General features: G+C 46.3%; 2 protein-coding genes and 2 long non-coding RNA genes across 8 annotated transcripts; 3 read left to right on the top strand and 1 right to left on the bottom strand.

The window, feature by feature from the left end:
- Positions 1–15,189: 15,189 nt before the first annotated feature.
- On the top strand, positions 15,190–16,740 carry LOC148443282 (uncharacterized). The gene is made up of 3 exons (XR_015875705.1): positions 15,190–15,927; positions 16,005–16,127; positions 16,695–16,740. It is a non-coding gene; the product is annotated as an uncharacterized LOC148443282 (long non-coding RNA).
- Positions 16,741–26,016: 9,276 nt separating this feature from the next.
- On the top strand, positions 26,017–29,680 carry LOC148443281 (uncharacterized). The gene is made up of 4 exons (XR_015875706.1): positions 26,017–26,172; positions 27,753–27,881; positions 28,254–28,375; positions 29,630–29,680. It is a non-coding gene; the product is annotated as an uncharacterized LOC148443281 (long non-coding RNA).
- A 4,865-nt stretch (positions 29,681–34,545) lies between these two features.
- Positions 34,546–109,677, bottom strand: LOC148443280 (inaD-like protein). The gene is made up of 9 exons (XM_088463020.1): positions 109,668–109,677; positions 101,395–101,455; positions 58,849–58,920; positions 58,573–58,750; positions 54,788–54,898; positions 52,303–52,368; positions 42,136–42,279; positions 36,250–36,427; positions 34,546–35,022 (listed from the first exon to the last, which is right to left on the bottom strand). Exons 1-8 carry the CDS (start codon positions 109,675–109,677, stop codon positions 36,341–36,343), a joined length of 729 nt encoding a protein of 242 aa, XP_088319146.1. The 3' UTR covers positions 34,546–35,022; positions 36,250–36,340.
- Positions 109,678–117,945: 8,268 nt separating this feature from the next.
- On the top strand, positions 117,946–140,596 carry LOC148443279 (ciliary microtubule-associated protein 2-like). Of its 5 annotated transcripts, XM_088463026.1 has the most exons (11): positions 117,946–118,015; positions 118,659–118,871; positions 126,511–126,598; positions 127,094–127,252; positions 127,330–127,452; positions 128,020–128,155; positions 128,222–128,365; positions 136,797–136,964; positions 138,545–138,673; positions 139,046–139,167; positions 140,422–140,596. In XM_088463026.1, exons 6-9 carry the CDS (start codon positions 128,114–128,116, stop codon positions 138,632–138,634), a joined length of 444 nt encoding a protein of 147 aa, XP_088319152.1. In that variant the 5' UTR covers positions 117,946–118,015; positions 118,659–118,871; positions 126,511–126,598; positions 127,094–127,252; positions 127,330–127,452; positions 128,020–128,113; the 3' UTR covers positions 138,635–138,673; positions 139,046–139,167; positions 140,422–140,596. The 5 variants fall into 5 exon arrangements, with proteins under 5 accessions (XP_088319152.1, XP_088319154.1, XP_088319151.1 ...); XM_088463028.1 differs by lacking the exon at positions 117,946–118,015 and having other exon boundaries at positions 118,635–118,871; positions 127,148–127,252; XM_088463025.1 differs by lacking the exon at positions 117,946–118,015 and having other exon boundaries at positions 118,635–118,871.
- The last annotated feature ends 3,583 nt before the right edge of the window (positions 140,597–144,179 follow it).

The raw sequence follows: 144,179 nt of genomic DNA, 5'->3' as shown, positions 1-144,179 counted from the left end.
ATCCCCTTCAATATATGTACTTGGAAGTAGCGTTCCCGCTAGGCTGTTTTAGCGGGGCGCGGCGCCCTGCCCTCCTTCTGGAAGGCAAAAAGCGCCCTGCCCTCCAGAAGGAGGGCAAAAAGCGCCCTGCCCTAACAGCCTGCCGGAGCCGTCTTCACCCGCGGGTCGCAGTGTCCCGCGGGTGAAGAAATTTGCGGTGACCCGGTCACCGCCGGAGAAGAGACGCCGGGCGTATGCGCCCAGCATCTATTCTCTCTGTCTGCAGGGCTTGGGGGCTGCCCGGCGTGTCCGTAAGTGCCGGGCACGCCCCCAAGAGTGACGAAAAGGGGACGCGTCTTATAGACACGCCCCCTTTTTGATGACCACGCCCCCTTCTCGCTCCGGCCCTGCGTCACGCCGGAGCTAGAGTGAACACTATGGAAGTGACGTGGATTGAGTGCAGTAAGGAATGACATTGGACAGTAACTAATGTCAGGGTACAAATAATGAAAGGGATCTATCCACTACCCTTCCTTTATACCCCTCAGCTCCATCTGCCGCCCAGCTCATCTGTCAGCGTGGCCTCCCAGCACAACCGGCTGACTGACGTATGCTGCGTATACGCGCAGCAATTTAAATGAACGATTTGAACAATAACGATATCGTTCATATCGTTATCGATCATTTTTTGCCTACCAACGATCAGCGATGTGCGGGCACGTATGGACGATAGCGATACCGGCCATCGGCCATGCATGCTGGCCAACCTGCTCGATATCGAGCAGGTTACTATAGGGACCTCGCTATAGTCATTGGTGTGCTGGATGATCGATATCGATCATCCAGTACACCAGGACGATCAGCCAGCGATATCGTTATCGCTGGCTGATCGGTCCGTGTGTACGGAGCTTTGTAGAGCACTTTCCGGCCCACTTAGCTCCGCCCACCTCATTTGTCAGCCCGCCCCTCAGCCCCGCAGGATGACTGCAGACTGTAATATATGCCTGGCCTCACACTTTAGCCTGCCGTGTGTAATTTAATGTGGTCCGGCCCCACTGCAGGCTGCCTCGGCTCACCGGGAATCTTCCTGCTGACTCCAACAGCCAATCCACCCCTGGCAGAAGACACGCAAATGCAGAAGGTCAATGCAGCGATCTTTAGCATCTGTGAGATATGGCAGCAAAAGACCCACCAGAGTGCCCATTAACACTACGACACCAGACACAGCGCCTCACCTGGGCTCTTGACGTACAGTCAGGTGAATAAATATTGGGACATTGACAGAATTTTCATATTTTGGCCTCTATTCACCACCACAATGGCTTTGAAATGAAACAAACAAGATGTGCTTTAACTGCAGACTTTCAGATTTAATTTGAGGGTAATTACATCCAAATCAGGTGAATGGTGTAGGAATTACAACGGTTCTATATGTGCCTCCCACTTTTTAAGGGGACAAAAGTAATGGGACAAACTAAACAATCCTAAATCTAACTTTCACTTTTAATACTTTGTTGCAAATCCTTTGCAGGCAATTACTGCCTGAAGTCTGGAACGCATAGACATCACCAGACGATGGGTTTCATCCCTGGTGATGGTCTGTCAGGCCTCTACTGCAAATGTCTTCAGTTCCTGCTTGTTCTTGGGGCATTTTACCTTCAGTTTTGTCTTCATCAAGTGAAATGCATGCTCAATCGGATTCAGGTCAGGGGATTGACTTGGCCATTGCATAACATTCCACTTTTTAGCCTTAAAAAACTCTTTGGTTGCTTTTGCAGTATGCTTCGGGTCATTGTCCATCTGCACTGTGAAGAGACGTCCAATGAGTTCTGAAGCATTTGACTGAATATGAGCATATAATAATGCCCGAAACACTTCAGAATTCATTCTGCTGCTTTTGGCAGCAGTCACATCATCAATAAATACAAGGGAACCAGTTCCATTGGCAGCCATACATGCCCACGCCATGACACTACCACCACCATGCTTCACTGATGAGGTGGTATGTTTTGGATCATGAGCAGTTCCTTTCCTTCTCCATACTCTTCTCTTCCCATCACTCTGGTACAAGTTGATCTTTGTCTCATCTGTCCATAGGATGTTGTTCCAGAACTGTAATGGCTTTTTTAGATGTTGTTTGGCAAACTCTAATCTGGTCTTCCTGTTTTTGTGGCTCACCAATGGTTTACATCTTGTGGTGAACCCTCTATATTCATACTTGTGAAGTCTTTTCTTGATTGTTGACTTTGACACATATACACCTACCTCCTGGAGAGTGTTCTTGATTTGGCTAACTGTTGTGAAGGGGTTTTTCTTCACCAGGGAAATAATTATTTTGTCATCCACCACAGTTGTTTTCCGTGGTCTTCCGGGTCTTTTGGTGTTGCTGAGCTCTCCGGTGCGTTCTTTCTTTTTAAGAATGTTCTAAACAGTTGATTTGGCCACACCTAATGTTTTTGCTATCTCTCTGATGGGTTTGTTTTGATTTTTCAGCCTAATGATGGCTTGCTTCACTGATAGTGACAGCTCTTTGGATCTCATATTGAGAGTCCACAGCAACTGATTCCAAATGCAAGTGTCACATCTAGAATCAACTCCAGACCTTAATTGATAATGAAATAATGAGGGAATAGCCCACACCTGTCTATGAAATAGCTTTTGAGTTGATAGTCCCATTACTTTTGGCCCCTTAAAAAGTGGGAGGCACATATAGAAACCGTTGTAATGCCTACACCGTTCACATGATTTGGATGTAATTACCCTCAAATTAAATCTGAAAGTCTGCAGTTAAAGCACATCTTGTTTGTTTCATTTCAAAGCCATTGTGGTGGTGAATAGAGGCCAAAATATGAAAATTCTGTCAATGTCCCAATATTTATCCACCTGACTGTAGCTAATTTGACACTGGAGTACTGGCAACATGTGGCGTGGTCCGGTGAGTCACGGTTCCAGTTGTTTCGGGCTGATAGTAGGGTTCAGATATGGCGCAAACAACATGAGGCCATGGACCCCAGTTGTCAACAAGGTACCGTCTAGGTTGGTGGTGGTTTCATAATGATGTGGGGTGTGTTCATCTAGCATGGGTTGGGGCCACCTGAAAATGTCACTGACCGTTAACCTCTACGTTGCATAGCTTTATGACCATCTGCAGCCCTTCATGGATTTCATGCACCCCCACAATGATGGAATATTCCAGCAGGATAATGCACCGTGTCATCGGTCCCAAGTCGTCTAGTATTGGTTCGAGGAGCATTCTGGAGAGATTTGACAAATGGTGTGGCCACCATGTTCTCCCAACATGAAATCAAATCTAGCATTTATGGGACGTGGTGGAGAGGTTCATTCCTGCATCTACAAATATCAGGGAGTTGTGGGAAGCTATCCAGACAGCATGGGTCACATCTCTCCAGAAGTCTTCCGTCCACTTGTGAAATCGATGTCATGTCGAGTTGCTGCACTTCACCAGTCTAGAGGGCTTTCTACACGATACTAGGCATCTATCCCATGAGTTTTAGCACTTTTTGTCAGCAGGGATTTATTACAGACATTGCTGCTGCAAGGGAGATCTGTCTCAGGAGATGTCAGATGCTGTTAGCTCTGTCACATGTAATCTAGCAATTCTAACAGTAGGAAAGACCAGACAGAGGCTCCCAGACTAAGCATATGTACATAAGGTAAACTTTCTAAGGCTGCACAATAGAGCTGGCCCTAGCCAATTTGGTGCCCTAGGCAAAATTTTGACTGGTCTCCCTATCAAATAATCCCACCACCAATCTAAGGCCCCTATTTATCAATGAAGTATAACCCCTTTAGCGCTTGCTAAAGGGGTTATGCCATCTTTTCTAGAGAAAACAGTTATAATCAAAGATTACCGCTGTTTGTCATTATAGCTCTCGCTATCTTTTATATATACACACATTTACATATATACATATACAATATATATATATATATATATATATTAGTAACAAAAGTCAGGTGGCACTCAGAGTCTCAGTAAATCCATGGTTGCATGGTTGTACAGTGGGGTAAGTGCATATTGTTTTATGTGTTTATATGCCTTGTTGTATGTGTTTCACTTTGTTATGTTGTCCTGAGGAAGGGGTGGATCACCTCGAAACGTCGACCATTGACCATTAAATCCCTCTGGTGAGGGTATTGGATTTACTGAGACTCTGAGTGCCGCCTGACTTTTGTTACTATTACATTTTGGGGGTGCTGTCCTCCTTGGAGGGCACCAGAGCAAGTATTGGGCTTCTTGCCCTATGACACGGATAGTGGGAGTGCCGGTGCGCAGTATTGTATGTATGTATGTATGTATATACTATACGGACAGAGGTCGGCGCCACAAAATATAAACGGCAAGGGTGCACATCCAGAGACCAAAGCTGACCCCAAACGCAGAGAAGCGCAGCACTCCATGAACTTCAAGGAAATGACCACAGCACAATGCATAATTTTCTGAACATTAAGCGCCGTATTCAATCAGAGGCGAAATCGGCCGTTTTCGCCTTCGTTTGCGAATCGGCCGATTTGTGAAAAACTGCGAAAAACTGACATTTTTCACCTAAAAACTGGAGAAACCTTTTCTCCAGCCTAGGGCAGGCGAAAAAATTTACAAAATCCCTATTTTTGGGTAAAAATGTGGGGATTTCTTACAGAACCCTTTGGACAGCCCCCCTAATGATAATTTAGCGAAAACATATTTCGTAAATTGCGTACTTTGTCAAATTCAGGCGCTGAAATTTCAGTCTAAATTTTTTTTCCCCGTAAAAAATGTGTTTAACGTATCGGGTCTGGTATTTCGGAGGGCCATAAGGCTGCGCCAAGTGTTTTAAACATCGCACGTGGCTGGCGCAGGTGGTTCTTTAAAACCACTAAAAAACCACCTGTGCCGGCAACGTACGATGTTTAAAACACTTGGCGCATCTTTATGTCCCTTCAAAATACCAGTCCCAATACATTAAATGCATTTTTCACAAAAAATAAATAAATTTCAGCTGTCATTTTTCGCCAAAGCACGCAATTTATGTAAAAATGTTTTGCCAAAGTATCATTGGGGGGGCTGTCCAAAGGGCTCTGTAAGAAATCCCCACATTTTTACACAAAAATAGGGATTTTGCCCATTTTCCACCTTTTTAAAAATGAAGGAAAGTTTTCTCCATTTTTACATGATGGCGATAATATCGCCGAAAAATCGGGTGATTGAATACGGCCCTATGCCTTGTGCCGTGGTTATTTCCTTGAAGTCCACAGAGTGCTGCAATTACTTCATTTGAGATAGATGAGAGAGAGATCTCTATCTATATATATATATATATATATCTATTTGAGATATATCTATTTGAGATACATTATATATATATATAGATATATATATAATATGCAAATGGCCCGGCACTCTGCAAACCCTAGTCAGGGTATATACCTTGCTCCAGGTGCCCTCAGAGGGTAGAGATCACTCCCCTCAATGAAGTCGACAATGGATCAGCGGCACTCAGGAGTCTTTAAAAGTTAGTGAAGAAAAGGTGTCTTTATTTCGACGTTTCGGGGTCAAGTGACCCCGTCTTCAGGAACACACACAGGTTCCTAAAGACGGGGTCACTTAACCCCCGAAACGTCGAAATAAAGACACCTTTTCTTCACTAACTTTTAAAGACTCCTGAGTGCCGCTGATCCATTGTCAACATATATATATATATATTATAAATATCTATAGATATATATCTATATATATCCCCAAAAAAACAAAGATATCATAGATATGTTTGTGTGTGTGTATGTATATCTATCTATATATAGATAGATATAAATACACACACACATATCTATGACATTGTTGTTTTTTTGGGGGATATATATATATATATATATATATATATATATATATATATGACAGCTCAGCCCCCCTCTCTGCCAACATTGCCTGCCTACGCAGGTTACACTTACTTTTTGATGCAGGTAATGCTGCTGGGCAAGGGCTGGGCGCTGGGCAATGCGGGTGGAGCGCCGGCGGTTAGTCTGGGAGCAGAGCCGTGAGGTCACACATGGCTCTGCTCCGCAAAGGCACATGGGAAGAGTGGCCGTGACTGGGCATGCGCAGCATACCCTCCGCGGCCATCTTCTCTCCTACTGCAGCCAATAGCCAGAATGAGCTTCTATGCAGACGCTCATTCTTCTGACCTGGCTCACAGTCAGTCACCTGACTGGCTGACTACCGTACTGTAGTGCCCGATCGGAGCTGCAACGGGAGGGGAGGGGGTGAGGCAGCGTCGCGAAGGGTGTGGGGGCAGCATCAGAGCCCTGGAATGCCTCCCCGCCCCAAGGCGTTTCAGTCGCCCTAGGCATTTGCTTAGTATGCCTAGGGCCGGCTCAGTATTTGTGGGAAGGTACATAAAGCAGTTCATATTCTCTGTAGAGCAATCACAGTAAAATGCACTGACAGGTAGCCACTAGCCAGGGCAGGAGGAGACATCATCTGCAGGTTATGAGGAGACAGGCGCTAACACACACAGGACGCTGCATGGCATCTGACGTCACACCACTGTGCCAGTGCTCTGATTGGCTAGTGAGTGTCATCACGTGATGCGGTAGTAGCAGGGAAGGAGACAGGCGTCTCCGTTGTTATGGTGACCAGGCGCAGGTATGGCGGAGAAGAAGAAGTTTAGTGGAGCTCCCTTCGGCAGCCAGGAGGCCAGGTACAAATGTCCAGCCCAGGACGCACAGGCTGCGGGAATATAATGCTTTTGGGACAGTGGGAAACTAAAGCAAACAGAGACATAACAGCACACCTTGGTGTATGAGAAGGTCTATAATGTTACAGCCTAACTTTCTTTAATGTATCGTTAAGTCAGGGGCGTATCTACATCCAGCGCTATCACACACACACAGCAGCTGGCTGGTTAGTTCTTCTATCATGTATGTGAAACAATGTAGCTGCAGCATGACAGGACACGCTGTCCTGGAGCTGAGCAGCCTAAGCCCGTCCTCCCTCCTCCCTGACTGCTCTGTGTATCGTGTGTGTACTGCTGCTGCGGGGATCACTGATTTAGAGCAGACAGGCAAGAGGCAGCGTCTGCTCTTAGTCACAGGCAGCAGCTTCTATAGCACAAATCCTCCTCCCCAACGCATAAAATTGGCTGGCAGCAAAGTGTTAAACACATAAATTACATACAGTACTTGAAGTTGTCTCTGTCTCTGTCCTCTCTGTCACCCGTCCACTACACCCCACGCTGATTGGATAAGGTCCAATGGTGGGGGTGGGACAAACTTTAAATGACAGGCTACTGGACAAATGATTGCCTGTATAGTGGTGAGTGGACTTGTGCTGTGTGTACACAGGAAGGGAAGTAGAAAGGAATTATGCGTTCCACCTGCACATGGATTCTACTTCCCTATGCTGAGTCTGCATGCTGCATCTGGTTAGACAAGCAACCTGCCAGCCAGGGAGCCCAGCAGCCAGCACCAGCCAGGGAGCCCAGCAGCCCGCTTACCAGTGACAGGGCCCAGCAGTCTTCCAGCCCACCAGAGACCTGCCAGCAATCTGCAACCCAAGTAAGTGGAGTGGGTAGCCCCTGATAGCTTTGTCCTTATAGGGCGGTATTCAATTGTTACGCCCCTCGCAGCCCCAGCGGGTTGCGAGCTGAAATGTGCGAAGTGACCTGTTTGGGCACCCAAACATCACTTTTCGCGGTCGCGCCCAGCACTTTGGTCGGGGGAAGCTGCTTTACACGGCTAAACCTGAACACTTTGGGCGCGATCAGCGCGAAAAACTGCAACAATTGAAAAGCGCCCTGCGATCTCCTGTCACTTTAGACGGGAGATTGGGAGCACTATAACAATTGAATACCACCCATAGTGTAGTAAGGGGGATGAGCAGGAGGGGTAACTGGGTAAGAAGTTTGTGCAGTAGTTAATTTCCTGTGTGCCTGTTATTCATAGCAGCCCCAGATAGCTTCATAAAGAGTTTTTTAGTTCTTTTAAAACTGATTAATTTTGTTTTTATTTGCAAATATTTAAGTTATAATTAGAAAGTATAATTATTCCTATAAAAAGGAGGGGAGCGGGAGGGGGGGCGCAGGTCCTTTACTTTGCCAGGGGTGCTCGGACCCCTAGATACACCCCTGCGTTAAGTAGATGGCTGAAATGAGCCCAAGGTATTTTAAAGGGGAGATAGACAATCATTTATAAAGAATAATAATGCCTACAATAGATAATATGGACAAATAATGTTTAGTAATTGAGTCCAAAATGTGGCAAAATATATGCAATAATGAGAATGTGACAACAGTGGGAATCACATAGATTATAATTGAAATGGCACCAGAATAATAGCAGCATCAATTATAGTAATAGAAGTTGCTTTCAAGTAGAGAACTGTTCTATAATGCCCAGATGTCTCCTGATAAAAAAAAGGTTTACACGGTACAATATTGGTGTAAGTCATTCATGTATAAGCAGCGCAAGAAATAAAGGATAATACTCTGTATTAAGTAAACACACCCCTATTTGCACTTTGGGCCTGATTCGTTACTGATCGCAACTGCGATTATGCACGAAGACGGCCGATTGTTGCGTTTGCATTGCAGTGCGCAAATGTCACTGCGATCGGACTGCGATCGCAGTGACTACACAGGCCTATAACAGAGTGAGTGTTTGGGAGTGGTGATTGGGGGGGTGGTCGGCAAAACTCAGACATGCCAGTGCATTTGAACGCCATTACAGTGGCGTGCATAAATGCCACTTCGATGGCATATGCAGCTTGGGATCTCACTGCGTGCGATGAGGTTAGCAAATTCTGACCTTGTGCAAGTGTGCGTGAGGGTCTGATGGTACTCGTTGCTACCGATGATTATGCAGATTTGCAAAGTATTATGGATGTGAGTAAGGAGAAGTGGTCATCCTTATTTTAGGCTGCGATGGCACTGAGATTGCAAACATTAGCATATTTTCGCTGTGCAATCCGTAATGAATCAGGCTCTTTGACCCTCCACACTGTTCCAATAGTTTGGCATTTTGACATTACACAATGACAAAGTCCATTTATACTGAACTCTACCAATAATGATGTAAATTTGCCTTGATGACCTTGAAAAGACACTTTGAAAATTTTTAGGTGAAATGCCAGTTTCATGTTTGGTAAACAGCGAATCGAATTTTAAATGGAAATATAATTTTTTATGTTGTTGATAAATGTGCACTATTTCCCTAGAGTCTATGTTTCTAAAGCATCATATACGGTTCTTTTACCAAAATAAAATGGGCAGACTAGATGGGCCAAGTGGTTCCTATCTGCCGTCAAATCCTATAGTGTATTTTAGCTAGTGGCAGGATTAGCAGTATGAAAGCTCCCACCCATGTTAATACATTTAAACGTGCAGTTGCAGATATGTTATGCAACTTTAAATTAGAACTAAATGTTTATAGAAAAATAAAGTGAAATTAAACCAACTTAGAAAAATATTTTTTTACCATGAAATGCTCTAGTGCTGTCCTTCTGTTGAGATCTTCCTGTCAGGTGTCATACAACAGGGCACAAAAAGCATTTTAAAAAATATATTTTTTTGGAATAACCGAAAAACTGAAATATGGTCTGGTAATTGATGTATATAATACTGCACCAACACTCATGAAGGGATACACCATAGTCTCCAGCTGAACTCTAACTTCGCACTATAGGGGCTTTATTTACGTAGTGGCAGGTTTTATAAGCTGACACTTCCAGGGCCGGCGCTTCCATTAGGCAGCTTTAGGCAGCTGCCTAAGAGCGTCGGGACCTGATGGGCGGCCCGCTGAGGCTGTCTTGGAGAGAGGGCATTGCCTTCCCTCTCTTAGAAGCCACTATTGCAGGCTGAGACCCGGTGAATCCCAGTGGCGGCGCCCATTACACCCGCTCCCTCCCACCCAACCGCGGAGAAGACAAACTAAACAGACACACATAGAGGGGAATTCAATTAGAGGCGAAAAGCCATATTCACCTGTTTTTTTGTGAAAAATTTGCCTAAAAAAAAATACGCCAAATTCAATTCCAGGACAATTTCGCCTAAGTGGAAACAATTCTCCAAAAATGATTCTCCAATCAATAGCTGGTGAAAAGAAATGCAAAATCTTTATTTTGGGGTGTAAACGTGGTGAAAAAACTCTGACCCCTTGGGACAGCCCACCAAAGGACAAATCTGCAAAAAAAACAGAAACAAAAACCTAAGAACACCCCAAAAAAGACATGTCATTTTTGGGGTGAGAATTTAAAAAGTGGGGGGATAAACATTAAAAGTATCGAAATAGACTTCTTGGGGGTCCCCAAGTATGGGTCAGGGGTTTTTGGGATTGCAGGTGCATGCAGCAGGTGGATTTTTCACGTTTTTTAAAAGTTCACTTTAGAGACATAAAAACATGCTAGCACCCTTTTCAAGCACCCCAAATTTGACTGGTTTACTTAATTTCACCAAAAAATACAGCTTTATGCCATTCTTCACCACTTTTACAAAGACGCTAATAGCAAGCAATTTACACAACTTAAGTACCCAAAATAGTCTTATTAGGGCTATTAGTACACATTTATATTGATTCCCTAGGTTAATATATATTTTTCTGGGGTACAGACTCATTTCCCCAATTCTTTCAGTATTTTTCGCCTGTTCCGCAGTCGCCTATTTCCGTTTTCGCCTGTCTTGCAATTGAATTAGGCGAAAAGCGGGGACGAGCATGGAATAAATTCGCCTCTGAAACAGGCGAATGAAGCGAACAGTCGGACAGGTGAAAACTACACCTCTACTTGAATATGGCTCACAATGCTAGAGGCTGCGGCAGCTGCCTGGGTCCTGTGCCGACGATGTCATTGGCCGGCCCAGTCTGCTGCTCCGCCTCCAGTCTTCAATGTTCCCTGAGTCCTGGTGCTATGTTTGCGCCCCTCCTGGACTGATTCCGGGGGTGGATGGGGGTGGATTGGGCTGCCGGGACGCCAGGTCAGTTCACACTCAGCCCGCCCTTCAATATCTGATCCCCCTCCATGCGATCAGGCAGCTGGATGCTTGATGGAGTTAAAAAAAAAAAATGGCTGACGGAGCCTTTGCTCTGTCTCTAGCCCCTGCGCCGTCAGCCTCAGACTTCAGACCAGGCAGCAGATGTAATGCAGCACTGAGCCAGGCTGCCAGCGCCCAGCAGCAAACTGCCCAATATTATTGTACAGTACTGCAGCACCAGGTAGGCACCAGCAGAAATATATATAATTCTATAGTGTCCTGTGTGGGTGTATATATATATATATATATATATATATATATGTGTGTCCTAGTGTTCACTCTAGCTCCGGCGGCAGGCAGGGTGCCGGAGCTAGAGAGGGCAACGTTGTGCGCGCGCCCAAAAAGGGGGTGTGTGTATAAGACGCGTCCCCTTTTCGTCATACTTGGGGGCGTGCCCGGCACTTACGGACACGCCGGGCAGCCCCCAAGCGCTGCAGAGAGGGAGAATAGATGCTACCCGGCGTCTATTCTCCGGCGGTGACTGGGTCACCGCACATTTCTCCCCCTGCGGGACACTGCGTCCCGCGGGTGAAGACGGCACCCGCAGGCTGTGAGGGCAGGGCGCTTTTTGCCCTCCTGGAGGGCAGGGTGCTATTTGCCCTCGTATTATACGTGTGTGTGTGTGTGTGTGTGTGTATAGATATATATAAGCAACAACTCCGGCACTCCTTCACGCAGTGTAACTTGGACAAACAGCCCACACCTTGCTCCGGTGCCTTCCTTATTAGGAGGACAGCACCCCCAATACACACTGTACAAAAAAATAGGCAGCACTCGGAGACTGGATAAGACTCGTGAAACCCTCAGCCGAGGGACTTTTAATCAATCATAGGTCGACCTTTCGGAGTCTTGCACCCCTTCCTCAGGACAGCAGAATAACACAATACAAACAAACAGACATATTTATATCATAACTACTCACCACTAAACAGGCGCCATGCACACCTGAGCTCCGTCCAGCAGCCGCACTTCCGGTCGCGGCAAGTCCGCAAAAAACGGAAGTGACGTCACCCGGGCGGGACCCAGCGCCATGGCAACCTGCAATAACATACACAGTGCGATCGTGAACAAACTTAGTCATTATCATAATGCAATAGATCCATAAAGTGTATATATCTCAGCACATGTACACTGTGTAAAAAACATAAGATCTGCGTACAAATATCATGCACAGAAAGGATTATACAAACTTTGTTGTGTATAAAAAGTGATACTTACAAAAAGTGTAAAGTGAATACACATACATATAAATACTCAAATAAAATACACATATTCTAACGTGGACATATAACTAAAGATAAAAAATGCATTAGTAACACTATAAAAAACATTTTGCCACTAATGACATTGCCTCTTATTGTCATCAATATGACAAGTAAAAAATCAATACTACATAATGGAGAAATGGAGCCATCTAGTGGGCAAAAAAACACCACTACTACCAAATTTAAATGCATATACAATCCTTAATGAACATATTCATGTCATAGAAGATCCACAACATTGGCATATAAAGCCATCCAAAATTACACAAATTTATAAGAAATTAATAAGACCCAAAGAGTCATTTAACCCTCGAGGAAAAAGAGTATCCAATCTACAGATCCACTGTGTCTCCAATTGCAGGAGTTTCCTTCCTCTATCACCACCCCTTAGTGACAAGGGTACATGGTCAATAATCTTATATCTGAGGGTCGCTATACTGTGTTTGTTATGCGCAAAGTGGCGTGCTACCGGTTGTTCACTACCATTAGTGGAGATAGCTGTTCTAATTGCCGATCTATGTTGAGCCATTCTGATTTTAAATTGGCATTCAGTTTTGCCTATGTAATATAGGCCACATGGGCATATAATAACATAGATGATGAATCTAGAGGTACATGTCAAAGGCCACTTAATTTTATATCTTTTCCCCGAGTATGGATGGAGTATGGTATCCCCGGTCTCAAGATATGAACACGTCGTGCACCCTAGGCACTTAAAACATCCATCTTTACGTGTCAAGAAATTGGGCTTAGGCATAGGTTTTAAAAAATTTGTCACATCAGTTTTAACCACCAGATCTTTGATATTTCTCCCTCTGGTATAGCTAGGTAATAGTTTAGTATTGTGCAAACACTTTAGCTCTGGATCAGATGTAATAATGGGCCATAACTTCTTAGCTCTTTTGTTGGTATATTTGCTCTTAACATCGTATTCATGGACCCATGGTAGCTGATTTAGCTTTTTGTCCTTAGGATCAATTCTCAATAACTCTTCCCTACTCAGACAATGCTTTTTGTCTAGCCTTAATCAATTCTTCCACCGGATACCCTCTCCTCTCAAATATTTTAGACCTGATATCTAATTGTCACTTCCGGTTTTTGCGGACTTGCCGCGACCGGAAGTGCGGCTGCTGGACGGAGCTCAGGTGTGCATGGCGCCTGTTTAGTGGTGAGTAGTTATGATATAAATATGTCTGTTTGTTTGAATTGTGTTATTCTGCTGTCCTGAGGAAGGGGTGCAAGACCCCGAAACGTCGACCTATGATTGATTAAAAGTCCCTCGGCTGAGGGTTTCACGAGTCTTATCCAGTCTCCGAGTGCTGCCTATTTTTTTTGTACAGTGTATATATATATATATATGTGTGTATGTATGTAAAAATGCGATGTCTGTCAGAAAACAGCTACAGGCGGCACTCCACGGTCTTTATAAATGAAGAAAAGTGACTTTATTCGCCAACGTTTCAAGACCTGGGCGGTCTTGTCATCAGGGTGCAAAAGTGTGACAAATAAGGAAGCTTACCTTAAATAGCGGTGTATTAACAATGGTGTCCATGAACATCCTCAATCCTGAATATTCAAAATATTCTCCAGTACAAACAGGAATTAGATAATCAACTTTTGGACACTGCAGTATATGAAAAATTAACATATGACCCTACTTTAATATATAAGTCGGAACTGGATTCCACTTTACACACGGCGGTACTTAATCAGCATCTAAGTTCTAATCTGCTAAACAACTGGTGCAACCATTTCCAAGAGTCCCGGTGATTTATACAGTTCCCCCCCCCCCCCCCCCCGCAGTAGAGAGAGACTTAACAAGAATTAAAAAAAAAAACACTTACCTGAAAATCCCGCTCCTGGTCCCGCCGCTGTCCGCTCCTCCGGCCGCTTTCATGGGAGAGACGTCGTCATGACGACTTGTCTCCCATCACCCACTGCGGGAGCCGGAAGATGGCTCCCGCAGTGGGAGCAGCAGCAGCCGCTGAGAGTCTGACAGACTCTCAGCCGCTGCTGATTACACCAAACACGCAGCAGCCGGCTCCGGCGGCTGTGTGTTTGGCAGTGTGTAGCGCTGACCGAACTCCGTCCGGTCAGCGCTACACTTGACTCGGGTATAAGCCGAGGGGGTACTTTTTCAGCACATTTTTTGTGCTGAAAAACTCGGCTTATACTCGAGTATATACGGTAGATCACCTGTGCTCAAGCATGGATATCCTTAAAACATGGACTGTATGGCGGAGTTTGGGAACCTCTATCATATGGTCAGGAAGCAATTAGTTACTTATGTAGAATCAGTCATGGTTTGCGGTCACTGGGCCTGATTCATTACGGATCGCAAATCGGCCGATGGTACGTACTTCGTATGCATTGCAGTGCGCGTACGTGAGTTAGCATTGCGATCGATACAAAGCCATCACAGACTGAAGGACAGGAGGGTGTTTGGGGGTGGTGATGGAGGAGTGGCTGGAGAAACGTTGGCGTGCCTGTCCGTTTGAACGCCGTTGCATGGACGTGCATAAATTGTCCACTGCGACGGCATACACAGCTTGAGTACTCACTGCGTGCAACGAGCAATTTATGAGTAAGGTCATACCTGCTGTAATTGTGCGTGAGGGGCCGATGTTACTCGATGTTCCCGATGTATACACAGCACTGCAAGGTATTACGGATGTGACATAGCGGTAGTGGGCGTCTTTATGTTGGCTGTGCGACGGCATTGCGATAGCATTCATTAGCATATTGTTTCAGCACACCTGTGTGCGTAATCGCAGCCGCGATTGCAATAGTTATCCGTAGTGAATCAGGCCCCACTGTTCTTTAATGTTTACACACTTTTTAGCCACGAACCAATGAGTGAACAACAAATACATTTTTTTACATAAATAGTTACATTTAGATTTTCTATCTTATCCCATAGATTTGATGTATCTGCGGTTTATCCTGAATTTAAGAAACCTGGTTCCTACACACAAGTACCTTCCTGCAAGAGGGCAACTTCAGAGACAGTGAGTACATATATGATACACCACTGGCTAAGAAACTCTAAAGAACATATTTCATAAAATATTAGGAGGGGAACATGCAGTAGCCAATGGCAACTACATAAATTAATTTGTGTCTCTAGAGTCCTGTAAAGTGATATCTGGTTGGTTGCTGTGGATTGAAACCGTTCATGCTCATTGCACCATGTTATTAAATAAGATCTAGTTGATGAAGTTGATTTTAGATTCAAGAAAGTTTATGAAAGATGTACAGTTCAAGGCTACATCCGAATAACAATAATGTCCTTTTAGAGGTCACAGGACACCACTTACCCCCTCTGTCCCTCATCTACCTAAGCCTCTGTTGATTGCAGGGCTGTATTTTATAGGGTAAGACTGGTTTTCTCTATATGTTTTTCTTGAGAAAGAAAACATTTTTCACGTTTTTTCTTATTTTTAAGTAAGAATGTGAATGTTGGACATAAATTGTATCTGTAAAAAGACTGTGATTTAATCCAGGCAAGACGTTTAGGGCCTGGAACCTATAATCCCTATAATCCTTTCGTTCTGGAGTGAGTTGCATCTACGCCTGGATGGAAAAGAGCAGAAGAAACAGAACGGCTGACTGTGATGCCACATGTCCTGTACAAGGAAACATGGGAGAGGAACCGTTTGCTGGTGAGGTGAAGCTGTAATTTACACTCTGGGAAACATGAATCAATTTTCTGAAACGTTTGTATGCTTGATTACTTTAGAAGCAAAACATGGGGCCGGGTCGATACAACATAAAGTCATTTCTGGAGCTAATGGAAAAGAAACCTGCCAGCGTGCGAGGACTGTGTAACACTAAAGATGTGCGATTCAAGGACGAATTAAAGGTAGAGCATGTTAAACAGTGATAGAGGAGTTCTAGGAATATGCACAATGATCCTCTACACATTGTGGGTCAGCCAAACTGTAGGCTAGTTCTAGGTACACACTGTGCATTTATGGGACCGATTAACCAATTCCCAGCCTAGTGCTGCCGGCGAACGGTCACAGTAATATAAGCATGCCCTGGCAGCGCCCCCTCTGTTTTACACGGTAGCTTGACCCGACGCTGGCGAAGCAAAGTATTTCCATTTTTGCATGTCCCCGTTGTCGGGTACAGTGTAACGCAATCTGAATAAATTACAGTAAGCTGCCATCTCCATAGAGATTTATAGGGGCGGGGGTAAGCCTCACAAACTGATTTCACTGGTGCTAATCTGTTAATAATGTAATAAAAGCACAGAAAAGCCCTTTGGTGAAAACACCAGAGAAAGGACTTTTCTCATCTTAATAAATAGACACCTGAATCAGTTCTGTACCCCCTTCCTGGCAGTGTGTGAATGATGTCACATGCAGATGAATGTTTGCTATGTGATCTATTTTGTTCATGATTCCTGTTTCTGTCCTCCACACAGAATTGTACCCCAGGACCTGGAACTTACGGCAAAGCAGGGAATCCACACACTCATAGAAGAGAGGGCTTCAGAGTCTGCCAGCTCCAAGGGTATAATGGACAGCGAAACGACTAAATGTGGCTCAGCAAGCAGCAATGTAAGTGATTATGGGATGAGAGGGGCCGTGTGTCATTGCTTTCCTAATGCACTGCTCATATTTCAGGAATGTGTGCCGGGACCAGGAACCTACAACCTAAAATGCTCCATAGATGAAACCTTGAAGCACGTTGTGGGTAAAAGAGGACCTTATGACCTATTCACCGGGCCAAGATCACAGCACATCCTGTACGGACACTTTGCTACACCTGTAAGTATGCTACAAAGTGGAACGCTTCCATTAGAGGTCATTGAATGGAAGATGCTGACCACATATAGTATGTACATGTATAAAACTGAATATAAGAAATTAGGGAACCAGTATATGACGAACGGTACAGGAGGTATACAATAGTATATGCCTGTACTTTTTTATTTTCAATTATTATATAAATGGTATACTTCTCTTTAAGTATTGTTTGTGATTTATGGCTACCATGTAATGATCACAATATTCCCTTGTTTAAAAAAATAAGAAAAAGCAATCTTCTCTGTTCTGTGGCCAACTTGGAAATCCAGAAGACTCTGGGCCTGATCAGAGATGGGTGATAATGCACAGACTGCGACTCTGCATGCAGCGGCTGTGCAATAATATGCTTATGCCACAGGTGGCGTCTAGTTTAAAATGACGCCTACTGTATGCATTGCAGATCCGAGGGGTGCAGCATCGGCTCACTCTGTGGGAACATCTGCCATCTGAGTAACCCTGTGTTGCAAGACGCAGACACTGGCCACGGCGTGCCTCAAAAATGGGGCCGACACATCTGTTTTCAAGACCACCCAGTCCCCAAACTGCCGCAGCTTGTCATTCATGTTGTGGCTTAGGGGGCACTGCTAGCGATCTCTCAGAACGAGATCTGCACATGCACAGATCTCACACCATTGGGTTTGCGTACATCTCTGAATAAGGCAGATCTGACCATCAGGAGGTGAGGTTGAATAACTGCACCCTATACAATACAGTACAATAAAATACAGCCACCCACAAGATTTTATGACCTCTTGATCAAAGACACTGCAGGGGTGGTAAATGAATAAATTGTATGTGGAAATTGCCAGATTTGGCCAACTTTATCTGGAGAAACTTGTAACATTGTAGGTCAAATTGGTGTTATTATTGTCCCACTTGGTGCAGTTATGGGTGGAATGTCTATAATTGTTTACGATTAGGGAACTAATACAGAAAACATTTCAATTTGTTTATTTAAAATATATTTATGCAGCAGGCTCCATAGGGTATCCACAGGGTTACCTTGGGTTATAGTCCTGGCTTGGCCATCGGGCACCACACAGTTAACTTTGTGCTCCCAGCATGCACTGGGCCCCCCTCCTATAACCCCGCCCCCAGGCCAAGGCACCTCAGTTTCAGTTGGTACCCGGCCATAGTCGGGTCACTGCATGGGGGCTGCTGGCAAAAACAGCCCCGAAGTTAAGAAGACTGCAAGTGCGGCTAGTGGGGACAGTCCAGCGGAAGCCCCCACTACCCCACCTACACCCCTGCTGGCGCTGAGCCACCGGTACTGAACCAGGGAACTCTGCAGGCTTTTCTGGGGGTCCCAGCTAGCAGGACTGTGGTCAGGTGCACAGGGAGCAACAAGGTAAGCACAGGGGGCGTCTGCGGACGGAGCCCACTGTGGCACAGTCCAGTGTCCTCAGGGCTGGGGGCTACCTGAGGGGTGCAGTTAGTGGAGCCAGGTACTCATCCTGCGCTACCACTAGACCACCAGGGATATGGGGCTGGAGCATTAAGGAAGCGCTCCAGCATCCTGAGGGTTAATGGCCTGCCAGAGAGGGTGCTTTTCCGGTTTTAGACTATGGGAAAGACCCCTCTCTCACTGCACCAGCTGCCTTTCTACTGAGGCTTGGCGCGCTGGTGCTTGGGATCCTTCCCCACGGCTCCGCCTACAGAACGCACGGTGGCCATCTTGGATGCACAGCAACGCTGAGTAGGAATGTGGAGCCTGGGTCCCCCACCATCCTACCTCTCCTACAGCTTAATGTTTGGTCAGGTAGCGCTATTCCCACTTCAGACTTAGCATCTGAGTGGTTGATGATAGCGCTGTTAGTGCAGGCATTTATTTCTGCACAGTATGTGACTTTATGCTAGCAAAGCTGTATATTTTCTTCTGTCATCCATTTTTACTGTCCCTGTTTTCTGCTCTGTTCTACCCTAATTGGTGCACACTACTGTCAGGGTGGATATTAAACCTCACAGTGGGTAGTGTTTTACTTACTGTAAGGGGTCATATACTAACATATCTGGTAGTGAGGATTCCGCACATAGTGCTACCCCCGGTTCACTGTTCCAGGTGTAACGTGTGGGGGAGGGAGAGTTTCCGCAGGATGGGATATGCAGCACTTGTTTGTCCCTGCCTGTCACCCCTGTAGTGGCCAGCACGTCCCAGGAGCCTCCTTGGGCGGCGCTTAAACTAGCTGTTAAAGCCTTGGTAGGGCGATTGTCCGCTCCTCCTGCGTTCCATCAATTGGGGTTCACGCATCAGGCGGCAGTCCCTTCCCCTGTACTTGGGGCACCGGGGCAGTTGATGGTGGCACAGGGTCCTCCTCCTCAGAGGCTGTCCCAAGAGGAACCTGCCTGGGTGAGCACTCTGGACCTGATTCAGACCCGCTCGCAAGCGCCGGCTCTGACGTGCGCACGCGTGAGACCCGGCTAGCGACGGGCGCTCCGTTGCTCCGGGTCTTGCACCAAAACGGGGCGGCTATCAATTTTGATCGACAGCTCGCACCATTTTGGAGGCGTGGCGGGGGGGTGGCTTCACAAACTGAGGCGTTCCCAAGCGAACGCCTGCCGTTTGTGGGTGGCCCCACTGACATCACCAGTGATGTCAGTGGGAGAGCTTCCGGCTCTATTAGAGCCGGAAGCTCTCTGAGGCTTGCGTCCACAAGACCCTACCACAAGCCCCGATGGTCGCGATGGCCTGGCCGGTCGCAATAGCTGTGGGTGGTCACCCACAGCTATGCGAGTTGCCTGGAGGCCGCACAAAAAAAAAAACGCCCTGAATCAGAGCGAGCGCTCTTTCAGAGCATCCGTCTCTGAATCAGGCCCTCGGTCCGCCACAGTACAGAACTTAACGGACGTTTTGCAGGTGCCCGCTCTACGGCCTGCTGAGAGACCATTAGTAGCGCCACTGTTACCACATTATGACGATGATGATGTCAGATGAAGGGGAGCTCCCGGAGTCTGACTCGGAACGACCCACTTAAGCGGTTGAGTATAAGTGCAGGATTTATGTATCCGGGCTAATTAAAGCTTTCCGCAGGGTTATGGAGGATGACTGTCTCCCTGAGACTGCATCGTCTTACGCATTCTTTAAAAGGTAAGGCGTCAGTTTTTCCTCTCTGGTCAGCTGGTGGACCATATGGAGGAAGCGTGGAAATTCCCAGGCAGAATGTTTCAGCCCCAAAAGAGACTCATATTCTTATCCCTTTGCAGAGGATTACTTCACTAAGTGGGACACCCCTCCTCAGGTGGATTCCCATGTGACACGCCTGATTAAGAGTGCAATCTTACCCATGCCGTCTATGTCCTCATTTAAGGACGTTTCGGACCGCAAGGTAGAGATTTACTTAACATCCATTTACTCTTTGGCCGGGGGATCCGCCAGACTGCTCATGGCGGTCTGTTGGGTGGCTTGGGCCATGGAAAAATGGGCTGATGCTTTTTAATCGTCATTCTCCTCTGATGCTTCTGAGGAGCAGACGGTGCTGGTAGTATCCGTGATTCTGCTACTTATATTAGCGAAGCAGCGTTGGATGTTAGCCTGCTTACTTCCAGGATTTCAGCAGCAGCAGTTTCGGCTTGCCGATCGTGGTGGTTACGTTCTTAGATTCCACGTCTGCATTCAAAGAAGGGCCTGGAAGGCTTGCCGTTTAATGGTCTGGTCCTCTTCGGCCCAGACCTGGATAAAATTGTAAGTACATTGGCAGCTGCAAAGTCTGCATGTCTGCCATCGCCTCAGGCTCCGTCTAGGACTGCTACTTAGGCTGAAAAGACGATCGTCCTCAAGGTAAGCAGAAGGTGCAGTCTTTTCCCAGGCCATCAGGAGCCACCAGGAAGACACCCTAGTCCAAGAAGCGACCTTGGAGTGCTAGACGCCTTGTCACCAAGCCTAGGGCAAACTCTCAGCATGAGTTGGGCCTCCCCTTGGGGAACCCCAGGGTGGGAGGCCGACTTCTTTGGTTTGCCCAGCACTGGTGGATGATTATCACAGACACCTGGGTCAGAGAAGTGGTTTCTCACGGGTACGCCCTCTCCTTCAACAGAAGGCCTCCCCATCAGTTTTGTTTCCTACACTCCGGAGGTAGGCCTTCATTCCACAAAGGCTCTGGAAATCCAGAAAGTGGTAAGTTCTATGCTCCAAGACGGGGTCATAGTTCCAGTCCCCCCGTCCCTCAGGGGGATGGGTTCTTATTCCAATCTCTTTTTGGTACCAAAACCGAACGGTTCTGTCCGTCCTATTCTCAACTTCAAGGCTCTCAACAAGTCTCTGAGGGTCCCTCGGTTCAGTATGGAGACTCGACGTTCCATTATATTAGCTATGGAACCTGGGGATTTCATGGTGTCCCTGAATATTCAGGATGCCTACCTGCATATCCCCATTGCTACGGCTCCTCAGAGGTTTCTCAGATTTGCTGTATTGGATCACCATTACCAGTTTCAACCGCTGCCGTTTGTTCTTTCCGCGGCTCCGCAGGTGTTCACCAAGGTAATGGCGGTCATGGCGGCTCGCCTGCGGTTACAGGGGGTTCGCCTGTTACCTTTCATGGACAACCTGCTTTTCCTAGCAGGGTCTCCGGAGGTACTTCGCAATCATCTGCAACTGACAATATCGGTGTTGCATACTCACGGCTGATCGATTGGAAAAAGTCCTCACTGATGCCATCTCAGAGGATGATGCATCTGGGAGCACTGTTGGACTCTCAGCAGCAGAGAATCTTCTTTACAGAGGAGAAGATCTCAGCCCTACATACCAGGTTACGTTCTTGTCTCCAGGGTCGCCAGGTGTTCATTCACTTGGCATTGAGATTACTGATTTCCATGGTGTCGACATTCGACATGGTGGAATATGCCCAGTTTCGTTCAAGACCTCTACAGAGGCTGATCCTCTTCAGATGGGATGGATCACATGGTCGGATTAAGGATTCTGCCTTTGAACCTCTATACACCCCTGCCTATACCTTCTGATATCCTGCCTATAAACCTCTAAGGACGACGCTATTTTGCGTACGCAGTTATACAGTAAATAAAGACTCCAGACCTAGAACCTGTGGTTCCAAAGCACAAAATATTATTCAAGCAAAAGTACAGTCAGTTACACGCTAGTTATAAGTACAAATTTAGCGCAAAGGAATTATACAGACCCAAGTACAGTTATACATACGCAGCGCTCTGGACCAGATGTAGGCATCAGCAAGAAACCCCTCGTCAATCAGCATTCAGCACGAAGACTCGAAACCCAGGGTCAGAGCACACATATTTATACCCTCCAGAAATAGACAACACAATAGAGAAGTTTGTTGCTAATACCATTGGTCCTAAAGGAGAGGGCATATGTTACAAGGCATTTAACAGGTTGGTTCAAATATACACAGTCCAGCCTCTAACAACTGGTGGTCTCTGGTTTCCCACCTCATGCAAATCCTAATGGTTGGTCATATAATGTTCATTTTGTTGCTTGAAGTCTCTGCGGTCCATAAGTTGAGAATGCCTGTTGCGATCTCTACATCGATGTTACCGGAAAACTGTTGAGAGAGTATGCATCAGTACAATACCAAACATGGCTTACTTATCACATATAAAACCTTAGTTACAAAATAATCTTTATTTCATAGCAATTATAGTAAATGTGCATACTTGAATCTTATACCTTAAAGCTTTTGGAACCTTGTATGTGAATATGTAATGTGTGAGTATGTGGGGTTTGATGTAAAGACGCTAGTTAGGTTTATCTGATTTGGGGCAGATGTGCACGCATGCAGCTAATAAACAGCGTTCGCATGCAGGATATTGTGCATTCGCTACTGAGCGTCATGTTAGCAGCTTAACTGTGCATAATGTGTGGTGTTCATGCATGAGATTCCATACGGCAGTGTTCATTCCAGGAGTACTCAACTCTGAAGCGGACTTCCTCAGTCGACACGATGTACATCCAGGGAAGTGGTCACTTCACCAGGAGGTCTTCCAACTCCTGGTGGACAAATGGGGTTTTCCAGAGATAGATCTCATGGCCTCCAGATACAAATGCAAGCTAAGAGTGTACGGGTCCAGAACAAGAGACGCAGAGGCTCTCCTGGTAGACGCTCTGTCGGTTCGGTGGACCTTCCAGTTTGCGTACCTGTTTCTTCCTTTCTCCCTTCTTCCTCGGGTATTGAAGAAGTTCAAGCAAGAGGGAGGCATGATCCTGCTGGTGGCTCCAGTGTGGTCGGACGTCACTGGTACTCAGATCTTCAGAGTCTCTCCATAGACGCTCTGTTGCTGTTTCCTCAACGTCCGGACCTGTTGTCTCAGGGTCCTTGTGTTTACACGGATTTGAGTCGTCTGTCTTTGACGGCGTGGGTCTTGAGACATCCATGCTTCGGAAACCTGCTTCTGCCAGGATTTACCACAGGGTATGGCATACCTTCTTTGAATGGTGTCGCCCCAGGGGGTACGATTCCCAGGTATTTCGGATATCCAGGGTTCTGGCTTTTCTCCAGGCAGGATTAGATAAGGGTCTTCGTCTAGCCTCATTGAAAGTACATGTTTCCGCACTGTCTGTGTGGTTTCAGTGGAGGATTGCTCCACTCTCGGATGTTCGCACCTTTTATGCAGGGTGCTCTTCGCATACAGCCTCCCTTTGTGCCTACTGTGGCTCCTTGGGAATTGACCTCCATTTGAACTACTGGGCTCCGTGGATCTCAAATGGCTCACAGCTAAGACTGTGTTTCTCCTGGCTATTGCTTCCGCCAGGAGGGTGTCAGATTTGGGGGCTCTTTCTGGTTTTTCACAGCAGCAGGGCAGTGCTTCGGACTTGCCTTGGGTTCCTGCCTAAGGTGGTCTATAGTTTCCACATTAATGGGGAAATTGTAGTGCCGGCCTTTAACTCACAAGACCTTGTGGTACGAGCTCTACGGTTTTACCATACCAGTTCCCTTAGGAAGTCGGACACTTTGTTCGTCCTCTATGGTTTCCATAAGAAGGGTTGGCCGGCCAACAAGCAAGCGTTGGCCAGGTGGATTCGCATGGCGATTTCTGAGGCTTACAGTCATGAGGGCATTCCTGTTCCGCCCTCTGTTACTGCTCATTCTATGAGGTCTGTGGGTCCATCATGGGCAGCTCCTTTCTGCACAGGAGCGCCCCCACCGTTGAGGATACTGCTTTGGGAACTCCCAAGGTATCCCTGTGGATACCCTATGGAGCCTGCTGCAGAAAATAAGAGAGATGGTAAGAACTTACCTTTGTTATCACTATTTCTGCAAGGTCCATAGGGTTCCACAAGGAGCCCACCCTGTCGCCCTGTGCTTCATATGGGTCTGGTTCTGGTCACCGATTTTCCGTCTCCCTGTTGTGAGAATGTGATTCTTGTGTATTCCAGACTTCCTTCTCTCTTTTTCTCTCCTCCTATGGCCTTGGCTTATTACTGAATTGAGGTGCCTTGGCCTGGGGGAGGGGGACCCAGTGCATACTGGGAGCACAAAGTTAACTGTGTGGTGCCCGATGGCCAAGCCATGACTATAACCCAAGGTATCCCTGTGGAACCCTATGGACCTTGCAGAAATAGAGATATCAAAGGTAAGTTCTTACCATATCTCTTATTTTATATTATTTATATATATAATAATCTCACAAGTTTCACACTATGGGGCCGATGAGGGGTTGAATGTAAGTTGGATGCAGTTATACGCTACTGTGCGCACAGGAAACTAATGTGGTTGATCACCTGTTTGCAGAGCTGTACGCATTTATTTATTTACATTTAGAATATATAATGCTACGCTTTACAATGAACAATTCAGTCCTTCACTGCCCCAATGGTTCTTACAATCTATGGTCCGTATCCCATGAACATACATACACACTAGGGTCCTTTTTTATCAGAAGTCAGTAAATCTACGCTATGTTTTTTGGAGTCTGGGAGGAAACTGGGAGAGCCGAAGGCCTTGGTCAGGAACTGAACTCCTGATCATGGAACTGTGAGTCTGCAATGCTAACCACTATACCAACTGTGCTGTCCCATCTGTTCAGCCCACTGTCCCTATGCATTTGCTCGCTTTCATAGACACCATTGTTATGAATGCACCAGTCTGATAACAGCCATATCGCTGTGTACACACTACTCTGCATAGCACGCAATTCTGTTGATAGGCCTGCGAAGCGGTCATGCGACTGAGTTGCATAGGACTCAGCTATGGAGCATACACAGCACAAAAACACTCAGAAGCCAATTGCAAAACAAAGTTACGTTCAAATCTGCATCGGCCCTTACATTGGGTTTCCTGTTCTTTGGAGAACTGGACACAAACTGCCTCATCTTTTTTGCATTTACTTTATAAGCATAGATACTGTTTTACATACCATGCCTACCTATAAGATTAGTGCTTTGAGTGGACATCAGGGACATGAATATCCACAGGATTTTTTTTTTATGCAAAACTCGGCCTTTCTGCTATCAGTGCTGCTACGCCAATCATGTGCACAAAATTCTACTAGGGTCGACCAACAACGGCTCTGTTATCCATGGCTAATGGTTTCAAACCATCAGTAAGAAACCATCAATGATTGAGCCATCAATGGTTTAACTCTGCGCATGCGCTGAACACAGCCGGCATTAGCCATTTGGATTTTGCCATTGATGTTCACCATTGGTGGCCTCCGATTGACGGTAAAACTAGTTATGATCGACATCAGACCATCGATGGTTGCCAATCATCAATGGTCGATGGCCAACCCTAAATTCTGCTTCTAGTATTCCTGATTCAATACAGATGGAGGTTAAAAATATGACTGAATGTGCTAATAGAAGTGTATGAAATATATTCACAGTGCACATGATATAGCTTCAGAACATCACGTGCTAGACTCAACCCACCTACATTCTCCCAAAAAGGCAAAAACAAGTGGCCAGAATATGGTGGTTATTCTGTGTGTGTATTTATGTCTGTTTCATTATATCCCTAGGAATGTTATCAGACAGAGCTAGGATACTTTGATGCAAAGTCATTCATTGAAGATCTTGAAAATGATCAAAAAAAGAAACATGGCAAGTTTGGAACAATTCATCGCTTTCCAAAAACTCCAACGGACAGGATATTCTACAGCTCGCTTGCCCACTGTCCCCGGCCACTTGTCAGTATTCAGGATTTGATTATCCAGTACAAACCATTTGCAGGATGTCTGCTTCAAAATCTAGCCTGTATTACCATGGAAACTTGGATGGGTGTGAATGTATACAAATGCACCCTTTATGCAAATGTACACAACTATGGATGGGCCATATAATATGTTTCCATTACTTAATTGCATATTAAGACTTAGCATGATAAAATAGTATTTTGACTCCTGGCTGTAACAAGTGTTTTGTGCACTAACATTCCTGTAAGCTCAGAATTTGGGTTTAGTTGGCTGAATCCCATGGATCTAAATGAATCCCAAATGTTTGAGTTGCTGTTAAGGTCCATCCAAGTCTCCAACAGAATCCTGAATTTGATACATTCCTTAATACAAAATGTATGTACTGTACATATAGAACACAGCTTTCCAGAGCTGGTTATTTAAAAGGACTGCACATACAGTATGTTAAAGATGGAAGGAACTGAGGGGCTAAATAAGGCATTGGAACTGCTGTGCTGGTGTCTATTGGGCAGCATGAATCGTGCAGAAATGATATATTGGGGAAGCTTATACTTGGCCATCCCACTCTTGCGTCTCATATATAATTATAGTAGCCCACTGATGCTGGCTGGTGATCACGTACTTTCATGCAAGTGCTACACCACATATGCTACATAAAGGTAAATGAAGACACTAGGGGATATATTTAATAAAGTGAGAATTTTTAGAGGTGGATATGTTGCCCATAGCAACCAATCAGATTCTACTTAACATTTAACTAGAATCTAATAGTTAGAATCCGATTGGTTGCTATGGGCAACATCTCCACTTCTAAAAACTCACTTGAGTAAATGTACCCATTGAGCCCTATTATGAGTATGTTCCAATGCCGATATTCTCGCATTGGTCAATGTTTTTTCAACTTTGCATGCGTTTAAATTTCAGCTTGAGCGTCCCACAGTATGTGGGTACAAAGTCGCAGGACCCAATGATACCTTTGCATGGAATCAGAAATGTATTGGGCATTCCTGAACGGTAACTGGGAGGTGGCTCTTCTGACACAGGAAGATGCATCTTATGGGTGTGTTATGGGAGTTTTGCGGGTGTGTCGCAGGAGGGGTTTTGGAATCAGATGCTTAATTGCGTGCATTGGAGGCCACACTCTGACGGAGAATCTGCACCTAGCAGTGACGCACCAAGCAGTAATGTAGCACCTACAGATGCACAAAGTGGCTGTCTCAGTCCTTGCACATTCCTGCGCACGGCTGTACACCAAGTGCTTATTGTAGAATTAGCATAAAGTCACAGGTGAGACTGTGACAGAAGAGCGCAAACACGTACGGCACTTTGTCTGGCTCAGAATCAGTCCCTAGAGGGAGCAATAAAGTGCACATGGTTAGTGGGGTGATCTGTGACAGTCCTCCTAGTGACTAGCTTCCAGTATCAATACTAATGACACCTAGGCAATAACATCTGCAATGTTTATGTACGCGCAGCAAGAGTTCTTACAGGAAGTGTCTGTGCGGCCTGTTATGCCTGTGTTATACTAATATACTGTGTGTCACTGCATCTTGATCTATTGTTTTTCATGATAGCATTCCCCAGGTCCTGGTTCCTATGATGTAAAATCAGTGTTCGCTTCTGTGAGGGAGTCCTCGGTTCCCTTCCTGACCTCTGCTAAGCGATTTGACAGAAAGTCATGCAGAGTCCTCTTTGGAAGTAATGTAAGTTTATTGTGCATAGAATATAGATGTTCTTTTTATTTCTGCATTACTGGTGCTGACTCGGCCTAAGTTAGCTCTTCCTAAGATTTTGGGTTGCTCTGCACAAACTTACACAGTAACTCCCTGAGATCTATGGGTATTTCGCACTCACATTTACAGCAAGCTTTTTATTTTTTTGCTTTATAGTATAAAAATAGTTTCAAATACTTTTAGCATTTTCCTTCTGTTCGCCACGTTTATGAATATGGACCCTGAATTAGTACTGTCTTCAAATTGAAAGCTTATGTCTTAGACAGAGTATTAGAACCTCCGGATTATCCAGTCCCCTTGTTTCTCACATTCAGTTAATCTACTGTACTTGTCACATTGCAGAACCCAGTCGGCGTTGGTCGATACGATATCAACAAACCCACAAGTGGCAAAACTTACCGATCCGCATTTCTCTCAAAAACCGCACGCTCTTTCTCTGATCGGGAAAAAGAAAAAGCTTTCAAGTGAGTTACAATTTGGTTCTTTTGCATTCAATGGTTAACATACCCTAGTACAGTGGTTCCCAAACTTTGTTTGGTACATGGTCCCCTTAGGTCCTCAGCATTTTTTTCACAGCATCCCTAGGCCAGGGGGGAGCTATTTACTAAGATCAAGTGCATTCCAATCAGCTCCTAACTGCTGTGTTTGAAAAATGACAGCTAGGAGCTGGTTGATTGGTACTTTAGCTTTGTCCACTTTATCTCCATCTAAAGCTTAGTAAATAGACTCCTCCATTAGCTTCGAGGTTCTGTTGGAACCTTGTGCACTAATACAATGTGGGTCCTATGACGGGAATTCCTAACACGTTTTTTCTTGCACCCCATAGAGGTGCAAGCAAGAGTAAGCTAGACTTTTCATCAGTAATAACCTGCTGTGTGCACAGTTGGAACTTCATACTTAAATGAATCTCCCCCCAAAAAAACATAGGGGGAATAGCTGGGATGAGGGACAATGGGAGATATACCCACAAAGGATTGACAGAGAAACAGGTACATATTACATTTTGGAGATAGAGAGGGACAGATAGGGACACAGAGAGGGAGCAGAGATGCACACAGAGGATGTGACAAACTTGGGTGGGTGGACCAAAGTCAGGGCTGGACTGGTGAAGAAGAGACAACAATGAATTCTCCCATCAGGACAGGAATCTGTGCAGAGCGCTCATTCAGCCTTGTTGTATTGGCAGCAAATATTTGGTGCTCATTAACCTCTTCTCACTTTGCTGCACAGAGAAGGAGGGAGGAGAAATGAGAAGACAGATGGGGCTGTACAGCACAGCCACACACAAGTAGTGCAGCCTGTGTAATTGGCTGCACTCTGACGTTCTAAGGCTAACAGGTAGCACATGGCCCAGCCTACAAATATGGTGGCCCAAGTAATTTATTTGCACCCCAGGTACCACAGAACCCAGTTTGGGAACCACATCCTTAGTATAATATATACTAACATGTGATTAGCAACCAGTGGGCTCACTGAGGCTAAAGAGCTCTAGATGCTGCCTTTAATTTATTCAAACTGTACTAGAAAAACTGATTGGTTGCTGAGTTACAGCAACTTTTGTGTTCTGTTATCTGTGCATCAGTCTCAGAAATGTCCCCCTCAGTAGTGTATTGTTTATACATCCTCTTAACATGTAAGTTGTGCCCTACAAGAAGATGGACTTGAATTCTCATTCTGACGGCCATTATATTTTCTAATTCCACTGTTTGTTGTTCTAGGGAACGGATCCAGAGATCACACAGTACTTTGCCTGTTCAGCCATTAGTAGCACCGGCTAATGGTCCTCTACTACAATCTACTACTACATGAGAGAGAGGATGAGGCTTACCGGACATCATTTTGGCTGAGAACTTGAAATGATGGATAATCTAATGTTTTATGTGTTAAGAGGAACTGTGGGAATTAATCATTAACATCTTAATGCAAAAATCTGTCTATTGCTATTAATTGCACACGTTACTCATTTTCATCAGGATAATTGTTATATATAGTGGTCTGTTTCTTATATGTTCCAGGAGATATTCAATAGTTATTACCTCTTGTTATTTTATGAAGCACTCCCAGGTTTTCCAACAGCTCAATTCATAACACTGTCCTTCAGTGTAATTGAGGGATTCAGCATGGATGGGTAAATGAATTAGAGTCCTATGAGGGAGTAGTCACTGCTGTTATCTTTCAATAATAATTGTTGGCAATGATATCCCCCTCCGATTAAATAACTTCACCATTGACACTATAACAGATTTATATTCAACTCATAGGGTGCTACCGCTAATAACTACAACATGATCATGTTCAATGAAATGAGAAAGGAAGTTATACTATGGTGGTGTACATAAGTAACCCACTAATTATATACTGCAATACAAATTTTAATGATATATTAAATAATAATATACTAAAAGCCCAACAAACAAGAAAAAGAGGTAAACAAAGGAAAGCCATAGTAAGTTTTTCAGCGAATAGAACTCACAGTATTATGCTTTAACACACTAGAAGGATCCAATTTTAAAACCACACTTTATATACATGAGTGCCTCCAACTTGAAGTATAAATGAATGACAGCACAGTAGAAGCAGATCTCACTACTTGTACTTATGTGGATGACAAAGGAAACGAATCTGAGGAATCTCCTAGTGGTGCAGGACATAACCCTGCTCTCTGGTAGGAAGATGTGCACTACTATGGTTGGAGAGAACAAAGATTTTATGCAGGGCTATATTTTATTGTTGTAAATGTGAGTGTTTTTTATGTGAAAAATGTATCTGTAAAAGGCAGAATACCAGATCTGTTGTTTCCCTTCATTTTCCACTACAATCGCAACCAGAACCAAACCCACCACTTATTAAATGTACCCCATGGTCTATAGAGGAGATAGTTCTCCTACACAAACTACAGGGTCAATGCAGAGTTGAACGCAACTCTACCGCAGATGCTCCCTCTTTACGTGCATGGAAAAGGATGCGTATGTTCGCCTGGAAGCAGAGCTGTACGCATCTGTGCTCTGCCCTGCCCACTATCCATATGCGTAGCTTATTACTTATCAACATCAGCTCACACGTGCACCAGCCTATACTTGGGGTAAAAGAATTGTCTGAATTAGCTGTATTTACGCTTCCATCCAACTTTGTATAGCCTGCAATTATGCACTGTAAGGAAATGCAAATATTCATACCACATAAATTGATATACAATTAATTAAAAAGGAGGACTTATGACTGTTAGAGGGAAATTAATCAGACCCTCTAAAGTAGGGGTGGGCAATAAGCGGCCCCCCAGCTGTTGTAGAACTACAAATGCCAGCATGCCCTACTAAAACTGTTACAATGCATGCTGGGATTTGTAGTTTAACAACAGCTGGAGGGCCGCTTTTTTGCCAACCCCTGCTCTAAAAAGAGTGGACAAGTGAAGTTGCCCATAGCAACCAATCAGCTCCGAGGTAGCATTTATCTAGTATATTCTATAAAATGATAGGTAGAAGCTGAGTGGTTGCTAAGCCCAACTTATCCACTCTTTAGAATGTTTGATACATCACCCCCCAAGTCATCTACTATAGCATACACTACACACATCACATCTCACACACAGAGTTGTGGAGGCTTACGCTACTTCTCACAAGGTTGCCTTATAATTACATCTTTCTCACTTTCCTGTACCTCTGTTCAATTCTTTTGTATTTTTTTCCCTAGTATTTAAAGCTCTAATATAGGTGGCGTGATCCTGCAAGTCATATTGTAGGACATCAGAGCACCCATGAAAGTGTTACAGGAGCACAGAAGAGAGATATATGTGGAATCTTTAATAACTAAATGTGCGAAAGTTGTAATATTCTGTTAAAAGGACTTAAGGTGCATACACACTAGACGATATGCTCCCTGAGCGATATCGTCTAGTGTGTCCCCGGCAGGCTGTGCTCAATGTCGTTCATGACATTGAGCACAGCCGCTGAACAATATCATTAGCGATATCGTTCAGCGCCGGGCTCTCTCACCCATTCCCTGACATGCAGCAACCTGACGAGGTCGTCAGGTTGGCCTGCATGTCAGCCCGATGAACGAGGATGACGAACGACCCGCGGGAACGCGCGTCGTCGTCATCGTTCATCTTTTTTGTGTTAAAAATGGACGATAAAGTGGACGACTGAACGATATCGTTATCGTTCAGTCGTCCACTTTAATCGCCCAGTGTGTACGCACCATTACAGTTTGATGTGGTCTTTGATGGAACCAAGTAAACACCTGCTGTCACAGCACCAGCAATATACCCACTTTCTACTAGTAGTTTGTGCTGGCTCACATGGGGGATGGGTCTAGTGAATACCCCAGTATGGAACAGGGCCACCCTAAGGACATAATTTGCTTTGTTGTGAGCTATGCACATTCTGTGGCCCCCTGGCTCCTCCAGGCAGCAACTGAGAAGTTTGGGCCGAGGTGACAATAGAATCATGAGACATGTTGTTAGGGATAGGCCGGGGGTCAGGAGCTGGCAGCACAGCACTGGGAATCAGTACACAAACCAAAGGTCAGTCATTAGCAAGTGTAGGGTTCAAAGTTGTACGCTAATCTGATGTTCACGCAATTGAGCGATTATCGATGATCTACGCATGCGTCACAGCCACAATGAGCACACGTGGCGATTGAATTGCGATTACGGTGCAGTGATTTGCAAGTGATGGACAGGAAGCGAACATTTTGTGGGAGGTAACTGGGAGTGTCAACTAAAATGGAGGTATGTTCCGGGCGGTTCTCCAGCTGTGTCTGTGATCCAGTACGCAGATAACATGGCTCTGGTGGACATTCTGATTGGCCAAAGACTCACTCAGGGAGTCGATGTTTGCATTATCTGTGTCCGATGCAGCGAATGTGCACGCAATTGCGGCAGGTGTGATGGCTCAGGTGGGCATCTCAGTACAAGTCCCGGCCGCTGTGCCATTAGCATATTCTCACAAATCCTCAACTGTGAAAATCTCATCTGTGGCAGCAATAGCGCACAGCTCTGAGTCAGCATTCATTCATAGATCTCCGGGGAGCCAATACATGGAGTAATGACCGGTAATCATCAGAGACGAGATGGAATACAGCGAGACCTGCAGGAATGCCAGGCTTGGTACTGTCAATAAGAGAGAGGTTATTTCATTTAATAAATAAAATCCACCATCCATGCGCTTTACCGTCGCAAAACGGCATATAGCATCCGCCTGCATCGTAAATCTCTTCTTCCACCAGATAGAGATGAGAGGATACTTGTGATGTGGGCACTCCTGTAACTGCCTGATATCACATCGCATAGAACTGAGGGCCTGATTCAGATCTGGTCGCAAGCGCTGAGCGCTCGCAACGGGGTCGATGGTGGCCCACAGCGCATGCGCACAACGGAGCCAGCTCCGTCGTGCGCATGCGCGAGACCCGGCTAGTGACAGGCACTCCGTCGCTAAGGGTCTTGCAACAAAGGGGGCGAGCTGTCAATGTTGAGTGACAGCTCGCCCCCTTTGGTGGGCGGGCCGGGGGGGTGGCTGCCCAAACGGAGGCGTTCCCATGAGAACGCCTGTCGTTTGGGGGCAGCCCCACTGACATCACTTGTGATGTCAGTGGAGAGATTCCGTCTCTGTTAGAGCCGAAATCTCTCTGGGGCTTGCGGCCACGAGACCCTACCACAAGGGTCTCATCGCAAGCCCGATGGTCTTGACCATCGCGACCCTCATCATGGCCGCTCGCTGTAGCTGTGGGTGGTCACCCACAGCTATGCGAGCGGCCAGGAGGCCGTTCTAAAAAAAAAAAAAACCCCGGCCCTGATTCAGAGCGAGCGCTTTCAGAGCGACCGGGTCTGAATCAGGCCCTGAATTCCCCCCAAATTACTTCCCAGAAGTTAAACACCACAGCTCTAGAGCAAAGCAAAGATAATTAGCAGTTTAATCTCACTTTAAGATGATGAGCAACTGCATGGAAAGTCATATGGAAAGACTGAGCTGTACGCAGATAACAGGCAGATATAGATGTAGATGCGAGAAGATCACCCAATGAAATGTTTCTCTCACTGCACAATGAGAGATTCTATAATTATGGAAGTTACTAAACATAACAAACAGAGGTAACGGGCCTTACTCCGAGGTGGAGGCAGGAAGGTAGCGGCTGTAGGGTAATGCTGCGGCGGATGTGTGTTTTATAGAGAAGCTCACCGGCTGCAACGCGAATCCATGGCCGCACCATTGGACCTGCAGTGGGTCCATGGCTGCCAGTGTCACGGGCATGACCGCTGCCGTGAGCCCCCACCCCACAGTCATCGCCCAAGAGCCCCACTGCAATTGCATGGATCTTTATGCAATATTGATCTGCGATCCCTACTGGTAACCATCAGGACACACGTGTAGTGCTTCTCGGACGCATGCGCAATTGTGCCCAATGCTTTGCTCTGAATCGGGCCCACGGAATGATTTGTACAGGCAGATGCTGTAAGTATATTGGTGTACGAGCATTGCTCATATGCATTTCATAAATAGTCATAGGTGGCTACACACAACTCAATATTTATTATGACATAATAAAATATAGAGAAACAAACAAAGCACTTGATTAAACCATTATGCTTGTTGGCACTTCCCAATACACAAACATTACCATTATTTGGTTTCACATTTCTGAAAAAAAAAAACTCACATTCAGCCCCGGATAGAAATTCGGTCTTCATTTCCCAAACTTGTGTTCCGTTTTGGACCTCTTATCACAATTATTATGTCTGAATTACATGGGTCCTAAAAATCTGTGGCGTTGGACAACAATAGGTTACTCTGGGACTGCCAAGGTGTAATTGCACAAGGTTGTACAAGGTGCAGCTTCTAAAGAGTCTTTGCATCAGTGATGGCACAATATTAGGCTCAGAGCCCCTACAAGCGGCTGGGAAAAGGCTTGTAGTATGGGTTTTTGTATACAGTCCATTTCTGTAGCTTATGTCTTTTGCCATCAATGACGTGCGGCTTTACAGATTTTATTATACACCTCTGGAAAAGCGTTTTTGCAGTTCAGTTTCTCTCGCAGCTTCTGATACAAAGAAGAGTCAAACATCTCCCAGAATTCATCACGGCTCATGTAACAGTCTGCATACAGCATTTGGAAGCTGAACAGAGAAAGAAATAATTATCATTTGGAGGCAAATAAACAACTACAGGATGTAAATATGCATTTGGTCTGCTTGTATATGCGCACCAATGGCCTGTGTCAGAAACGGATGGAAATCATACAGTTGCCGCGTCTTTGTACTCAGCAGCTGTGTGATAATAGACTAATGCCACAGGAGGCGTCTTCTGTAAATAGACGTCACCTGTAGGCTTCTCTGATTCGCTGATGCATCCGAGGACGTTACCTGTTGCCACCCCCAAATGCCAGCAGCAAGTCAATCATGCTGCAGCATGTGGGGCACTGCAAGCAACATCACAGCCCCAGATCTGCGCATGCGTAGTGCGATCTCTGCGCAGATCTAAAAACATCAGAGATGTATGTAAACGGGTTTCCGTACATCTCATGAATCAGACCCCAAGTAAATTAATGTTGCAACATCAGTTAAAGCACCAGTTAAAGCAACCACAGGAGGGTTATAATAAACAAATCACACTCTATGCTTCCGGCAGCTGTACAACAGATGCTACAGCAATTAGGGGCCTATTCATCATCGGAGGCCGCATGGCCCCTGATGATTAAGTATTGATCTCGCTGCAAGGGATACTTAAGTATCCAACTCGCAGCGGGGAAAACTTAATTCATCATTTCTTCGGTGCGGGGACAACTGCTCTGAAAGGCAACTGTCCCCTCGGTTAGTATCGCAACTAGAGAAGTAGCTGCATTACTTACCTCCTCCACGTTGGCGCGGCTACGCATGTGCAAAGGTAGCGAGAAGGCGGCAGAGGGATCCGCTTGGATCCCTCTTCGCATCCCCGGAACTCCTTCCCATAGGAACCCATATGAAGGAGCGGGGGATCAGAAAACTAGCGCCATCTGAACATGGCGCTTGTTCTTGCAAGCAAGCTCCAAAAAGTTTTCGGAGTTTGCTGAATATCAGGTGGCCCATTTGGGACCCCTAATGATGAATGGCCCGGTAACTAAAATATGCGGAAACTAGCGTTTCCACATGATTACCGGGCCATTTATCGATGATGAATAGGCCCCAAAATTCTATCCATTTCCTCAATAGGCAGATCAGTGATTAAGGGTAAAATAGTGTAGTATTGCACATTTGTACTGGAATAATATAGTTTTTTGTGATACTGACCAAATAAGTCCAGGCAAATAATACAGGTAAAGTAACTGCCCAATGAGGCTACAACTGGAATTTATATCGGTAACTTACCCATGAGCATCTCTGACAAACATTTCTAACTGGCGCATTGAAGCCTTGGCATCAAAGTGATTTGTCTTGGGTTCCCCATATGCTCCAATATCTACATAGGCTCAGCCTCATTGCCCTTGGGATGTACCATGCCTGGCTGACTTGGTAATATGAATGGACAAAGCCAAAGTGGGTAAACCTGTAATAAAGAAAAGAACATATGCCTCAAAATGTAATATACAGTTACAGAGCAGAAAGATAAATGTGCTGCAACCTGGGACTCAGGAGTCCTGACAAAAGCCCAAGAACCACGGTTTATTACCCAAGATTTACATGATTTAAAACCCAACAAAGGGGCTGATACAGGGTTAGGAACAAAGCAAAAAAAGGAATTTGAGCCTTGGAAAACCACATTGCACTGCAGACAGGGCAGATTTAGGGCCTGATTCAGAGCCGGTCGCTATTTGCGGTCGTTCGTTCAACAAAAAGGGGTGGCTATTCAAATGAACCGTTCGCTCTTTGCGGTCTGTTCACGCCTCTATGTCTGAACGAGCGAACAAATCTTGCGGTTGTAATTTTGAAAGAGACGCCCCCTGGCCGCTCGCATCATACGTCATGTCTGCTATTTATTAGATTAATCGAGTACATCGACCAGCGTATGAACTGCTTGCTATTCTTGTGGCTGGTGTTTGCTACCACAAATTTGCGAGCAGTTCTGGCTATAAAATAACCCAGTGACGTGGTCAATGACGCTCCAGTATTAATTATGCACACCCTTAAAACACCCGTTTTGACCTTTAAGCACGCCTGCGTTCGGATCTCCACTCCCCGTTTTCAAGCACCTTCCCCTGTTACCACCCACAAACGCCTCCTCCTGTCACTCATTAGCAGGCATTCGCTATTTAGCGAACAAACGATTTTCAGCCGCACTGACTGGTTCGCGCATGCGTATAACGATCCGTACGCATGCGCAGTTGGGCAAACATCGCTCGGAGCGAACGACCGGCCGCTTACGTGCGGCTCTGAATCAGGCCCTTAATCTGCAGAGAGATTTAGGGGTAAAATGTACTAAAGGTCGATTTTAATTCTAAATCAATCAAGATTGATTTTAGGGGCTAAATCACACATCTACTAACACTGAAAAATGTATATAAAAAATTGTCTGTTAGTAAATATGTGATTTAGTCTCTGAAACACAACATCGATATTGATCGATTTTTTTAATAGATTAAAAACGACCATAAGTAACTTTGGGGGTCATTCAGACCCGTTCACGAGCAAAGGACGCTCGCAAACGAGTCGATGTTGCCCCACTGCGCATGCGCACGATGGAGGGAGCTCCGTCGTGCGCATGCGCGAGACCCGGAGAGCGACGGGCTCTCCATCGCTCCGGGTCTCGCACCAAAGGGGGCGTGCTGTCGATGTTGATTGACAGCACGCCCCCTTTGGTGGGCGTGCCGGGGGCGTGGCTGCCAGACGGAGGCGTTCCCATGGGAACGCCTACCGTCTGAAGCCGGCCCCACTGACATCACTAGTGATGTCAGTGGAAGCGATTTTGGCTCTGATAGAGCCAAAATCACTCCAGGGCTTGCGGCAGCGAGACCCTACTGCAGGGTCTCTGTCGCAAGCCCGATGGTCGCGATGGTCTTGACCATCGCGACCATCATCATGGACGCTCGCATAAGCTGTGGGTGGTAACCCACAGCTATGCGAGCGTCCATGAGGATGCTCCTAAAACAGGTAGGAGGGCCCTGATTCAGAGCGTTCAGCTCTGAACCAGGCCCTTTATCCCCTAGTTGGGAAGAGCACGTGCTAGCTCAAATTTAAATTCCAGTGTAAAAACAAAATTGCTCCTGGACATAGCTGCATCAAGCTCAACTCATAGGGCCTGATTGATCACGAATCGCAATTGCAACCACGTGCGCAGATTGGTCGATGGGGCGTACTGCACTTGCGTATGAAACGCCGTGTGCGTGATAGCATTGTGATCGCACAGTGATCACCCACGCAGAAAGAAAGCCATCGCAGAGTGAGTGATGGAGGTCAGTGTTTGGGGGTGGTGACGTGGGAGTGGTCGGAGAAACGCAGGCGTGCCAGTCCTTTTGAACGCCGTTGCATGGGCGTGCATAAATTAGCCACTGCGAAAGCATACGCAACTTGAGTACTCACTGCGTGCAATGCGGATAGCAATTTCCGAGTAAGGTCAGACCTGCTGTAATTGTGCGTGAGGGGCCGATGTTACTCGATGTTCCCAATGTAGACACAGGACTGCAAGGTATTACAGATGTGAGATAGTGGTAGTGGGCATCTCTATGCTGGCTGTACGACGGCTTTGCGATTGCATTCATTAGCATATTTTCACAGCAGACATGTGTGTGTAATCGCAATAGCGATCCGTAGGGAATCAGGCCCTTAGTCTAGAATTCTTGACACTAAAGCCAGGTACACATTACCCGACCCGCCAATGCGACACCTGATGGTACGATTGGAACGATATACCGGGCAGTTCGTACACACTGCACTATCCGGTGTCCCACCGACCGATACATTGTTCACCCTCTTGGCTTCGGCAGATGGCTCGCTCCATCTGCCATACATGCACGGTCAACGGAATGACCCCCATGTCGCTGTGCAGGGGTGCGCATAGTGCATACACGCTACACGATCCAGATGATATGTCCGTCCAATTCGCCATATCCTCCGAGAAATCGTCTAGTGTGTACCCAGCATTAGGGGTATATTTGCTAAAAGTTGATTTTAATTGATTTCGAAAATCACTCAAAATAGATTACCATCGATGTTGTGTGTGGGGCTAAATCACACATTTACTAATACTTAAAAACACAATAAAAATGTTGATGGATTTTGAATGATTTTCAATCGATTAAATATGATCTTCAGTAAATATACCACTAACACTGACTACAACTGAAATGAAATACAAACAGGATATACTGTATGTAGAAATATTGCACCAAAGATCCATCAACATGATAAGCTCTCACTAATATCTAAGTATATCACATTTAAAAGAGTTAGCAACAAATCAGGCTACAAATAAACACAGCAGCATTTGAGTCTTGCACACATGACGTGTTCAATAGTAGGAGTTATAGAAGCAGTTTCGGACTGGTCGGGGACCTTGCACTTTACAGATGCATGTGCCTACTATCTATAACCAGTCTCCCAGTGCTTCTTCCTCCCAATTGTCCTGCCACATCAGCCTGCATATGGACCGGACCAATGGTAACTACCCAATGAGGATGGTCTCCTGTTTGTTTCTTACCTACTCAGGGAAGGGTTTTGTCCTTTTACTCTGACAACTAGAAAGCCTAAATCATTTTAGTGATCTACAGGATTGTCTTGAGCCTTAATCCTTGCTTGATGCAGATAATGGCTGTGACAAATGTCAGAGTAAACTACCTGCAGATTAATCAGGACTTTGTCCTGCCTGTATCCTCCTGCAGTCCTGGATAGCAACCCAGGGCAACCTGCCTTCCTACTATAGATAAGGGAATGATTTAGCAGAGAGTCTTCTCCAACAGCTAACAGGCTACAGAGTGTGGCTCTATTGGGGCCTAGTAGACAGGGCAAGCAGAACTCCCAGCGAAAATTGGACGTGTGTTTAAAAGGTGGAGGTAATTCCATCTCTGGGTGGTGGGGTGCAAGTTCCACCACTGTCCACATTAGGGGTGTCGCACACAATTTTTTTTTCTTTCTGGAAAGGGTTCAGACTCTGGGATCCGATATATTTCAGGTTTTCAGTGCATGAGGGTTGTCAAAACCCAGGTTTCAGCTGACCTCCAATGTCCATTCCTTACTAGCCTCACTTTCTCACAAAATATTAAGTATTCCTTCCTGTGGTAGCAGGAGGGGCACCATCTGTCTACAGGTGAGCCATTACCAACAGTGGCGTAACGAGGCCAGGGTGAGCGGGGCACGTGCCCTGGGTGCCATGACAGGCCCGGAAGAGAGGAGCGCCGCCGGCCAGGGCAATGTAGAGTGTGTAGATGTGCTACACACTGGGATCGAGTGTGTGATTCCAGCACCAGCAGTCCAGTGAGAGGTGTCCCCAGTGGGACACATCAGTGGTCGGCGCTGGGACAGTGGACCTGATTCAGCGGGCGATCACAGCTGTGAACGCTAATTGGCAAGCATTTGGCTAATGCTTGCCAAAGCACCGCCGACATAAAGACTCCCACTGCTGCTATCTCACATCCGTCCACTGTCGGTCTTCTGTATAAACATCGGTACCATTGATGCACATCGACCACTCACGCAGCATTTACAGCTGGTCTGACCTGATGCAGACACTGCAAGTGTCTTAGCACACAGTGGGCTCTCAAGCTGCATATGCAATCGCCGTGGCTGATTTAGCAGAAGAATGCAGCAGAGGACTGGAGAGTGGGAAAGTAAAAGAGCTAACGAAGCTCTCCACTGCAGCCTCTCCCGCCAGACAGGTAAGCCTTCTATGAGGCCTTCCCGTCATTAACCCCTCCCAAGACCACCAGGTTGTCGGGCACTAGACCCGTGGTTGTAATCAGGCCTTAGGTCTGTGGCACTGATTAGTGGGCATCAGGCCCATGCTCCTGTAAGTGACCTTGGGCAATAGGACCAGGCCACAAATTTTTTTGGAGGGGGCGCCATTTTTCGATTTGCACTGGGCGCCTAAACTCCTCGAACACCCCTGATTACCAATTCCTAACTGGTAGGGAATAATCATGGAAGACTGTTTCAAGGATTGTGGGACATAACGTTTTGGGGCAAGAAAAGCATCCAAATCAGATCCAGTAGTCTGAACATTTAAAAAAAAAATTTTTGCAAAACAATAAAAAAAAAGGACACAGAGGAAATCATTTATCAATAACAAAAATGTATTTTTTTTGAAGCTTGCCATATTCTCTGTACATTGCAGTAATAATTGTTTAGAACTCACATTAATCTCCTTGTGGAAAGCAGTGATGGATTTTTGTAGGCATTTCATGGGAACAAGCATATCCTGAACCACGTGGTGCTGCTCATACAGCCTTCGGATGGTCTCGCCCTGGGTGAGCTTTAATAAGGAGATTTTTGGAGGAACCATCCAGCCAAACAGGTACCGGAACACTGGGTGATTACCAAAAGGAATTATGGCCCTGATTCAGAGCCGGACGCTCTGACCAGAGCGCTCGCTCTGAATCAGGGCCCACCTCCATAATTATGGAGCGTCCTCCTGGACGCTCGCATAGCTGTGGGTCACCACCCACAGCCTATACAAGCGTGCAGGATGATGGTTGCGATGGTCTTGACCATCGTGACCATCGCCAGTGCGACCAGAAGCCTGTGGTTGAGTTTCTCAACCGCAAGGCCAGGAGTGATTTTGGCTCTATCAGAGCCAAAATCACTCCCACTGACATCACTAGTGATGTCAGTGGGGCCGGCTTCTGACGGTAGGCGTCCCCTTGGGAACGCCTCCGTCTGGCAGGCATGCCCCTGGCACGCCCAACAAAGGGGGCGTGCTGTCAATCAACATCGACAGCACGCCCCCTTTGATCAGACACTACGAGCGAAGGAAAGTCCTTCGCTCGTCGCGTCTCGCGCATGCGCACAATGGAGCTCCCTCCGTCGTGCGCATGCGCAGTGCACACCATCGACCCACTTGCGAGCGGACAGCCACTCGCGAGTGGGTCTGAATCAGGCCCTATGTCCTAAAACAAAGGGAGAACAAAAAGAAAAGTTTATTACAAATTTTTTGACACACGGTTAATAAATAATTTATTAATAAACGATAAAGCTCTTAATACTTCTGTAACGTTTTGGAACAGGCGATGTTTATCGACATGATATTACAAATCTAGTCCTACTAGCAGCACTGGTACAATCCTATCTTTCTAGAGCACTTGTGCACTGGCGGAGCTGGACACCTACCTGCAACTCCCAGAAGATACTCCGTGTATGTCTGTGATAGTAATGCCGTAGGGGGATGTACTCTGTTCCACTTCGGTTACTCTTCAAATAAGACTTAACATGTTGGAAAAACCAAGGTTTCCAATAATTTCCAATATTATTGATCTTTAAAATGAAATAAAAAAAAGTTAAGGATTAGGTTTGGGTCAAAAAATAAGACAATTTATAAAATAATATTAGATATGGGAAATCCCTAAGCAAAACATTACAATATGCTGGTATTACACCTCTCCAATGTTGAAGTAGACAGGACCCGATTCAGAATTAAATGTGAGTCAGTTTCACAGACAGATCTTACAATTTTTAGCAACAGGAGCTGAAATGTATCTATAGGTGATTCTGGGCCATGCAAATCTCAGTCACGTTTTACTAGAGGTTGAATGGGTGTAACTGGGTAGCAATTGGGCATTCGCATGTAGACGAGGTTTACAGAGGGGCGTGTCGTTGGCGTATATGCAGAATTGTGATCTAAGCAGTGTTGAGCATTTGCAGAGGTCCATCTGATAGCAGACGGATCTTTTACACCATTTATAGGACTGACGCTGATAGTGATGACGGCTACGTTCACGGTAGGATGGATAGGTGCAGTCGTATAGATGCGCCCAACTCTGAATATGGGACAAGATCCGGATTTATCTCCGGGCACACAATGCAGCTGCACTTGCAACCAACTAACATTAACTCTAAAACAAGTCCACAGTGAGTACATTTAACAAGTACATAATGGTAACCCATTCATAGTCATTGGATCTCACAAATAGTCATTGTAAAGCAATTCTATAAGCGGCTTTAAATTGTCAGAATACCCTTTAATAATTGTAATGCTCTCTCTGCATTGACATGTAGGATTTACTAAGAAAGCAGAGGCAGAAACTTGGGGGTAGATTTACTAAAACTTCTAAAAAGTGCAGGTGTTGCCTGTAGCAACCAATTAAGAGTGTAGCTATCATTTAACTAGTACATTGTTGGTTTTTCTGCGCCTATGCTATTATTAACCTCAATAACCTTAATTTCCACTCATTTCCAGTCTATTCTGAACACCTCATATCTCACAATAGTGTTTTTATGTCCAAAAGGTTGCACCGAGGTAGCTGGATGACTATGCTAAGCGACACGAGTGGGCGGCACAAACACATAGTTCATCTAGGAGTGACACTGCAGTGGCAGACAGGATGGCAGTTTGAAAAACTAGGCCCCAAACAGTACATAATGCAAAGAAAAAAAAGAGGTGCAAGATGGAATTGCCCTTGGGCCCTCCCACCCACCCTTATGTTGTATAAACAGGACATGCATACTTTAACAAACCAATCATTTCAGCGCCAGGGTCTGCCACAAGACTGTGGCTGAAATGATTGGTTCGTTTGGGCCCCCACAAAACAAGCTGGCAATTAATCTGTCCCTGCACAAACTGGCTCTACGGAGGCAAGATGTCGTCCTCATCCTCCTCATCCACCGATTCCTCACCCTCTTCAGTGTTGTGTACATCCTCATCCTCACAGAGTATTAATTCGTCCCCGCTGGAATCCACAACCACAGGTCCCTCTGTACGTTCTGGAGGCTGGTCTCCCTGGAAGAGTTGATAATTCATTTTATGAACATCTTCTTCTCCACATTTTGTGGAAGCAACCTCCTACGCCTTTCGCTGACAAGGTTCCCGGCTGCACTAAACACTCTTTCGGAGTACACACTGGAGGGGGGGCAACTCAGGTAAAATAGAGCCAGTTTGTACAGGGACCAACTTGCCTCTTTTTCCTGCCAGTACAGGTACAGGACTGACATGCCTACTTGGATGCTGTCACCGATGTAATCCTTTAACAGACAGACACAATTCACAAAGACAGAAAAAAAAGAATTTTTTATTTTTTGTGGAGCGCACTATGAGGGTTACACCACCCTTTAAGAAATGAGCCAGCCAGCCCTTTACTTATGGGACACAGGCGCACGCTTGGCGCTGCTCCTTTGTTGATGCACGTGCAACCACAGTGCACACAATTCACAAACACAGAAAAAAATGTTTTATTTTGTTTGGAGTGTACTTTGGGGGTTACAGCACCCTTTAACGGTCAAGCCAGCCGGCCCTTTACTTATGACACAGGCGCACGCTTGGCACTACTTTGTTGATGCACATGCGGCTACTGCGCACACAATTCACAAACACAGAAAATATTTTTTTATTTTGCTTGGAGTGTACTTTGGGGGTTACAGCACCCTTTAACGGTCAAGCCAGCCGGCCCTTTACTTATGACACAGGCGCACGCTTGGCACTACTTTGTTGATGCACGTGCAGCTACTGCGCACACAATTCACAAACACAGAAAATATTTTTTTATTTTGTTTGGAGTGTACTTTGGGGGTTACAGAACCCTTTAACGGTCAAGCCAGCCGGCCCTTTACTTATGACACAGGCGCACGCTTGGCACTACTTTGTTGATGCACGTGCGGCTACTGCGCACACAATTCACAAACACAGAAAATATTTTTTTAGTTTGTTTGGAGTGTACTTTGGGGGTTACAGCACCCTTTAACGGTCAAGCCAGCCGGCCCTTTACTTATGACACAGGCGCACGCTTGGCACTACTTTGTTGATGCACGTGCGGCTACTGCGCACACAATTCACAAACACAGAAAATATTTTTTTATTTTGCTTGGAGTGTACTTTGGGGGTTACAGCACCCTTTAATGGTCAAGCCAGCCGGCCCTTTACTTATGACACAGGCGCACGCTTGGCACTACTTTGTTGATGCACGTGCAGCTACTGCGCACACAATTCACAAACACAGAAAATATTTTTTTATTTTGTTTGGAGTGTACTTTGGGGGTTACAGAACCCTTTAACGGTCAAGCCAGCCGGCCCTTTACTTATGACACAGGCGCACGCTTGGCACTACTTTGTTGATGCACGTGCGGCTACTGCGCACACAATTCACAAACACAGAAAATATTTTTTTAGTTTGTTTGGAGTGTACTTTGGGGGTTACAGCACCCTTTAACGGTCAAGCCAGCCGGCCCTTTACTTATGACACAGGCGCACGCTTGGCACTACTTTGTTGATGCACGTGCAGCTACTGCGCACACAATTCACAAACACAGAAAATTTTTATTTTTTTTGCACTTGGGGGGAGCACCCCTGATGGACAGAGCACCCCCTGGACAACACTACAGCACCCCTTTAGGACTGGGACTCTGCACAGGACTTTGGAGTGGACACAGCCCCTATGGACAACTGACTGCACAACACAGTCCAGCCAGCCCCTATGGACTTTGGAGGAGTGGACACAGCCCCTATGGACAACAGCAGCACAGCACAACACAGCCAGCCCCTATGGACTTTGGAGGAGTGGACACAGCCCCTATGGACAACAGCAGCACAGCACAACACAGCCAGCCCCTATGGACTTTGGAGGAGTGGACACAGCCCCTATGGACAACAGCAGCACAGCACAACACTACACTGCACTATACTACACTACACTACACAGCCCAGCCAGCCCTAACTCCCACCCTCCCTCTTGACTATCCACAGCCGAGTGAGAAAATGGCGCCGACGCGGGTACCTTATATAGGATCCAAAACCCGCAAGACCCGGAAGGCGGGACGATGACGTATTGCCTCGATTTCAGATCTGAGTCAGGCGGGAAAAGTCGAGTCTGACTCGGATCGGGAGGGGTTCGGATTTCAGAAATCCGAACCCGCTCACCCCTAATATATATATATATATATATACACACAGCCACATATAAACGGAGATAACCATAGATATATATATATATATATATATATATACACACACATAGCCACATATATACACAGATAACCATATATATATATATATATATATATATATATATATATATATATATACACACATAGCCACATATATACACAGATAACCATATATATATATATATATATATATATACACACAGCCACATTTATACCAACACTGAAATATAAGGAACATATGTGCTATTATTACCTTGTTATGGTACCACGTTATCCCTGAGCCGGGTGCTCTCCTGTGATGTACTTGACAACTACCTCCACAGCCTGCACTCTGCCTGTCTCCACCTCAGCACTCTCCCCAATCAGTTCCCTCTTACAGTCTCACTAATAGCTCAATCCCCACAGCTCCTGGACCTCACCTAACAGAGAGGAAGGAAAGGGGGGGTGGGGGTGTATTCAGCATGCGGGACTCGGGAGCCGGGCATGCTATCCTGATGGGAGATGGTCCTCGGGAAAATGGCTGCCACTCCTTAACTCTTGCACACACACCTGTTACTATACATATTCATACTCTAGTGCCCAGACCTCCCCCTAGTGCCTGCTTCAGCGTGACATGACCAGCTGCTGGATTCTATGGGGACGCGGAGCGCTGTCCAGCGGCAGCGGAGTCTGTGCTGCTAGGAGGTGACTTCTAGGGTGGGGCGATCGCCACAATCGCCCCGCCCCCTGGATCCGCCAGTGAGCCATGCTGCAGCACAGATGGTTAAATCAAATTAACTGGGATACTAATTAAGTCACCTGTGCTCAAGTATGGCTATCATTAAAACCAGGACTGTTAGTGTGCCTTGAGGACCGTGGTTGGGAACCCCTGGCTTAGTGAATAGACCCCCTTGTGCCAAACCACCACTGCTTCCACCGCCTATATTCCCAGCCCAGGGCTAAAACTGATCTCGACGGGACTTGGACATTGCGGTAGTAGACGGGGCTGACAAAGTGTTCTGCTGCTGCCTGCATGTAAATCACGCCATCTATTCAGCACCTAAATTAGACCCAAACAGAGCAGACGAAGATGGGTACCAGGCCAATCTCAGGCAGAACTGGCTAATACGCTAGATTGTAAGCTCTCATGAGCAGGGCCCTCTCTACCCTCTGTCTCAGTTCTGCTCCTTCTTTAGCTGCCTCATATGTTGTGGTTCTGCTGTAGGATTTTTTTTTTTTAATGTATGATTTGTTAAACCGACCGTCCGTCACTGAGAAGTTTTGTGTCTCCTTACAAATAACGGATAACCTCCGGAAAAAAGGGGGAGAAGGACAAGCGCCTGATAGTGTAATATACAGTATTAAGTAACAATTAGTCCAAATTAGGTATTCCGATGTATATGCGTGCCCAGGGGCGTTTTAAGAGAGGAGGGGGCCCGTGTGCACTCCTCGTGCGGGGCCCCCTCCTCTCTCCCTGGTGGCTGGCAGCCGACTGACGCGGCTGGCCAGCCACTGGAGCATTAGTAGACTCCGGGCACTAGAGTGTGCCCGGAGTCTACTGCGCATGCGCAGAACACCGGAAAAATGGCCGCGGTGGCCATTTTTACGGTGTTCAGAGCAGCAGTGACACCCGATGTGGGACCTCGGACAGGTAAGTTTAAAAAAAAATGTGGGTGCAGTGTGTGCGGTGCGGGGCCCCCCTGGACCCGGGGGCCCTTGTGCCCCGCACACACTGCACCCATTATAGATACGCCACTGTGCATGCCATGTATACACTTGTCAGTTAAGCATATAAAGCAAATCTAATGCTGCCCATCCACTAGGCGATTAAACCTAGTGATGGATCGATAACGACGGTCGTTATCGCTCTGTCGCTTGGTAATCGCCTGCAAATCGGGCAGTAAAATGTTAAAACGACCAGCGACACGCACGCCCGCTGGTCGTTTTTAACATCAGTCATCGCCCGAACATGACGGTCAATCTGACGACCGCCATCATGTTGCCATGTTCGGGGACAATTGATCTGCATACACTGAATGTTCAGTGTATGCACTTCACCCCGCGGGAGACGACGACGTCGTAATCGTGCCGTCATCCCCGCATCGTGTAGTGGATGGACAGCATTAAACAATCAGCTTCAGGGCTTCCCACCAGGGAACAACTTCAGATACCTCCTTCCGCTTAGATATACGTTCGTCACCAATGATATCACAGCAACGATTTATGGATATCTGACGCGTATACTGCTGTACTGCCAGTTGCAGACGGTCTGTCTTCGCTCTTCAAATAAAGACTGCCTGCGGTGCCAGCTCTCTTATTTTCTCCTATCCCACAATTCTCCTTCTGGTTGTTACTGATAGGCAGAGGGAGGTTGGATCTCATCTCCTCATCTCACAGCAACAACAAAATGGCTGCTGTGGAGGATAACCTACAACTGAATGGACAGATGTTCCTCTGACGTTCCGGCCAATGATATGGCTATATTCTGGACAGATAACTTGCTAAGCCTGAATTTAGGAATCAGCGTTTGCACTGCTCTATAAGAAACCAAAAAGGCAATTGCAACTTGCACCAGTTAAAAGCCAATGGCCGATCAGTTAGTAAAAGTGCACGCAAAAGTACCGTATGCCATCGAGCCATGGGGTCTGATTCTGAGCCGCACTCCACGCCGATGTTCCCGGAGTACAGTGATTTTCTGCTACTGTGCATACGCAAAAAAACCCCCTAAGAACTCTTACAGTGCATGCGTTCCACTGTGTGTACTCAGAGAGGGGCAGATGACACGGAGAAGCAAGGTATCAGAATTGTACTGGAAATTTGCTGGGCGGTGACTGTGAGGCGGCTATTCACAGACACGGAGATGGTCCATCTTGTGGGCGTGTTATGGGAGTGTCAGGGGCGTGCCACTGAACTGATTGCACACACAGATGCTTAATCGCTCACATTGGCGGCCATTGGTGTGGATTAACAGATAGACAGTAAAAAGGTCGACAGTGTCTAGATAGACACCAGATGTTAGACAGTCAATAGGTCGACACTAAATGTCGACATGTAAGAAGGTCGACATGTACAAATCGGCGACAAAAATTGTCGCCACATGATTTTTTAATATTTATTTTAGCCATAATCTTCACCCTAACCCTCCCTCCTGGTGCTTAACCCTAACCATCAGGGTAGGTGCCTGAGCCTAACAGTCCCTTCTAGTGCCTAATGGTGCATACACACTGTCAGATTTTTCTTTATTTAAAAAATCGTTCAATCGCTCATATCTGAAGGAAAATCTGACATATCTACAAATAGAAAGTATGGTGGTCGCTCAAATCAGCTTAATGATATTGCCCAGGTGCTTGTAAAGGGCGGGGTTTACACTGAACCAGAGAAAAAAAAGGGATATTCCCTCCAGCACACTGCAGCAATATTGGCAAAAATACTTGAATCCTACATGATAACAGAAGTCAGAGGTATTAGTTGCATACATTTGCGTGAGGTCACTGGTACCTAGTGAATTAGGCTGCAGTCTAGCAGACGGCTTTCACTTTGAGATATTCCGTTTGACATTAGCTGAACAAGAATATAACACCAGAGCACAAATACATAATATTATTTTTTATTATTATTATTAATAATGAATATCCTGCAAGTAAACACGTCCGCTAACTAACGAGTGACATGCAATCAGGAAGCCTGATTAGAGAAGATAATTACTGGTTTCTGAATATCAATGCTACTCTTTGGGAAATATTAATTGAATAAGTCATGGTTTACTTAAAAGTAAGCGCCATCTGGAGACGCCTCGAAAACGCTTAGTCACAAAAAAATGAATAGATGTGAGCGATTTGTCTGAGTAAATAAAGCAATATAATTATACTAATGATTAAGGCTATTAGTAAAATAGCTGCAAACTACAGCAAAACATGATGCACCAAGCTATAAAGCATGCCCATCTGCTCTAATGATTAATTTGGCATTAAACAGAAGGATGAAGTCCACGCTTGCACTCTACGTGAACATAAGGCGTGGACAACATTGCACATCTGGGTCTGGTAGTGGAATGGACATATACAGATTATGGGGGCAACCATGCTGGCTGGACCAGTATGTACCTAATCATTTACTAGGAACCAGTGACATCATAAAGGCACTGCCTAATATTCATGAGGCCTGCCTAATATTCATGAGGCCTGCCTAATATTCATGAGGCCTGCCTAATATTCATGAGGCCTGCCTAATATTCAGTGAACAAGTAGATCAGCATGCAAAATAGCTGCATTTGTCATGAGGTTATGTAACAACTGCACAGCATTCTCATACCCCTTTCAGGCATACACCAAAAACCCGGGTTTTCGCTATATGTGAACAGAAATGACCCGGGTCGAAGTCCTGGGTCCATGACCCTGCTCTGTACCAGGGTTTTCCCGGGTGAACCCCTGGTAGGCTGTAGTGTGAATACATCCAACTCAGGTTTCTAGACCCGGGTTTTAAGAAATCTTTCTCATTGGCTGTTCCGTGCACCTGCAGATGACATCAACTGCAGTCACCCGGACCACGACAGGGGAGCAAATTAATTTAAGTGTGTATTATTTTACGTTTAACTTTTTTATGTGAAAATTTTGTCTTTGTATAGACCAAGACTTATATTCATAATTATCTTATATTGTAATGTAAACATTTATTGGTTTTCAATAAAAAAAAAAAACACATTGGAAACAAAGTTTGTGGCCTTTACTCTAAAAATGGTAATTTTTATACTATGTCATTACTGTGAATAAAAAAAATAAAAATAAAAATGTTCCTTTTAAATCCATACCAAATTTCAGGGCAGACCCGGGTTTAGTGTTAATGTATCCGACCCTGGAATTTCCCGGGTTTTGGTGTAGTGTGAATGGGGGTCTCATCGATTTTGTCCCTCACTATTCTACCTTCTCCATCCATCGACTTCAGCTTTGTCCCTCACTATTCTATCTTCTCCATCCATAGACTTCAGCTTTCTGCCTCATTATTCTACCTTCTCCATCCATCGACTTCAGCTTTCTGCCTCATTATTCTACCTTCTCCATCCATTGACTTTGTCCCGCACTATTCTACCTTCTCCATCCATCGACTTCAGCTTTGTCCCTCACTATTCTACCTTCTCCATCCATAGACTTCAGCTTTCTGCCTCATTATTCTTCCCTTTCCTTCATTATAAATCATTATTCTACCTTCTCCATCAATCGACTTTGTCCCTCACTATTCTACCTTCTCCATCCATCGACTTTGTCCCTCACTATTCTACCTTCTCCATCGACAATGTGCCTCACTATTCTATCTTCTCCATCCATCAACTTCAGCTTTCTTCCTCGCTATTCTACCTTCTCCATTCATCGACTTCATCTTTGACCCTCACCATTCTACCTTTTCCATCCATCGACTTCAGCTTTGTCCCTCACTATTCTACCTTCTCCGTCCATCGACTTCAGCTTTGTCCCTCATTATTCTACCTTCTCCATCCATAGACTTCAGCTCTCTGCCTCATTATTCTACCTTCTCCATCCATAGACTTCAGCTTTCTTCCTCATTATTCTACCTTCTCCATCAATCAACTTTGTCCCTCACTATTCTACTTTCTCCATCCACTGACTTTAGCTTTGTCCCTCACTATTCTATCTTCTCCATCCATCGACTTCAGCTTTCCTCCTCGCTATTCTACCTTCTCCATCCATCAACTTTGTCCCTCACTATTCTACCTTCTCCATCAATCGACTTCAGCTTTGTCCCTCACTATTCTACCTTCTCCATCAATCGACTTCAGCTTTGTCCTTCACTATTATTCTACTTTCTCCATCCATCGACTTCATCCTTCACATTTCTACTTTCTCCAACCCATCAACCTTAGTTTTGTCACTTAGGATTTTACCTTCTCCAACCCATCATCATCACCTTTGCCTCTTACGATTCTACCTTCTTCAACCCATAGACTCCATCAACCTTAATTTTGTCCCTCGCGATTCTACCTACTCCAACCCATCAACTTCAACATTGTCCCTCACAATTCTACCTTCTCCAACCCATCAACTTCATCCCTCGCAATTCTTTCTCCATACCAACAACTTCAGTTTTGTTGCTCATGATTCTACTAATTTTTCTGAAAACTTCTAAAACAAATTATAAATAACCAATACTTAAAATAAATTGTTTTTGCAGCAGTCACCTACAAGCAACTGTAGCAGCTATTTTGTCAACCGATACACAAGAACGCCGTTACGGAACCAGCGACACCACTGAGGAACTTCACAGCTATCCCGTATTGTACCTGTAACACTCTTTTGGTAGTGTCTACAAAGCACCACGCAATGACCCACAGATAGCACTACATGTAAGGAATGAGACTGTGCTTTTGTGCACAAGTTACTCTATGCTATAATCCTATCTCGCTGCGGATCTCACCTTTTCTGCAGGGTCTGTGCTCGCTTTGTCAAACTTTGAGGGTTTAGGAGCCACGATGGATAGCAGCTGAAAGAAACCAAAGTCAAGTAATCGTTATCACGAGATATAGGTCGCTTCCAGGTATTTTCAAATCAGAGGCCCTGCGCATTTTCAAGAAATCACACACTACAATTATCGGGGCGTTTAGTGGATATCGGGTGGGTCGCTCCGATAATTGCATTCTAGGGTGTAGAAGTTAATTTTATTTATTTTAAGTTAAAAAAAAAAAAAGTATCAAAATCTGCACTAATGGTTGTTTTGATGCCATCTAGTGGTCAGTGTTAGAAAATGCCAAGTCCAGACAAGAGATAACAGGCCTGATTCATTACGGATCGCAATATTGCGCACTCATGCATGCAGTTCAACTGCGATAACATGCAAATCCATTGCAATCGCAATGCAAACTCAGCACTATATAAGGACGCCCACTTTACATTGCACACATGCGTAATACTTAGCAGAATAGCGAAACCATCGGTACAATCGAGTACCATCGCAGACTCATGCACATTTGAACAAGCCCTGACCTTACTCAGAAATTGCTAACAACCACGCACACTTTGAGACCATGTATGGTAATGGACAATTTATGCACGCCCCTGCAACGGCGTGCGAACTGGCACACCTGCGTTTCCCTGACCACCACCCCCAGTCACCACCCAGAAACGGTGCTTCCTGTCAGTCTGCGTAGCCTCTGCGATCGCAGTCCCGATCACAAAAGCTAGTTTGCGCACTGCAAAGCATATGCATGCGCGGACGCAACAATCAGGCGACTGCGTGCGTAATCGCCGTTGCGTACGGTAATGAATCAGGCCCAATGTTGGGTTTGTATCATGAAGATGACCAATCCAAGCGCATTCCGTATCTGAAACCCCTAATCCTGGTTTCCCCGGTTAAAATTTTTTAATTCTGTTACCTACACATCTCAATTCATATGTTCAGACAATAGTAGCCGTTTAGCATGTATGGTACACAATACACGTACAGGACCAGAAAGCCGTTTAGCATGTATGGTATACAATACACGTGCAGGACCAGATAGCAGTTTAGCATGTATGGTATACAATACACGTGCAGGACCAGATAGCTGTTTAACATGTATGGTATACGATACACGTGCAGGATCAGATAGCAGTTTAGCATGTATGGTATACAATACACGTGAAGGACCAGATAGCATTTTAGCAGGTATGGTATACAATACACGTGCAAGACCAGATAGTTTAGCATGTATGGTATACAATACACGTGCAGGACCAGATAGCCATTTAGCATGTATGGTGTACAATACACGTGCAGGACCAGATAGCCATTTAGTATGCATGGTGTACAATACACGTGCAGGACCATATAGCCATTTAGCATGTATGGTATACAATACACTTGCAGGACCAGATAGCAGTTTAGCATGTATGGTATACAATACACGTGCAGGACCAGATAGCAGTTTAGCATGTATGGCATACAATACACTTGCAGGATCAGATAGCCGTTTAGCATGTATGGTGTACAATACACGTGCAGGACCAGATAGCAGTTTAGCATGTATGGCATTCAATACACGTGCAGGACCAGATAGCAGTTTAGCATGTATGGTATACAATACACGTGCAGGACCAGATTTTGGGAGTAGCCTCAGTCACATTCATTTCATCCTTGACCCTTCTCTCACTGGTTGTGAGCCACAGAAAGAGTACAGGGTGGGACACACTCCCACCTATAATGGTAGGACCATTTACCATGTATATAATTTAAAAGACTATTTCTGTGCAAACTATCACTCATTAACGTGTGGAGGCAGCTAGGTTACAACTATTTATTTTATGTACTTCCCACCAGTGTTCCTCTCACGGCCAGGTCTGTTACGCATTATTTTATGTACTTCCCACCAGTGTTCCTCTCACGGCCAGGTCTTTTACACATTATTTTATGTACTTCCCACCAGTGTTCCTCTCACGGCCAGGTCTGTTACGCATTATTTTATGTACTACCCACCAGTGTTCCTCTCACGGCCAGGTCTGTTACGCATTATTTTATGTACTTCCCACCAGTGTTCCTCTCACGGCCAGGTCTGTTACGCATTATTTTATGTACTTCCCACCAGTGTCCCTCTCACGGCCAGGTCTGTTACGCATTATTTTATGTACTTCCCACCAGTGTTCCTCTCACGGCCAGGTCTGTTACACATTATTCTATGTACTTCCCACCAGTGTTCCTCTCACGGCCAGGTCTGTTACACATTATTTTATGTACTTCCCACCAGTGTTCCTCTCACGGCCAGGTCTGTTACACATTATTTTATGTACTTCCCACCAGTGTTCCTCTCACAGCCAGGTCTGTTACGTATGCACAGCAACCCAACAAAATATAGAGCTCCCTTGCTCAGGGACGAATAACTAATACGCCATTTGATACAATGATCTCTCAGCATTTGGCGCTTTCTCACCCGTAGGGCAGCCGATAAACTCTGGATGACGAAGACGACGGGAATTCCAGCATTTTTAATGGCCTCCACAGCTTCATCGTGTCTGGTTTCTCTCAGATCTACACCCGACACCTGGAAATTATATTCAGAGGCAAATTATACACCTCAAATACAGGTTCTGTGTCACTATTCTATCATAGGAAACATTTTTAACAACTGAAACACATAATCAGTTTTATTGCAAATTTAGTAATGTACAAATTAGTACCAACATTTAAAACAATGCAACTGGAAGGGGGGAATGATCTACATAATGGCCAGACAGGGAGTACAATAATAAAATGCAATAATTCTAGATACCATAGCTTAAACTAATATCTAAATTCACTAGTTGATAACGAAGGCAGAGGTTTTACGGTACTCTGTGTTCGTGGGATGCAATTCCCACACTTGTCTGGGGTAAAAGAATGGTGAGAATGGTAACATGATGGTAACAGGATGGTTGTAATGGTAACAGAATGGGTAAAATGGTAACAGAATAGTTAGATTGGTAACAGAATGGTTAGAATGGTAACAGAATGGTGAGAATGGTAACAGAATGGTTAGATTGGTAACAGAATGGTGAGACTGGTAACAGAATGGTTAGAATGGTAACAGAATGGTTAGAATGGTAACAGAATGGTTAGAATGGTAACAGAATGGTTAGCACCTGTAAGTAACACCAGCGGCGATAGAGGCAGATAATTTATGTAATTGCAACTATTATCCAACAACTTGGTTACCTCTCCTACGGTCTCTGCTATGACTATGCTAAATACTAACAATACAATTATGTCATACAGAAGATTATGGAGATCGTCACAAATATTGGGGGTTGCAAAAAAAAGCTTTGAAGGGCCGCAGCAGACTAAAAGAGCCCTGTATCAGAACATAAGTCATCCGACAGGTCCTTATACTCCTGGCAAGAGACACATGAAGAACATTGAACCTGGTAAACGTCTCAATTGACATATGTAATACTTTAATATTTACAGATATTTTCAAACTTCGCTGCTAAGCAGATGCATGTAACCACACCCTATAGAGTCCTGCACTACACGATTAAGCTTCCTTGCAATGCAAGATGCTACCTAAATGAAGTTTGTATATTCATCATATTCTAAAAGGTCCTCCCACAAGTCAAAAATATATTGTTGGGTTATTGGGCTTCGCTTCTGACTAATTTTTCCCTATTGTTTGTGCGCACTTGTGTGCCTATGGTCGGGGGATTAGATCATAGGCTCCACAAATTGTACTGTACAAATGGTTAGATTGAAAAATACAGAAACTGTACAGGAACAAATCTTTAAAGCCTTGAAACTTAGGGTAAGTTGGTAACTATGCCATGGAAGTCCCAGGGGTGAGGAACCGGTAGGCGTCCAGCTCAGTGGAATAAGACGGGAAGGCGACGTCACCAGGAGGAACAAAATTTACAGAACTGTTCCACAAACTATTAGTCCCATGGTGCATTTACAGTGCATCCGGAAAGTATTCACCACGCTTCACTTTTTCCACATTTTGTTACGTTACAGCCTTATTCCAAAATGGAATAAATTCATTTTTGTCCTCAAAATTCTACACACAATACCCCATAATGACAACATGTAAAAAGTTTTTCGAGATTTTTGCAAATTTATTTAAAATAAAAAAAACTAAGAAATCACATGTACATAAGTATTCACAACCATTGCTCAATACTTTGTTGATGCACCTTTGGTAGCAATTACAGCCTCAAGTCTTTTTTGAATATGATGCCGCAAGCTTGGCAACCTAACTTTGGGCAGTTTCGCCCATTCCTCTTTGCAGCACCTCTCAAGCTCCATCAGGTTGGATGGGAAGCGTCAGTGCACAGCCATTTTCAGATCTCTCCAGAGATGTTCAATCGGATTCAAGTCTGGGCTCTGGATGGGCCACTCAAGGACATTCACAGAGTTGTCCTGAAGCCACTCCTTTGATATCTTGGCTGTGTGCTTAGGGTCGTTGTCCTGCTGAAAGATGAATCGTCGTCCCAGTCTGAGGTCAAGAGCGCTCTGAAGCAGGTTTTCATCCAGGATGTCTCTGTACATTGCTGCATTCATCTTTCCCTCTATCCTGACTAGTCTCCGAGTTCCTGCTGCTGAAAAACATCCCCACAGCATGATGCTGCCACCACCATCCTTCACTGTAGTGATGGTATTGGCCTGGAGATGAGCAGTGCCTGGTTTCCTCCAAACATAACGCCTGGCATTCATGCCAAAGAGTACAATCTTTGTGTCTCATGGTCTGAGAGTCCTTCAGGTGCATTTTGGCAAACTCCAGGCGGGCTGCCATGTGCTTTTTACTAAGGAGTGGCTTCCGTCTGGCCACTCTACCATGTAAGCCTGATTGGTGGATTGCTGCAGAGATGGTTGTCCTTCTGGAAGGTTCTCCTCTCTCCATAGAGGAATGCTGTAGCTCTGACAGAGTGACCATCGGGTTCTTGGTCACCTCCCTGACTAGGGAGGTGACCAAGATCCCCCGATCCCCCGATCGCTCAGTTTAGATGACCGGCCAACTATAGGAAGAGTTCTTGTGGCTCCGAACTTCTTCTTTTTATGGATGATGGAGGCCACTGCTCATTGGGACCTTCAAAGCAGCAAATATTTTTCTGTACCCTTCCCCAGATTTTTGCCTCGAGACAATCCTGTCTCGGAGGTCTACAGACAATTCCTTGGACTTCATGCTTGGTTTGTGCTCTGACATGCACTGTCAAGTGTGGGACCTTATATAGACAGGTGTATGCCTTTCAAAATCATGTCCAATCAACTGAATTTACCACAGGTGGACTCCAATTAAGCTGTAGGAACATCTCAAGGATGATCAGTGGAAACAGGGTGCACTTGAGCTCAATTTTGAGCTTCATGGCAAAGGCTGTGAATACTTATGTACATGTGATTTCTTATGGAGCATACACATGGTCAGATTTGTCAGATCTGTCAGATGAACGATTGAACGATTTTTGACCGCATTAAAATGAATGGAATCGTCCAAGTCTGACTGCAAACACATCAGATGTCAGATATAGTTATCTGACCATCGGGAACGCGCATCATTCAAATCGTTCATCTGACAGATATGTCAGATTTTCCTTCAGATATGACCGATTGAACGATTTTTTAAATCATTATCGTTCAGATCTGAAGAAAAGTCTGACCGTGTGTATGCTCCATCAGTGTTTTTTTTTTAATGAAATTTGCAAAAAAATCTCAAAAAAACTTATTACACGTTGTCATTATGGGGTATTGTGTGTAGAATTTTGAGGACAAAAATTAATTTATTCCATTTTGGGATAAGGGTGAACATAACAAAATGTGGAAAAAGTGAAGCGTTGTGAATACTTTCCAGATGAACTGTAGCTGTAAGTTTTGAACATTTCAATTTTGGAATTTACTCTTAAATTCTCCTATTCCCAATCCAACCACATCACCCGGTAGAATGAAATGATCGTGGCAGTTCTGCAAACCATACTGCAAATTTACAAATACAGTGCAGAATTGAAAAGGAAAAAGCTGGATAATGGGGCAATTCAATTAGCGGCCTGGCCGTGAAGTGCTGTCCAGGAAAGTTACATCGCGACCAGCAACATCGCTAGTTTCTCCTTGCACCCCATAGAAAACTAGCGATGCTCAGCCTACCCTAATAGGCAAATAGGAGCGCAGCCAAACATTGCGGGATGTGTACAGCGGCACAGCGTCTCCAATTCAATTGGTCGGTAAGACTGTATTGTTTGTATTTGCTATTACACTTACTTCTAGAATTTTATCTCCAGTCTTCAAGGCATTGGTTCTCCCCGCGGGACTGTCTTCCAGGACCTGCTTAATAAAAATCCCTTTCAGCTCCTCCCCATTTTTGAGGCGTTTTATAACGGTTTGCCCACCAACAATGCTGATTCCAAGGGAAACTTCAGGCTCTCTCCAAATTTCTACCCTGAAAGGAGATCAGAAAACAGGAGATGGTTGGACAACAGTAATGCAGTTATTGGAAGTGGTTAAAGACAGGGACGCACACTGACAGCTATGACATACACACGTGGGGCGCTCCAGTGGCTGAATGTTGGGGTCTCCTCTCCTTCCCCTTCTTCCCATTCAGGTAGTTTCCTATAGATAGAATAAAAGTGACAAATGTAATACAGAGTACAAGACAGCAGTGCATCTTACTGCAAATGCCATTACTGCCGTGCAAGTACCATGTACCAGTACAGCCATGCCCTGCACCTGGGGCGAAGCTGGGAAGATAGAGAGCACTGGGCATCACAGGAATTTTTTGAAGTGGCCACTAACTGACTTCCATCGTTTTGTGCTGTTCTGCATAGCACGGCTATAGGCTACATGAGCTATCGTATACTACTGGAAAAGAAGGATACAACCGTATATACTCGAGTATAAGCCGACTTTTTCAGCACATTTTTTGTGCTGAAAAAGTACCCCCTCGGCTTATACTCGAGTGAAGTGTAGCGCTGACCGGACGGAGTTCGGTAAGTGCTACACACTGCCAAACACACAGCCGCCGGAGCCGGCAGCTGCGTGTTTGGTGTAATCAGCAGCGGCTGAGAGTCTGTCAGACTCTCAGTGGCTGCTGCTGCTCCCACTGCGGGAGCCATCTTCCGGCTCCCGCAGTGGGTAATGGGAGACACGTCGTCATGACGACGTCTCTACCATGCAAAGCGGCCGGAGGAGTGGATAGCGGCGGGACCAGGAGCGGGAGTTTCAGGTAAGTGATTTTTTTTTTTAATTCTTATCACGTCTCTCTCTATTGGGGGGGGGGACTACAGGGGGCACTACCAGGGGGCGATTACTACAGGGGGCACTACCAGGGGGCGATTACTACAGGGGGCACTACAAGGGGGCGATTACTACAGGGGGCACTACCAGGGGGCGATTACTACAGGGGGCACTAAAAGGGGGGATTACCACTGGGGGCACTACAAGGGGGGGATTACTACAGGGGGCACTATAAGGGGTGATTACCACTGGGGGTACTGCCAGGGGGGGATTACTACTGGGGGCACTAAAAGGGGGGGATTACCACTGGAGGCACTGACAGGGGGGGATTACTACTGGGGGCACTAAAAGGGGGGGATTACCACTGGAGGCACTGAAAGGGGGGATTACTACTGGGTGCACTGCCAGGAGGGATTACTACTGGGGGCACAACCAGGGGGAATTACTATAGGGGGCACTACCAGCTGTTGCCATTTCCCACACTAGGCTTATACTCGAGTCAATAAGTTTTCCCAGTTTTTTGGGGTAAAAGTAGGTACCTCGGCTTATATTCGGGTCGGCTTATACTCGGCGTATATACGGTAATACAACATTAAAGGCACTGTACCATCATTAACGTAATGTCCAGACAAGTTATTATCCTGCTTTAAAGAGACACAGAGGAGAACACATTTGGTGCTTCTTACAAAGTTCGTACAGTGAATATAATGGAGAAAATAACTTCATATTAACTGCTGGCTCGTAAAATAAGTTATTAGACTTCCAATGAAAACCTGGGAAGAGTAACTGTGCAGCCTTTGGCTAATCACTATTGGTACCTGCGATATGGGACCGTTAAAGTGCCCCCCCTTCGTCTACACACAGTGAAGACCGACAATGTTGAGGCAATATTCATCACCGAGGCAATAGGCAAAAAAGTGCCTTGTGCCTCAGTGATGTCACTGATCATTAGGAAATAGCTAAATCAAATATGGGCTCTTCATGCAAAATGTTCCAGGCACCCTGCAAGTGTGTAAGCGACATTAAAAAATGCACAGTACAGGCAACATTATTAACCATGACAAGGAATTAACGCTGCTACTATAGAAAAAAAAACTTCCAAAATACTAACAGGAAGCAAAATTACAACAAAACTCTACATCTATCTATGTTAAACAAAATTGAATCAAAGACGCAGTCTCACAGCTTTAACATTTAATGCGATCATGCCCAATATATTATTAAGTGTGACACCTACTGTATTTGCCTGAATGTATAACCGTTTATTAGATATCTAGATAGAGCCAGGAGCAATACAGGTTGAGTCTCCCATATCCAAAATGCTTGGGACCAGGGGTATTTTGGATATCGGAACATTCTGTATTTTGGAATAATTGCATGCCATATTAAAATATCTTAGCTATAGGGCCCAAATCTAAACACAGAATGCATTTATGATTTATATACACCTTATACACACAGCCTGAAGGTCATTTTATACCATATTTTCAATAACTTTGTGGCTCAAACAAAGTTTGTGTACATACATGAAATTTATTTATGTGTCATATACACCTTATACACACAGCCTATTGGTCAATTTATACTTTATTTTTAATAATTTTGTGCCTTAAACAAAGTTTGTGTGCATTGAACCATCAAAAATCAAAGTTTTCACTATCTCAGTCATGCTTAAAATATTCCGTATTTCGGAATATTTGGATATGGGATACTCAGCCTGTATCAGAAATGCATTCTAGAGAAGGCAAGGCAGACAGCACCACCTAGAGGAGACTAAAGAGCCAACAAATTACAACTAAGGCCCGTATTCAATTTGAGGCGAAAAGTCCAGACTTTTCGCCTGCTGGACTTTTCGCCTCCTTCACCTGTTTTCCAGGCAGAAAAGTATTGCGCGCGTGCCCACTATTCCCCGTATTCAAAGGACGCGAAAACGAGACCCGGCAAAACTGGGAGCGGCAAAAAAAATGGGAATTTTCGGGAAAACATCCTTGGACCCACCTAAAGATGAAGACATGGGGGTTCACTATGGGTACCCCCGTTTTTGCCTGCTGAAGGGAAGTCGGGTTTTTAAATAGCCGCGGCAGGTGCATAAATGCGGCTTTGAAGAAGGTGATACAGAAGAGGATTTAGCAATTTTTTTGGGGGAAAAAATAACTATGCCCATCAAATTTGGGGTACATGAAAATGGGTGCAAGCATATTTTTAACTCCCTAAAATGATTTTTTAAACATTCTTCAATAATATACCTGCCGCTACCACCCGCAATGCAGAAAACACCTTCCGCATATAAGGGAACCCCTGTGGATTTATTATCGCTATTTTAGAAGTGTGTTCGCTATTTTTTTACAACCAAAATTAAAAGTTCATTTTTTGGGGTGCCCCTTTTTTTTTTTTTTTACATACATTAATTTGAGGGGCCATTCCCAGTGGTGCAGGCTATTTTTTTTTTTAAGCCTGCACCCCTAAACCCCAATTCTGCACTTTTTTTCACCAGCTAAAGGAAGGAGAAAACTTATCCCTGTTTTTTTACAAAGACTTTTCGCACCTATGAAAAGTCTTTGAAATTGAATACAGGGATAATGCAAACAGGCGAAAATGATAACGGGTTTTCGCCTCAAATTGAATATGGCCCTAAATGTGCAACTTTTTTAAAAAATGTTTCATTTCAGTAACTCTCCAATAGTCATTTTGCTGCAAATGGAGTACCCTCATTTTAAAGTAGGTGGACAAAGATTGGTACAGTAATTTTAATAAAGGAAATTCTGTTTGAACTAATAATGATGCACAGTGATTCAGTAAAAGTTGATGCAGTAATGTAGGGAGGAAAAATAAAGATTACACTGAAAGGATGAATAGTTAACGTGCCCTATTTATACCAACTGTGCATACTGTACTTAGGGGCAGATTAATACTACATCACGCCATAGACCCAAAGCCAAATATTTATTTTATGCCTGATAACCCCCTACTTTACACCATTTATTCTGTATGACGCACAATAAGCCTCATGCTTCCAGTATTTGCTGCTGCATCTCCCCAAGTTCATTGTAATATTCTGCACACCAAGATCATTTACATTACTCTGGCAGTCTGAATGGGTCCGGACATTGTGTACAGCAAGTTCCACTGACAGGCGTCACTTGGAGACGTGTTGGGGGTGCTGTCCCTCCAGGAAGGCACCTGAGCAGGATATTTATTTGGATACGTGAGTGCCGGGGTTTGCCAAAAAGTCTATTATATATATATATATATATATGTATATATATAAAAATTATCGGCACTCACCAGGTAAAGAGGCATAGAAAGGTTTAATTTACCATTAAAACAATAAGGTGCATAAGATCAGTCGACGTTTCGATCCCATTTAAGGATCTTTATCGAGACATAACAGCAGTTCCCAATAGCAAGACAGCCAAGTGCAAAGTCTATATATAATATATTTTTATATATATACATATCTTGGAGCTGTGGCTGTACATTGTTGATATGTCTGATTGTCGCTATCGTTGATATGTGCTATTGGCTTGAAAAAGGTCTGGATATGACCGAAACGTCGCTATGCTATTTCAACTTTTTGATAATATTGGAAAAAATCATCTTTTTGCTACATCTGACTGGTGAGTGCCTCCATTGGGATATAGATATATATATACACACACACATATATACACATATATATACACACACATATACATATATACACACACATATATATATATATACACACATATATATATATATATATATACATATACACACATATACATATATACACACACACATATATACACATATATATACACACATATACATATATACACACACACACCTGTGAATGTTCAATACAGCTCTTTATCACAAATATACATTTAAATTCCGGCAGGACCATTGTACGCGGACCCAAAAAGGGATGGGGCTTCAGAGGGTGGGTGTGGCTATTGTGCACTAGGGTGAATAAGAGGCACAGACAGTGTAATGGTTAGCGTTACTGCCTCACAGCACTGAGGTCATGGGTTCGATTCCCACTACAGCCCTAACTGTGTGGAGTTTGTATATTCTCCCTGTGCTTGTCTGGGTTTCCTCCGGGTACTCTGCTTTCCTCCCACATTCCAAAAATATACTGGTAGGTTAATTGGTTCCCAACAAAAAATTAATTCTAGTGTGTATATGTGTGTGTACATGTGATAGGGAAAATAGAGTGTAAGCTCCACTGGGGCTGGAAATAAATAAATAAATGAAATAAATAAATGGTTTCCACAGATTATTTTGTCCTGATTTCTCCTGGATAAATGTTAGGAAGTATGACATAAGGCAAGCTGTACCTTCGGTAGGGATTTCCATTGAATGCAATAGTGAGGGGGTATATTGTGCTTGTGTGGGCGCTTCCAGGGTCAGAGCAAGCCTAAACTATGACTGTGATGAGTATCCCTAGTATAAAACTCACAGGAAGGTCAATACTGGCAATGAAAGGGTGTCATCCCATTGAGTGCTCTGCCATCAATAGCTGAAGGTTTTGAACTATAGTCGGACAACAATTTATGGCTGAAACATCAATAGTTCGCAGCCACGCATGCGCAAGCCTCTGAAACCAATGGTAAAACTAGGGGTGTTAAAATGGTAATTGAAGGCTCCATAGCAAGAGTTTGTAAGGGGCCCTTTGTACCACCCAATGGTGAAAAATATATAACACACTTAACTTTGAGAAGGAAGATGAGCCCCCCTCAGCTCTGGGCCCCACTGCAGCTGCATCCTTTACACCTATGGTAGTTACGCCCATGGGTAAAACCATCTACCTTTGCCAGCTAACCATTGATGGTCAACCCTAATTTTTGCCACCTACATAGGAGACCCATGGGATTTCAGGTACCTTTACCATAAGGGTCTTGTGTTATTATTTATGGTCCAATTCCAGAATTTAAGCAAAGGCTTTGTTCTGTCTCTTTCTGTGTGATCGATCAGGATCTACGAGATCTGCTTCACTTTCCTGCCAGCCCTGATTATCACCTTCACCAGTCCACTATCTGCTCCCAAGGGAGATTACTACAATAGGGGCTAGAACAGGGCAGCCAGTCCGCTAATAAACTGCACTAGAAAAACATTGGCCCTCATTCAGAGGCGGTCGCAAGAAGCGATCGCTCTCTCTGAATGAGGGCGGCCGCTTCCCTTTTTTTTTTAGTGTGGCCTCCTGGTCGCTAGCTAAGCTGTGGGTTACCACCCACAGCTTAGCAACCGACCAGGGTGATGGTCGCGATGGTGAACACCATCGCGACCTGCAACGAGACCCTAAGGTTGGGTCTTGGCAAACGCAAGCCCCAGGGAGCTTCCTGCTCTGATTGAGGTCAGTGCGGCCGCCCACAAAACGGCAGGAGTCCCTTAAGGAACGCCTCCATTTGTGAAATAACCCCTCGCCCCCAAAAAACAGGGTGAGCTGTCGATCAACATCGACAGCCGCCCCTTTTGTAGAGAGCTCCGGAGTGAGAGAGATTCTCTCTCGCTCCGGGGCTTGCGCACGCACAGCGCCGCACATGCTGCGCATGCGCAGGGCTAACCATCGACCAGGTTGCGAGCGCATCGGTGCTTGCGACCGGGTCTGAATGAGACCCATTGTTTCTTATTGTCAATAACAACTTTTTTTTTTTTTTTCAACAGTTTCTAAAATTGGCCCCTACAGTGTATCACCGGTATAGGGGCATATTCAATTAGATGCAAAAAGTCCCGTACTTTTCGCTGACATCACTGGTTTTCAGTGCGAAGAAGTATCGTGCTCGTCCCCGTTTATCCCCGTAATCAAAAAGAAATCAGCGAAAACGGGACCCGGCGAAACTGTAACATGCGAAAAGTGCTGTCAGATTTGGGGAAATCAGCCTGACACCCCCCAAAAGATGCATCGACATTGGGGATCACTATAGATACCCCCGAATAGCTCTGCTGAAGGTATTTGGGGTTCTTAAATGGTCTCAATAGCTGCTATTTAGTGTCTTTGCATTAGTGGTGAAGAAAATTATTTAGCAGGTTTTTTTGGTGAAAATAAGTAGTCCCAGCAAATTTGGGGTACATGAAAATGGGTGCTAGCATATTTTAAAGTTGCTAAAGTGAACTTTTAATAAACGTAAAAAATCCACCTGCCGCGACCACCTGCAAACTTAAGAACACCTGGGGCATACTTGGGGACCCCCTGGAGTCTATTTTGCTAGTTATTAAGTTTGTAACTCAACTTTGGACTTTTTCGCCCCCAAAATGAAAACACTTTTTTGGGGTGATCTAAAGTATTTTTTAAACTTTTTTTACGCAGTTTACCTTTGGGGGACTGTCCCAAGGGTGCAGGGAGGTTTTCCGAGGTTTGCACCCCAAAACCCCAATTCTGTACTTTTTTTTGACACCTATTCATAGGCAAAACTTTTCACAGGTTCAAATACATTGGAGTTTCCGCACCGGTGAAAAAGTCTCCAAAATTGAATACGGAGGAAACTTTTCGCATGGCGAAATGTCACTCGCGATGCAGTTTTCTGCGAAAAAGTTTTTCGCACCTAAGTGAATATGGCCTATAGAATGGTCGATGTAACCTCCATAGCTGCATCAGTCATGTACCCAGCATCCCAATGCACCCGATTTAGGGGACTGTCCCGCACATCAGGACTATTGTCCCAATTCCAGGAGAACTGTGCCCCACTAATGGATTCCCCTCAATGCTGTGTGTGTGAGGGACAGGTGGGTGGGCACAGCAAGGGTGTTTGTAGAGCAGTATAGAGAGGACTGGGAGTGACCCAGCACTTTGGAAACTCTGGGTATACCCAAGGGGCACATGGCCCTGTTCTATTCTCACACATGGTCCTGAATACTATAATATATAATCTGTGAGGATCTGCCACCTCTTTATCTGGCCTAAGTTGTGTTTTTTCTGTCATTTATGTACCTTGCAATGCCCAAATAATTCTCCCCCCACCTTCCCCCCAAAAATTATATTACAAAAATCATATAACTAGGCCATTCCTTCAAGCTATTGTATGAAGAGGCGATGATCACAAAGAAGGCAGTACAGCAGCAGGATTTACTGTAAACTGAGCATAGGGAAGAGAAGGCAAACAATGGCACCTCTCCTGAACGAGAGCTCAGCAAGCAGATTATACTAGCACCAACAGAAGTTGTTCAATAGCATGAATAATTATTATTATTATTAATCATTTCAGTTTATATTAGACAAATTATAGGGTTACAGTTCTTTTAAATATTTTTCTTACGGATACAACTTTGGTAAAATAGACGACAGCTCATTAATTCTCAGCTTGGAGGTTTGTCCTACACGCTCATGCTGTAAGCAGATCTACTTGTGTCACTCAGAGTCTTCAGATGCCCTCCTGATTAGGTCATAACAAAATAAAATAAAATTCTACCCAAGGGAGATGAGAGAGCATAAAACTCGATTGGCAAAAAAGACGTTAATGGCACTGCACGATACCCTTCTGAAACCGAATTTATCATTCCATTACCGAGTCAGAAGTAGGGAGCTCATTATATCGTAATAAAATTATACACCTTCTGAAATGTTGTTAACGAAAACACAATAATGTTTTATGTGCCATCCTTACAAAAGCCAAATAGATCAAGCCTCGGAAACCCTTGCCGCTCTGTTGCCTCTTCTAGATCGTCAAATGATTGATCAGACTTCAACAGAATACGCATAAATATACCGGCACCTCCAGATTTTATACCCAGTTTTTAAACTGAGAATATGCCAAGTTTAATTTCAGTCCAAAAAAAGAGTAATAAAAGTACAGAAGCCTTTGGCCCATTTTTATTAATGATGGAGGAGAGACAAAGATACAGTTACAGAAATTGGCTATTAATGGTTGGTGTAAGGTTCTATACCAGGGGTCTTCAACCTTGGCCCTCCAGCTGCTGTGGAACTACACATCCCAGCATGCACTGCCATAGTTTTAGCATGCTGTTATATCAAAAAGGTGGCAGTGCATGCTGGGATGTGTAGTTCCACAGCAGCTGGAGGGCCAAGGTTGAAGACCCCTTTTCTATACTATATTACTGGGTACTTTGCACTGAAATTTGTCTTTTTGTGATCAGTCTACAACAGAGGTTTTCAAACAGTTCCCGATTTCCAGGTCACCCAGCAGGTGCACAGGTGTACTCATTACTCACTGACACACTTTAAACGAGCCACAGTTGGAGCTAATTATTTCACTTGTGATTCTGTCAGGAGACCTGGCAAACATGACCCGTTTGGGGTCCTGAGGACCGAGTTTGAGAACCTGTGCTCTACAAAGATGATGTTCAAACAATTGCTTGAAGAGCCTTCAAAATACTACAAAACTTCTCCTACTAATAAAGTGTGTTTCAATGTTTTTATTTGGATGACACGTCAGGCCTGAGCCAAGTCTGTCCCTTACAGCCAATATAAAAAGGCTTCAGGGAGATAGATGTGTCCTCCTAAATCTATCCTCAATACGCCATGCAGCGCGACATGCCTGACGTGAGGGAGTCGTCAGGTCCTGTGCAGCACTGGTCGCATCGGTAGTCTTTTTGTGCCGAAAATGCAGATCCTACAATGTGACCCCTTCCACCTGGTACAAAAAGCTCTGCTCCTGGATTTCTCTCTTAATTGATGACTGCAGCTACTTGTGGTGAAACACCTGCCTCATCTTTTAGCTAGCTCTACACAGGTGTCTGTAATCATTAATTAAGAGAGAAATCCAGGAGCAGAGCATTTGTACCGGGTGGAAGGGGTCATGTTGGAGGGTAGGAAAATGCATCTAAGGGCCGTATTCAATTAGGCTGCGAAAAACCCGTTATTGGCGATACTTTATCGCCGATGACGTCATTTTCTCAGTTTTCACTTTTCCCCGTATTCAATTTCAAAGACTTTTCACAGGTGCGAAAAGTCTTTGGCAAAATCTAGGGATAAGTTTTCACAATAGAATAGGTGGCGAAAAAAAGTACAGAATCGGGGTTTTGGGGTACAAACTAAAAAAAAGTACCCTGCACCCCTTGCACTGTCCCCCCAAAAGTATTCTGTGTAAAAAAAAAAAAAAAAAGAGTTCCACAGGACAGGACACTCCACAAAATGCAAAATGTATTTATTTTTGGGAGCAAAAAATAAAAATTGGGGTGACAAACCTTTTAAACTAGCAAAATAGACTGTGCGGGGGTCCCTAAGTTTGCCCCAGGTGTTTTTTGATTGCGGTTTGTTGCGGAAGGTGGATTTTTTCACTTTAGGGACTTAAAAATATGCTTGCATCCATTTTCATGTACCCCAAATTTGATGGGACTAGTTATTTTTCCCAAAAAATGTTTGTCAAAGACGCATAAAAGCACCTGTAGAGACCGTTTAAAGACCCCACATACCTTTAGCAGGGCTATTCGGGGGTACTCATAGTGAACCCACATGTCAGAGCATCTTTTGGAGGGTGTCAGGCTGATTTCCCCTAAAATGACAGCACTTATCGCAGATTTCCTTTTCGCCGGGTCCCGTTTTCGCCAAAATGCAACGGAATACGAGGAATCGCGTGGACGAGCGCGATAACTTTTCACTTCCAAAACCTCCTTTGGCTCCGAAAAGACCGGCAACTGACTTTTCGCCTCAAATTGAATATGGCCCTAAGTCGCAATGCAATGTCACTAGGAAGCACCAGGAGACTGTGCTGATTAATATAATATGTGACACTTGTATATCTGTGTCTGCGACTGAGAATGTAAACGGTGCTTGGCGTGGGAAAAATCAGTGGTCGCTGCATTGTCGCACTTTGCGCGCTGATTGAGACAGCCAGTCGCACACAGAAATACAAGTGTCACATATCAGACTAATCAGCACACTGTCTCCTGGTGCACCCTAGTCGCATCGCATTGCGACTTAAGGTGCCCACACACATACCGATGTCCTCACGATACGATTTTATGGCCAATTTCCTCATGAACTTTCACGGAAGCTCCCTTGCCGTCGTGATCACTATTTTGGAAAGAAGACACCCAATCTGTGTTGCGATCTCACGATCTATCGGATCGTACACATCGTGAGATTGGCCATAACAAATCGTGAGTTAAAAAAAAACAAAAAAACAGGCTCTTGACTATTAGTGGGAAATTTAAATAGCCATAACAATGGGAGGGGCTATCTAGGGAGTATAAAAAGCAGGCATCCTTTAAACTCTGTGTACATTCTGCTCTGCTACTAGATGAGGCTAGGTGTATTCCTGCTGAATCCTGTACATTGCTACTGTGCTCTTTGTATTTGGCTTGCCTTTTATAAAGGTTATTCTACCTGCAAGTGTGAGGTACCTACCTGCATTCTAACCTGTTCCTGAATTCTGTACTGATGCATCCCTATCGGTATAGAGTGTTGGTCGCTGAAGCTGGCGTCCTGGAGATTAGGAAGAGGGCCCAGCGAAGAAGGACGAGAGCATGCTGGACCAAGGAGTGGCTGCTACAAAGGGATACCCGCTCTCACATGTCCCTGCTGATGGAAATCAAGGAGAATAACCCGGACGACTATCGGAACTACCTGCGCATGGATGACGCCAGCTTCCAAGAATTGCTGCATCTGGTGACCCCCCACATCCAGAGACAGGACACAAGGTGGCGGAGGGCAATCCCTGCTGAAGACAGACTGGTGGCTACCCTAAGGTACCTGGCTACAGGAAGATCACTGGAAGACCTAAGTTTGGGACACTCATCTCACCTCAGTCTTTGGGCGTCATCATTCCGGAGACCTGCAAAGCCATCGTAAAAGTGCTACAGTACCAGTATTGCAAGGTAAGTTAAAAAAAAACACCACACATTGGTTTCTTGTGCAAAGAATAATTTTTATTTTTATTTTTTACTCAACATAAAGCAAAAAATTGCCTTCTTTTAGTACAATGTGCACTGACCTGCAGGCAACTGAAAGTGTGCACTAAACTGTGTGCAATATACTTTTTTTGTAACAAGTTCACAAAAGAACATTATCACCAAATTTTATGAATCCCAATAGGTAGCCGGCTGTATGTGATAGGGTGGGTCAGACGCCAGTTTGAACAGGCCAATACACATATGGCACAAGTGTACATTGTGGCCCCAGCTTCCAGCAATGTGTACTTGTGCCATGTGCGTAGTGACCTTGTCCAAATAGCGTCATCACCACCCTATCCCATGCAGCAAGCACCTATTAGAATTCATAAAATTTGGTGACATTAAAAGCAAGACAGAAAAAACAACCAAATTACTTATCAAATAAATTTACATCTCTGTATATTGGGGCGACTCATCTGCATCCAGCAGAGCATTATACAAGGTCGTGCTGGTGCTTGGTGGGGGAGTAATATCTAACTGGGCAGGGGGGGGGGGCGGACATACCTATTTGGGGCAGGGGAAAATAGCATTGGATCTGCAATGTATGTAGAATTTGTGAGATTTTTGCTCATATAGCGACTCAATAGGTCGTGGGTTAACTTTAGAAAATTTCTTTGGATATCTGTATCCATATTTCTCAATGTGCTGTTCACATGAGCTGTGAAATCATCTATTGCATCTGGGGGTTTCTGCAGAAGCCGTTCTGCGTTTTGTAAAATATTGTCCTCACGTTCAGTAAGATTTTCCTTTCTCCCTTGTTTTTTTTTCTTTTTTTGGGGTTGTTGAGAAGATGAGGGTCCAGGTGGAAGTGGAGTTTTCACTTGTGTGCTATTCTCCGGATCACTGTCACCACCGAGCAGACTGAGGTCCGGTGTGGATGCTAAATCAGGGTGTTGGGTGGGAGTCTATATAGGAAAAAAAGCTATGAAAAAAAATTATAGTCATGTTTTAACCCCTTTTTTACTATTTTTACAGTTTCCTAACATCGTGGAGGAGTGGACCAGCATCGCGGAAGATTTTGAACAATGTTGGAATTTCCCTAACTGCGGAGGAGCCATCGATGTGAAACACATCCGCATCAACCCACCTGCCAACACGGGATCATACTACTACAACTACAAAGGATTCTTCAGCATCGTTCTCATGGCAGTGGTGAATGCCAACTACGAATTTCTGTTTGTGGATGTCGGCAAGAATGGCCATGCTTCAGATGGTGGGTCCTTCAAAAAGACGGCTTTCTACCAGAGACTCGCCAACAAAACCCTCAACTTGCCCTCACTGGACCAGACAAAGCACGGCCTAAATTACGTTTTCGTTGCAGACGAGGCTTTTGCATTACATGAACATGTGATGAAGCCATTTGCACACAGGGGCCTGACCAGAGAGAAAAGGATCTACAACTACCGTCTATCCCGGGCACGACGCATTGTGGAAAATGCGTTTGGAATAATGAGCAACCGCTTCCGCATTTTCCACACCACCATCAATCTACATGTGGAGAAGATAAACTGGGTCGTGATGGCGTGCTGTGTGCTGCACAACTTTCTGCGAAGAAAATCTACTCAACGAGGACCTGTCCCAGCTAGAGCAGAAGATGTAGGACCCCTGGAGGACATTGAACATTTGACATCTGTGTCTGCACCACCAATTACAACAACATCCACCGCACGTGCCAAAGAAGTGAGGGAGGAGTACATGACCTATTTCAATGGACCAGGTGCTGTACCATTGCAGGAGGACTGTCTGTGAACTACTGACTAAATTGGACATTTGGGATTTAACAACAAAAACATTAAGGATTTTGGTTTAAACTGTGTCACTACTTACCAAGACTTCTGCAACCTCCTCTTCTCCCTCACGCTCAGACATCAAGATGATAGATTCCCTTTGAGGCTCTTGTTCACTGATGAATGACATCATATGGTAGTACCACAGTGCAGGAGTATATATTTCATCTGTGCCCGCTCCTGATTTTTTGGAGTCATCCACCTTCTTTTTTTCTTTGATGTACACTGTCCTGAGATTTTGAATCTTTTGCCGTGCAGTTTTCAGGTCTGCATCAGATATGTATTTTTTCGTATACACCAAAAGTTCCTCTAGTGCGGCCAACTTGTGCGACTTATTGTGGTACTTCCGAGAACTGATCTTCCACAGACACTCTTTCGAGTGCAGGATTTCAATGAATCCTGTAACGAATTCACGTTCAGAATCCATGGACATTATCTATGAATAAGAAAAAAAGGAGATTTAAATATTTGTGTATATAGTTTTGTTAAATGTAATGTTGTTATAGTTCACATTTTTAATGTTTTAATATTATTTTTTTTACAGGTTTTTAAAGGTTTGTTATGGTATTCTAATCATGCTTTCTTTTACAGGAATGTGATGTGTTTATTGTTTTTCTTTGTTTGACAGTATGGGTTTTCCACCTTTGGGCCTGTTGTTGTGGTAGAACTACAGATCCCAGGATGCCCTAAAAACAGTTTCAAAGGTGGGTGGCAGGTCATCCTGGGATCTGTAATTCCACAACAGCTGGAGACCGAAAGGTAGAAGACCCCCAGCTTTAAATAATGTGTTTTTAAATGTAATGTATGGTGATTATTTTGTAAAATACGTGTTTATTTATTTTTTTGTTATATTACACACATTGGTGTGTAGTGGAAGCTTAAATGCATGACCCAGCCACCGCCCGCCTCAATACGGCGGGCGGTGGCTGGGTCATGCATTTATTACCTGGGGGCACACATTGGTGGCCAGTGGGAGCTTAAATGCATGACCCAGCCACTGCCCGCCTCAATACGGTAGGCGGTGGCTGGGTCATGCATTTATTACCTGGTGGCACACATTGGTGGGCAGTGGGGAGCACATATTGGTGGTCAATGTGGTTGTATTTCAACTGTACCAATACTCACCAAAACTTGTCCAAAACAAGAATCCAGTGTGCAGGCTCCTCAATGTGCGACTGTCTTGCTCCATACACGATGCTGCACAAGATGGCGATGGGGCGTGTCCAGGCTTCTGTCAGTCAAATTCCGCATTGTGTGATGAATCGTACGATTCATCATGAGGGAAAAAACCCTCACGATCTGCTTCCATCGTGTTCATGGTTGGCTAATCTGCCCTACAGCACGGCAGATCAGAAAATGCGATGTACGACGAGCGGGGACGTGCATCGGCATCGTGCCCGTGAGTATAAACTCACGATTTGTACTTTTTTTACCCGATTCGTCGTCACGATTCGTCGAAATCGGCCAGATCGTGTAAAATGTCGCTATATGTGTGGGCACCTTCAGTGTCTTCCCTCACATGCTGCCTGCAGGAGAGAGAGCCAGTCCAGGCAGAGCAGGAAGGGGCGGGGACTCGGGATAGGGACTGGAAGGGTGCAGGGAGGCGGGGCTTCACACTCAGCTTGCTGGGGAGGACAGGCAAAGCAGGAAGGGGCGGGGACTCAGAGAGGGGGTGGGGAGAGGGGATTTATCTGTCTCATGATCATCCCCTGCAGAGGAGAAGTATGGACAGGTCATGCAGAGACACTATAAAGCTGGGATGATGTCGGCACGACATGTCTCTTACGAAAACAAATCGGAATGAAATATCGGCCGGATCGTACGATCGCGTGTACACCCAATCCATGCCCTCCCGTGGTCGCATGCGATATCGTCTGGTCGGCCATGCTACTCGGTCAACCAGATGATATAGTTTGCGGCGCCATTGCAGGTAATCGGGCGTTTCTAGAGAGGAGGGGGCCCGCGTGCAGTCTCCGACACGGGCCCCCTCCTCTCCGCCCGGCAGCGCACTGAGCTGTGCGCTGCCAGTGCCAGAGTTATAGACTCTGGGTACTAGAGTATGCCCAGAGTCTACAGTGTCTGCACAGATCACCGGGAAAATGGCCACGGTGGCCATTTTTCCTGTACTGCGCATGCACAAATGACGGGAAAATGGCCGCCGCAGCCATTTTCCAGTCGTTTTACAGCGCCGGACCCCCGCGCCGACATGGGACTTCGGAGAGGTAAGATTATGGGTGCAGGGTGTGCAATGCGGGGCCCCCCTGGACCCAGGGGCCTGCATCCATTATAGATACGCCCCTGCAGGTAATGAAGAACGGAGCAAGGGATCATTCTTTTGTTCATTACATCTCTCTAATGTGCACTCGCGGTACTATATCTCGACCTGTTGGGCCAATCTATTGTCCAGGTACACATCGTCCAGGGTGTAACCACCTTAAGTTGTGCAGTCTTGCAGCCTCTGCTTTGCTCTCCTATGAGAAGGGGCACACATCTTCCGCTAGCCAGTAGTCACAGTGACTGACACTGATAGGGGGGCCCACAGCTTACCACTGATCCTAGCTGCAAACTGCTTTGTCCTCACAAGCAGACATGTGTCTGTGACTAATGCTAGGTACACACACTAGACGATATATCGCCCGTTCCCGCAGATCGGAGCCACATATCGGGTACATTGTCTAGTGTGTACCCATGATATGTGCGCTCCCGCAGGTCGTTAGCGACATCGCCCGTCGAGGATGTTGTTAGGTCCCATTGCACTAGGTATACATCGTCTAATTTGTACCCAGCATAACAAGCCGTTCACAGGCTGTATCATCTGCACTCTGCGGGCCCCCCTCTGAGTACGGGCCCAGCACATTAGTACCGGCAGTAACCCCCTGATGCTGGCCCTGGGACTAAATGTAATAATGAGTATAGCTAGGAAAGCCAATCCCGCCTCATTTTTTTAATCCCAGGATTCGGGATTGAAAAAAATCTCAATCCCGGTAATCCCGGGATTGAGTTTATCAATGAAAATAGGCCGCCAGCCCCACAGAAAAAAATAATTATTTCATGGCCTCCAAGCCCCATCATGGCCCCCATATACAGAACAGTCACAGGAAGCCAGCCAGCCCAGCCCTCACACTCAGCCCACACTGAGAAGAAATTGTGAGCGTCTGTGTGTGTGTTACTGTCACACATTGACTCACCCTCCTCAAGAAGAACAATTACAGGCACAGCATAGTCATTTTGCAGAGTACAGGACCAGGCAAGCAGTGTGTCACCGTGGTTCTTTCACAGTCACTGCAGTCCTCAGGCTCAGACAGAGAGAGTCAACCTCCACTTTGAGGCGTACGTCTGCGCAGCATGACCCCTATGACGTCACACACAGTTGCATAGCTGTAGGAGGCCCGGGGGCAGCGTCTGAGCCCTCTGGACTGGTGCTGCCCAGGGTGAAAAAAGCCGCACAGCCTGCACTGGAGCATTCCGCAGTGGCCACTGAGTTAATCCCGAAAATCCCGTGAGTCGAGGCACCAATCCTGGAATTTAAATCCCAGACTTTGTAACGGTAAATCCCAGGGTTCCCGCTGATACCAGGATTGGCTTCCCTAAGTATAACTGATCTCTATGTGGGCTTGAAGGGCATAGACAATGCCGGAGAAAAATGGATGCAATTTTATGGGCCGGATTCAGATATTTATGCGAACCTGATGGTTTGCGCACATCTCCAAAGGCGGGGAAACTGCGCATGTGCAGAATGGTCCCTGTGTCCTTGCACGCAGAGATTGACAGGCTGCAGCCATTTTGGGGGATGTGATCGTCACGATGCTGATCTGATCCTGCAGGTGTCGGATCTGAGATGCCGACAGGAGGCGTCTTTTCCTTCCTCTGCAGACATTAGACTATTTTTGCACAGCAGCTGCGTCCAAAGTCACAGCTACTGTACAAAATCGTCCATCTCTGAATCAGTCCCTATGATCCCTTTTTTAAATATGACCTGTGTGTAAAGCCCACATTTATTAACCTAGGATTTGTTATCTGCCTGCTGCTACCATAACCCAACAAAAGTCAAACCCACCAGTGTTGAGAGGGTTGGCACCAGGGAGTGAAAGTTTGGGTACACACTAGGCGACCCGCCTACACAATGCCTGATCATCCGATGGAACGATATATCTACACGATCCGGTGAACGACCATCATGCACGAATGATGGAACGACCCCGATGTCGGTGTGTGGGAGCACACCTAGGGCCTGATTCAGCAAGCATCGCACCTGCGATTACGCACGCAATGGGATGATTGTTGCGTACTGCACATGCGTATGCATCACAGTGCACGAACACTCCACTGCGATCGGGACTGCGATTGCAGTTGTCGAAGCCGGATGATTGGCTGAGACAGAGGGCCTGATTCAGACCCGCTCGCAAGCGCTATGGGCTCGCGAGCGGGTCGATGTTTGGCCACTGCGCACACCGGAGCCGGCTCCGACGCGCGCATGCGCGAGACCCGGCTAGCGACGGGTGCTCTGTTGCTCCGAGTCTCTCACCAAAGGGGGCGAGCTGTCGATGGTGATTGACAGCTCGCCCCATTTGGGAGGCGGGCATGGGGGGTGGCTGGCCAAAGGGAGGCGTTCCCGAAGGAATGCCTGCCATTTGGGGGCGGCCCCAATGACATCACGAGTGATGTCAGTGGTGAGCTTCCGTCTCTATTTAGAGCCGGAAGCTCACTGGGCCTTGCGGGAATGAGACCCTACCGCAATGGTCTCGTCGCAAGCCAAGATGGTCGCGATGGTCTCGACCATCGCGACCATCACCCGGCCACTCGCAATAACTGTGGGTGGTCACCCACAGCTATGCGAGCGGCCAGGAGGCCGCACGAAGAGAAAAAAAACGCCCTGATTCAGAGCGAGCGCTCTTACAGACAGTCTGGCTCTGAATCAGGCCCAGAATCTGTTAAAATTAAAGTCTGCATGACGCCATTTTGCGAAAAGTCACACAGGGCCATTTTGCGAATCCCACATAGTATCAGTAAATATACAGCACTATGGCCCTCATTCAGAGCCGCACGTTAACAACAGTACGCTCGTTGCGTTCCGATGTTGACTAACCGCGCATGCGTCAGTGTTACACTGCGCATGTGCGTACGGCAGATTGCAAGCTTTTTTTCTCTCGTTCCTAAAATAGCGTACAGGAAGTGACATGTCAAATGTGATTGACAGAACAGGGCGTTTTTGGGTGTTGACGGGGGTGGAGATGAAAAAACGCAGGCGTGGCGAGGCGTTTTTGGGGCGTACATACATTAGCAGATGCGAACGTCAAATGTGTTCGGACCGTCTCATACGTCACTGAAACATCCGCTTTCCCTTCAAAATGCTCGCACAGCTTAGGGTCAGGATTACTCGACCACATTGGCGATGGCCTTCTCCTCCGTCCCGGGACTCCACGATGGTGCAGCGATTAATCGCGGCTGGTCAGTAAAGTAATTAGTGTTGGATTGAAATCCGGCTTGGTATGTGTTTGGAAAGCAGTTTATTGGGATAGCACAAAAGCGTACGCAGGTGGAAATCAGAGCTGCTAATGTCATGATTACACAATCAATTAGCGTACATTTTTGGGGTTTTATTTTGGCCACAATTTGGTGGTTATGGCCTATTGTAACAATAATGTCATCATCTTTTAATTAGCTCCCCTTTTTTTTGGTTTACTGTGGAATTTGCATCGCTATGTGATTTTTTAAACGTTCCTTAAAGAGGCCTTTTTTTTTTTTAAAGAGGGTCAGTTTTTGCGTTTAAGGCCAGGATTAAATGTAACCCATTTGTACAATAATGTCACAATACAATGTCAGTGTTTTGTTTTTAATTTATTGTTTACACACAAACAAATTGGCCTAATATTGTATTGCCTTTTTTTGTGGCCAAGATATTTGATCCAAAAAAAAATATAACATAACTACTAACATAAGCGTAAATACAAAATTTAAAAACATTTCACAAGAAAGGAGAGGGAAGTTTTGACCAGAAAGGAATATGAGCCAAGCACAGAAGGAGTGTGGGAAAAGTCGCCATTGCTGTCACCGTTTTCTCGCCCGTTTGGCTGGGTGAGGGTGGGCGCCAGACCGGGTCTGGGATGCCATCGGGCTGGCCTGTCCAGAGGCAGATGTTGTGGCCTCTGGACTAGGCACAGGGCTAGGCACATTTGGAGGATTGGCTGATGTTGTGCCAGAGGTGGAGGATCCGGATGTTCCGGCAGGAAGGGAGGTCGGCTCCACCATGTGCTGGCGAACGAGCTGCTCCAGGGCATCGGCGATGCGGATGTTGGCCCTGGTATTTTCCGCCAGGGCCTGACCAATGGTCACGTTGGCCGCAGCATTTTGCTCCAGGGCCTCAGCCACCCGTATCAGACTGGCGTCCATCCTCTGCAGAATCTCCGTATGGCAATCCGATTTAAAATTGAGTTCTGTGAGGAGGCCCACTGCCTGCGAGGGGGCACGCCCTGGACTGGCTTCTGCAGGGTCCTCAGCCGGATGTACTGGTTCCTCCCCTGCAGAGCCAGCAGAAATTCTGCGCCCAAGGCTCCCCTCTGGAGCAGACTCATCCGCCTCTGTCTCTGTTAGGAAATTGGAGAAAAGACTCACATTAGAATCTACATATTGGCACAATAGCATTTCTGAGTTGGTGACATCACAAGACTTACCTTGGCCAACATGAGGAGCCGCAAAGTCTGGCATGTCCGTATCCATGTTGGACACGCCAAACACCTCCACAGCCTGCACACACCCCTGTGCCATCTCTTCTAAGTCTGTCAACTCCAATGACACAGGGGTGGGACCCCCACCTGTCCCCCTTGCATGCCTAGCCCTGTCGGCAAGTTTTTGTTTGAGACGATATTTGAAGTCTGCCCATCTGTGGAATGAATTTGGAACCATTATCCTTTTTTTTACAATGGGGTTTGTTTATAGGATGGGAAAGTGTTTACTTACCGCCGTTTGACATCCCGGGCTAGACGGACATAATCACCCACCCTATTGACAGCAACGGCGACCTCCTCCCACATTCTCCACTTCTGGCTTTGGCTCATATTCCTGGCTGCCTGGGGCAGGATGTCAACGCACTTCTGGATCAAAACCTCCATCTCCTTGCTTGTGAAATGTGGCTGCCTTTTTTTTTTGCCAGCTTTGGCGGGTTGACTGGGGCCAGCAGTCTCTTCCATGTCATCCTCCTCACCTATTTGGGTAAATATGCAGATTTAGCCACTTCACAACTTGCACAATATTATGTTTTAAAAGAATCATTGACACAAAATGCATGAAGGCCTTACCGCCGCAATTTTGACCATTGTTTCCCTGGTTTGAAGCCATGTCTCTGCTTCCAGCATGAAATCATCCAGAAATTCTATGTGATTTCGTGACGTATTTATACATGCGTCCTTAGTTTGCGGCCGCATCATTGATTGTGCGTCCCTATGATTCATCCTTAATTTGTGCGGGAAAATAAACACTATTTATGGCTTGGTGTGTGTGGAGTCGAGGTGGGGTTGTTGGAGTGTTGTCGGTTAAGTGGTTTGGATTTGGTTGTTTGCGTTTGGAGGATTTGGCAGAGTTGGTTTTTTGTTTGTTTTTGCTACATTTCTTTGGTTTTTCCGTTCGCATTTTTTTCATTTTTTCCACATCCTTTCCTGATTTGGTAAGTTTTGTGCATTCAAATTTGTGGCCAATTGGTGTATTCTTCTGTTTTGTGGTTCGTTAATTTGTTTAACACTCATTTCATCTTTTTTAGTTTTTTTTGGTTTTCGGACCCAAAGAAGTTTTTTGTGGAAATCTTATATATTCGAGTTGGGTAAGTCCATTTTTTGTCTTGCATTTGCGAATTAATTACCGCATTTTTGACTGTTGGTGTAGTGACTTGCATTTGCGAATTAATTACCGCATTTTTGACTGTTGGTGTAGTGACTTGCATTTGCGAATTAATTACCGCATTTTTGACTGTTGTTGTAGCGACTTGCATTTGCGAATTAATTACCGCATTTTTGACTGTTGGTGTAGCGACTTGCATTTGCGATTTAATTACCGCATTTTTGACTGTTGGTGTAGCGACTTGCATTTGCGAATTAATTACCGCATTTTTGACTGTTGGTGTAGTGACTTGCATTTGCAAATTAATTACCGCATTTTTGACTGTTGGTGTAGCGACTTGCATTTGCGATTTAATTACCGCATTTTTGACTGTTGGTGTAGCGACTTGCATTTGCGAATTAATTACCGCATTTTTGACTGTTGGTGTAGTGACTTGCATTTGCGAATTAATTACCGCATTTTTGACTGTTGGTGTAGCGACTTGCATTTGCGATTTAATTACCGCATTTTTGACGGCTTATTCATCATATAATCCAGTTTTGCTTTTCCCTTTTCCATTTTTTGGGTCCATTTGAACCCTATTTGACGTACGGTGTGCAATGTCGTTTTCATCGATGGCCAAATGTGTTTTTCCGCTATTTTCTGTGTTGGCTTGCAAAAATTTTTAAACAAAAAAAACACCCTCTAAATTTTTGAAGTCTCATTGTTGGCTTTTTTACAGTTTATACGTATCATGACAATACCCCGGCATGTAAGCAGCTATGGATGGTATCAGAAAGCTAAGTTGTTTTTTCTTACTTTTGGGGTGGGTCAAAAGCCTTACATTGTAAACTTTGAATTTCAGGTAGATCTGGGGCGAATTGTTCTGGCCCTGCTCCCGGAAGACGACCAACCTCAAACTCGTCCCAGGCGTAGGCATCGTAGGCATGCAAGGCCCCAGATATTTCGAACACGTGTCACCCTTTTTGGAATGCCCGATGATGAGGTTTTAAGACGCTACCGTCTACCTCCCAAAATCATCATAGACACTCTCTCATTAATAGAAAGTGATCTTGAGCGGCAAATTGACAGTCCAACAGCAATACCACCACTGACGCAATTTATGGCGGTGTTACATTTCTGTGCCTCAGGATCATTTCAAACAACGGTGGGAATAGTGGCGGGCATCTCCCAATCCTCCTTTTCCAGGATCCTGAGGGCAGTGATGGAGGCACTTTTCAAGCACCTCCATCATTTTATTAAAATGCCTTTGGATATGGGTGCCCTTAGTGTGGCCAAGGCCAATTTTTACCAAATAGCTGGCTTCCCACACATCATAGGGGTTGTGGATGGTACTCACATACCACTTCAGCCTCCAGCACGGCTGGAGGCAATATTTAGAAACAGGAAACACTATCACTCCCTGAATGTAATGGTGGTATGTGATGCCTCCCTCCAGATCCTGTCCCTGAATGCTAAATTACCCGGAAGTGCTCATGACTCCTTCGTCATCCGGCAATCAGGGATATGGCAGAAATTAACCAACCTACAAGCTGGTGATGCGTGGCTTCTGGGTAAGTGGAGACCTTTAGTACATAACAATGTTAAGCTTGATACAGTGTTCCTGATGTGGTCTATTTTTGTTCACAGGAGACAGTGGATACCCTTGCATGTCCTGGCTGCTCACTCCTTATTTGGCTCCCACACCAGGGCCACAAAGTGCGTATAATTCCGCACTTACAGCCACCAGGCAAGTGGTGGAGCGCTGTATCGGCCTTTTAAAAGGCCGATTCAGATGCCTCCACCGCTCTGGTGGCGAGCTCATGTATGTGCCGGATATGGTGTCGAAAATTGTGGTCCTGTGTGGGATATTTCACAACATTGCCATAAGGAGTGGTGTCCCAATGCAGCCAGAGGATGCCTTACCTGAGGATGGCCCCCCCGAGGTTGGTCGAAGGTCAGTATGTGGGGGGGCCATACGCGATGATGTGGTGGCCAGATTTTTTAGGTAAGTTTGAACAAAACTCCAGTGTTTATACCTAATGTGTTTGTGTTTTTTGGCGAACATCTAATTTATTTTTATTTTTCTCACCATCTTCTGTTTGTTCACATAATCTTTGGCACTCCAACGCTCACTACTTCCTGCTACCCTTACCAAACCTGGATCTGGTCCTTTTGGGCATATATTCTGGAACCCATATCGCAACGCCATGTTTGTGGAATCATGTTGGCATGGTCCTTCGTCAACCAGTTCTTGATTTTGTGTTTTTATTTAATTATTTCTTGGTATGTGTTGTATTTGAATTTATCACTGTGTATTTTTTTTGGGAGTGACCACTTTGTTTTCTCTGTTATGTTGTGAATAAATGTTTGAAGAGTGAAATGGTCTTCCTTTTTTGGGACGTTAACAGCAAGTGTAACCAGGTTAACACAAGTTACATTTGACTAAGGGGTAAACCAGTACTGACGCCAGTTGAGCAAAACTGAAATATGTTTTCAGCTTCCCAATCCACACCAAAAGGAAGCCTGGCCCAACCTTGGGATTTGTAAGATTGGCCTAAGCAGCTTGCGCACCAAGTAGGAACCTGGAAAATGTAGAAATCTGTAATTGACACTACACCCAAAAAGGGAAATGACATTGTTACTGTTATGTGTTTCTGGTGTCTGTTTGACATACAAAGACAAAACACAATCTAACTTTTAAAAAAGGGAAATCCTTGCAGGAACTTATGTCAGGCTAAACTATCTTGGTTTTGGTTTTTAAAAATGAGCCACAACGTATATTTGTCTTAATAAATTTATTTGGAAAATAGAACCAAAAAAAAAAATCTAATGCCGAAGGAGGCCAGACAGCCGGTCGAGGGCCACCAGAAGGCCGATTACATGTTGGCGCATCTGCCCCACAACATCCGCCACCTCTTGCCGACGCCTCTGTTCCTCTGTGGGTGAGAAAAGTGTGTGGGTTAATACAACAATAGGGAATCCACAGAAAAACTTAAAAAAAACCCCAAATCACTCCTAAACCCAAAAACAGAAATAAAAAGGGTGGGCTGGCAAAAATACAAGGCCTAGGTACAAATTCCCACAGGTATGATATGTGTATGCTTAAATCACCAGGAAGAGGTAAAGGCAAACCTTCACAATCAACAAAAGTCAAGCCACAAAAACACGAAGAAAGGCACGACACATGATTACATACAAACAGTTTGTGCTTTAAAAAAAAAATTAAAAAAACATACCGGGAGACAAATCGGGAGCACCGGCCAAACCTCCATGATCCTCCTCGGAGGATCCGTCATTCCTCAAAGAATGGGGCGGAGTTATGCTGGACTCCGGGGAGGGGGTAATTGGAAGAGGGGTGGGTGGAGGAGAGGGGGAAGTGGGACGGAGGGGAAGGAGGCCCGACATTTCCGGGAGAGGGTCTGGGAAGGATGGGGAGGAGTGGGGAATAGGGGAAAGATTTGGGGTGGAGTGTTGGCTGGGGGTTGGGGAGAGTGGGCGGGAACGCCGTCTGGACGGACGTTGACGGCGGAGTCTTGGCTGTCCCCCTAAAATATGTCAAAGAAATTGCGTTTAGTTTATGGACAAATCCGGGCAACCAAACAAAAAAAAAATAATAAAAAATAAAACAAAAAAAAATAGCAGTAGAATTAAAAAATCAGAAATAGAGGGGAAACATGCAGACGCAGATATGAGTACCAATAATAAATAGAACAGACAGGTAAAACATGCTGACGCAGATATGAGTGCAAATAATAAATAGAACAGACAGGAAAACATGCAGACGCAGATATGAGTACCAATAATAAATAGAACAGACAGGAAAACATGCTGACGCAGATATGAGTACAAATAATAAATAGAACAGACAGGAAAACATGCAGACTCAGATATGAGTACAAATAATAAATAGAACAGACAGGAAAACATGCAGACGCAGATATGAGTACAAATAATAAATAGAACAGACAGGAAAACATGCACACGCAGTTTGCCCCACAAACACAAACATTAAAACCACAATACATAACACTTACTTGCCAGGATCTGCATGCGAAAGCATGCCAGCAAGCGGGGCGTTCGCCGTTGCAGGTCGGACCACCTGCGCTCCAGCTGCCCGATGTTGCGGCGTGAGCCGAAGGACCGCAGGCGGGACCGTACCTCCGCATACGCGGAGCGCTTCTGCCGGTTGGTCATGGGTTGAGGCTGGCTGGTGATCCGGCGATCCATGACCTCCGTAAGCACCAGCAGCTCACGCCTGGTGAATGCGGAGGCTCTCATGATGGCAATGGTGTTTTTCTTAAAAATCATTTTTGATAAAGTGTGTAAAAATTTTCTGATTGGCTAATGTATTTTGGAAATTAACAGGAGCAATTTTATTGGTTAGTGTATGAGTCATGTGTTCGACAGGGCCAGAAATCTCTGGAGAGTTAGGATAGGCTTGATGTAGTGACATGCGTAAGCAAATTTAAATAAAGAAATGAACCCAGGGAAATATGCGGGGATCCACAGCAATAGTACAATTGTTTAATTGTGGTTCACATGTTTTTTGAACAATAAAAGCGAATGTTTCATCCGTACGTATTCTGCGGGTAAACACAAACACGGACAAGAGTAAAGTTTCTTGCATTGTGTTGAAAAAAAACAAACAATTAAGCTAATTGATACATTGATTGGCATGATACGATTGATGGAGGTAGGCAGAATAAAGGAGCAGGTAATCGACATCTGACAAGGCCACTTCCTGTTTATACGTGTGCGTGCGTTCCTTTCAAGCCATTTCGGGGATGTACGCTCGCTATTTCGTACGCTCGTTAGTTAGAGGAGGGGTCGTCAGAGTTTAGGGAGGAATTTTAGATGCGAACGAAAATACGAGCGAGCCATTGAATTTAAATATTTTTGTACGTACGCCTAACGTACTTGCGCCCGCTTGCGAGTGGGTCTGAATGAGGGCCTATGTTATTATTTAGCATTGTGCGTTTCCTACGCAACAGAACACTGTTAAAAGTCCTTACTAAAACAATACACACATTTATTAATACACATATGACCAACCCCGCAAAACACGTACCACGGTGTACTCCACAAACACGTAGATGCACGACGCATACTAGCATCTTTTATCTAATATCCCCACACTTACATATTGCATACTAAAAACACTGAAAGGTTCCCCAGCATTAAGGCCGGGCTTCGGTCAGCGAAGTTGAATAGATGAGGCTTGGGACTTCAGTGAGGTGAATGGGCAGGGGATAAGCTAAGGACAGCCGGGGTTAGTGGGTTGAATGGGCGTGGCTAGGGACTATTGGGGGAGAGTAGGAATTAGACTTTGCAATGCTGCTAAAGCTGATGGGACAGAAAAAAAGTAATAAACTGTCAGCACTGGCATTTTCGTTCATATGGGCCTATTTTCATTTGGGGCCTGGAGCTGTAGCTCCACCCGCCCCATTGTTAATCCGGCCCTGTATATAATAGCTATAGAAAAACTTTCTATAGCTCCACCCCCATTTCCTGAATCTATTTTTCCAGTTAAGCAGCCCTGTTATGTATATATCGATAGATATAGAATATATTGTATCAGCGGTACTCTCCTTCAATATTCTAATGTCATGGTGACGTCCTATAGCTCCTACTGTACATAGTGACAGGACATAATAAAATCCTTAAACAGGTGGCATATTGCAAGTATAAAACAAACATGAGGCAAATTAACCCACTTTACCCTGCCTCATGTTTCTTTTATTTGTACAAGTGCCGTCTGTTTAAGGATTTCCAAATATAACAATTACATTGGGTGCCAGGATGCAGTAGTAAATATATATTTGCAATATGCAGTAATAGACACTCAGAGCCTGAATCAATTAGCACCGAAAACAAACGTTTCTATCGCCATTTGTGAAAACGGGCGTTTCCGCCCAAAAAACGACAACAGGCGAAAAAAAACTGGAGAAAAGTTTTCTCCATCCCAGACCAGGCAAAAAAAATGCAAAATCCCTATTTTTACCTAAAAATGTGGGGATTTCTTTCAGAACCCTGTGGATACCCCCTAATCATAAATTACCGTAAAAAAAATTGTAAGTTGCGCACTTTAGCCAAAAAAGAAGCTCAAATTTTGGGCAAAAATAAATAAATTTGAAAATGGTTTGAACGTATTGGGTCTGATTTTTCGATGGGCGATATGGATGCGTCAAGTGTTTTAAACATCGCACGCAGTCGCAGCAGGCGTTTTTTTAAGTTTTTAAAACTGTGTTTTTACAACATGAAAATATACTTGTACCCATTTTAACGTACCCCCAATTTACATGGAACAGTCATTTCCTGGAAAAAAAATAGCTTTCAATCTTTTTTCAACGTTTTTTTTTTTGCCCAAAATTTGCAACTTACGATTTATTTTTCTGGTAATTTATCATTGGGGAAGGGGGGTGATAACCTGGCAAAAAAAGAGTCGGTCTGTTTGCATTTTTCTCTGTCTAAATGAATTTACAAATACACAAATGTAGATCTAATCTGTCCTGCGGCTGGAATCATGACCCAATAGCCGTAGTATATAATATAATTGTACTAAAAAGAGGTTCATATGGTTAGGACTTATGAGAGCTGCCCCATACTATTAATGGTAGTGCCCAATGCTCCTTTTACATTATTGTGCAAGTGCTGCAGCAGCTGCAGGAGACCTGAGTGGGCAGGCAGGAGCCGGAACTCTCAGCACACGGGCGGCAGTTGGCAGCTGCATGCGCTGCTGTATAGGGAACCACCATCCTGAGCGTCTCCTTCCAGAGGTCACCCGCAGGAGAAGGCTGTGTCAGAGATGTGAGGGTAGGATTTAAGGTGGAGCCAGTGAGAGTGACAGGCTGTGGGCAGAGATATCTGGCAACTGAGGGGGCGGGGCTGGAAGTTACACTGGGCCCTATCAACGCTGATGAGTGGTCAGACAGAAGAGGACGGCTTCCGGCTGTGAGACGCACCCTGAGGTACAGTGCCCAAACTCAGTTACTTATCCTCATTGTATAAACCATACATTCATTTATTGGTATTGAGGTAAATTGTTGTATCAATCAACTAAAAGATTAGTACATATAGTGCAATGCACATATCAATACAATTACAAAAATCAATGTAAAAAAATTACACTTAAGTTACAAAATACCTTTAGTGCAAAATTAACTGTTGCGTCACGGTGACAACACTTTACAAAAAATAAGTTGCCTAAACCTAGTGACCAGTATGGGAATTTCTTCTTGAAAGGCTGGGGTAATTCGGGAAGGTTACCGCATATATGTGATACGATACACATTTTTTAAACATTTATTTATATATATATATATATATACTATACACACACAGTATATCGCATCGTGCATGCAGCACAGTTCAGAATTCAAACACCAACTGTCACTCCAACTGCTGCCACTCAACACTGGCAGTTGGTGTGGCTCCCCTACGTCAACAGTGAGGGAAGGGATTGCGTTACTACAGAGGTGAGAGAGGAAATGTCAAATGTGTACTACGGGGTGAAGGAAGGGAATGAGTTACAACATGGATGACGGTGGAGAATGTGTTACTAAAGGGGTGAGCAGGGGTAATGTGTTTTACTATAGAGGTGAGGGAGTGGAATGTGTTAGTACATAGGTGAGGGAGGGTAATGTCTTACTATGGCAATGATGCATAACTATTAGAGATGTGCGGGTTCGGATTTACTCGGTTCTTTTTGGCACATTACCGCAAGTTCGGATTAGTTTGGATTTATCTTATTGGCTATCAAAAACACGTCACAGCCGGATAGCCAATATCATGCCGTTTTTAAAATCCGAGTAAAACCGATCCGCACATTTAGGATTAATGTGTTACTGGAGAGGTCTGTTTCCATCTTGGAAATGGAAACAGTAAATAGCTACCTGAGCAAAACTGGGTACATCTGCTAGTGTCTTTCCGCTGAGTCCAGAACGAGGCAAAACATTATCTTCTGTGCCAAGATGTCCGTGAAAGATGACATTTTGCCTCGTTCTGAGATTTGATTTTGGGGGGATGATCCGATCCATAACCGAACCCCTCATCTCTAATATTTATCTTTGATATCCTGAGTATATCTTGTAATCGGACAGAATAAGAATTACAATTGTAATGCAGCTATTACTATGTGTATCATAATTATCCTTCTGTATTTTCATCATTGTAATATGTGACCTCTTACAGGGAAACTAATTGTCTCAAACCCTTATTCGGGTCCAAGAACCAAGAGCTTGCACTCACATTCCTGACTGATTTGCCATTTCAGAGGGCGTTTAATAATATGTGAACTTTTGCATTACAATTTATAGTCTTAAAAAATGACTGTAAGACAGAATTTCTATCTGCTATAAATATTGCAAAATATAGTTAGTATATACGATATATATATATGATGACCAGGGCCCTATCTGTGTGGAGTTTGTATATTCTCCCGGTGTTTATATAAGGGTTTCCTGTGGCTGTTCTGGTTTCTTCCCACATACCAAAAACACTGCTATTTTATAAATGTACCCCATGGCACTGTTTCCCACCTCCATTCCTCAGTGGCCCGACAGTGCATGTTTTATGGATCTCCTAGATGGTGCACAGGTGTATTAATTACTGGCTCACACAAAAGGTGCAAATTATTTCACTTGTGATACTGAAAATATCTGTAAAACATGCGCTGATGAGGTTCCTGTGTACTGGAGATGGGACTCAAAACCTTAGTGTGTATACATTCTGAGAGAGGGAATGTAGAGTGCAAGCTCCAATTAGGCAGTAAACTGATGACAGTGACAAATAATCTATTTGTACAGTAACACATTACTTTATACACTGTACTTATGAATAAAACAATAATAATCACGCAGAAAAAAAGCAGAGGGGGGACCTGCTGAGAACCCCAAAGAGGCAGCCGAAGCGCCGACACACATTGAAACAGCAGAGGGGGACCTGCTGAGAACCCCAAAGAGGCGGCCGAAGCGCCGACACACATTGAAACAGCAGAGGGGGACCTGAGAACCCCTAAGAGGAGGCCAAAGCGCCGACAAACATTGAAACAGCAGAGGGGGACCTGCTGAGAACCCCTAAGAGGCGGCCGAAGCGCCGACAAACATTGAAACAGCAGAGGGGGACCTGCTGAGAACCCCTAAGAGGCGGCCAAAGCGCCGACAAACATTGAAACAGCAGAGGGGGACCTGCTGAGAACCCCTAAGAGGCGGCCGTAGCGCCGACAAACACTGAAACAGCAGAGGGGGACCTGCTGAGAACCCCTAAGAGGCGCCCGAAGCGCCGACACACACTGAAACAGCAGAGGGGGACCTGCTGAGAACCCCTAAGAGGCGGCCGAAGCGCCGACACACATTGAAACAGCAGAGGGGGACCTGCTGAGAACCCCTAAGAGGCGGCCGTAGCGCCGACAAACAATGAAACAGCAGAGGGGGACCTGCTGAGAACCCCTAAGAGGCGGCCGAAGAGACAACAAACATTGAAACAGCAGAGGGGGACCTGCTGAGAATCCCTAAGAGGCGGCCGAAGCGCCGACAAACATTGAAACAGCAGAGGGGGACCTGCTGAGAACCCCTAAGAGGCGGCCGAATCGCCGACAAACATTGAAACAGCAGAGGGGGACCTGCTGAGAACCCCTAAGAGGCGGCCAAATCGCCGACAAACATTGAAACAGCAGAGGGGGACCTGCTGAGAACCCCTAAGAGGCGGCCGAAGCGCCGACAAACATTGAAACAGCAGAGGGGGACCTGCTGAGAACCCCTAAGAGGCGGCCGAAGCGCCGACAAACATTGAAACAGCAGAGGGGGACCTGCTGAGAACCCCTAAGAGGCGGCCGTAGCGCCGACAAACATTGAAACAGCAGAGGGGGACCTGCTGAGAACCCCTAAGAGGCGGCCGTAGCGCCGACAAACATTGAAACAGCAGAGGGGGACCTGCTGAGAACCCCTAAGAGGCGGCCGAAGCGCCGACAAACATTGAAACAGCAGAGGGGGACCTGCTGAGAACCCCTAAGAGGCTGCCGTAGCGCCGAGAAACATTGAAACAGCAGAGGGGGACCTGCTGAGAACCCCTAAGAGGCGGCCGAAGCGCCGACAAACATTGAAACAGCAGAGGGGGACCTGCTGAGAACCCCTAAGAGGCGGCCGAAGCGCCGACAAACATTGAAACAGCAGAGGGGGACCTGCTGAGAACCCCTAAGAGGCGGCCGAAGCGCCGACAAACATTGAAACAGCAGAGGGGGACCTGCTGAGAACCCCTAAGAGGCGGCCGAAGCGCCGACAAACATTGAAACAGCAGAGGGGGACCTGCTGAGAACCCCTAAGAGGCGGCCGAAGCGCCGACAAACATTGAAACAGCAGAGGGGGACCTGCTGAGAACCCCTAAGAGGCGGCCGAAGCGCCGACAAACATTGAAACAGCAGAGGGGGACCTGCTGAGAACCCCTAAGAGGCGGCCGAAACGCCGACAAACATTGAAACAGCAGAGGGGGACCTGCTGAGAACCCCTAAGAGGCGGCCGTAGCGCCGACAAACATTGAAACAGCAGAGAGGGACCTGCTGAGAACCCCTAAGAGGCGGCCGAAGCGCCGACAAAAATTGAAACAGCAGAGGGGGACCTGCTGAGAACCCCTAAGAGGCGGCCGTAGCGCCGACAAACATTGAAACAGCAGAGGGGGACCTGCTGAGAACCCCTAAGAGGCAGCCGAAGCGCCGACAAACATTGAAACAGCAGAGGGGGACCTGCTGAGAACCCCTAAGAGGCGGCCGAAGCGCCGACAAACATTGAAACAGCAGAGGGGGACCTGCTGAGAACCCCTAAGAGGCGGCCGCAGCGCCGACAAACATTGAAACAGCAGAGGGGGACCTGCTGAGAACCCCTAAGAGGCGGCCGAAGCGGCGACAAACATTGAAACAGCAGAGGGGGACCTGCTGAGAACCCCTAAGAGGCGGCCGAAGCGCCGACAAACATTGAAACAGCAGAGGGGGACCTGCTGAGAACCCCTAAGAGGCGGCCGAAGCGCCGACAAACATTGAAACAGCAGAGGGGGACCTGCTGAGAACCCCTAAGAGGCGGCCGAAGCACCGACAAACATTGAAACAGCAGAGGGGGACCTGCTGAGAACCCCTAAGAGGCGTCCGTAGCGCCGACAAACATTGAAAGCGCAGAGGGGGACCTGCTGAGAACCCCTAAGAGGCGGCCGAAGCGCCGACAAACATTGAAACAGCAGAGGGGGACCTGCTGAGAACCCCTAAGAGGCGGCCGAAGCGCCGACAAACATTGAAACAGCAGAGTGGGACCTGCTGAGAACCCCTAAGAGGCGGCCGTAGCGCCGACAAACATTGAAACAGCAGAGGGGGACCTGCTGAGAACCCCTAAGAGGCGGCCGAAGCGCCGACAAACATTGAAACAGCAGAGGGGGACCTGCTGAGAACCCCTAAGAGGCGGCCGTAGCGCCGACAAACATTGAAACAGCAGAGGGGGACCTGCTGAGAACCCCTAAGAGGCGGCCGAAGCGCCGACAAACATTGAAACAGCAGAGGGGGACCTGCTGAGAACCCCTAAGAGGCGGCCGAAGCGCCGACAAACATTGAAACAGCAGAGGGGGACCTGCTGAGAACCCCTAAGAGGCGGCCGAAGCGCCGACAAACATTGAAACAGCAGAGGGGGACCTGCTGAGAACCCCTAAGAGGCGGCCGAAGCGCCGACAAACATTGAAACAGCAGAGGGGGACCTGCTGAGAACCCCTAAGAGGCGGCCGAAACGCCGACAAACATTGAAACAGCAGAGGGGGACCTGCTGAGAACCCCTAAGAGGCGGCCGTAGCGCCGACAAACATTGAAACAGCAGAGGGGGACCTGCTGAGAACCCCTAAGAGGCGGCCGAAGCGCCGACAAACATTGAAACAGCAGAGGGGGACCTGCTGAGAACCCCTAAGAGGCGGCCGAAGCGCCGACAAACATTGAAACAGCAGAGGGGGACCTGCTGAGAACCCCTAAGAGGCGGCCGAAGCGCCGACAAACATTGAAACAGCAGAGGGGGACCTGCTGAGAACCCCTAAGAGGCGGCCGAAGCGCCGACAAACATTGAAACAGCAGAGGGGGACCTGCTGAGAACCCCTAAGAGGCGGCCGAAGCGCCGACAAACATTGAAACAGCAGAGGGGGACCTGCTGAGAACCCCTAAGAGGCGGCCGAAGCGCCGACAAACATTGAAACAGCAGAGGGGGACCTGCTGAGAACCCCTAAGAGGCGGCCGAAGCGCCGACAAACATTGAAACAGCAGAGGGGGACCTGCTGAGAACCCCTAAGAGGCGGCCGAAGCGCCGACAAACATTGAAACAGCAGAGGGGGACCTGCTGAGAACCCCTAAGAGGCGGCCGAAGCGCCGACAAACATTGAAACAGCAGAGGGGGACCTGCTGAGAACCCCTAAGAGGCGGCCGAAGCGCCGACAAACATTGAAACAGCAGAGGGGGACCTGCTGAGAACCCCTAAGAGGCGGCCGAAGCGCCGACAAACATTGAAACAGCAGAGGGGGACCTGCTGAGAACCCCTAAGAGGCGGCCGAAGCGCCGACAAACATTGAAACAGCAGAGGGGGACCTGCTGAGAACCCCTAACAGGCGGCCGAAGCGCCGACAAACATTGAAACAGCAGAGGGGGACCTGCTGAGAACCCCTAACAGGCGGCCGAAGCGCCGACAAACATTGAAACAGCAGAGGGGGACCTGCTGAGAACCCCTAAGAGGCGGCCGCAGCGCCGACAAACATTGAAACAGCAGAGGGGACCTGCTGAGAACCCCTAAGAGGCGGCCGCAGCGCCGACAAACATTGAAACAGCAGAGGGGGACCTGCTGAGAACCCCTAAGAGGCGGCCGCAGCGCCGACAAACAATGAAACAGCAGAGGAGGACCTGCTGAGAACCCCTAAGAGGCGGCCGAAGAGCCGACAAACATTGAAACAGCAGAGGGGGACCTGCTGAGAACCCCTAAGAGGCGGCCGAAGCGCCGACAAACATTGAAACAGCAGAGGGGGACCTGCTGAGAACCCCTAAGAGGCGGCCGAAGCGCCGACAAACATTGAAACAGCAGAGGGGGACCTGCTGAGAACCCCTAAGAGGCGGCCGAAGCGCCGACAAACATTGAAACAGCAGAGGGGGACCTGCTGAGAACCCCTAAGAGGCGGCCGAAGCGCCGACAAACATTGAAACAGCAGAGTGGGACCTGCTGAGAACCCCTAAGAGGCGGCCGTAGCGCCGACAAACATTGAAACAGCAGAGGGGGACCTGCTGAGAACCCCTAAGAGGCGGCCGAAGCGCCGACAAACATTGAAACAGCAGAGGGGGACCTGCTGAGAACCCCTAAGAGGCGGCCGAAGCACCGACAAACATTGAAACAGCAGAGGGGGACCTGCTGAGAACCCCTAAGAGGCGGCCGAAGCGCCGACAAACATTGAAACAGCAGAGGGGGACCTGCTGAGAGCCCCTAAGAGGCGGCCGAAGCGCCGACAAACATTGAAACAGCAGAGGGGGACCTGCTGAGAACCCCTAAGAGGCGGCCGAAGCGCCGACAAACATTGAAACAGCAGAGGGGGACCTGCTGAGAGCCCCTAAGAGGCGGCCGAAGCGCCGACAAACATTGAAACAGCAGAGGGGGACCTGCTGAGAACCCCTAAGAGGCGGCCGAAGCGCCGACAAACATTGAAACAGCAGAGGGGGACCTGCTGAGAACCCCTAAGAGGCGGCCGAAGCGCCGACAAACATTGAAACAGCAGAGGGGGACCTGCTGAGAACCCCTAAGAGGCGGCCGAAGCGCCGACAAACATTGAAACAGCAGAGGGGGACCTGCTGAGAACCCCTAAGAGGCGGCCGAAGCGCCGACAAACATTGAAACAGCAGAGGGGGACCTGCTGAGAACCCCTAAGAGGCGGCCGAAGCGCCGACAAACATTGAAACAGCAGAGGGGGACCTGCTGAGAACCCCTAAGAGGCGTCCGTAGCGCCGACAAACATTGAAACAGCAGAGGGGGACCTGCTGAGAACCCCTAAGAGGTGGCCGAAGCGCCGACAAACATTGAAACAGCAGAGGGGGACCTGCTGAGAACCCCTAAGAGGCGGCCGTAGCGCCGACAAACATTGAAACAGCAGAGGGGGACCTGCTGAGAACCCCTAAGAGGCGGCCGAAGCGCCGACAAACATTGAAACAGCAGAGGGGGACCTGCTGAGAACCCCTAAGAGGCGGCCGTAGCGCCGACAAACAATGAAACAGCAGAGGGGGACCTGCTGAGAACCCCTAAGAGGCGGCCGAAGAGCCGAAAAACATTGAAACAGCAGAGGGGGACCTGCTGAGAACCCCTAAGAGGCGGCCGAAGCGCCGACAAACATTGAAACAGCAGAGGGGGACCTGCTGAGAACCCCTAAGAGGCGGCCGAAGCGCCGACAAACATTGAAACAGCAGAGGGGGACCTGCTGAGAACCCCTAAGAGGCGGCCGAAGCGCCGACAAACATTGAAACAGCAGAGGGGGACCTGCTGAGAACCCCTAAGAGGCGGCCGAAGCGCCGACAAACATTGAAACAGCAGAGGGGGACCTGCTGAGAGCCCCTAAGAGGCGGCCGAAGCGCCGACAAACATTGAAACAGCAGAGGGGGACCTGCTGAGAACCCCTAAGAGGCGGCCGAAGCGCCGACAAACATTGAAACAGCAGAGGGGGACCTGCTGAGAACCCCTAAGAGGCGGCCGAAGCGCCGACAAACATTGAAACAGCAGAGGGGGACCTGCTGAGAACCCCTAAGAGGCGTCCGTAGCGCCGACAAACATTGAAACAGCAGAGGGGGACCTGCTGAGAACCCCTAAGAGGCGGCCGAAGCGCCGACAAACATTGAAACAGCAGAGGGGGACCTGCTGAGAACCCCTAAGAGGCGGCCGTAGCGCCGACAAACATTGAAACAGCAGAGGGGGACCTGCTGAGAACCCCTAAGAGGCGGCCGAAGCGCCGACAAACATTGAAACAGCAGAGGGGGACCTGCTGAGAACCCCTAAGAGGCGGCCGTAGCGCCGACAAACAATGAAACAGCAGAGGGGGACCTGCTGAGAACCCCTAAGAGGCGGCCGAAGAGCCGAAAAACATTGAAACAGCAGAGGGGGACCTGCTGAGAACCCCTAAGAGGCGGCCGAAGAGCCGACAAACATTGAAACAGCAGAGGGGGACCTGCTGAGAACCCCTAAGAGGCGGCCGAAACGCCGACAAACATTGAAACAGCAGAGGGGGACCTGCTGAGAACCCCTAAGAGGCGGCCGAAGCGCCGACAAACATTGAAACAGCAGAGGGGGACCTGCTGAGAACCCCTAAGAGGCGGCCGAAGCGCCGACAAACATTGAAACAGCAGAGGGGGACCTGCTGAGAACCCCTAAGAGGCGGCCGAAGCGCCGACAAACATTGAAACAGCAGAGGGGGACCTGCTGAGAACCCCTAAGAGGCGGCCGTAGCGCCGACAAACATTGAAACAGCAGAGGGGGACCTGCTGAGAACCCCTAAGAGGCGGCCGAAGCGCCGACAAACATTGAAACAGCAGAGGGGGACCTGCTGAGAACCCCTAAGAGGCGGCCGAAGCGCCGACAAACATTGAAACAGCAGAGGGGGACCTGCTGAGAACCCCTAAGAGGCGGCCGAAGCGCCGACAAACATTGAAACAGCAGAGGGGGACCTGCTGAGAACCCCTAAGAGGCGGCCGAAGCGCCGACAAACATTGAAACAGCAGAGGGGGACCTGCTGAGAACCCCTAAGAGGCGGCCGAAGCGCCGACAAACATTGAAACAGCAGAGGGGGACCTGCTGAGAACCCCTAAGAGGCGGCCGAAGCGCCGACAAACATTGAAACAGCAGAGGGGGACCTGCTGAGAACCCCTAAGAGGCGGCCGAAGCGCCGACAAACATTGAAACAGCAGAGGGGGACCTGCTGAGAACCCCTAAGAGGCGGCCGTAGCGCCGACAAACATTGAAACAGCAGAGGGGGACCTGCTGAGAACCCCTAAGAGGCGGCCGTAGCGCCGACAAACATTGAAACAGCAGAGGGGGACCTGCTGAGAACCCCTAAGAGGCGGCCGAAGCGCCGACAAACATTGAAACAGCAGAGGGGGACCTGCTGAGAACCCCTAAGAGGCGGCCGAAGCGCCGACAAACATTGAAACAGCAGAGGGGGACCTGCTGAGAACCCCTAAGAGGCGGCCGAAGCGCCGACAAACATTGAAACAGCAGAGGGGGACCTGCTGAGAATCCCTAAGAGGCGGCCGAAGCGCCGACAAACATTGAAACAGCAGAGGGGGACCTGCTGAGAACCCCTAAGAGGCGGCCGAAGCGCCGACAAACATTGAAACAGCAGAGGGGGACCTGCTGAGAACCCCTAAGAGGCGGCCGAAGCGCCGACAAACATTGAAACAGCAGAGGGGGACCTGCTGGGAACCCCTAAGAGGCGGCCAAAGCGCCGACCCACATTGAAACAGCAGAGGGGGACCTGCTGGGAACCCCTAAGAGGCATCCGTAGCGCCGACAAACATTGAAACAGCAGAGGGGGACCTGCTGAGAACCCCTAAGAGGCGGCCGAAGCGCCGACAAACATTGAAACAGCAGAGGGGGACCTGCTGAGAACCCCTAAGAGGCGGCCGAAGCGCCGACAAACATTGAAACAGCAGAGGGGGACCTGCTGAGAACCCCTAAGAGGCGGCCGAAGCGCCGACAAACATTGAAACAGCAGAGGGGGACCTGCTGAGAACCCCTAAGAGGCGGCCGAAGCGCCGACAAACATTGAAACAGCAGAGGGGGACCTGCTGAGAACCCCTAAGAGGCGGCCGAAGCGCCGACAAACATTGAAACAGCAGAGGGGGACCTGCTGAGAACCCCTAAGAGGCGGCCGAAGCGCCGACAAACATTGAAACAGCAGAGGGGGACCTGCTGAGAACCCCTAAGAGGCGGCCGAAGCGCCGACAAACATTGAAACAGCAGAGGGGGACCTGCTGAGAACCCCTAAGAGGCGGCCGAAGCGCCGACAAACATTGAAACAGCAGAGGGGGACCTGCTGAGAACCCCTAAGAGGCGGCCGAAGCGCCGACAAACATTGAAACAGCAGAGGGGGACCTGCTGAGAACACCTAAGAGGCGGCCGTAGCGCCGACAAACATTGAAACAGCAGAGGGGGACCTGCTGAGAACACCTAAGAGGCGGCCGTAGCGCCGACAAACATTGAAACAGCAGAGGGGGACCTGCTGAGAACCCCTAAGAGGCGGCCGAAGCGCCGACAAACATTGAAACAGCAGAGGGGGACCTGCTGAGAACCCCTAAGAGGCGGCCGAAGCGCCGACAAACATTGAAACAGCAGAGGGGGACCTGCTGAGAACCCCTAAGAGGCGGCCGAAGCGTCGACAAACATTGAAACAGCAGAGGGGGACCTGCTGAGAACCCCTAAGAGGCGGCCGTAGCGCCGACAAACATTGAAACAGCAGAGGGGGACCTGCTGAGAACCCCTAAGAGGCGGCCGTAGCGCCAACAAACATTGAAACAGCAGAGGGGGACCTGCTGGGAACCCCTAAGAGGCGGCCAAAGCGCCGACAAACATTGAAACAGCAGAGGGGGACCTGCTGGGAACCCCTAAGAGGCGGCCGAAGCGCCGACAAACATTGAAACAGCAGAGGGGGACCTGCTGGGAACCCCTAAGAGGCGGCCGAAGCGCCGACCCACATTGAATCAGCAGAGGGGGACCTGCTGGGAACCCCTAAGAGGCGGCCGAAGCGCCGACCCACATTGAATCAGCAGAGGGGGACCTGCTGGGAACCCCTAAGAGGCGGCCGAAGCGCCGACCCACATTGAATCAGCAGAGGGGGACCTGCTGGGAACCCCTAAGAGGCGGCCAAAGCGCCGACCCACATTGAATCAGCAGAGGGGGACCTGCTGGGAACCCCTAAGAGGCGGCCGAAGCGCCGACCCACATTGAAACAGCAGAGGGGGACCTGCTGGGAACCCCTAAGAGGCGGCCGAAGCGCCGACCCACATTGAAACAGCAGAGGGGGACCTGCTGGGAACCCCTAAGAGGCGGCCGAAGCGCCGACACACATTGAAACAGCAGAGGGGGACCTGCTGGGAACCCCTAAGAGGCGGCCGAAGCACCGACACACATTGAAACAGCAGAGGGGGACCTGCTGGGAACCCCTAAGAGGCGGCCGAAGCGCCGACACACATTGAAACAGCAGACCTGCTGAGAATAGAGGCCAAAATATGATAATTCTGTCAATGTCCCAATATTTATGCACCTGACTGTATATTACAAAATTCTCCGGTGTACATCCCTTTGTCCCAATTTAAGATGATTACCAGCTGTATAACTTCATTTATTTGGGGAAATAATGCTCAACGTATAGCTTATAAGACACTGTCGACCTCGAGGGGAAGGTGGACTAGCGTTGCCTGATTTATATCTTTACTACCTAGCAGCTCAGATGTCCCAGATGAGGGAGTGAGTTACTCCGGTGGATCGGGGAGATCTTCCCTTGGCTCTCCTTGCAAAAGCGGGCCTGAAGCTTTCCCCCTTACAATTTTTGTTGGCTTGTACACCTCTCTCACGGTGTCCACCATTGCTGCAACAGGCTCGTAGAGTGTGGCTGGCCGGGAGAAGCTATTGGGTGAGACTCCAATTGATCTATGTTCCCCACGTTGGGATAATCTCTCTATTTCTGAGGTCAGGGGATTACAGGGTAGAGAGGCTTCGAGGTCATATGAAGTGGTAGCTATTGGGCAGCTGTACCAAGATGGGGTTCTTTATTCATTTACGTATTTGTCCTCCAAATATGGTCTCCCAGCTCACTTCTTTTATAGATACCTCCAGATTCAACATGCTCTCTGTGCAGTGGAGGGATGCAGTTCCTAACTTTAGTGAAGCCCCAAAGCGCCTATTGGTGCGTACTCTGCCCTCTAGTAGAACAGTTTCGGTAGGCTATTCCTTACTTTTGTCTTCTGGGGGAGGAGGGAGTTTGGCTGGCCTTAGAGCCCGTTGGGACAATGATCTGGGTACTGTCTGATGATGACTGGAAGATTGTTATCGGGTCTCCTCAGGTGGCTACGGCATATACAATATTTCAGCAGATACAATTGTATATTCTGCAAAGGGTTCATTGGACCCCACTTACACTTTTTGAGTTTGGAGGTTCTGCCGTGGACTCCTGTCCCAAGCGCCTTGCTCCGTCTGCTGATTTCTGGCATCTCCTCTGGTCATGCCCCTGTATTGCTTTGTTTTGGACTAGTGTGGTTACTGGTGTGCGAGATACGGGTATTCATGTACCTCTATTAACTCCACGTATCTGTTTATTTGGCCTGGACTTGGAGGATTCACTCTCTGGTTCCCATAAATTATATGTCAATAACCTTTTAATTGTGGCAAGGGTTTGTATTCCCCTCATGTGGATGGCCCCTGATCCGCCCACCTTTGCATCCTGGGTCGCCTTGGTTAATTTTACAACATCCCATGAACGCTATTTGTATCAGAAACGTGGCTGTCCGAGTAAATTTAATAAAGTCTGGTCTTTGTGGCAGAGATCCCGTCACGCCCTCTCTAATTAATAGTGATTATGATTTATTAGTTTTTGTGTTTGGAGTGCCTCGTCAGCCGTTTATTTATAAGTGCTTTTCACACAGTATTTTTGTAAGTCATACATGCAAGAGTGATAATGTAAAAATTGAGTGATTGTAATTGTTCACCCTCTGCTTTAAAGTATGTACTATAGAAATATTATTTAGATGTTTGCCGGAATGTCAGATACTCTGCTACTGTACTGATTTGTATGTAATGCTGTACAATACTGATCGTTTATTTCTTTATTATATGTACTTTGTTTTTCTTTTCTATTGATAAAAGAAAATTTATTAAAAATATTTGTTTAAAAAAAAAAAAAAAAAAGCACATTGAGGCAAGAAAATCCCTCAAGTATTTCCCAGAAGGTACAAAAACTTGTACCTTCTCACTGAACCATCCCTGCAACTGTGTTTATTTTATTAAAGACAGATGCATGCATCATGGATCTCCCCGTGCGTGCATCAGTCTATTTTTTTTTTAACAAATGACGCAGCTCGAACGCATGATGCACCGCATACTGAAAAGCACAGCACGATCAGCATACGACGGATAATATGGGCTGCACATCTGATCATACGATACATTTTAAGAGTAGCGGGAGCGCGCATCGCATCGTATCCTACCTTAAAAACTACACGATTTCCACACGATTCATCGTACGACGTGTCGCATATCGGGCAATCGGCTTGAAATCGCACTAGAGTATGGCCAGCTTTACATTAAGGATGACCTATGAGTAATCTCCTGTACACACAGTACGATAACATGTCAGATTTCAATGATAACGATCCTATCGTTATTGTTAAAATCTGACAGTTTCTGGGCCCTGCTAACGACCATACGATGGACGATGCGCGTCCACATATGTTAGTTGACGACGAACTACCGTCGTCTGTGCAAGCAGGCAGACCTGGCCGATATCGACCAGGTAAGCCTGTTTACTATAGGGACCAGTGATTGTTGATCGGGGGTCATTATAGTAGTGGAGGGTCTGCTGCATGTGCTGGATGCCCGACCCAGCACATGCAGAACATTCAGACGATCGTCTGATCGTTATCTGATCGTTGCTGTCGTACCGTGTGTACGCAGCATAGCAATTAGAATGTAACACAATGTAACATTGTATATCCTCAAAATCTAAACATATAGGCCCTCATTCAGAGGCGGTCGGAGGATGCAAGCGGTCGTTCAGAAACTGGGTGGCCACTTGCATCCTGACCGGCCGCCTGTTTCGGTCGTTAGGCTGTGGGTTTACACCCACAGCTCTAATGACCGCTAGGGTAATGACTATCGGGGCTTACGACGAGACCCTAGGGTAGGGTCTCACTTGTCATAAGCCCCGGAGAGCTTCTGGCTCTGTCAGAGCCGGAAGCTCTCCACTGACATCACTAGTAGACCGTACGGCCGCCTCTGAATGAAGCCCATAATCTCTGCCAGTATATAAAATATTCAGTTTAAAGGCATTTGGTGTATTCTTTCATCAGGACAATATATGCCCACGAACAGTGTTATGCACTACATAAGGAAAAGAAAAACAATTATTATAGTTCATGCTACCAGACTCTTACAAGCTGAATAGGCTACCTATTACATTAGGTTTATTCCTATTAGTGTGTACTAAGTGCAGGGGCGGATTGGAAAACTTAAGTGACCCTGGAAAATTTTCATAAAGTGGCACACGTTGGCTAACAGTGATAGCAACCAGCACTATTCACTACTTGCATGGACGGGCCTACACCAAGTAGAGCCAGGGGGTGAAATGTCTGAAGGAAAAAAAATTAACTATTTTTTGTGTGTACTAAATAAAAATACACCTTAATTGTATTGTGGTTTCTCTGCAACGGGGGAACCTCTGAAGAATAGATCCTTCTTGGACTGGCAGTGTCGGTATTCACTATCCATGCAGGTGTTCAAATGGTGCGGAAGCCGCCCGATTGCCTAGGAATAAAGCCAACATCATCATCATGCAATAGCGATTCAACCAGATAATCCCACAATAACAGAAGTTTTGGGGCAGGGCAAAATGTGAGTTTCTCTGATCTAACAATTTTATATTAATAAAATATATTTGCTAATTTGGTGCCATTTGTATATATGGTTTTAAGAATTGATGTTTTAATGAAGATTATTGACCCGCCGGCCTTTTTTTCTAATCCTACCAGCGGTCCGGGATGCGGTCATAATACCGACTGTGGGTATTCCGCTGGTCAGAATGCCGGCGCCGGAATCCCAACACCTGACAGAATCTCGGCGCTGGAATCCCAAAGGTAAGTAGTGGCATTGGGGGAGGGTTAGGGGTTGGTTTAGGCGCTAGGGGGAGGGTTAGGTTTAGGGTGCGGGGGTGGGAGGGGGAGGTATAGGGGTAGGGAAAGGGGGGGTTAGGATACAGACCAACCGATGTTGCCTGGTCCCCGCAAACTCACTGGAGCAGCATCCGTAGCCACAGCAGCCTCCAGAGCACCTCAGCTGGGATTTGGGAGGCAGGAGCTGAGGTCCAGGAGCAGAGTTGAGAGTGGAGTGGCATGGCATGGTGTGGCGGTCAGGAGAGCCGCACCGGGCCATGGGGAAGGGGTGTGGCCTAACTGCGGGAGGCATGGCCACACCCCCTTAGAGAAAAAAACAACACAGTTTTGCAGCGCCACGGAGGTGGGCTTTGTGAGACCCGGCACATAGCCAGTGGAGGGGGGTGCAATCAGTATGATTGCTCTCCCCACAGGCACTGGAGACTGCTGTGGCTGCTGCTTTAATGTAAGAGGGAGGGGGAGGCAGCACCGGGCCCCTCCATCAAGGCAGGGGTCGGGTAATTAGTACCCGCTCCCCCCCCTCTCGGGAGCACTGGTGGCATTGTGGCCCGGTGGGGTGGGACTGCCGAGCCGTCAGTCTAAGGCAGCTGTCTGAACAGAGGCTGCTGAATTCATTGGAGGCAGGCCTCTCTCCAGCTAAGGAACATGATATGAGGGCGGGCCTCCTCCCGATCAGTGCTGACCGAAACACTGGACCTCAATCAGAGCCGCTCGCAAAATGCGAGCGTTCGCTCTGAATGAGGGAGGCCGCTACTTTTTTATGAGCCGGCCTCCTGGCCGCTCGCTGGGCTGTGGGTGACCACCACAGCTCTAGCGAGCAACCAGGTTGATGGTCGCGATGATCAAGACCCTACCTTGTATACAGCCTGGCTACACCCCTTCATCATACCCTCCCAGCCTAGAGTCACCTTGTATACAGCCTGGCTACACCCCTTCATCCTACCCTCCCAGCATAGAGTCACCTTGTATACAGCCTGGCTACACACCTTCACCATACCCTCCCAGCATAGTCACCTTGTATACAGCCTGGCTACACCCGCTTGAGAGATATGGTAAGAACTTACCCTTGTTATCTCTCTTTCTTCGAAGTCCACAGGGTTGACCTTTAGGTATAGCTGGATCTGGATCCACGGGCACCACACAGTTAAAAGTTTTAGCTCTCAGGATGCACTTGGTCCATCCTCCTTTTTACCCCGCCCCCGAGCCACAGGCACCTCAGTTGATAAGTAGCCAAGGCCGGCGGAGGAACAACAGAAAGAAGGAAGACTGGAACACACAAGAACCATACTCACAGAAAGTGAGATGGAAAACCAGTGACCAGTAACACAGCCCATATGAAGCCAGGTGCGTCAAGGCGGGTGCCCTGTGGACAATATGGACTTCGAAGAAAGAGAGATAACAAGGGTAAGTGCTTACCATATCTCTCATTTTCTTTTTCAGGGTCCATAGGGGGTCCACAGGGTTGACCTTGGGGATGTCCCAAAGCAGTCCAATTAAGGATGGAGACGCTCCTGCGCTGAGAGTAGAATCCAGTGCCCAAAGGAAGCATCCTGAGAGGCGAAGGTGTCAAAAGCATAGAACCTCAGGAAGGTCTGGATGGAAGACCACATAGCCGCCTTACACAGCTGACAGCCGAGGCACCACGGCGAGCTGCCCACGAGGAGCCCACAGACCGAGTAGAATGAGCCTTAACAGAAACTGGAACAGGCAGGCCCGTCTGTGTATAAGCCTCAGAGATAGCCAAACGAAGCCATCTAGCCAAAGTGTGTTTGCTTTCTGGCCATTCCCTCTTGTGAAATCCAAAGAGTACGAATAAGGAATCAGATTTCCGAAGGGAACCGGTCCGGTCCCATAAATTTTGAGAGCACGGACCACATCCAAGGAGGCCTCACCAGCTGTGAGGTCTGGTGACTGAAAGGCCGGTACAACAATTTCCTGATTAATATGGAAATTAGAAACAACTTTAGGTAGAAAACCAAGATGAGTGTGAAGCACCGCCCTGTCCTGGTGAAATATCAAAAAGGGAGGACGACAGGAAAGCGCCCCCAATTCTTATACCCTCCTGGCCAAAGCAATTGCTAGGAGAAAGAGTCTTAGTCGTCAACCACTTGAATTCCACCGACTCTAGTGGTTCAAATGGAGGGCCCAAAGAACTACTGCAAAATCCCAAGGAGCCACTGGGGAGACAAAGGGAGGTTGAATCCATAAGACACCTTGGAGGAAGGTGTGGATATCCGTTAGCGGAGCAAGTCTACGTTGGAACCATACTGACAGAGGAGAGACAAGCACTTTCAATGAGACCAGGGTCCAATCCAGCTTGAAGGAAGGCCAGGACTCTGGAAATCCAAAACACCTGGAGGTCGTAACCTCTGGGACGAAACCATTGGAAATACCTATGCCACACTCTGTGATAGATCTTAGCAGAAGCTGGCTTACGTGCTCTAAGCATCGTGTTGATGACAGAGCTAGAGAATCCTTTGGACCTTAGGAGGGATGTCCCAAGAGCCATGCTGTCAAAGACAGACGACCCAGGTCCGGGTAAAGGCAAGGACCTTGAGACAGCAGGTCCGGTCGTTGAGGCAGCAGGAACTGTGTTGATGGAGAGACTCCAAAGATATGAGTACCAATGACGCCTGGGTCAAGCTGGAGCCACCAGCCGGACAGTGCCTCCGTCTTGTCTGAAATTGCGAAGAACTTGAGGAAGAAGAGAGACTGGAGGGAATAGGTACGCAAACTGGAAGGTCCACTTCACTGATAATGCGTCTACAAAGGTTGCCTCGGCATCTCTTGTTCTGGACCCGTACACTGGCAGTTTGTGACTGTGCCGGGAGGCTATGAGGTCCACCTTTGGGAGGCCCCATCTGTTCACTAGGAATTGAAATGCCACTTGGTGAAGAGACCATTCCCCGGAATACACGTCGTGACGGCTGAGGAAGTCTGCTTTCCAATTGAGAACTCCCGGAAGAAACCCAGCAGAGATGGCTGGAAGGTGACCCTCAGCCCACGTTTGAATGTGTGACACTCCTGTCATTGCTGCCCGACTTTGAGTGCCTCCTTGTGAGTGATGTAAGCCACTGTTGTGGCATTGTCGGACTGAACCTGTACAGGTTTTCCGTGAAGTATGTGCTGGGCTAGTTTGAGGGCCCTGTAGACACCTCGAAGTTCCAATATGTTGATTGGCAGGGTTGATTGGACTGATGTCCAACGGCCCTGAAAGGAATGCGGACTGGTCACTGCACCCCAGCCCCGGAGACTAGAGTCCGTTGTTAGGATTACCCAGTCCGGGATCCAAAAGGGGCGAACCCTTGATTAGAATAGATGTCTGTAGTCACCAAGATAGAGACAGAAGCACCTCCGGGGAGAGCACCATCGTTTGAGCTTTGATCCGATGTCTTAACCTGTTCCATCTGGAGAGAACTAGCCTCTGCAAAGGCCTGTAATGGAACTGAGCATATTCCACCATGTCGAAGGTGGACAACATGGATCACAGAACTTGCATTGCTGAGTAGATCGACACTCGGTGACTGTGAAGACATCTGTGCACTCGTACTCGAAGTGTGGAGATCTTGTCTGATTTCAGAAAGATTCTCTGATCCTGAGAATCCAGCAGGGCCTCCAGATGAATCATTCTATGTGAGGGATTCAGGGAGGCCCTTATTTCCAGATGATTAACCAACTGTGCTTGTGAAGGAAAGTAATGATTAGCTATAGATGGCTTTTTAAGCCCCTCTGGGGATTCTGCTAATAGCAGGAAGTCGCCCAGATATGGTAGCAGTCGGACACCCTGACCATGCAGGTGGGCTGCTATGACAGCCATAATTTTTGGAAACACCTATGGAGCTGTGGACAGTTCAAAGGGCAGAAAACTGGAGATATCGGTAATGAGAGGGCGCTATAGGTACATGTATGTACTCGTCCTGAATATCCAGCGATACCATAAAGTCTCCCAGCTCCATAGCTAGGATGATGGAGCATATGGTTTCCACCCTGAACCTTAGCACCCTTAGGGATTTGTTCAGGGATTTGAGGATAAGCCGATGAGACCTATTCGGCTTCTGAACCAAAAAGAGTAGAATTATATTCAGTCCCTCGCTGAGATAGCAGGACTGGCACAATTACCCCTGCTTGCAGCAAGTACTGTATGGCCTTCTGGATTTGTATAAAAACTGGTGGGGAGGCAGTCTGAGAAAGTAGAGGGCATACCCATGAGAGACCACTTCTCTCATGGTCTCCAAGCATCCGTGGTGGTTTGACACCAATACTGGGCGAACTGAAGAAGTCGGCCTCCTTCTCTGGGAACCCCTAGAGGGAGGCCCGTCCCACCAGGCTAAGGGGTTTATCCTCGGGTTTTGAAGCAGGGCGTCTGCTTGGTTCTGGTTTTGGGGAGCCCTCGTGGAAGCCAAATGCCTAGAAAAGGATTTCCTTTAGGCTTTCCTTGAGGAGGAAAGGACTTAAAAAGATTTAGAGCCTGATTCAGACCCGCTCGCGAGCGCATAGCACTCACAAGCGGGTCGATGTTTGGCCCCTGCGCATGACGGGTGCTCCGTCGCTACGGGTCTGGTACCAATACAGGTCGGCTGTTGATTATAATTGACAGCTCGCCCTGTTTTGGAGGTGGGCAGGGGGGGTTGGCTTGACAAACGGAGGCGTTCCAAAGGGAACACCTGCCGTTTGTAGGCAGCCCTACTGACATCACCAGTGATGTCAGTAGGTGGACTTCCTGCTCTATTAGAGCAGGAAGTCCACTGGGACTTGCGATGGACGAGACCCTACCTCAAGGGTCTCGTCACAAGCCCGATGGTCGCGACCATCACCTGGCCGCTCGCAAACTGTGGGTGGTCACCCACAGCTATGCGAGCGGCCAGGAGGCCAACACACACAAATAAAAGAAAAAGGCCCTGATTCAGAGCGAGCACTCTGAAAGAGCGTCCGGCTCTGAATCAGGGCCATAGTCCGAGGCCTTGTAGTAGAGGTAGCTGAAGGCAGAAATGCCGCTTTTGATACTACCAACGTGGTTACGATATTTGTCAATGGGTCAAACAAGATCTCCCCATTATAGGGTAATCCTTCAAGGCCTTTCCTGGAATCCACATCTGCCTTCCATGATCACAGCCACAGGGTACGGCAGGCAGACAAAGAGGCGGCCGAAACTGTGGAGGTTAGGAGACTGGCATCTAAGGTTGCTTCACCAATATAGGAAGCTGCATCTCGAATGTGAGCAACAAAAGACATCTGATTCCTAGAAGCTTCTGAGGGAAAAGTGTTTTCAAGTGCGTCAGCCCAGCTCTCTATAGGTTTAGCTACCCATGTGATAGCCATGGGTGGGCGGGCGACAGTCCCTTAAAGAGAGCATATCGATTTCAGGCAATCTTCCACCTTCCTATGTAGTTCAAGGAAGTAATTGTAGGAATAGGCAACGTATTTTAATTAAACACGTAACATGGGAATCCACAGGGGGTGTTTCTGACTTTGCACAATGAGCCACAGAAAAAGGGTAACATGAAGTTAGCTATTTTTGTGGTTGAAACCTCTTACCAGACCGATTGCCAGGCTGCAGCCATGTGTTCAGCTAGCTGATCCGATATAGGGAAATCTGCTGAAGTCCCTTTCTGCCATTTAAACAGCGGGTGCTTGGATTTAGGGGCTGGCTCGTCATCTTCTATTAATAAGATGGATCTGACAGCTCGCACCAAAGCAGGAATATTATTTTTGACCGACTCTCATTCTCCTCCAGAAGGGAGTCAGGTTTAAAGAGATCAGCATCTTTTACCTCATCGGATGATACCTCAGAATCTGAAAGTTGCGTGGACTGTGACGATACCACAGGACGCTTAAAGGGGTTACTGGGAAGGGGCTTCTTACCCTGCAACATGGAGTGAAAGCCATTAGATGTAGCCACCAGACTCTGCACCGAGTTAGAAAGTACATCTACCCATGGTGGCAGTACAGGGGGCTTGTATCGCCTGAACCTGTTGAGGCAACCCCAAAGGGGACATTACTGCCTGCTGTGATAACCCCATAGGGGGAATTACAGCCAGATCCGCTATGCGGTCCGCAATAGTGGCTAGTACCTTGGAGAAAATTAAGCTCAGGAGGGCCCTAGCACCGGCTCTGTCTGATGGGCCAGGTGGAGTATAATACTTACTACATAGCCCATCTTGTATGAAATCCTCCTCACTTAAGCCTGCAGCACATAACTTGCAAGATAGCAGTATGTGAGCAGATGCCTGTTGTTACTCTTGCCTTTGCTAAACATAGCTGCAGAGTAAATTGCACACAATATGGCACTGGGTATAATGCAACCTCTGTGTTATTGTAGGATACTAGTAGCAATGCAAAATACTGGTCTTGTCTTATGCTTGGCTAAGCAGCATGAGCCCACAGCCCAAATATGGCACAGTGCAACGAACTCCTGTATGTGACAAACCTCACAAATACTTAGTTCTATAGAAGTGAGGCATTGGAAACCCCCTGAATACACCTGTATGTTAGGGTAATAGTCAGAGAAAAGATAAGGATAAATTCCATCCCATCATGGTACCATAATAATCTATGGTATTTAGTGTTCCCTCTAGCTCCGGCGGCAGGCAGGGCGCCGGAGCTAGAGAGGGCAATGTTGTGCGCGCGACGAAGGCGCGCGCGTCCGAAAGGGGGCGTGGTTACGAAAAGGGGGCGTGTCTATAAGACGCGTCCCCTTTTCGTCATACTTGGGTGCGTGCCCGGCGCTTACGGACATGCCGGGCAGTCCCCAAGCGCTGCAGAAAGGGAGAATAGACGTCGGGCGCATGCGCCCGGCGTCTATTCTCCGGCGGTGACCGGGTCACCGCATGTTTGTCCACCCGCGGGACACTGCGTCCCGCGGGTGAGAACGGCTCCCGCAGGCTGTTAGGGCAGGGTGCTTTTTGCCCTCCTCCTGGAGGGCAGGGTGCTTTTTGCCCTCCAGAAGGAGGGCAGGGCGCCGCGCCCCGCTAAAACAGCCTAGCGGGAACGCTAGGTATTCTAATGGTGCATACACACGGTCAGATGTGTCAAATGAACAATTAAACGATTTTACCAATGATTTGAACGATTTCTGACTGCATTAAAATGAATGGAATCGTCCAAATCTGACTGCAAAGACATCAGATGTCAGATATCGTTATCTGACAAGCGGGAACGCGCATCGTTCATCTGACCAACATGTCAGATATGTCAGATTTTCCTTCAGATATGAACGATTTTTAAAATCGTTATTGTACAGATCTGAAGGAAGATCTGACTGTGTGTATGCACCTTAACCCTATATTAGTCTTCTTTTGCATCCTGAAGATAGTGCATTAAAGCACTGAAACGAACTGTGAGTGGAGTGGTTCTTTATGGATGAGTGCTGCACCTATGACATACTTATTGGATTTTATGTGAAGGCACCGTCTGCAGTTAAAGGTTTGGTATTTGAAGCGCCAGACCACGATATATATAAAGATACAGTCAAATCCTGCATACTCAATAATCAAATGAATGATGGGTGCTCAGTCATAGGTGATAAATGAAAAAGTCCGGTATGCACTAAAAACAAGTAGTGTGTGTTATTGTTTAACTGTGATTTGCCCCGTGATGAATATGCCAGTGGCCACCGAAGCGGCCGTCGGGCTATCTATATATCATGATCAATTGCTGTTGTATCGGCTCCAGGCAGATGAAGTCCGTTAAGTATTAACTGGTATTTTCTGCATGTAGCACTTTGATTTGTGACTGAAGAATTATACTGGAGGCTGTTTTATGAGCATGCATTATATATAAATTACATTTTGGCATAGTTATTTGAAGTGCTATTTTTCTTCAGTGCATACCGGCACTCTCTCTAATTCTATACTTCACCCCGCTGCTCTCATTATGTCATGTCTCCAACATGAGGATGTATGCAGGTATTGACTGCGGCACTCAGGGTTTCTCAAAAGAATAAAACAGCAGCCTTTGGTATGTCAACGTTTCAATGTTTAAACCAACATTTTCATCAGAAATAAAGAATAAGTGTGTATTCACCATTTATATGTGCTCCCCTTCACCATGCTCAGCCTCCTGCCGGGGGTCCTGTCAATAGGATAGAGCAGCCATAAAGAAAAATATAATATCAAAAAGTATAGTATGTAGTATACACCATATGAGGAAAGCAACACATATTCATGTCACTATCATTGATGTCAATGAGGGAATAGTCCCAGAAGAAACATATTGGCCAGAAGTATGTATGGGGACCGAACCAGGAGACTGCATCCATAGGCACCTCTCTCTGGTCTGCAACCCAGCCGTCCAAGCCAGTCTAACTGTCACAGAAAACATGAGTACGAAATACTTACATTTAGGCCCCAAGGAGCGACAACATCGAGTTTAAAATTCACTGTGCCTCCCGTCTAAGCAGCATCTTGCCCAGATCACCCCTATGTTTAAGTGGAGGGATGTGGTCTATCATTCTGTATTTTAGCGATGTAAGGGGATGATTATATTCTAGAAAGTGGCTTGCCACCGGTTGTTCACTAACACCAGTGCTGCCCGGATGGCTGATCTGTGGACCGCCATCCTTTCCTTTAATTTTCCTGTCCGGTCATAAAATAATAATAATAATAATAATAATAAAATACATAAAATAGAAATATAAAATTATTATTAACATAACATTGTGCTTAGCTGCCATCCTTTAGATGAATGAAGTGGTGCTGTACACACCTGTATTTCTATGGTCTGCACCACTTCTGATGGCAGACACCAGCCATGGGGAGGTGGAATATGCACACATGATGAGGTAGCAGAGGTACTAGATGGGGAAAGAAGCATAGGGACAAATGGAGATGGTTGCAGAGGTACAGATGACAAAGGGGGCAGAGACATAGCAGGGGGAAGTATCAGAGGCACAGATAGAGGAGGACAGAAGGAAAATGTGGCAAAGGATGGGAAACAGGAATGAGGCATACCTGTAAGGGGAGGGGCAGAGGCACAGCATATAACGGTGGCAGAGGCACACATTGGTGGCGGTTTAGGGGAACACGTGGGGTGGGTAGGTGGAGAGGCACAGGTGAGGAACGTCTGAGTGCCTCTATTTAGCCCAGCGAGGGGAAGCAGGGGGCGGAGGAGAAAGGAGGAGCTGTGGGGGACCTTGGGGTGGGGCATCATGCAGAGTAGTCGGGAGAGGAAAGTGAAACTCAGCCGGACAGTGAGACTAAAGTCCCCTGCAAGAGTGGGGGAGGAGAGCACACACCACCAATGCCCCCATCTAAAATCTGGCTGGGTCTAATGATCAAAACTGAGGGGCCACTGGTGCTAACGATCCCAGCCCAAGCGGCTTCTGACTCACAGACAGAGACATGTGGCTGTGAGCGAGAGGCAGGCTGCAGCTGCGATCATCAGCACCAGCAGCCCATCTGTCAGATCTGTGCCCTGGCGCTTCCTTTACTTTCCTTTATGGGAGTGTTTAGATCCCCTTCAATATATGTACTTGGAAGTAGCGTTCCCGCTAGGCTGTTTTAGCGGGGCGCGGCGCCCTGCCCTCCTTCTGGAAGGCAAAAAGCGCCCTGCCCTCCAGAAGGAGGGCAAAAAGCGCCCTGCCCTAACAGACTGCCGGAGCCGTCTTCACCCGCGGGTCGCAGTGTCCCGCGGGTGAAGAAATTTGCGGTGACCCGGTCACCGCCGGAGAATAGACGCCGGGCGTATGCGCCCAGCATCTATTCTCTCTGTCTGCAGGGCTTGGGGGCTGCCCGGCGTGTCCGTAAGTGCCGGGCACGCCCCCAAGAGTGACGAAAAGGGGACGCGTCTTATAGACACGCCCCCTTTTTGATGACCACGCCCCCTTCTCGCTCCGGCCCTGCGTCACGCCGGAGCTAGAGTGAACACTATGGAAGTGACGTGGATTGAGTGCAGTAAGGAATGACATTGGACAGTAACTAATGTCAGGGTACAAATAATGAAAGGGATCTATCCACTACCCTTCCTTTATACCCCTCAGCTCCATCTGCCGCCCAGCTCATCTGTCAGCGTGGCCTCCCAGCACAACCGGCTGACGTATGCTGCGTATACGCGCAGCAATTTAAATGAACGATTTGAACAATAACGATATCGTTCATATCGTTATCGATCATTTTTTGCCTACCAACGATCAGCGATGTGCGGGCACGTATGGACGATAGCGATACCGTCCATCGGCCATGCATGCTGGCCAACCTGCTCGATATCGAGCAGGTTACTATAGGGACCTCGCTATAGTCATTGGTGTGCTGGATGATCGATATCGATCATCCAGTACACCAGGACGATCAGCCAGCGATATCGTTATCGCTGGCTGATCGGTCCGTGTGTACGGAGCTTTGTAGAGCACTTTCCGGCCCACTTAGCTCCGCCCACCTCATTTGTCAGCCCGCCCCTCAGCCCCGCAGGATGACTGCAGACTGTAATATATGCCTGGCCTCACACTTTAGCCTGCCGTGTGTAATTTAATGTGGTCCGGCCCCACTGCAGGCTGCCTCGGCTCACCGGGAATCTTCCTGCTGACTCCAACAGCCAATCCACCCCTGGCAGAAGACACGCAAATGCAGAAGGTCAATGCAGCGATCTTTAGCATCTGTGAGATATGGCAGCAAAAGACCCACCAGAGTGCCCATTAACACTACGACACCAGACACAGCGCCTCACCTGGGCTCTTGACGTACAGTCAGGTGAATAAATATTGGGACATTGACAGAATTTTCATATTTTGGCCTCTATTCACCACCACAATGGCTTTGAAATGAAACAAACAAGATGTGCTTTAACTGCAGACTTTCAGATTTAATTTGAGGGTAATTACATCCAAATCAGGTGAATGGTGTAGGAATTACAACGGTTCTATATGTGCCTCCCACTTTTTAAGGGGACAAAAGTAATGGGACAAACTAAACAATCCTAAATCTAACTTTCACTTTTAATACTTTGTTGCAAATCCTTTGCAGGCAATTACTGCCTGAAGTCTGGAACGCATAGACATCACCAGACGATGGGTTTCATCCCTGGTGATGGTCTGTCAGGCCTCTACTGCAAATGTCTTCAGTTCCTGCTTGTTCTTGGGGCATTTTACCTTCAGTTTTGTCTTCATCAAGTGAAATGCATGCTCAATCGGATTCAGGTCAGGGGATTGACTTGGCCATTGCATAACATTCCACTTTTTAGCCTTAAAAAACTCTTTGGTTGCTTTTGCAGTATGCTTCGGGTCATTGTCCATCTGCACTGTGAAGAGACGTCCAATGAGTTCTGAAGCATTTGACTGAATATGAGCATATAATAATGCCCGAAACACTTCAGAATTCATTCTGCTGCTTTTGGCAGCAGTCACATCATCAATAAATACAAGGGAACCAGTTCCATTGGCAGCCATACATGCCCACGCCATGACACTACCACCACCATGCTTCACTGATGAGGTGGTATGTTTTGGATCATGAGCAGTTCCTTTCCTTCTCCATACTCTTCTCTTCCCATCACTCAGGTTCAAGTTGATCTTTGTCTCACCTGTCCATAGGATGTTGTTCCAGAACTGTAATGGCTTTTTTAGATGTTGTTTGGCAAACTCTAATCTGGTCTTCCTGTTTTTGTGGCTCACCAATGGTTTACATCTTGTGGTGAACCCTCTATATTCACACTTGTGAAGTATTTTCTTGATTGTTGACTTTGACACATATACACCTACCTCCTGGAGAGTGTTCTTGATTTGGCTAACTGTTGTGAAGGGGTTTTTCTTCACCAGGGAAATAATTATTTTGTCATCCACCACAGTTGTTTTCCGTGGTCTTCCGGGTCTTTTGGTGTTGCTGAGCTCTCCGGTGCGTTCTTTCTTTTTAAGAATGTTCTAAACAGTTGATTTGGCCACACCTAATGTTTTTGCTATCTCTCTGATGGGTTTGTTTTGATTTTTCAGCCTAATGATGGCTTGCTTCACTGATAGTGACAGCTCTTTGGATCTCATATTGAGAGTCCACAGCAACTGATTCCAAATGCAAGTGTCACATCTAGAATCAACTCCAGACCTTAATTGATAATGAAATAATGAGGGAATAGCCCACACCTGTCTATGAAATAGCTTTTGAGTTGATAGTCCCATTACTTTTGGCCCCTTAAAAAGTGGGAGGCACATATAGAAACCGTTGTAATGCCTACACCGTTCACATGATTTGGATGTAATTACCCTCAAATTAAATCTGAAAGTCTGCAGTTAAAGCACATTTTGTTTGTTTCATTTCAAAGCCATTGTGGTGGTGAATAGAGGCCAAAATATGAAAATTCTGTCAATGTCCCAATATTTATCCACCTGACTGTAGCTAATTTGACACTGGAGTACTGGCAACATGTGGCGTGGTCCGGTGAGTCACGGTTCCAGTTGTTTCGGGCTGATAGTAGGGTTCAGATATGGCGCAAACAACATGAGGCCATGGACCCCAGTTGTCAACAAGGTACCGTCTAGGTTGGTGGTGGTTTCATAATGATGTGGGGTGTGTTCATCTAGCATGGGTTGGGGCCACCTGAAAATGTCACTGACCGTTAACCTCTACGTTGCATAGCTTTATGACCATCTGCAGCCCTTCATGGATTTCATGCACCCCCACAATGATGGAATATTCCAGCAGGATAATGCACCGTGTCATCGGTCCCAAGTCGTCTAGTATTGGTTCGAGGAGCATTCTGGAGAGATTTGACAAATGGTGTGGCCACCATGTTCTCCCAACATGAAATCAAATCTAGCATTTATGGGACGTGGTGGAGAGGTTCATTCCTGCATCTACAAATATCAGGGAGTTGTGGGAAGCTATCCAGACAGCATGGGTCACATCTCTCCAGAAGTCTTCCGTCCACTTGTGAAATCGATGTCATGTCGAGTTGCTGCACTTCACCAGTCTAGAGGGCTTTCTACACGATACTAGGCATCTATCCCATGAGTTTTAGCACTTTTTGTCAGCAGGGATTTATTACAGACATTGCTGCTGCAAGGGAGATCTGTCTCAGGAGATGTCAGATGCTGTTAGCTCTGTCACATGTAATCTAGCAATTCTAACAGTAGGAAAGACCAGACAGAGGCTCCCAGACTAAGCATATGTACATAAGGTAAACTTTCTAAGGCTGCACAATAGAGCTGGCCCTAGCCAATTTGGTGCCCTAGGCAAAATTTTGACTGGTCTCCCTATCAAATAATCCCACCACCAATCTAAGGCCCCTATTTATCAATGAAGTATAACCCCTTTAGCGCTTGCTAAAGGGGTTATGCCATCTTTTCTAGAGAAAACAGTTATAATCAAAGATTACCGCTGTTTGTCATTATAGCTCTCGCTATCTTTTATATATACACACATTTACATATATACATATACAATATATATATATATATATATATATATATATATATATTAGTAACAAAAGTCAGGTGGCACTCAGAGTCTCAGTAAATCCATGGTTGCATGGTTGTACAGTGGGGTAAGTGCATATTGTTTTATGTGTTTATATGCCTTGTTGTATGTGTTTCACTTTGTTATGTTGTCCTGAGGAAGGGGTGGATCACCTCGAAACGTCGACCATTGACCATTAAATCCCTCTGGTGAGGGTATTGGATTTACTGAGACTCTGAGTGCCGCCTGACTTTTGTTACTATTACATTTTGGGGGTGCTGTCCTCCTTGGAGGGCACCAGAGCAAGTATTGGGCTTCTTGCCCTATGACACGGATAGTGGGAGTGCCGGTGCGCAGTATTGTATGTATGTATGTATGTATATACTATACGGACAGAGGTCGGCGCCACAAAATATAAACGGCAAGGGTGCACATCCAGAGACCAAAGCTGACCCCAAACGCAGAGAAGCGCAGCACTCCATGAACTTCAAGGAAATGACCACAGCACAATGCATAATTTTACGAACATTAAGCGCCGTATTCAATCAGAGGCGAAATCGGCCGTTTTCGCCTTCGTTTGCGAATCGGCCGATTTGTGAAAAACTGCGAAAAACTGACATTTTTCACCTAAAAACTGGAGAAACCTTTTCTCCAGCCTAGGGCAGGCGAAAAAATTTACAAAATCCCTATTTTTGGGTAAAAATGTGGGGATTTCTTACAGAACCCTTTGGACAGCCCCCCTAATGATAATTTAGCGAAAACATATTTCGTAAATTGCGTACTTTGTCAAATTCAGGCGCTGAAATTTCAGTCTAAATTTTTTTTCCCCGTAAAAAATGTGTTTAACGTATCGGGTCTGGTATTTCGGAGGGCCATAAGGCTGCGCCAAGTGTTTTAAACATCGCACGTGGCTGGCGCAGGTGGTTCTTTAAAACCACTAAAAAACCACCTGTGCCGGCAACGTACGATGTTTAAAACACTTGGCGCATCTTTATGTCCCTTCAAAATACCAGTCCCAATACATTAAATGCATTTTTCACAAAAAATAAATAAATTTCAGCTGTCATTTTTCGCCAAAGCACGCAATTTATGTAAAAATGTTTTGCCAAAGTATCATTGGGGGGGCTGTCCAAAGGGCTCTGTAAGAAATCCCCACATTTTTACACAAAAATAGGGATTTTGCCCATTTTCCACCTTTTTAAAAATGAAGGAAAGTTTTCTCCATTTTTACATGATGGCGATAATATCGCCGAAAAATCGGGTGATTGAATACGGCCCTATGCCTTGTGCCGTGGTTATTTCCTTGAAGTCCACAGAGTGCTGCAATTACTTCATTTGAGATAGATGAGAGAGAGATCTCTATCTATATATATATATATATATATCTATTTGAGATATATCTATTTGAGATACATTATATATATATATATAGATATATATATATAATATGCAAATGGCCCGGCACTCTGCAAACCCTAGTCAGGGTATATACCTTGCTCCAGGTGCCCTCAGAGGGTAGAGATCACTCCCCTCAATGAAGTCGACAATGGATCAGCGGCACTCAGGAGTCTTTAAAAGTTAGTGAAGAAAAGGTGTCTTTATTTCGACGTTTCGGGGTCAAGTGACCCCGTCTTCAGGAACACACACAGGTTCCTAAAGACGGGGTCACTTAACCCCCGAAACGTCGAAATAAAGACACCTTTTCTTCACTAACTTTTAAAGACTCCTGAGTGCCGCTGATCCATTGTCAACATATATATATATATTATAAATATCTATAGATATATATCTATATATATCCCCAAAAAAACAAAGATATCATAGATATGTTTGTGTGTGTGTATGTATATCTATCTATATATAGATAGATATAAATACACACACACATATCTATGACATTGTTGTTTTTTGGGGGGATATATATATATATATATATATATATATATATATATGACAGCTCAGCCCCCCTCTCTGCCAACATTGCCTGCCTACGCAGGTTACACTTACTTTTTGATGCAGGTAATGCTGCTGGGCAAGGGCTGGGCGCTGGGCAATGCGGGTGGAGCGCCGGCGGTTAGTCTGGGAGCAGAGCCGTGAGGTCACACATGGCTCTGCTCCGCAAAGGCACATGGGAAGAGTGGCCGTGACTGGGCATGCGCAGCATACCCTCCGCGGCCATCTTCTCTCCTACTGCAGCCAATAGCCAGAATGAGCTTCTATGCAGACGCTCATTCTTCTGACCTGGCTCACAGTCAGTCACCTGACTGGCTGACTACCGTACTGTAGTGCCCGATCGGAGCTGCAACGGGAGGGGAGGGGGTGAGGCAGCGTCGCGAAGGGTGTGGGGGCAGCATCAGAGCCCTGGAATGCCTCCCCGCCCCAAGGCGTTTCAGTCGCCCTAGGCATTTGCTTAGTATGCCTAGGGCCGGCTCAGTATTTGTGGGAAGGTACATAAAGCAGTTCATATTCTCTGTAGAGCAATCACAGTAAAATGCACTGACAGGTAGCCACTAGCCAGGGCAGGAGGAGACATCATCTGCAGGTTATGAGGAGACAGGCGCTAACACACACAGGACGCTGCATGGCATCTGACGTCACACCACTGTGCCAGTGCTCTGATTGGCTAGTGAGTGTCATCACGTGATGCGGTAGTAGCAGGGAAGGAGACAGGCGTCTCCGTTGTTATGGTGACCAGGCGCAGGTATGGCGGAGAAGAAGAAGTTTAGTGGAGCTCCCTTCGGCAGCCAGGAGGCCAGGTACAAATGTCCAGCCCAGGACGCACAGGCTGCGGGAATATAATGCTTTTGGGACAGTGGGAAACTAAAGCAAACAGAGACATAACAGCACACCTTGGTGTATGAGAAGGTCTATAATGTTACAGCCTAACTTTCTTTAATGTATCGTTAAGTCAGGGGCGTATCTACATCCAGCGCTATCACACACACACAGCAGCTGGCTGGTTAGTTCTTCTATCATGTATGTGAAACAATGTAGCTGCAGCATGACAGGACACGCTGTCCTGGAGCTGAGCAGCCTAAGCCCGTCCTCCCTCCTCCCTGACTGCTCTGTGTATCGTGTGTGTACTGCTGCTGCGGGGATCACTGATTTAGAGCAGACAGGCAAGAGGCAGCGTCTGCTCTTAGTCACAGGCAGCAGCTTCTATAGCACAAATCCTCCTCCCCAACGCATAAAATTGGCTGGCAGCAAAGTGTTAAACACATAAATTACATACAGTACTTGAAGTTGTCTCTGTCTCTGTCCTCTCTGTCACCCGTCCACTACACCCCACGCTGATTGGATAAGGTCCAATGGTGGGGGTGGGACAAACTTTAAATGACAGGCTACTGGACAAATGATTGCCTGTATAGTGGTGAGTGGACTTGTGCTGTGTGTACACAGGAAGGGAAGTAGAAAGGAATTATGCGTTCCACCTGCACATGGATTCTACTTCCCTATGCTGAGTCTGCATGCTGCATCTGGTTAGACAAGCAACCTGCCAGCCAGGGAGCCCAGCAGCCAGCACCAGCCAGGGAGCCCAGCAGCCCGCTTACCAGTGACAGGGCCCAGCGGTCTTCCAGCCCACCAGAGACCTGCCAGCAATCTGCAACCCAAGTAAGTGGAGTGGGTAGCCCCTGATAGCTTTGTCCTTATAGGGCGGTATTCAATTGTTACGCCCCTCGCAGCCCCAGCGGGTTGCGAGCTGAAATGTGCGAAAAGTGACCTGTTTGGGCACCCAAACATCACTTTTCGCGGTCGCGCCCAGCACTTTGGTCGGGGGAAGCTGCTTTACACGGCTAAACCTGAACACTTTGGGCGCGATCAGCGCGAAAAACTGCAACAATTGGAAAGCGCCCGGCGATCTCCTGTCACTTTAGACGGGAGATTGGGAGCACTATAACAATTGAATACCACCCATAGTGTAGTAAGGGGGATGAGCAGGAGGGTAACGGGGTAAGAAGTTTGTGCAGTAGTTAATTTCCTGTGTGCCTGTTATTCATAGCAGCCCCAGATAGCTTCATAAAGAGTTTTTTAGTTCTTTTAAAACTGATTAATTTTGTTTTTATTTGCAAATATTTAAGTTATAATTAGAAAGTATAATTATTCCTATAAAAAGGAGGGGAGCGGGAGGGGGGGCGCAGGTCCTTTACTTTGCCAGGGGTGCTCGGACCCCTAGATACACCCCTGCGTTAAGTAGATGGCTGAAATGAGCCCAAGGTATTTTAAAGGGGAGATAGACAATCATTTATAAAGAATAATAATGCCTACAATAGATAATATGGACAAATAATGTTTAGTAATTGAGTCCAAAATGTGGCAAAATATATGCAATAATGAGAATGTGACAACAGTGGGAATCACATAGATTATAATTGAAATGGCACCAGAATAATAGCAGCATCAATTATAGTAATAGAAGTTGCTTTCAAGTAGAGAACTGTTCTATAATGCCCAGATGTCTCCTGATAAAAAAAAGGTTTACACGGTACAATATTGGTGTAAGTCATTCATGTATAAGCAGCGCAAGAAATAAAGGATAATACTCTGTATTAAGTAAACACACCCCTATTTGCACTTTGGGCCTGATTCGTTACTGATCGCAACTGCGATTATGCACGAAGACGGCCGATTGTTGCGTTTGCATTGCAGTGCGCAAATGTCACTGCGATCGGACTGCGATCGCAGTGACTACACAGGCCTATAACAGAGTGAGTGTTTGGGAGTGGTGATTGGGGGGGTGGTCGGCAAAACTCAAACATGCCAGTGCATTTGAACGCCATTACAGTGGCGTGCATAAATGCCACTTCGATGGCATATGCAGCTTGGGATCTCACTGCGTGCGATGAGGTTAGCAAATTCTGACCTTGTGCAAGTGTGCGTGAGGGTCTGATGGTACTCGTTGCTACCGATGATTATGCAGATTTGCAAAGTATTATGGATGTGAGTAAGGAGAAGTGGTCATCCTTATTTTAGGCTGCGATGGCACTGAGATTGCAAACATTAGCATATTTTCGCTGTGCAATCCGTAATGAATCAGGCTCTTTGACCCTCCACACTGTTCCAATAGTTTGGCATTTTGACATTACACAATGACAAAGTCCATTTATACTGAACTCTACCAATAATGATGTAAATTTGCCTTGATGACCTTGAAAAGACACTTTGAAAATTTTTAGGTGAAATGCCAGTTTCATGTTTGGTAAACAGCGAATCGAATTTTAAATGGAAATATAATTTTTTATGTTGTTGATAAATGTGCACTATTTCCCTAGAGTCTATGTTTCTAAAGCATCATATACGGTTCTTTTACCAAAATAAAATGGGCAGACTAGATGGGCCAAGTGGTTCCTATCTGCCGTCAAATCCTATAGTGTATTTTAGCTAGTGGCAGGATTAGCAGTATGAAAGCTCCCACCCATGTTAATACATTTAAACGTGCAGTTGCAGATATGTTATGCAACTTAAAATTAGAACTAAATGTTTATAGAAAAATAAAGTGAAATTAAACCAACTTAGAAAAATATTTTTTTACCATGAAATGCTCTAGTGCTGTCCTTCTGTTGAGATCTTCCTGTCAGGTGTCATACAACAGGGCACAAAAAGCATTTTAAAAAATATATTTTTTTGGAATAACCGAAAAACTGAAATATGGTCTGGTAATTGATGTATATAATACTGCACCAACACTCATGAAGGGATACACCATAGTCTCCAGCTGAACTCTAACTTCGCACTATAGGGGCTTTATTTACGTAGTGGCAGGTTTTATAAGCTGACACTTCCAGGGCCGGCGCTTCCATTAGGCAGCTTTAGGCAGCTGCCTAAGAGCGTCGGGACCTGATGGGCGGCCCGCTGAGGCTGTCTTGGAGAGAGGGCATTGCCTTCCCTCTCTTAGAAGCCACTATTGCAGGCTGAGACCCGGTGAATCCCAGTGGCGGCGCCCATTACACCCGCTCCCTCCCACCCAACCGCGGAGAAGACAAACTAAACAGACACACATAGAGGGGAATTCAATTAGAGGCGAAAAGCCATATTCACCTGTTTTTTTGTGAAAAATTTGCCTAAAAAAAAATTCGCCAAATTCAATTCCAGGACAATTTCGCCTAAGTGGAAACAATTCTCCAAAAATGATTCTCCAATCAATAGCTGGTGAAAAGAAATGCAAAATCTTTATTTTGGGGTGTAAACGTGGTGAAAAAACTCAGACCCCTTGGGACAGCCCACCAAAGGACAAATCTGCAAAAAAAACAGAAACAAAAACCTAAGAACACCCCAAAAAAGACATGTCATTTTTGGGGTGAGAATTTAAAAAGTGGGGGGATAAACATTAAAAGTATCGAAATAGACTTCTTGGGGGTCCCCAAGTATGGGTCAGGGGTTTTTGGGATTGCAGGTGCATGCAGCAGGTGGATTTTTCACGTTTTTTAAAAGTTCACTTTAGAGACATAAAAACATGCTAGCACCCCAAATTTGACTGGTTTACTTAATTTCACCAAAAAATACAGCTTTATGCCATTCTTCACCACTTTTACAAAGACGCTAATAGCAAGCAATTTACACAACTTAAATACCCAAAATAGTCTTATTAGGGCTATTAGTACACATTTATATTGATTCCCTAGGTTAATATATCTTTTTCTGGGGTACAGACTCATTTCCCCAATTCTTTCAGTATTTTTCGCCTGTTCCGCAGTCGCCTATTTCCGTTTTCGCCTGTCTTGCAATTGAATTAGGCGAAAAGCGGGGACGAGCATGGAATAAATTCGCCTCTGAAACAGGCGAATGAAGCGAACAGTCGGACAGGTGAAAACTACACCTCTACTTGAATATGGCTCACAATGCTAGAGGCTGCGGCAGCTGCCTGGGTCCTGTGCCGGCGATGTCATTGGCCGGCCCAGTCTGCTGCTCCGCCTCCAGTCTTCAATGTTCCCTGAGTCCTGGTGCTATGTATGCGCCCCTCCTGGACTGATTCCGGGGGTGGATGGGGGTGGATTGGGCTGCCGGGACGCCAGGTCAGTTCACACTCAGCCCGCCCTTCAATATCTGATCCCCCTCCATGCGATCAGGCAGCTGGATGCTTGATGGAGTTAAAAAAAAAAAATGGCTGACGGAGCCTTTGCTCTGTCTCTAGCCCCTGCGCCGTCAGCCTCAGACTTCAGACCAGGCAGCAGATGTAATGCAGCACTGAGCCAGGCTGCCAGCGCCCAGCAGCAAACTGCCCAATATTATTGTACAGTACTGCAGCACCAGGTATGCACCAGCAGAAATATATATAATTCTATAGTGTCCTGTGTGGGTGTATATATATATATATATATATATATATATATATTAGTGTCCTAGTGTTCACTCTAGCTCCGGCGGCAGGCAGGGTGCCGGAGCTAGAGAGGGCAACGTTGTGCGCGCGCCCAAAAAGGGGGTGTGTGTATAAGACGCGTCCCCTTTTCGTCATACTTGGGGGCGTGCCCGGCACTTACGGACACGCCGGGCAGCCCCCAAGCGCTGCAGAGAGGGAGAATAGATGCTACCCGGCGTCTATTCTCCGGCGGTGACTGGGTCACCGCACATTTCTCCCCCTGCGGGACACTTCGTCCCGCGGGTGAAGACGGCACCCGCAGGCTGTGAGGGCAGGGCGCTTTTTGCCCTCCTGGAGGGCAGGGTGCTATTTGCCCTCGTATTATACGTGTGTGTGTGTGTGTGTATAGATATATATAAGCAACAACTCCGGCACTCCTTCACGCAGTGTAACTTGGACAAACAGCCCACACCTTGCTCCGGTGCCTTCCTTATTAGGAGGACAGCACCCCCAATACACACTGTACAAAAAAATAGGCAGCACTCGGAGACTGGATAAGACTCGTGAAACCCTCAGCCGAGGGACTTTTAATCAATCATAGGTCGACCTTTCGGAGTCTTGCACCCCTTCCTCAGGACAGCAGAATAACACAATACAAACAAACAGACATATTTATATCATAACTACTCACCACTAAACAGGCGCCATGCACACCTGAGCTCCGTCCAGCAGCCGCACTTCCGGTCGCGGCAAGTCCGCAAAAACCGGAAGTGACGTCACCCGGGCGGGACCCAGCGCCATGGCAACCTGCAATAACATACACAGTGCGATCGTGAACAAACTTAGTCATTATCATAATGCAATAGATCCATAAAGTGTATATATCTCAGCACATGTACACTGTGTAAAAAACATAAGATCTGCGTACAAATATCATGCACAGAAAGGATTATACAAACTTTGTTGTGTATAAAAAGTGATACTTACAAAAAGTGTAAAGTGAATACACATACATATAAATACTCAAATAAAATACACATATTCTAACGTGGACATATAACTAAAGATAAAAAATGCATTAGTAACACTATAAAAAACATTTTGCCACTAATGACATTGCCTCTTATTGTCATCAATATGACAAGTAAAAAATCAATACTACATAATGGAGAAATGGAGCCATCTAGTGGGCAAAAAAACACCACTACTACCAAATTTAAATGCATATACAATCCTTAATGAACATATTCATGTCATAGAAGATCCACAACATTGGCATATAAAGCCATCCAAAATTACACAAATTTATAAGAAATTAATAAGACCCAAAGAGTCATTTAACCCTCGAGGAAAAAGAGTATCCAATCTACAGATCCACTGTGTCTCCAATTGCAGGAGTTTCCTTCCTCTATCACCACCCCTTAGTGACAAGGGTACATGGTCAATAATCTTATATCTGAGGGTCGCTATACTGTGTTTGTTATGCGCAAAGTGGCGTGCTACCGGTTGTTCACTACCATTAGTGGAGATAGCTGTTCTAATTGCCGATCTATGTTGAGCCATTCTGATTTTAAATTGGCATTCAGTTTTGCCTATGTAATATAGGCCACATGGGCATATAATAACATAGATGATGAATCTAGAGGTACATGTCAAAGGCCACTTAATTTTATATCTTTTCCCCGAGTATGGATGGAGTATGGTATCCCCGGTCTCAAGATATGAACACGTCGTGCACCCTAGGCACTTAAAACATCCATCTTTACGTGTCAAGAAATTGGGCTTAGGCATAGGTTTTAAAAAATTTGTCACATCAGTTTTAACCACCAGATCTTTGATATTTCTCCCTCTGGTATAGCTAGGTAATAGTTTAGTATTGTGCAAACACTTTAGCTCTGGATCAGATGTAATAATGGGCCATAACTTCTTAGCTCTTTTGTTGGTATATTTGCTCTTAACATCGTATTCATGGACCCATGGTAGCTGATTTAGCTTTTTGTCCTTAGGATCAATTCTCAATAACTCTTCCCTACTCAGACAATGCTTTTTGTCTAGCCTTAATCAATTCTTCCACCGGATACCCTCTCCTCTCAAATTTTTTAGACCTGATATCTAATTGTCACTTCCGGTTTTTGCGGACTTGCCGCGACCGGAAGTGCGGCTGCTGGACGGAGCTCAGGTGTGCATGGCGCCTGTTTAGTGGTGAGTAGTTATGATATAAATATGTCTGTTTGTTTGAATTGTGTTATTCTGCTGTCCTGAGGAAGGGGTGCAAGACCCCGAAACGTCGACCTATGATTGATTAAAAGTCCCTCGGCTGAGGGTTTCACGAGTCTTATCCAGTCTCCGAGTGCTGCCTATTTTTTTTGTACAGTGTATATATATATATATATATATATATATATGTGTATGTATGTAAAAATGCGATGTCTGTCAGAAAACAGCTACAGGCGGCACTCCACGGTCTTTATAAATGAAGAAAAGTGACTTTATTCGCCAACGTTTCAAGACCTGGGCGGTCTTGTCATCAGGGTGTAAAAGTGTGACAAATAAGGAAGCTTACCTTAAATAGCGGTGTATTAACAATGGTGTCCATGAACATCCTCAATCCTGAATATTCAAAATATTCTCCAGTACAAACAGGAATTAGATAATCAACTTTTGGACACTGCAGTATATGAAAAATTAACATATGACCCTACTTTAATATATAAGTCGGAACTGGATTCCACTTTACACACGGCGGTACTTAATCAGCATCTAAGTTCTAATCTGCTAAACAACTGGTGCAACCATTTCCAAGAGTCCCGGTGATTTATACAGTTCCCCCCCCCCCGCAGTAGAGAGAGACTTAACAAGAATTTAAAAAAAAAACACTTACCTGAAAATCCCGCTCCTGGTCCCGCCGCTGTCCGCTCCTCCGGCCGCTTTCATGGGAGAGACGTCGTCATGACGACTTGTCTCCCATCACCCACTGCGGGAGCCGGAAGATGGCTCCCGCAGTGGGAGCAGCAGCAGCCGCTGAGAGTCTGACAGACTCTCAGCCGCTGCTGATTACACCAAACACGCAGCAGCCGGCTCCGGCGGCTGTGTGTTTGGCAGTGTGTAGCGCTGACCGAACTCCGTCCGGTCAGCGCTACACTTGACTCGGGTATAAGCCGAGGGGGTACTTTTTCAGCACATTTTTTGTGCTGAAAAACTCGGCTTATACTCGAGTATATACGGTAGATCACCTGTGCTCAAGCATGGATATCCTTAAAACATGGACTGTATGGCGGAGTTTGGGAACCTCTATCATATGGTCAGGAAGCAATTAGTTACTTATGTAGAATCAGTCATGGTTTGCGGTCACTGGGCCTGATTCATTACGGATCGCAAATCGGCCGATGGTACGTACTTCGTATGCATTGCAGTGCGCGTACGTGAGTTAGCATTGCGATCGATACAAAGCCATCACAGACTGAAGGACAGGAGGGTGTTTGGGGGTGGTGATGGAGGAGTGGCTGGAGAAACGTTGGCGTGCCTGTCCGTTTGAACGCCGTTGCATGGACGTGCATAAATTGTCCACTGCGACGGCATACACAGCTTGAGTACTCACTGCGTGCAACGAGCAATTTATGAGTAAGGTCATACCTGCTGTAATTGTGCGTGAGGGGCCGATGTTACTCGATGTTCCCGATGTATACACAGCACTGCAAGGTATTACGGATGTGACATAGCGGTAGTGGGCGTCTTTATGTTGGCTGTGCGACGGCATTGCGATAGCATTCATTAGCATATTGTTTCAGCACACCTGTGTGCGTAATCGCAGCCGCGATTGCAATAGTTATCCGTAGTGAATCAGGCCCCACTGTTCTTTAATGTTTACACACTTTTTAGCCACGAACCAATGAGTGAACAACAAATACATTTTTTTACATAAATAGTTACATTTAGATTTTCTATCTTATCCCATAGATTTGATGTATCTGCGGTTTATCCTGAATTTAAGAAACCTGGTTCCTACACACAAGTACCTTACTGCAAGAGGGCAACTTCAGAGACAGTGAGTACATATATGATACACCACTGGCTAAGAAACTCTAAAGAACATATTTCATAAAATATTAGGAGGGGAACATGCAGTAGCCAATGGCAACTACATAAATTAATTTGTGTCTCTAGAGTCCTGTAAAGTGATATCTGGTTGGTTGCTGTGGATTGAAACAGTTCATGCTCATTGCACCATGTTATTAAATAAGATCTAGTTGATGAAGTTGATTTTAGATTCAAGAAAGTTTATGAAAGATGTACAGTTCAAGGCTACATCCGAATAACAATAATGTCCTTTTAGAGGTCACAGGACACCGCTTACCCCCTCTGTCCCTCATCTACCTAAGCCTCTGTTGATTGCAGGGCTGTATTTTATAGGGTAAGACTGGTTTTCTCTATATGTTTTTCTTGAGAAAGAAAACATTTTTCACGTTTTTTCTTATTTTTAAGTAAGAATGTGAATGTTGGACATAAATTGTATCTGTAAAAAGACTGTGATTTAATCCAGGCAAGACGTTTAGGGCCTGGAACCTATAATCCCTATAATCCTTTCGTTCTGGAGTGAGTTGCATCTACGCCTGGATGGAAAAGAGCAGAAGAAACAGAACGGCTGACTGTGATGCCACATGTCCTGTACAAGGAAACATGGGAGAGGAACCGTTTGCTGGTGAGGTGAAGCTGTAATTTACACTCTGGGAAACATGAATCAATTTTCTGAAACGTTTGTATGCTTGATTACTTTAGAAGCAAAACATGGGGCCGGGTCGATACAACATAAAGTCATTTCTGGAGCTAATGGAAAAGAAACCTGCCAGCGTGCGAGGACTGTGTAACACTAAAGATGTGCGATTCAAGGACGAATTAAAGGTAGAGCATGTTAAACAGTGATAGAGGAGTTCTAGGAATATGCACAATGATCCTCTACACATTGTGGGTCAGCCAAACTGTAGGCTAGTTCTAGGTACACACTGTGCATTTATGGGACCGATTAACCAATTCCCAGCCTAGTGCTGCCGGCGAACGGTCACAGTAATATAAGCATGCCCTGGCAGCGCCCCCTCTGTTTTACACGGTAGCTTGACCCGACGCTGGCGAAGCAAAGTATTTCCATTTTTGCATGTCCCCGTTGTCGGGTACAGTGTAACGCAATCTGAATAAATTACAGTAAGCTGCCATCTCCATAGAGATTTATAGGGGCGGGGGTAAGCCTCACAAACTGATTTCACTGGTGCTAATCTGTTAATAATGTAATAAAAGCACAGAAAAGCCCTTTGGTGAAAACACCAGAGAAAGGACTTTTCTCATCTTAATAAATAGACACCTGAATCAGTTCTGTACCCCCTTCCTGGCAGTGTGTGAATGATGTCACATGCAGATGAATGTTTGCTATGTGATCTATTTTGTTCATGATTCCTGTTTCTGTCCTCCACACAGAATTGTACCCCAGGACCTGGAACTTACGGCAAAGCAGGGAATCCACACACTCATAGAAGAGAGGGCTTCAGAGTCTGCCAGCTCCAAGGGTATAATGGACAGCAAAACGACTAAATGTGGCTCAGCAAGCAGCAATGTAAGTGATTATGGGATGAGAGGGGCCGTGTGTCATTGCTTTCCTAATGCACTGCTCATATTTCAGGAATGTGTGCCGGGACCAGGAACCTACAACCTAAAATGCTCCATAGATGAAACCTTGAAGCACGTTGTGGGTAAAAGAGGACCTTATGACCTATTCACCGGGCCAAGATCACAGCACATCCTGTACGGACACTTTGCTACACCTGTAAGTATGCTACAAAGTGGAACGCTTCCATTAGAGGTCATTGAATGGAAGATGCTGACCACATATAGTATGTACATGTATAAAACTGAATATAAGAAATTAGGGAACCAGTATATGACGAACGGTACAGGAGGTATACAATAGTATATGCCTGTACTTTTTTATTTTCAATTATTATATAAATGGTATACTTCTCTTTAAGTATTGTTTGTGATTTATGGCTACCATGTAATGATCACAATATTCCCTTGTTTAAAAAAATAAGAAAAAGCAATCTTCTCTGTTCTGTGGCCAACTTGGAAATCCAGAAGACTCTGGGCCTGATCAGAGATGGGTGATAATGCACAGACTGCGACTCTGCATGCAGCGGCTGTGCAATAATATGCTTATGCCACAGGTGGCGTCTAGTTTAAAATGACGCCTACTGTATGCATTGCAGATCCGAGGGGTGCAGCATCGGCTCACTCTGTGGGAACATCTGCCATCTGAGTAACCCTGTGTTGCAAGACGCAGACACTGGCCACGGCGTGCCTCAAAAACGGGGCCGACACATCTGTTTTCAAGACCACCCAGTCCCCAAACTGCCGCAGCTTGTCATTCATGTTGTGGCTTAGGGGGCACTGCTAGCGATCTCTCAGAACGAGATCTGCACATGCACAGATCTCACACCATTGGGTTTGCGTACATCTCTGAATAAGGCAGATCTGACCATCAGGAGGTGAGGTTGAATAACTGCACCCTATACAATACAATACAGTACAATAAAATACAGCCACCCACAAGATTTTATGACCTCTTGATCAAAGACACTGCAGGGGTGGTAAATGAATAAATTGTATGTGGAAATTGCCAGATTTGGCCAACTTTATCTGGAGAAACTTGTAACATTGTAGGTCAAATTGGTGTTATTATTGTCCCACTTGGTGCAGTTATGGGTGGAATGTCTATAATTGTTTACGATTAGGGAACTAATACAGAAAACAACATTTGAATTTGTTTATTTAAAATATATTTATGCAGCAGGCTCCATAGGGTATCCACAGGGTTACCTTGGGTTATAGTCCTGGCTTGGCCATCGGGCACCACACAGTTAACTTTGTGCTCCCAGCATGCACTGGGCCCCCCTCCTATAACCCCGCCCCCAGGCCAAGGCACCTCAGTTTCAGTTGGTACCCGGCCATAGTCGGGTCACTGCATGGGGGCTGCTGGCAAAAACAGCCCCGAAGTTAAGAAGACTGCAAGTGCGGCTAGTGGGGACAGTCCAGCGGAAGCCCCCACTACCCCCACCTACACCCCTGCTGGCGCTGAGCCACCGGTACTGAACCAGGGAACTCGGCAGGCTTTTCTGGGGGTCCCAGCTAGCAGGACTGTGGTCAGGTGCACAGGGAGCAACAAGGTAAGCACAGGGGGCGTCTGCGGACGGAGCCCACTGTGGCACAGTCCAGTGTCCTCAGGGCTGGGGGCTACCTGAGGGGTGCAGTTAGTGGAGCCAGGTACTCATCCTGCGCTACCACTAGACCACCAGGGATATGGGGCTGGAGCATTAAGGAAGCGCTCCAGCATCCTGAGGGTTAATGGCCTGCCAGAGAGGGTGCTTTTCCGGTTTTAGACTATGGGAAAGACCCCTCTCTCACTGCACCAGCTGCCGTTCTACTGAGGCTTGGTGCGCTGGTGCTTGGGATCCTTCCCCACGGCTCCGCCTACAGAACGCACGGTGGCCATCTTGGATGCACAGCAACGCTGAGTAGGAATGTGGAGCCTGGGTCCCCCACCATCCTACCTCTCCTACAGCTTAATGTTTGGTCAGGTAGCGCTATTCCCACTTCAGACTTAGCATCTGAGTGGTTGATGATAGCGCTGTTAGTGCAGGCAAGCGCCGGCTCTGACGTGCGCACGCGTGAGACCCGGCTAGCGACGGGCGCTCCGTTGCTCCGGGTCTTGCACCAAAACGGGGCGGCTATCAATTTTGATCGACAGCTCGCACCATTTTGGAGGCGTGGCGGGGGGGTGGCTTCACAAACTGAGGCGTTCCCAAGCGAACGCCTGCCGTTTGTGGGTGGCCCCACTGACCTCACCAGTGATGTCAGTGGGAGAGCTTCCGGCTCTATTAGAGCCGGAAGCTCTCTGAGGCTTGCGTCCACAAGACCCTACCACAAGCCCCGATGGTCGCGATGGCCTGGCCGGTCGCAATAGCTGTGGGTGGTCACCCACAGCTATGCGAGTTGCCTGGAGGCCGCACAAAAAAAAAACCGCCCTGAATCAGAGCGAGCGCTCTTTCAGAGCATCCGTCTCTGAATCAGGCCCTCGGTCCGCCACAGTACAGAACTTAACGGACGTTTTGCAGGTGCCCGCTCTACGGCCTGCTGAGAGACCATTAGTAGCGCCACTGTTACCACATTATGACGATGATTATGTCAGATGAAGGGGAGCTCCCGGAATCTGACTCGGAACGACCCACTTAAGCGGTTGAGTATAAGTGCAGGATTTATGTATCCGGGCTAATTAAAGCTTTCCGCAGGGTTATGGAGGATGACTGTCTCCCTGAGACTGCATCGTCTTACGCATACTTTAAAAGGTAAGGCGTCAGTTTTTCCTCTCTGGTCAGCTGGTGGACCATATGGAGGAAGCGTGGAAATTCCCAGGCAGAATGTTTCAGCCCCAAAAGAGACTCATATTCTTATCCCTTTGCAGAGGATTACTTCACTAAGTGGGACACCCCTCCTCAGGTGGATTCCCATGTGACACGCCTGATTAAGAGTGCAATCTTACCCATGCCGTCTATGTCCTCATTTAAGGAAGTTTCGGACCGCAAGGTAGAGATTTACTTAACATCCATTTACTCTTTGGCCGGGGGATCCGCCAGACTGCTCATGGCGGTCTGTTGGGTGGCTTGGGCCATGGAAAAATGGGCTGATGCTTTTTAATCGTCATTCTCCTCTGATGCTTCTGAGGAGCAGACGGTGCTGGTAGTATCCGTGATTCTGCTACTTATATTAGCGAAGCAGCGTTGATTCTGCTACTTATATTAGCGAAGCCTGCTTACTTCCAGGATTTCAGCAGCAGCAGTTTCGGCTTGCCGATCGTGGTGGTTACGTTCTTAGATTCCACGTCTGCATTCAAAGAAGGGCCTGGAAGGCTTGCCGTTTAATGGTCTGGTCCTCTTCGGCCCAGACCTGGATAAAATTGTAAGTACATTGGCAGCTGCAAAGTCTGCATGTCTGCCATCGCCTCAGGCTCCGTCTAGGACTGCTACTTAGGCTGAAAAGACGATCGTCCTCAAGGTAAGCAGAAGGTGCAGTCTTTTCCCAGGCCATCAGGAGCCACCAGGAAGACACCCTAGTCCAAGAAGCGACCTTGGAGTGCTAGACGCCTTGTCACCAAGCCTAGGGCAAACTCTCAGCATGAGTTGGGCCTCCCCTTGGGGAACCCCAGGGTGGGAGGCCGACTTCTTTGGTTTGCCCAGCACTGGTGGATGATTATCACAGACACCTGGGTCAGAGAAGTGGTTTCTCACGGGTACGCCCTCTCCTTCAACAGAAGGCCTCCCCATCAGTTTTGTTTCCTACACTCCGGAGGTAGGCCTTCATTCCACAAAGGCTCTGGAAATCCAGAAAGTGGTAAGTTCTATGCTCCAAGACGGGGTCATAGTTCCAGTCCCCCCGTCCCTCAGGGGGATGGGTTCTTATTCCAATCTCTTTTTGGTACCAAAACCGAATGGTTCTGTCCGTCCTATTCTCAACTTCAAGGCTCTCAACAAGTCTCTGAGGGTCCCTCGGTTCAGTATGGAGACTCGACGTTCCATTATATTAGCTATGGAACCTGGGGATTTCATGGTGTCCCTGAATATTCAGGATGCCTACCTGCATATCCCCATTGCTACGGCTCCTCAGAGGTTTCTCAGATTTGCTGTATTGGATCACCATTACCAGTTTCAACCGCTGCCGTTTGTTCTTTCCGCGGCTCCGCAGGTGTTCACCAAGGTAATGGCGGTCATGGCGGCTCGCCTGCGGTTACAGGGGGTTCGCCTGTTACCTTTCATGGACAACCTGCTTTTCCTAGCAGGGTCTCCGGAGGTACTTCGCAATCCTCTGCAACTGACAATATCGGTGTTGCATACTCACGGCTGATCGATTGGAAAAAGTCCTCACTGATGCCATCTCAGAGGATGATGCATCTGGGAGCACTGTTGGACTCTCAGCAGCAGAGAATCTTCTTTACAGAGGAGAAGATCTCAGCCCTACATACCAGGTTACGTTCCTGTCTCCAGGGTCGCCAGGTGTTCATTCACTTGGCATTGAGATTACTGATTTCCATGGTGTCGACATTCGACATGGTGGAATATGCCCAGTTTCGTTCAAGACCTCTACAGAGGCTGATCCTCTTCAGATGGGATGGATCACATGGTCAGATTAAGGATTCTGCCTTTGAACCTCTATACACCCCTGCCTATACCTTCTGATATCCTGCCTATAAACCTCTAAGGACGACGCTATTTTGCGTACGCAGTTATACAGTAAATAAAGACTCCAGACCTAGAACCTGTGGTTCCAAAGCACAAAATATTATTCAAGCAAAAGTACAGTCAGTTACACGCTAGTTATAAGTACAAATTTAGCGCAAAGGAATTATACAGACCCAAGTACAGTTATACATACGCAGCGCTCTGGACCAGATGTAGGCATCAGCAAGAAACCCCTCGTCAATCAGCATTCAGCACGAAGACTCGAAACCCAGGGTCAGAGCACACATATTTATACCCTCCAGAAATAGACAACACAATAGAGAAGTTTGTTGCTAATACCATTGGTCCTAAAGGAGAGGGCATATGTTACAAGGCATTTAACAGGTTGGTTCAAATATACACAGTCCAGCCTCTAACAACTGGTGGTCTCTGGTTTCCCACCTCATGCAAATCCTAATGGTTGGTCATATAATGTTCATTTTGTTGCTTGAAGTCTCTGCGGTCCATAAGTTGAGAATGCCTGTTGCGATCTCTACATCGATGTTACCGGAATACTGTTGAGAGAGTATGCATCAGTACAATACCAAACATGGCTTACTTATCACATATAAAACCTTAGTTACAAAATAATCTTTATTTCATAGCAATTATAGTAAATGTGCATACTTGAATCTTATACCTTAAAGCTTTTGGAACCTTGTATGTGAATATGTAATGTGTGAGTATGTGGGGTTTGATGTAAAGACGCTAGTTAGGTTTATCTGATTTGGGGCAGATGTGCACGCATGCAGCTAATAAACAGCGTTCGCATGCAGGATATTGTGCATTCGCTACTGAGCGTCATGTTAGCAGCTTAACTGTGCATAATGTGCGGTGTTCATGCATGAGATTCCATACGGCAGTGTTCATTCCAGGAGTACTCAACTCTGAAGCGGACTTCCTCAGTCGACACGATGTACATCCAGGGAAGTGGTCACTTCACCAGGAGGTCTTCCAACTCCTGGTGGACAAATGGGGTTTTCCAGAGATAGATCTCATGGCCTCCAGATACAAATGCAAGCTAAGAGTGTACGGGTCCAGAACAAGAGACGCAGAGGCTCTCCTGGTAGACGCTCTGTCGGTTCGGTGGACCTTCCAGTTTGCGTACCTGTTTCTTCCTTTCTCCCTTCTTCCTCGGGTATTGAAGAAGTTCAAGCAAGAGGGAGGCATGATCCTGCTGGTGGCTCCAGTGTGGTCGGACGTCACTGGTACTCAGATCTTCAGAGTCTCTCCATAGACGCTCTGTTGCTGTTTCCTCAACGTCCGGACCTGTTGTCTCAGGGTCCTTGTGTTTACACGGATTTGAGTCGTCTGTCTTTGACGGCGTGGGTCTTGAGACATCCATGCTTCGGAAACCTGCTTCTGCCAGGATTTACCACAGGGTATGGCATACCTTCTTTGAATGGTGTCGCCCCAGGGGGTACGATTCCCAGGTATTTCGGATATCCAGGGTTCTGGCTTTTCTCCAGGCAGGATTAGATAAGGGTCTTCGTCTAGCCTCATTGAAAGTACATGTTTCCGCACTGTCTGTGTGGTTTCAGTGGAGGATTGCTCCACTCTCGGATGTTCGCACCTTTTATGCAGGGTGCTCTTCGCATACAGCCTCCCTTTGTGCCTACTGTGGCTCCTTGGGAATTGACCTCCATTTGAACTACTGGGCTCAGTGGATCTCAAATGGCTCACAGCTAAGACTGTGTTTCTCCTGGCTATTGCTTCCGCCAGGAGGGTGTCAGATTTGGGGGCTCTTTCTGGTTTTTCACAGCAGCAGGGCAGTGCTTCGGACTTGCCTTGGGTTCCTGCCTAAGGTGGTCTATAGTTTCCACATTAATGGGGAAATTGTAGTGCCGGCCTTTAACTCACAAGACCTTGTGGTACGAGCTCTACGGTTTTACCGTACCAGTTCCCTTAGGAAGTCGGACACTTTGTTCGTCCTCTATGGTTTCCATAAGAAGGGTTGGCCGGCCAACAAGCAAGCGTTGGCCAGGTGGATTCGCATGGCGATTTCTGAGGCTTACAGTCATGAGGGCATTCCTGTTCCGCCCTCTGTTACTGCTCATTCTACGAGGTCTGTGGGTCCATCATGGGCAGCTCCTTTCTGCACAGGAGCGCCCCCACCGTTGAGGATACTGCTTTGGGAACTCCCAAGGTATCCCTGTGGATACCCTATGGAGCCTGCTGCAGAAAATAAGAGAGATTGTAAGAACTTACCTTTGTTATCACTATTTCTGCAAGGTCCATAGGGTTCCACAAGGAGCCCACCCTGTCGCCCTGTGCTTCATATGGGTCTGGTTCTGGTCACCGATTTTCCGTCTCCCTGTTGTGAGAATGTGATTCTTGTGTATTCCAGACTTCCTTCTCTCTTTTTCTCTCCTCCTATGGCCTTGGCTTATTACTGAATTGAGGTGCCTTGGCCTGGGGGAGGGGAACCCAGTGCATACTGGGAGCACAAAGTTAACTGTGTGGTGCCCGATGGCCAAGCCATGACTATAACCCAAGGTATCCCTGTGGAACCCTATGGACCTTGCAGAAATAGAGATATCAAAGGTAAGTTCTTACCATATCTCTTATTTTATATTATTTATATATATAATAATCTCACAAGTTTCACACTATGGGGCCGATGAGGGGTTGAATGTAAGTTGGATGCAGTTATACGCTACTGTGCGCACAGGAAACTAATGTGGTTGATCACCTGTTTGCAGAGCTGTACGCATTTATTTATTTACATTTAGAATATATAATGCTACGCTTTACAAAGAACAATTCAGTCCTTCACTGCCCCAATGGTTCTTACAATCTATGGTCCGTATCCCATGAACATACATACACACTAGGGTCCTTTTTTATCAGAAGTCAGTAAATCTACGCTATGTTTTTTGGAGTCTGGGAGGAAACTGGGAGAGCCGAAGGCCTTGGTCAGGAACTGAACTCCTGATCTTGGAACTGTGAGTCTGCAATGCTAACCACTATACCAACTGTGCTGTCCCATCTGTTCAGCCCACTGTCCCTATGCATTTGCTCGCTTTCATAGACACCATTGTTATGAATGCACCAGTCTGATAACAGCCATATCGCTGTGTACACACTACTCTGCATAGCACGCAATTCTGTTGATAGGCCTGCGAAGCGGTCATGCGACTGAGTTGCATAGGACTCAGCTATGGAGCATACACAGCACAAAAACACTCAGAAGCCAATTGCAAAACAAAGTTACGTTCAAATCTGCATCGGCCCTTACATTGGGTTTCCTGTTCTTTGGAGAACTGGACACAAACTGCCTCATCTTTTTTGCATTTACTTTATAAGCATAGATACTGTTTTACATACCATGCCTACCTATAAGATTAGTGCTTTGAGTGGACATCAGGGACATGAATATCCACAGGATTTTTTTTTTATGCAAAACTCGGCCTTTCTGCTATCAGTGCTGCTACGCCAATCATGTGCACAAAATTCTACTAGGGTCGACCAACAACGGCTCTGTTATCCATGGCTAATGGTTTCAAACCATCAGTAAGAAACCATCAATGATTGAGCCATCAATGGTTTAACTCTGCGCATGCGCTGAACACAGCCGGCATTAGCCATTTGGATTTTGCCATTGATGTTCACCATTGGTGGCCTCCGATTGACGGTAAAACTAGTTATGATCGACATCAGACCATCGATGGTTGCCAATCATCAATGGTCGATGGCCAACCCTAAATTCTGCTTCTAGTATTCCTGATTCAATACAGATGGAGGTTAAAAATATGACTGAATGTGCTAATAGAAGTGTATGAAATATATTCACAGTGCACATGATATAGCTTCAGAACATCACGTGCTAGACTCAACCCACCTACATTCTCCCAAAAAGGCAAAAACAAGTGGCCAGAATATGGTGGTTATTCTGTGTGTGTATTTATGTCTGTTTCATTATATCCCTAGGAATGTTATCAGACAGAGCTAGGATACTTTGATGCAAAGTCATTCATTGAAGATCTTGAAAATGATCAAAAAAAGAAACATGGCAAGTTTGGAACAATTCATCGCTTTCCAAAAACTCCAACGGACAGGATATTCTACAGCTCGCTTGCCCACTGTCCCCGGCCACTTGTCAGTATTCAGGATTTGATTATCCAGTACAAACCATTTGCAGGATGTCTGCTTCAAAATCTAGCCTGTATTACCATGGAAACTTGGATGGGTGTGAATGTATACAAATGCACCCTTTATGCAAATGTACACAACTATGGATGGGCCATATAATATGTTTCCATTACTTAATTGCATATTAAGACTTAGCATGATAAAATAGTATTTTGACTCCTGGCTGCAACAAGTGTTTTGTGCACTAACATTCCTGTAAGCTCAGAATTTGGGTTTAGTTGGCTGAATCCCATGGATCTAAATGAATCCCAAATGTTTGAGTTGCTGTTAAGGTCCATCCAAGTCTCCAACAGAATCCTGAATTTGATACATTCCTTAATACAAAATGTATGTACTGTACATATAGAACACAGCTTTCCAGAGCTGGTTATTTAAAAGGACTGCACATACAGTATGTTAAAGATGGAAGGAACTGAGGGGCTAAATAAGGCATTGGAACTGCTGTGCTGGTGTCTATTGGGCAGCATGAATCGTACAGAAATGATATATTGGGGAAGCTTATACTTGGCCATCCCACTCTTGCGTCTCATATATAATTATAGTAGCCCACTGATGCTGGCTGGTGATCACGTACTTTCATGCAAGTGCTACACCACATATGCTACATAAAGGTAAATGAAGACACTAGGGGATATATTTAATAAAGTGAGAATTTTTAGAGGTGGATATGTTGCCCATAGCAACCAATCAGATTCTACTTAACATTTAACTAGAATCTAATAGTTAGAATCCGATTGGTTGCTATGGGCAACATCTCCACTTCTAAAAACTCACTTGAGTAAATGTACCCATTGAGACCTATTATGAGTATGTTCCAATGCCGATATTCTCGCATTGGTCAATGTTTTTTCAACTTTACATGCGTTTAAATTTCAGCTTGAGCGTCCCACAGTATGTGGGTACAAAGTCGCAGGACCCAATGATACCTTTGCATGGAATCAGAAATGTATTGGGCATTCCTGAACGGTAACTGGGAGGTGGCTCTTCTGACACAGGAAGATGCATCTTATGGGTGTGTTATGGGAGTTTTGCGGGTGTGTCGCAGGAGGGGTTTTGGAATCAGATGCTTAATTGCGTGCATTGGAGGCCACACTCTGACGGAGAATCTGCACCTAGCAGTGACGCACCAAGCAGTAATGTAGCACCTACAGATGCACAAAGTGGCTGTCTCAGTCCTTGCACATTCCTGCGCACGGCTGTACACCAAGTGCTTATTGTAGAATTAGCATAAAGTCACAGGTGAGACTGTGACAGAAGAGCGCAAACACGTACGCCACTTTGTCTGGCTCAGAATCAGTCCCTAGAGGGAGCAATAAAGTGCACATGGTTAGTGGGGTGATCTGTGACAGTCCTCCTAGTGACTAGCTTCCAGTATCAATACTAATGACACCTAGGCAATAACATCTGCAATGTTTATGTACGCGCAGCAAGAGTTCTTACAGGAAGTGTCTGTGCGGCCTGTTATGCCTGTGTTATACTAATATACTGTGTGTCACTGCATCTTGATCTATTGTTTTTCATGATAGCATTCCCCAGGTCCTGGTTCCTATGATGTAAAATCAGTGTTCGCTTCTGTGAGGCAGTCCTCGGTTCCCTTCCTGACCTCTGCTAAGTGATTTGACAGAAAGTCATGCAGAGTCCTCTTTGGAAGTAATGTAAGTTTATTGTGCATAGAATATAGATGTTCTTTTTATTTCTGCATTACTGGTGCTGACTCGGCCTAAGTTAGCTCTTCCTAAGATTTTGGGTTGCTCTGCACAAACTTACACAGTAACTCCCTGAGATCTATGGGTATTTCGCACTCACATTTACAGCAAGCTTTTTATTTTTTTGCTTTATAGTATAAAAATAGTTTCAAATACTTTTAGCATTTTCCTTCTGTTCGCCACGTTTATGAATATGGACCCTGAATTAGTACTGTCTTCAAATTGAAAGCTTATGTCTTAGACAGAGTATTAGAACCTCCGGATTATCCAGTCCCCTTGTTTCTCACATTCAGTTAATCTACTGTACTTGTCACATTGCAGAACCCAGTCGGCGTTGGTCGATACGATATCAACAAACCCACAAGTGGCAAAACTTACCGATCCGCATTTCTCTCAAAAACCGCACGCTCTTTCTCTGATCGGGAAAAAGAAAAAGCTTTCAAGTGAGTTACAATTTGGTTCTTTTGCATTCAATGGTTAACATACCCTAGTACAGTGGTTCCCAAACTTTGTTTGGTACATGGTCCCCTTAGGTCCTCAGCATTTTTTTCACAGCGTCCCTAGGCCAGGGGGGAGCTATTTACTAAGATCAAGTGCATTCCAATCAGCTCCTAACTGCTGTGTTTGAAAAATGACAGCTAGGAGCTGGTTGATTGGTACTTTAGCTTTGTCCACTTTATCTCCATCTAAAGCTTAGTAAATAGACTCCTCCATTAGCTTCGAGGTTCTGTTGGAACCTTGTGCACTAATACAATGTGGGTCCTATGACAGGAATTCCTAACACGTTTTTTCTTGCACCCCATAGAGGTGCAAGCAAGAGTAAGCTAGACTTTTCATCAGTAATAACCTGCTGTGTGCACAGTTGGAACTTCATACTTAAATGAATCTCCCCCCCAAAAAACATAGGGGGAATAGCTGGGATGAGGGACAATGGGAGATATACCCACAAAGGATTGACAGAGAAACAGGTACATATTACATTTTGGAGATAGAGAGGGACAGATAGGGACACAGAGAGGGAGCAGAGATGCACACAGAGGATGTGACAAACTTGGGTGGGTGGACCAAAGTCAGGGCTGGACTGGTGAAGAAGAGACAACAATGAATTCTCCCATCAGGACAGGAATCTGTGCAGAGCGCTCATTCACCCTTGTTGTATTGGCAGCAAATATTTGGTGCTCATTAACCTCTTCTCACTTTGCTGCACAGAGAAGGAGGGAGGAGAAATGAGAAGACAGATGGGGCTGTACAGCACAGCCACACACAAGTAGTGCAGCCTGTGTAATTGGCTGCACTCTGACGTTCTAAGGCTAACAGGTAGCACATGGCCCAGCCTACAAATATGGTGGCCCAAGTAATTTATTTGCACCCCAGGTACCACAGAACCCAGTTTGGGAACCACATCCTTAGTATAATATATACTAACATGTGATTAGCAACCAGTGGGCTCACTGAGGCTAAAGAGCTCTAGATGCTGCCTTTAATTTATTCAAACTGTACTAGAAAAACTGATTGGTTGCTGAGTTACAGCAACTTTTGTGTTCTGTTATCTGTGCATCAGTCTCAGAAATGTCCCCCTCAGTAGTGTATTGTTTATACATCCTCTTAACATGTAAGTTGTGCCCTACAAGAAGATGGACTTGAATTCTCATTCTGACGGCCATTATATTTTCTAATTCCACTGTTTGTTGTTCTAGGGAACGGATCCAGAGATCACACAGTACTTTGCCTGTTCAGCCATTAGTAGCACCGGCTAATGGTCCTCTACTACAATCTACTACTACATGAGAGAGAGGATGAGGCTTACCGGACATCATTTTGGCTGAGAACTTGAAATGATGGATAATCTAATGTTTTATGTGTTAAGAGGAACTGTGGGAATTAATCATTAACATCTTAATGCAAAAATCTGTCTATTGCTATTAATTGCACACGTTACTCATTTTCATCAGGATAATTGTTATATATAGTGGTCTGTTTCTTATATGTTCCAGGAGATATTCAATAGTTATTACCTCTTGTTATTTTATGAAGCACTCCCAGGTTTTCCAACAGCTCAATTCATAACACTGTCCTTCAGTGTAATTGAGGGATTCAGCATGGATGGGTAAATGAATTAGAGTCCTATGAGGGAGTAGTCACTGCTGTTATCTTTCAATAATAATTGTTGGCAATGATATCCCCCTCCGATTAAATAACTTCACCATTGACACTATAACAGATTTATATTCAACTCATAGGGTGCTACCGCTAATAACTACAACATGATCATGTTCAATGAAATGAGAAAGGAAGTTATACTATGGTGGTGTACATAAGTAACCCACTAATTATATACTGCAATACAAATTTTAATGATATATTAAATAATAATATACTAAAAGCCCAACAAACAAGAAAAAGAGGTAAACAAAGGAAAGCCATAGTAAGTTTTTCAGCGAATAGAACTCACAGTATTATGCTTTAACACACTAGAAGGATCCAATTTTAAAACCACACTTTATATACATGAGTGCCTCCAACTTGAAGTATAAATGAATGACAGCACAGTAGAAGCAGATCTCACTACTTGTACTTATGTGGATGACAAAGGAAACGAATCTGAGGAATCTCCTAGTGGTGCAGGACATAACCCTGCTCTCTGGTAGGAAGATGTGCACTACTATGGTTGGAGAGAACAAAGATTTTATGCAGGGCTATATTTTATTGTTGTAAATGTGAGTGTTTTTTATGTGAAAAATATATCTGTAAAAGGCAGAATACCAGATCTGTTGTTTCCCTTCATTTTCCACCACAATCGCAACCAGAACCAGAACCAAACCCACCACTTATTAAATGTACCCCATGGTCTATAGAGGAGATAGTTCTCCTACACAAACTACAGGGTCAATGCAGAGTTGAACGCAACTCTACCGCAGATGCTCCCTCTTTACGTGCATGGAAAAGGATGCGTATGTTCGCCTGGAAGCAGAGCTGTATGCATCTGTGCTCTGCCCTGCCCACTATCCATATGCGTAGCTTATTACTTATCAACATCAGCTCACACGTGCACCAGCCTATACTTGGGGTAAAAGAATTGTCTGAATTAGCTGTATTTACGCTTCCATCCAACTTTGTATAGCCTGCAATTATGCACTGTAAGGAAATGCAAATATTCATACCACATAAATTGATATACAATTAATTAAAAAGGAGGACTTATGACTGTTAGAGGGAAATTAATCAGACCCTCTAAAGTAGGGGTGGGCAATAAGCGGCCCCCCAGCTGTTGTAGAACTACAAATGCCAGCATGCCCTACTAAAACTGTTACAATGCATGCTGGGATTTGTAGTTTAACAACAGCTGGAGGGCCTCTTTTGCTCTAAAAAGAGTGGACAAGTGAAGTTGCCCATAGCAACCAATCAGCTCCGAGGTAGCATTTATCTAGTATATTCTATAAAATGATAGGTAGAAGCTGAGTGGTTGCTAAGCCCAACTTATCCACTCTTTAGAATGTTTGATACATCACCCCCCAAGTCATCTACTATAGCATACACTACACCCATCACATCTCACACACAGAGTTGTGGAGGCTTACGCTACTTCCCACAAGGTTGCCTTATAATTACATCTTTCTCACTTTCCTGTACCTCTGTTCAATTCTTTTGTATTTTTTTCCCTAGTATTTAAAGCTCTAATATAGGTGGCGTGATCCTGCAAGTCATATTGTAGGACATCAGAGCACCCATGAAAGTGTTACAGGAGCACAGAAGAGAGATATATGTGGAATCTTTAATAACTAAATGTGCGAAAGTTGTAATATTCTGTTAAAAGGACTTACAGTTTGATGTGGTCTTTGATGGAACCAAGTAAACACCTGCTGTCACAGCACCAGCAATATACCCACTTTCTACTAGTAGTTTGTGCTGGCTCACATGGGGGATGGGTCTAGTGAATACCCCAGTATGGAACAGGGCCACCCTAAGGACATAATTTGCTTTGTTGTGAGCTATGCACATTCTGTGGCCCCCTGGCTCCTCCAGGCAGCAACTGAGAAGTTTGGGCCGAGGTGACAATAGAATCATGAGACATGTTGTTAGGGATAGGCCGGGGGTCAGGAGCTGGCAGCACAGCACTGGGAATCAGTACACAAACCAAAAGTCAGTCATTAGCAAGTGTAGGGTTCAAAGTTGTACGCTAATCTGATGTTCACGCAATTGAGCGATTATCGATGATCTACGCATGCGTCACAGCCACAATGAGCACACGTGGCGATTGAATTGCGATTACGGTGCAGTGATTTGCAAGTGATGGACAGGAAGCGAACATTTTGTGGGAGGTAACTGGGAGTGTCAACTAAAATGGAGGTATGTTCCGGGCGGTTCTCCAGCTGTGTCTGTGATCCAGTACGCAGATAACATGGCTCTGGTGGACATTCTGATTGGCCAAAGACTCACTCAGGGAGTCGATGTTTGCATTATCTGTGTCCGATGCAGCGAATGTGCACGCAATTGCGGCAGGTGTGATGGCTCAGGTGGGCATCTCAGTACAAGTCCCGGCCGCTGTGCCATTAGCATATTCTCACAAATCCTCAACTGTGAAAATCTCATCTGTGGCAGCAATAGCGCACAGCTCTGAGTCAGCATTCATTCATAGATCTCCGGGGAGCCAATACATGGAGTAATGACCGGTAATCATCAGAGACGAGATGGAATACAGCGAGACCTGCAGGAATGCCAGGCTTGGTACTGTCAATAAGAGAGAGGTTATTTCATTTAATAAATAAAATTATCCACCATCCATGCGCTTTACCGTCGCAAAACGGCATATAGCATCCGCCTGCATCGTAAATCTCTTCTTCCACCAGATAGAGATGAGAGGATACTTGTGATGTGGGCACTCCTGTAACTGCCTGATATCACATCGCATAGAACTGAGGGCCTGATTCAGATCTGGTCGCAAGCGCTGAGCGCTCGCAACGGGGTCGATGGTGGCCCACAGCGCATGCGCACAACGGAGCCAGCTCCGTCGTGCGCATGCGCGAGACCCGGCTAGTGACAGGCACTCCATCGCTAAGGGTCTTGCAACAAAGGGGGCGAGCTGTCAATGTTGAGTGACAGCTCGCCCCCTTTGGTGGGCGGGCCGGGGGGGTGGCTGCCCAAACGGAGGCGTTCCCATGAGAACGCCTGTCGTTTGGGGGCAGCCCCACTGACATCACTTGTGATGTCAGTGGAGAGATTCCGTCTCTGTTAGAGCCGAAATCTCTCTGGGGCTTGCGGCCACGAGACCCTACCACAAGGGTCTCATCGCAAGCCCGATGGTCGCGATGGTCTTGACCATCACGACCCTCATCATGGCCGCTCGCTGTAGCTGTGGGTGGTCACCCACAGCTATGCGAGCGGCCAGGAGGCCGTTCTAAAAAAAACAAAAAAACCCCGGCCCTGATTCAGAGCGACCGGGTCTGAATCAGGCCCT

The sequence above is a fragment of the Taudactylus pleione genome, unplaced genomic scaffold (genome assembly GCF_031769625.1).
Source record: "Taudactylus pleione unplaced genomic scaffold, aTauple2 ptg001313l, whole genome shotgun sequence".
Taxonomy (NCBI): domain Eukaryota; kingdom Metazoa; phylum Chordata; class Amphibia; order Anura; family Myobatrachidae; genus Taudactylus; species Taudactylus pleione.
Note: the sequence above shows the minus strand (reverse complement) of the source record. Positions and strands in the feature narration are given on the sequence as shown.

Bases quoted from the DNA above. Each gene is read 5' to 3' on its own strand.
- LOC148443280 (XM_088463020.1), bottom strand. The intron at 54,899-58,572 runs GTAAGTGTAATA...TATAATTTCCAG, and splicing joins CTGGAGATAAAATTCTAGAA to GTGTCGGGTGTAGATCTGAG. The intron at 42,280-52,302 runs GTGAGATCCGCA...TTCATTTTAAAG, and splicing joins GCACAGACCCTGCAGAAAAG to ATCAATAATATTGGAAATTA.
- LOC148443279 (XM_088463026.1), top strand. From the start codon at position 128,114: ATGGACAGCAAAACGACTAAATGTGGCTCAGCAAGCAGCAAT. The intron at 128,366-136,796 runs GTAAGTATGCTA...TTATATCCCTAG, and splicing joins ACGGACACTTTGCTACACCT to GAATGTTATCAGACAGAGCT. The intron at 136,965-138,544 runs GTCAGTATTCAG...TTTTCATGATAG, and splicing joins CCCACTGTCCCCGGCCACTT to CATTCCCCAGGTCCTGGTTC.